Genomic DNA, 144,179 nt, shown 5'->3' on the forward strand with positions numbered 1-144,179 from the left:
ACCTTGTGCTCAAGCCGTGGTACAAGGTCAATGAACGCACTTCCGGCAGCCTCACAGGACAACCCCGGAGGCTGTTCCCGAGGACCGAGTGGTACCCGCTCGTTGATACGGGCGTCAAGGACACCGTGGCTCAGTGTAACGCCATGCAAGTACCATGGACCGTGCAAGGAGCCTGGCACCAGACAGTGGTAGCCTCGATTTTCACCATGCGCCAACTAATACAGAGGTAACGATCAATTCGGTATTTTCTATGTCACATATAAGGACCACTGCGAACATCCTCAGTGGACCGATAAATTTTATTTTATTTCTGTACTGTTGTCAAAATCCCATTGACGGATTGTTTTGCCTGGCGAAGAAAAGAAAGACAGCGTGTAACTTGTTGATTATTACAGAGTAGTACAAATCAGGAATACCTGTCATATAGCAATTGGCCATGAAGCGCATTATTCAGCTGGTATTGCGTAATAACACGATCAATTGTATCACGTTAGGCTAACAGACGGTTTTTGTATGGTAGGAATGAATTTACTTTCATGACATTACGCTTAATATTAGAACATTTACGATATTTAAAGGAGTGAAATGCGTCGGCAGGCGCACACATTGCACACTTGCGTTCATATTCCAGCGGAACGCAATGTTTAAATAACCAGATGATTATTAAGCAAATTCATTATATGCCACTTTAAATTGTTCTCTAGCATGATTAGCCGGAAGAACTATGTGCAGTTATTCAGCATCTGCAACTATGCGTTGATCGCTATCACTTTTCGAGGAAGAGTATGCAACTTCCACGAATTGTGTGGATTTGACTCGCATATTGCTTTGTAACCGTAACTTTGACATTCGCCCTATCCTCTGCGCTTGCGCCTGCTGTCGTTGGTTAGTGGCTTCGGCGTTGTTCTTCTAAGCACGAGGTAGTGGAATCAAGTCCCGGACGCGGTGGCCGAATTTCAATGGGGGCGAAATGCAAAAACGCCCGTGTACTGTGCATTGGGCGTTCGGTAAAGATCTCCAGGTTGTTGAAATTAATCCATAGACTGTAGAATTAATCTGTAGAAATGTTTGTTGCACTGCGGCGTGCCTTATAATCAGGTCGGTATTATGGCACGTGAAGCCGCAGAATTTCATTTTATCCTCGATGCATTGCCGCTGGTAAAACGTCATATGCCTCGCAAACTTCACGACGATGCGTAGCTGCTTCGTGTTACCTTGCTTTATATAATTCGAGGTGCCTACGCTATTGTCCCTGCTGAAATCCTCCATTCGGTTTAACTAGAGGAGATCCTATCGAAATTCATTGGAACGCAAAATATGTTTTGCTTTGCATGCAGTATATCGGGAATTTGATTTTTGTTGCATTTTAATGAAAAACGCTAGAATCTCCGCACTTTCTGAGGAGGATTCTTCAATTAAGCAATTAATGTTAAATTCACAAAAATCAATTACAACTCTAACTCCAACAAAAAAAAAATGAAACCGATATCCCAGTTCGTTGAATTTACGTAAACGCTGATAAGCATAAAGCGGATAAAGATTATATTTTATAAACCGCTCTGTAAAACACCGTTAATTTGTGAGTTCGACTAACGCAAACCAAACGTAAAAACTGGAACAACGTATGATAAGCTATAAATTCACAGGGCACATTTGTCCGTTTCAGCTACCCGAGCTAACAGCAACAGCATACAAAACAAGAGAAAAATATTTTTTTGGAGCAGAGCCAATAACTCGTAAACTTTGTGCTAAACATTTTTATGAACGCATTTGAAATAGTTTTTAAACTCGTTTACGCTTCAAATGAACAAGTGGGCTCACTCAGTCGGCCGTATTCCTCTATATGCTGTAAATACAACGAATGTCATCGCTTAATCCTCACGTCGCAAGACCGAGCAAGGAGTTACGATTGAGGGCATCGAATTGATTTGTGCAAATTCGGCAATGTCTCGTATCGGCACTAGTCTGGCAGAAGGAAGATAAAGCCCGCCGAAAGGGCAATTATTGCTATTCTTTTACAAAAAGCCTGGAGAAGGAGAGAACACGATATGTGCCAATGAGAACGCGACTGCGAATTGGGAGGTTTGTATCACATCTACGCCTGAATATAGCGTCTATCATATTCATTTATCCATTCGTTCCTTCGTGGTTTTGGTTTCCCAGCAGATTTCAACTCTCCTCAAAGCTAGATGACATCACTTCATTGGATAGAATTGCATCAAGAAGGGTTCCAGCCTACGGGCCAAGAAATTAGCATGGCTGCATATAATAATAATAATAATAATAATAATAATAATAATAATAATAATAATAATAATAATAATAATAATAATAATAATAATAATAATAATAATAATAATAATAATAATAATAATAATAATAATATTAATAATATAATTGGCAGGAGAACAACATCAAAACATTTTTGGGTACGTGCTAAATTGGAGCTCCTGTGTACATACGATGCCGCTGTCTGCTACCATGCAAACTGCGTAAGACACAAAAGGCAAATAAACTATTAAAAAAAATGTGCATTGAGACACTTCTTTGTCACAGGCGGTAGCTTTTCCGACACCACACTTAGTCACATAGACAAAAGCGGGGTATCAAAGAATGAAGTTCAGCCCTTGCCCCTTTATGAAAAAAAATTACAGAATTGCTTGTAAGTGCTTAAAACTGTCGCAGGAAAAACTCACAATAAAGCGAGTGATCATAGTGAACCTGGCAAGTATTGTGTTAGGACACATTTTTAGCTTTTTAAGTTTCTTCATTGGTTGGGATGAAGTCCTGCCTGAATAAATAACATCGGATAAAAAAATGCTAACCTTCAATACCACTTCCTGAGCACTTTTCGGTCGCACCTTAACATTAAGTTTTAAATACAGGGGAAAATAGCAACTGTTGGAACACGCAGAATAATTTTTTGGCAATCTATAAAACGTTTTCAGTATAGTTAGGGTGAGTTAGAATAAATTATGGTATATATTAATACATGGCAGTTCGATTTCCAGAACCAACATTACTATGTGTGTTCAGCACAATTTATCCTGCTTCTCGGATGCGTGATGAAATCGTTAGTGTTTCGATTCAGAAGGCGCAGGTTACTGGTTACTTAGAATAATGCAGGACACGTTTCGTGAGACGAGCTGCAGCGTTCCTCGGAGCCTTGCTTGACGACCGGGCAGTTAAACAGAAGTGTTCATTGTTGTCATGTGTTGTCATGTATTGTCAACGCAGTGCGCGAGATCCGAGTACGCCAGGAGCGGAGGCGGCCGCGACCATGAGTGGCCAGTTCGTCTTGTGCGACCATGTGCCTTCTGTCGAGTACCGCCTCGACGTCTGGGGCTGCAGGCTACGCATCCACCCACGTGACACGCTGCCGTGCGCGTCGACGATGCTGAACGCCTTCAAGGCTGAGAGCAACGGCGACACGTACGGCGTGGCTAGACCGAGCAGCTGCCTTTGGAGGCTGCGCGCGAGGTAAGCAAAACACCAGTCCAGCTAAAACACTGCAGTCAATGTGCGGCCTCTTTTATTAGTATTCTATTTAAGCCATCTTATCTCGTAAGAGACACCGTGATCGTAGGTCACATATATGCTCGTGTAAGCCAAGGTGTCACGACGAACTAATGCCTAGGCCGGTTTGAGGCAATCATGTAGCGTAATCTTTCAACGTTAAATATACGTTCAGAGAAGGGATTGTTGCACTTTCGTCAAATACCGATGTCGGAGCTTGTAGAGAGGCATGTAGCCGGTTCGCTAGCACCCAGTTCTGGGCAATTTGGCCTTACAGTCAAAGCTGTTAGGAGATATAGAGATAATGTATAAATAAAAGGACTGTGAAGAGCAAATTTCTGGTTCGCATAATCGGTCTTTTATTGAAGTCACAGAAAACTTGAAATCTTTGAAAAAGAAGATACAAGATAAAAAGAAGCTGCACAAAGTCTAGAACTTTGTCGCTGAGTAATATATAAAGGATATATTTCTAAAGCCTGCATGTATTGAGTAATAAGGCGGACAGCACCACTGGTAACCTTTCGTGAATTCATAAACGAAAATGAAAGCAAGAGGCTGCGGGCCTCTTTACTGTTTCACTTCTCTATGTACACCTGACGCATATACACCTACCATGAAAAAGGCACAATATAAGAGGAGTAATAGATGTGAGAAAGTTCGTACGAAATTACGCGTTATAGATAAAAGCACGCACGACGAGAAATAGAAGTACGACACACTCGCCGTAATTGCTTAGTGGCTACGGTGTTGGGCTGCTAAGCATGAGGTTGCGGGATGGAATCCCGGCCACGGCGGACGAATTTCGACGGGGGCGAAATTGGAAAACACCTGTGTATTTGGATTTAGGTGCACGTTAGAGAAACCCACACGGTCCAAATTTCCAGAGTTGATTGTTGTTTTGTAACGTAAAACCCCATATTTTATTTTTATTTTAGAAATTCACTAAGCATACAACTGATATGTAAATATTTGGAAAAGAAAACAAACAAGCACGCCAACCTAAGAATCCAGCGATGGAGAAAATGTGTTGCTGCGTGTTGTCTGTCCGTCGTGGATATATTACGCGAAAGCCCAAAGTCGCTGTAGCCCTTTTTGCCTCGCAATCTGTAGTGTTCCGTGAGACAAGTCGCTAGGCGATGTAGTGGTCACGCATGGTATTACAGAAAAAGTATCGCCTTGTGGAAGCTATGAGTCACTGTCATTGTGTCCTTAAAGGAGCGAAGGAAAAGCAAAGTTGTTAGCCACCCGACTGTAGAACGGAGCGATAAAGGTTCCCCAAACGTGTTTCTCAGCCTAGGCGATGTGCCTTGGCTGACATCGAGTTCCCGATGTCAACAGCCACATGCACAGCGTATCATGTGGGCGCACTCAAGACAGCAGAAAGTGGCAGAAAACATGCCACCCAGGAGAACGCCACACAAAGGGTTATTTGGGTCTCTTAGGACGCATACTAAATATTACGCAACTGATTTTCCCGTTCATTAGTCTTGAGACAAGGGCAGAAACTCAGCTGAGTGGCCAGTCCCTCATGCAGATGTATACATCTGGATGGCGATGGAAAACTGAGGCATGACTCACACTCCGTACCTCTCGAAGTGTCGAGGTCGTTTGGAAAATAAAGTATTCAACACCAAATGACACTGTATCTATTTAAAACCCAGCCGCAACGAAGTTTCAACTTGGCTACTTTGATTCTAAATGAGTAACACCATGCTATCATAACAGTGTTGGTAACGATTGGCTGGTAATTGTCTGCGTTTTTTTTTTTTGTATTAGAGACCGCAAGTGGCCGCCAATGCCAAACCACGCCTGCGATATTTCAATTGTGCCCGGGTGATGCCTAAGCTCTCAGATTTTGCCGAAAGGTCAAGCGAGTTCTTTCTCAGTAATTTAAGGTCTGCGCCATTTCGGCGGGCGAGGGCGTTCTTGTCGGTTTCGGTGTCGAAAAGGCTTATTTTTTTATACAAACAGGCCTAATTGTATTTCAAAGAAAATATTTTGAACGAAGGTTGCTCTTAACCGCGCTTTTTTAAACAAGGCTATTTTTACAGTCCGAAGTTTTGATGCGGTTGTTCTTCAAATGAAATGGCAATTTTTTTAGTCCTTAACGTAAAATAATGTATCGTTCGTCTAAGAGGCAGTCAAGTCGGATGAATCATTTTGTGTGAGGAATGCCTAGCACTAATTTGTTATTTCTTACATTTTGCTTGCCTTTGCTTCAGTTGGTCCTGACCTACCAAAAGATCAGGGGGCGCAATAACGCGAAAATATTCCAAATCATTCTATTCCATTTCTGCAATCAGGCCTCCGCGATTGGTCAAAATTTTTTCGGGCTACCCCCACTTTGTTTGTCTGTCACGTGATGTCAGGAAAACTCTTCAACCCATATAACGTATTATGATTGATTAGACCGAACAAAAGAAAAATACTCATTTCGGATTCTGCGCCTTTTTCACCATCAGCCCTCCGCTATAAGTCAAATGTGTTTGGGCTGTGCCCACTTCGTCTCCTGGTCCCGAAATGTCACAAAACCGAAAAACAAAATTCGCCACTGCAAAGGGACGTATCAAAATTAAATCTTCTCCGGAATAGCCGGAGACTCCCCCGTTTCGAAATGAACAGATGATGGCTGCCCGCCAATAGCTCCGGCACTGGATGCTCAGAGCTGCAGTGGAGAATGGATTTACAAGTGTATAATAAGATATCTTGAGTGGCAGATGGTGCTTTCGAGCCCTTTCGGCACCCACACCCGTGACTAAAATTATACAGAAAAGGGATTACCGTTAAAACTCATTTCTTCCTGCGTCTGTGAATGCAGAATGAAGTTAAAGACTGCAGTCCAAACTTGGCATTACGAGTTTTCTATAGTGCACTCATTAGTTTCCGTTTACGCGTGTTAATTACGAATAAATTCCGTTTTGTTGGCGACCCTGTAATCCGCATGCTTTTTTTCACGGGTACGCGACATTGCTCTACCACCTTTGTTATCTTTAGGGTTCGCTTTAGTGGCATTTTTACCCTTCCGTAGCATGTTCCCACGCTCTTGTACCACAAAGCGAAAGCTAAGCAAAACGAAGCGGGCCAATCGCCGACGACGGCTCTGCCACCTCGTCCGGTTGTATACTATCACGGCGCTAGCTCGGACCCACGGAAACGCTCTCCACTTCTACGTACTCCTCGCCTCTAGTCCGCTAATTAGACAAGAAAAATGTGTCATGGTGGGCTATGCTATTCGCTTCAGAAGCAAACCCAAGTGACCTCCTATAACGACGAGAGCTTTCCATTGACCTCTGTAAACAACGCCATAGGTCACCGAACAACGCTTACGTCGACGGTTACGTAAATATGACGTCAGGAGATTGAAGTAAAAACACATTGGAATAGATTTACTTTATTGGGCGCCCGTTTGCTATTTCACTTCTCTGCAGCAATTACAGAGGCCTGCATAAGCAGCGCTCGAGCAACGTATTTTGCTTGCTATCAGTGGCCAGGCTAAATTCTGCGTTTTAGGTGCATTTCGCGTATGAAATGGAAAAGTGGCTTTTCTTAGTCTTTATTTTTTTATATGCGTGGCACAAAGACGCACGTATGTACCTAGGTATGTTGTCGAAGGAATACGCTCTTACTATAAACAAGAATACTTATTAAATGTGCAACAGATTGCTACGTCCTTTTTCAAAGCAATATTTTATAAAAATATTTCGACAGAAACACTGTAAAAAATATAATCGGAACTAAGGTTTGAGTTTTTGTTTCCGTCTTCTGGTGGGAGGCTAGAACTAAGTCGTGTCTGGCCGAAAAAAATAAATAACGTGGAACTGAAGCGTTACCCGCTTCACATGCAGCGATAGGACCGTCCGATTAAACCGGTCGGCCTCTGCTTCCGACGGTGCAACAATGATAAGCTTTGGATTAAGAAGGTACCATGAGAAGTTGCGCAACTGTGTTTCCAAAATTGCTTTCGAGAGCAGCGCTACAGTGAGTGCGGAGAGTTGAGCCAGGCAACAATCAAAAGATGTTTTCGGACAACATACAATTTATACTACATTGAAAAGGAAGGTGTAGAATCAGTGCATTTTACTAGTGCGGACATATGGGGCAGATACTTGGAGACTGACAAAGAAGCTTGAGAACAAGTTAAGGACCGCGCAAAGAGTGATGGAACGAAGCTTTCTCGGCATAACGTTAAGAGACAGAAAGAGAGCGGTTTGGATCAGAGAGCAAACGGGCATAGAAGATATTCTAATTGACACCAAGAGAAAAAAATGGAGCTGGGCAGGTCATGTAATCCACCGGTTGGATAACCGTTGTACCACTAGGGTTAAAGAATGGGTAGCAAGACATCGGAAGAGCAGTAGAGGACGGCAGAAGACTAGGTGGAGCGATGAAATTAGGAAATTCGCGGGCGCTAGTTGGAAGGGATTGGCGCAGGACAGGGGTAATTGGAGATAGCAAGGAGAGGCCTTCGGCCTGCAGTGGACATAAAAACGCTGATTATTATTATTATTATTATTATTATTATTATTATTATTATTATTATTATTATTATTATTATTATTATTATTATTATTATTATTATTATTATTATTATTATTATTATCCCAATTTCCCGACTATATCGACAGCTGCGCCAGTTTTATTACAGTGACTGTTTGTGCCTCGAAAATCGAGCCATACGTTTTGTCATTTCCATAACCTTCCAAAGCTGAATTTTTAACCCCTGTGGGAACAAAATTCCAGCTTTCCAAAGCCTAATCACTGCATTTGTCTCGTGTGGCTTGTTTTCTGGAATGTCTCTGTCTCCTGCCTTTGCCAATATTTGCCCTGTACCTTCATATAATCGTGAGAAACCCGTTCGTGCTACAGAAAACGCGCAAGCTTCGCCAGGTAGCCGCTTGGGACGCTAGCTGCTACGTGTCCAGATGTGCTGCCTATAAAAGAAACCTGCGCAATTCAAGAAAAATTCGTTCACGTTCGCGGATCAAAGCGAGTACGAACGCCTTTTCGGGGTGGTCTTTCCACCATCTGAGATAACCAGGAGTCCAGCTTAAGTGCACGCATCATGTAGGCTAATCAATCGAAAAATCGAAACACATGGAGTAGGGTGGATTACAATTTTCCCTTTAATGAACTTTCCTCCACCTTGCGCGCTTCAGTAGAACTGATTTCCCGTGGTCAGTCTCCACGTGCTTTGAGATGTCCAATAATTCACCTTCATGCTGCAATGTGCTAACTTCCTCGTTAACTTAGACGGTAGAAAGACCGCCAATGAAAGGCGTTCGTCAGGAGGTCGATCTCTCCGGAGTAGGACGAATTTTTCATAAGCTCAGAAGTTTGGTTTCTGAAAAACGGTGAATTGTCTGCTTTAAAGCGTCATATTACAGTTGAACTTTAAAAAAACAGTGAAAACGAGATTTCAGAAAGCAAATCTTTATTTCGCTTCCTCTTTTCTTGAATTCTGAAAAAAAAATTCAAAATTTCAGGTGGATGACAATTTTCTTGTTCATGAGCCTTTCTCCACTTTGCGTGCTTCCAACAACTGAGTTTCGAAGTCCGCAAAGCTCTACAACGCTTATTTCTCTTCCATTGCAAATACACTATACATATCGCAGAAAGCATTAGACATAGCGTTTTATTTCACCGTTTAGCGTTCGGTAATAGAGTGGTTGAAGTAATTCGAATAGTATACGTGCTGATCCATGTTCGCGTAGGCTTGTGTTCTGCATTGCAAGCTCCGTGTCTTCTACAGTTACGCTCTCGAAAGCTTCGTCAGCACATAACTATTCCTTTGGGACAGCTCCTTCATATAGACAAACCTTCTTATTAGATGTGTAAAAGATAAATGTTCTGAAGAGATTGAAAGGATGATAGCGACTTTGAAGTATATTCTGTTAATTGCGCATAACACCATTAGCAGCTTCGCACAAGGTCAAACCACTAAAACGTGGTTTACCTCGATGGAGTATACGTTCACCTGCGGTAACATTTCTTTTAATTTTTCGTTCGGGAAAGAGGACATCGGCTTTCTTCGTGGCTGAGTCACACACAATTGCATCTTTTCCCTTCTTCCATCAGGTTCGCCGCGAACAGAGCAGACGGCAGTGCGACAATCACGACAGGAGTCGCCCGTGGTCTCCTGCATCGCCGCACGTGTGGCTGCCGTCTGCTCGGCTGCACCTCGTCACAGCTGCAGCGGCACAGCTGCCCCAAGCTCTGCAGGCGGCCTTACCGCCTCCTCAGCTGCGCTTAAACAAGTTGAGTCGCTGGCCGTGCGTTCTCTGCTGACCACGTGACCAGCGACATCAAAGTGCACTCGGATCACAGGCGCGATGGCCACACTGGGCGTATGCTAGTGCACTGCTGGCTGCACCGCGTTCACGGGATGCCCACGTTGCGCAAGGCTTGGCGAGGCCGCCCCCAGCAACCGCTGCGAGCTAGTCGCCGTGTCGCTATCCCGCGACGATAGTGCAACGAAACTGTGGCGCCGCTTGCCAGGAGTGGGTGCACTTTTTTGTCGTAACTTTTTCTATTTTTTTCGGCGTATTTCTGTGAAAGTAGTATCGTTACATGACTTTAAAATACAGTTTTTTGCGATCGAAATACGTTGCTATCTTCATTCCTTGAGCATGCTATGTGTGGGCGACGGTAATAGGCGAAATTAATGGAGGCCTGCACCCTATTTCTCAGTGTGCTTCTACTTTTTTTTCCATAAATATGCCGTTCAAAATCTTCGACGTTATCTCGAGAAGTCTGCTTCGTTAAATGGTGACCAGGGCAGACAAGTGGTTGTGTTCGTGTGCTCCGCTTTAATATCCTGCAATGTAATCTAATCCACGGAAGCAAAGGGGTCGCTGGAATTGCACGCCGCGTTGCTCCAAACGAATTCCTTCTAAAGGCGCCAGGATTCAGCCTTCCTTTTTAAGGGTTCCTTGGAGGATACGAACGCATACTCTCATGCATACAGAGAAATGTGTTCGTATCGCTCACACTTAAGAGGGACTTGAGGACGGCAACTCCTGACACGGTAAGGGTTCTGAAGATGAAGTAGAACACGGATATGATTACGTTATTATTATTATTATTATTATTATTATTATTATTATTATTATTATTATTATTATTATTATTATTATTATTATTATTATTATTATTATTATTATAAGTTTGACCCATACTTAAGTTTTCCTTTAACTCTGGTACTGGTCGTTAGTAGATGTGACAGCTGACGTTGATTTCTTTGGTTTACGCAGGTCATTAAACTTGCGCATATTCCTACCTACAAAACGGCTCAAAAGTGTTCACTGCTTTTGTGAAGAACTATAAGTGACAATAAACCTGAAAGACCGCACACACAGAAAAGCGAGCACAATGAGGCCTAGATATGTAGAAGCTTAAATTTAGGCGCTGTCATTACCTTTGCAATTTTATTGTAGCCATCATCACTTCATCCACCTTGAACGTGCTGAAGCCAGCAAGAGAGGTAAACGAAAATATTTTGGAGCTGCGTGTGCTCTTACTGTTGAAAAAAGAGCGCTCAAGATGTGTATTGACGATGAAAGTGGCGATGTTTCGAACACTGCTGATGCCTTTGCAAAACATTTATCTTCTGTATTGGGTCTAAATATGCTTCTACATCAAGTAACCTTCATTCTCACTCTGGTACCGTGTGTTCGTGCGTAAAGGATGTGACCTGAATGTAAGTAACATATGTCTCCTCGACACACGCTAATAATTTCGCTAGAAGTCATTCTTTCGTAGTGGTTAAATGCTCTGCTAACAATATATATTTAAAGAGCGTTCAGGTGAACCCTAATTAAAAAGGATATGACAATACTCGCCCTGTAGTGCTGAGATGTAATGAGATCTTGCGGTATATACAGCGTATCCACTTAGAGCTCAGACGAATATGGCAGGGAAAGCTGAACGCACGCACCTAGCATTTTGCATCGTGCTTCCCCCGATTGTTGGGAACACAACACTTCTTAGGAACGCCGATGTTTATATAACGCCAGTAATAAAATGCGGACCTTTTTACATATGTGGAGAGATGCGCAGTGACGCGATTATGGAGATTATGGAGGATTGTAGACAACTTGATCCAACAAGGGAACTGGCTCATCTAACACACAAAAGCTACTGGGTGCACTATTTGACGGGCTATCGGCAATAGATATACGATTGCGATGACAAGCAAACAATGTTCACGTGCCAGGGAACATTGTTTGGACAATCCCCACGGCCAAGGTGAGCAGCGTTATTTGGATCGGCTCCATTCGATGAGGTATGGTCGCAGACATCAGGCAGTGTTTCGACGTTAACTTTTTCCAGTTGGTATTGGTAGAACCGACGCAGCCGCGAAATGAGTGAATGACTGCGTTTACACTCTTCGCTCGCGGTACCCATATATACGTATATATATGGGGGGTTCGTGGGAGAGGCAAAAGGCGAAGTGAGAAGGCGAGGAAGCGCTACTACTACACACGACAGCAGTTGCGGGCAAACTGGTGAGTTTAGGTTCAAGGTCCGGCACGGTTTCTCCTACTTCTGAAAACTAAACACCACGCAAATATGTCAAGCAGACAAATGACACGCGGCGTACTGACGCAAAGCCGGAATAAAGTACTGTGGCATAAAGGCGAAAGTACGGAAAGGGTCGCACGTGAAATAAAAACTTCTGTGCCCGCCTCTCCAGCTGTGCGTCTGTGGCATTGCGCAAGATCGCGGGTTCCATCCCGACCGTGGCAGCCGCATTTCAACAGGGGTGATATACAAATATGCTCGGGCATTAAGGTTAAAGGGCACTTTAAAGGTTGTGGGGGGTCAGAATTACTACAGAGTTCGCCACTGAGTCGTGCCTCATGATCCGATCATGGTTTTTGCAGGTACAGCCCCATAATTCAAATACAGTTTAACACTTCTCCCACTATGCTATTTTCCGTGTGACGCAATGACAATGCTAACCTTCACGAAGGATATGGCGCAGAACAACGGCTCAAGCAAACACCTCTCCATGCGTGTTCTGCGTACTAAGCAGAAAAACAGCACTGGTGCCCGCAAGCTAATGTTTAACATCAACTCACCCACGTCGTGTTGGACTAAACGTCGAAGAAATTACGCTTAACCGTAAAGGTTACCGCTAATTATGATCAATCAAAGCATCCAGCACAGAAACCTTCCTTACATCGATTCACACTGTGCCTGCGATCTGCAGAATTTTTTTTAACTTGGTTTAAACGGTGCCAGCAGGGGAGCTCGATACTCTTACTTCACTTTAAGTAACCCTGTGCGTAGCTCGGAGCATGCATCCATGATTTCTTTCAGTTGTAATTCATGACATGCAAAAGAACACAAAAACTCGCCAGTTTCAGGCACACACTTTTGGGTATGCTCGTCATATCGATAAGGAGGGCTCTTAAACCGCCTATAGATATCTTGCACTTCCGCTTAAGTGCGGCTTATACAGCATTGACGTCGACTTGGTGGTGGTGGGAGGGGGAGGGGAGGCTGAAAACTTTTTTTTTCTTTTGGAAGAAAAGGGGCAGAGGGACAAAAGGGGGAGGGTGCTACGCATGGCCGCCCCTCGCAACATTCTCAACGAGCCCACGATATCGCACCTGGAGCATAGGAAGGCAGCTACCCCCTGCTCTTCGCTGCCTATTAATTTACGGAGGAACAAGGGTGGGGGGTGCTTCGGGTACCCCCATATGATGTGATTAAAATTTGCTTTGGTTGTGGAGCAAAATATACAGCTAGATGAAGGGTAGAGAGAGGAGTCGATGAGGTGAAGGAGAGGGCAAGGTGTGAGTGGCGCTGTCACTACAGCACCTCGCACCTGCGCGAGGATTTGTTTATTAGCTGCGGGAAGATTAAACTTTCTAGGCGGTAGCGGCTACAGATGTCGCGAAAAGTTGGAAGGCGACAGCGCGCAGTTAATGTAGCCGTTGCCGCAACGGAATCTGGCTCATCTAATGCCTGCGCCCGGACCGTAAATCCTCGTGCGCTGGCGTGAGCCGCTCCGTTTCTGGCAAGACCAGCGTGCGCGGCAATCCAAATTGTTATTTTCCTATTCACAGAAACGAAGTGCGCCAATGCAGCCATATACACTTGAATCTGTGTGATCGGATTGGTGGGAGTCGCGATGAAGTAATAGGAAAGTTTGTCACCTGAAGGGAACTTGTCATTTTGTTCGTCCTCTCAGAAATCACAAGTTCACTGCATCGAAGGGAACTAAACCAACTCCCTCACAGTAGCTTAACGAAGGGTTCAGCATAAATTATTTATCACCAAATACGTCACTGCACTTTTCGTAGTATGAACTGTCTGTCTTTTATCAACGAAGCCTGCTGCATTTTGTGCGCATTGGTATCGCCTATGGGACTTTTCTGCAACAGGTAAAAATTTTCAGTACTGCAGCTTTTTTCACAAACTTAAGAACTTCAAGTATCCCTTCCATAAGACAACTTGGAATCGACCCAGGTAGCAGAAAATCGACGGTAAATAAACACGTGTGAAGCTTTCAGCATGGGGTCAAATAAGCAGCGTGGGATATTTTGGTATGGCATATTTTTCTACCTCCAGCAAATTTCTTCAAGCGTCCAAAACAAAAAAAAAATTGTGGCGTAGTAAAAGGGGGACACAGCGCGATTACTTTTATGCCCAGCATTTATACCTTGTGGTCATTTTCTGCCCCCTCCCCCCCCCCCCCCCTAAGCTCATGCATCCGGCCATTCTGCAGCTTGGACCTCGCCAATATTGAAACTGCAGTGTCAAATGCCTCTTTTTTTCTACAGCGCTGCCAGAGAGCGTGTTTTGTGCAACAAACCGGTTACATTCTACCTTCGCATTTATTTACCATCGTAGATTAAGTCAGCAAAATTTCTGCTGATGCGACCGTAACTCGTCGGATATTCATAATGAGCTGCTTCTGCCTGCTTTCATTGCAATTAGTATGTAGGGCTCACGTGGAAAAACCTTGCTGTCCGCTTTTACTTCTATGTAGTTTGTAGGACCGCAAGGATGTAAAATTATTGCCAAGAATGAGCAAAAAGACTATGCCATTTTGGTACTACATGGTTCCGGCTTATCTCTAGACACGTTAAACATTAAGAGGTTAAAACATCTAGAGCCCTGCAATGTTGGGTGATGTGCACATACAGATCAAGTGAATTGGCTCTTCATTTGTTGCGAGGTTATTTATGAAATAAAAGCTGGCTATTCTCGAGTAAAGCATTATCTTTTGCTGAGTGATTATGCACGAACCCCAATAAAATTTGTCACGAGGCTCAGACTTCATCGCGAGATCAGTAACAGAGATATGCACGTTGACCTCTATCTGCATTGGAAAAATAATCATAGTAAACTCCTAGCGACTGCGAAGAAAGCGATTTGTTTTCTTCACTATACTCCAATGTTTCACTGTCTCCTCCTAAGACGGTGGTGGTCGGACTTCAGTTTTGCGACATAACTTCCACGACAGCATGTAACAAAAAACACCCTTGGGTGCGGCCATAAACGTCAATGGCTGTTGCAACGTCATACTGCGCTGACGTGTCGCTATTCGCTCTCAGCACGCGGAGTCTGAACCGCCTCGACGCATGAAATGGAGTCAGAAGCTGATGAAGGGAAGCTTTCATTTTCTATCGTCTCCAAAAAGGTTTGGCTTCCTTGGTTTCCTCACCATACATCAGCAAACATGGGGTTTGGATAGAAATTTCCAGCCTGACGCAAAGATGAGTAATGCAGAAACGTGCAGAATTCTCCCGATGTCTCAAGCATCCGTGACTGGAAGAATGGATTGATTTCAGGTCACGCCAGCGCCACCAAACCTTATGAAAGGCCTTTCTATAGCCGCTCAAAGCGCCCGAGAAAGCGACCGAACCTTCGTCATGTGAAGAGCAGGCAGTCGCAGCATTGTACTCGGCTTCTCTACACTAGCCTATCGAATAAGCTTCGTCTTCCAGACTAAAAGCGCACTTTTCTAGGCAGAACACTTGGTTATATAGTTTTAGCTTCTGAAAATTCCCCATAAAGGCTACAAGAATAATCATTGCCACTGATTCTACTTTTGTATGCAGTGCAGTGGAGAAGACCACAAATTCGGCCCCTTTGAAAACATGTCATTCATAAGATTCACGTAATTTCTGTTTAGTTCACTAACTATTGATATCAGGCCACCGAGCATTTAATCTTAAGGCAAATTCACCTTCACGTGCTCCTTTTCATAGTGCGGTGGTCACTATGCTTCAATCTTCCAACTACTACGTATATCACTGCCAGTTAGACATACACAGTCTCCGATGGGAGCAAAATGCAAGAACGCCCGCGCACCGCGCATTGGGTTCACGCTGAAGAATCACCGGTGCTCAAAATTTATCCAGCTTTTACAGTCACTATGGCGCGCCTCTTACAGTAAATCTCTTACAGTAAATAGCGAATGCGGTGGAATGTATATTGAACAAATGGGGATGGTATTATGTGCTAATATGGCGACAGCAACGGCCTCTCTGTTTATGACAGCTTCTCTAGCTGTGATACCACCCTGCAGAACAATGGCTACAGCACCCGAAAGCCGGTTCGCCTGAGTACGGTCGCACCGTACAGCCTTTTCAAAGAATCTTATGTTTTTCGCTGAGGTTTGTTTCCTATAAGCACAATGCCACAGGAGAGAATGTACTTAACATGGACTTGATGTCACCTAAGTGTCGTAAGAGCCCCTTGGTATTCCCCTGGATAATAAAATCCATTTTGAAACTAAAACGTAAAAAATGGCAATACGAGGGAATAAGAGATAAGAACGATGTACGGTGGCGTAGTTCTGAGAAAGACTGAAAGACAAGAGCGATAACCTTCAAGTTATCGCTTTCTTACTTAACGTGGTTTTAGTGAGCTTTTCCCTGTTTCCGCGCTCGAGGGAGCGCTTGTCGTTAGGCGTCGATAACACTGGGTTTTTGCGTCGACTAGCATCGCTATCTCTGAGGCGCTGGAGAACCGAGAGTTGCGCGCCGAGACACTTGTCTCAGGCCTAGGGTTTTGGGTGATTTTGGCGGCCTGCTGGTCTGCTGTCTATAGGGACCATGAAGGCGATGGAGCAGCACCGGCTGCTTCGACCATGGAGGCGGCAGGGGTCACGGCGGGACCACTATGCGTGGGCAAGGAGAACTCCTGAGGCCCCTGAGATACGGGCCCCACCAGCGTCACATCGGCATTACTTCTTCGCGAAAGTCATGATAATCCTTTATCATGAATTTTGCTTCAAAGAACGAGATTTTCGCTTTAACAGTTAGTGCAAACACTCCTTTTTCTTTTTTCCAGCAGTGTAAAGTGGTCAACGTAAAGTATTCGATAAGATTTAAAAAATATTCGAATTTTCGAATAATGTCTACTCTCTCCGAGAACCACTGCGCTGGAATAATATTTGATTGTCACTTAGTAACGAGGGTCACAATGGCTTTGTATTCACTGTAATGTACACTGGTCTGCATACTCACAACTGCAAACACGTGCTATGATTATGTCAAATTGACGCAGGTACGGCACTGGTGGGTCGGTTGGGCCGGATCGGTGTTGCATCGCAAGCAATATTCCTACAACACGAAACGGGTAAACCATTCCCTTTTCCGTCCCGAAACATACATATTAAAATCACCCACAACGAACCCACAGATAGTACCATCGCAAGTGAGTAGCCATTTACCTTACGCGGCTATGAGCCATTGAATTTGCTTGCTTACTAACTGGGGTATGAGCCATCGCCTACCGGGGTATGAGCTATTCATGAAGACATTTTCGACATGCCATTGTGTATGTTGCACGCGTGGTTAGAAAGAATGTAAAAACTGTTCGCTTCACTTTTCTGAGTGCTTGTAACCTCTCACTGATGTGGCTATAAGCCACTGCATTTTTTGCTTACTTACGGGCGTATGAGCCATTGATGATGATAGTTTTTGAATGCGGACACGAACATTCTGTGGCATCATAGTTGCATACAGGTCCGTTGTAATTAGAGACAGCGTAAAATAAAAAAGCGGGTCACTAGGAGCGTTATGAGCCGTACCCATGCTCTCTGCGGAGGGCGTGGGTTCGGGCATAACAATCGGCAAGTTATCTTTAAGTGTTAGTTTTGCTTAGCTCGTTTCTGAGTTTTGGGTCGTTGGCGCCGTCCGCACAAGCGCGCCGAACCCAGAGATTCTGCAGTCTGCAGTTTCCAGGGGTGTGTGCCACTGGTTGTGGGCCGTGGTCGCCTCGCCATGCTTGTGACGCCGTCATTTTCACATCAGCGTCGTCACACCAAGTCGTCGCCAAGCTATCTCACGTAATCGTCGTCATCCAATGCTTATACAGTTGATGTCACGTGGTCAGCGTCACACCATCGTCGTCTTACAACGTCGTCAAACAAGGCTCGTCACACGGTCTTCTTCACAAGATCGTCATCATACAGATGCATCGATGCCATCATCGTCATACACTCGTCGTCATTATATTGTAACACCTCTTTAGTCATTTAATCGATGACATTCCATCATCACTTCGTCGCAATGACGCCATCGTCATTCGGTCGCGAACATGCCAGCGTTATGCCATCGCCGTCATTTCGTCGTTGACATACATTCATTGTCATGCAGTCCTCGTCATATCGTCATAGTGAAGACATCATGGCCCTTCCATTGTCGTCATTGCAGATTCTTCATCCGATTTTCGTCATACCGTCATCGTCATGTCGTTGTCGTCAAGGCAACAACGTCATACGCTCGGCCCTCATCCCATTATCATCATGCCGTCATCGTAGTGCTGTCCTCGTTATACAATCTTCATTATTTCGGTACCGTCCTGCAACGGTTATGCCTTCGTCTTCATAGCACCTTAGTATGCGCTAAAGTATCCTCAGAACTTCTGTGAGAGCTCGAGAATTAAATATGAGCGTAGTAGTTTAAACGAGAACGCTATGAAAAATTATTTTTTCAGAATGAAACTTCAAGAAATAAGCGCGACCTTCAAGATGCTCAAGCGATTTAGGCATGCCGAGAAAGGGATCGAAAACGCCTTGCCCAGACTGCAGCCTACCGCTTGAATATTTGCACTACAAACTCTAACCGTACTACGTGTTTTTTCGTCGACTTTGATTTTCGTTTAGCTTATCAATTATACAATCCAAGTAAAACAAGAAATATTTCCCCTATCTTTTCTTGGTTTGATTATGTGTTGATTGCATATGTGGTACGGTACCGTCAAAGCGCTAGAATAAGGCCCGAGGAGACATCAAAGAGCAGGGGCGCTATGAAGGAAGCCCTGGATTTCGGCCAAGCTTGTACTCTTCGTGAGCACTGCCAACCCCGTCTCATAAATAAACTAGTCGTTTAGAGACATGACATTTAACCCGAGGGACGCATCTATAATTATTGGTTAACATCACTTGCACGTCACCTCATGGGCGGACGGCAAAGACAGTCTCACGTGGTCAAATCGTAGGGAGCCTTCTTTCATTTGTTTATCGTTCCACAGAGTGCATATGCCGTGCAAAAATTATTGACAAGAAATATGTTTTGTAAGTTCAATTACAAGCTTTGTGAAAGTTGCGCAAACATATTTGAAAAAGGGAACCCAGCGGACGCGACATCAGCTGAAGACAACCAACGCACTGACACCAAACGCACATTCTCCAACAAAAAGGCTTAGCTTACGTGGACGCAGCCGCACAAAATCCGGAACGAGGAATCAGAATGGACATGGTCATCAACTCAAGCCTTTCCGCAATTACAAGCGGCTATATAAACTGAACAAGCGTGACTCAAGCTGAGGACCCGTCGCTCTAGCTGCGGCGGAGGGCTTCAGAACCGGCAAGTCAATAACCATTTCAACTGATTCACAAGACGCCTGCCGACATTTCCTGAACAGCAGAACAGGTCACCGCACACACCGTGTACTCCTCGAGATGAGAGGTGGCGCAACACTCCCCACAACACAACCACAACCGATCGAAACAAGATCCCGTGGGTGCGGGGACATGCAGGAATGGCGGGGAGCGATGTGACGGACAGGGTTACTCGACGGTACAGAATCCGTGTACCTGAAGAATCCTAACTCGAAAGTCCACCGTCTGTTCCAAGTGAATACTCGGATTTATTGCCACACTACTGCAGGGGAAACAGGATATGATATCCTCCCCTACATAGACAACTCACGAGGGCGGAGGTAACTGATTCGAGACAGCTCCAGACAGGAACCTTGCCCAACCTAAATCTGCCCAGTAAGACGTGCAACCCGCCAGATGCGCAGCTAAATACCCGCAGATTCCCATGTATACCACTGATACCCATGTATCAGATGACATGGGAATACCAACATATGACAGCAGTCCCCAAAATCATAAATCTAAGTGGGGAGCAATGGCAGGCTCTGCAGTCCGACGACGGCCTCTAGGACCAAATTAGTCTCGTGCAGCGAGCACGCATGGCAGCTGAAACCACTGTAACACTGGACAAAGTGTCCCAGCCCAGCTAAACCCAGTAAAGAGCATCAAAAAAGACCCCGACAGACTGCCACGGAAGACCCTGTAAACAGAAACCGATAAATGTTTCGGATGATGATGATGATGATGATGATGATGATGATGATGATGATGATGAAGCAGACGGCACGCTTTCCTGCACAACGATGTTTGCTTAGTGCCCACGTGGGCCCTTCTTGCCTTCTGGACGGGGAATGATACGAGTCAACCAATACAAGAATGATACAACGATACAAGTCACTAAAAAGAGGTGATACGCCTTCGAAGGTGGAGGCTGCAGGCGCTTCGCAGAGTCTGCAGATATACAGGGAGGAATTCACGTTGACGTCTTGCATTAATTGGCTGCCCTGACGATTTCGCACCTTTGCACGCGCTTTACCTCTGCTAACAGTATGTGTGGCATGCGTAAGCTTTGGCTCGGGAGCCCTGATCGTTTCATTGCAAAAGCAATTATATAGACACTTCCAGGCACATTTGCGCCGTCACCGTCGCCATGACATTCAGTGTAAAGTCAAGGTGCGATAACCGCGTGGTCGCGAGCTGCATGCTATAGGTGCGAGTGAGAGCGTGCGAGGATGAGCCGAAGATGGTTGCTCGATCTCGCTTGTTCAAGGGTGGAAGGCGGGGAGCAAGCGCGTCGTCTTCCATCGTGCGCAAGGCACCGAGAGAGAGGCGAATGGAGGAGAAGGCACGTTCTCCTCTGGCGGCGTCTGCGTATGGCACGGATTAGCGCGGTCGCGCCGGCCCTATCGTGAAGGCGACAGGCGGTCGGTACACAGTCGCAGGTGTGCCGTTGGCTGATGGTTTAGTGTGCGCGGTGCTTGCCTTCCTTAGTACGCGTAGAAGTGAGAGGCAGCACTATAGTCAATTCGCTCGCCACATATGCCGCTCTACCTGATGCCAACATTTTCACAGCGAGTGCCCGTGGTCATGGACTGAGATGTGTTCATGTTTTTTTTGTGTGTGTGTGCGCGCATAAAACCATGCTTGTGAACTTATTCAATACGCGAATGTTTACAAGTTTACGGCCGATAAAAGTACTATCCTTCCTCCGTATAGCAGCCTAATTATTTGCTATCGCAATCGATGCTTCGCCTCGTGCGAAACTGCCAGATTTCTTTTTACTCTGCTACCACAACAGTAATTTCGATGCGGTTTCCTGCATTTCAAAGAAAAAGGTAACATCAAGTGCAGTAGACACATTTCTTACTAACTCCGGCAGTGTTCTTATAGTAAAGTTCAATATTTTCAAAATGCAAGAACGCTAAGCGCCATGTTTACAACTCTGTAATTCAACAAGGAAAAACAATATTTCCAGTCACTAAAGTACTCCTGATAGTACGCCTAGAGCAAATAAACGTGATCTATGACACATGTTTCTAAACTATACTACTAGATTTATTATAAGTTTCGCAAGATACTTGTAAACATTGTAACAATTTCACGTAGACTATTATTTCATATATCCCGTTTGCCCGCTTTATGTGCTCTAAAAGATGCACATGATAGAAGTGCGTTGTCTGTTTTTCCTTTAGAATTGTAGATGTGTAACATTTTCATGTGTATATTTTTTCGACTTACCCGTTCTTATGAATGATTTTGAGAAATATGCACAGCCGTAATTTGATATTGTGCTTCCCGAACTACATAGTCTGTAACTTTATCTATTAAATGCAACAAATATTGTCCAAATCTGTACAGCGGCTGTCTCATAAAAGAATTTCAGCGTTTTACATGTCTCTCAATACGGAAATCAGAATAGCCAACATGCGCGCCATTGTGTCGCCCCCACCCCCCTTTTTTTTACTGGCTGCACGGTTTTACAAACTCTTATTTCAGCTAATTTCACTCACGGCTGAAGCTCGCGTGTGGACGAAAGCAGAGCATATTAGCAAAGCGCCATGACTCGCTATACACAAGGTTTACAAATGCAAGAGAGGAAAAAGAAGAACGACACGGAGGCCACGCCCTCCCGCGCTGGCACGCGACGCCCACGCGACAACGGAGAATCTCTCGCGCGCTTTCGAACACGCACCTCATCGTGGCGGACGCACTTCAAACGATCGCAGAAAGCAACGGCGTCGTCCTACTACCTGTCATGGGGATCGGTGTACCTGGCGGCATGGAAATTCACCGTCTCCTCCAAGGCTGCCTGTCAATCATCTCGGAAGAGACGCCATCCCGCAAGACGCCTTCCTCGTTTGCACTCGCCGCACTTCCAGATGGGGCCAAGGATGACGTGCCCTACACCTTTAGTAACTTGGCCATCGAGGACGTCCTCCCAGACAATCGGGAACTTGTGGTCAAGCCATGGTACAAGGTCGATGAACGCACTTGCGGCAGGCTCACAGGACATCCCAGCAGGCTGTTCCCGAGGGCCGAGTGGAACCCGCACGTTGACATGGGCGTCAAGCACACCGTGGCTCAGTGCAAGACCATGCCAGTATCAGGAACCGCGCAAGGAGCCTGGCTCCAGACGGTGGTAACCTCGAGGTTCACCGTGCGCCTACTAACAAAGAGGTAACGGTCAATTCGGTGTTTTCTATATCAAATATCAGGACCGCTGCGAACATCCTCAGTCGACAGACAAATTTCATTTTATTTCTATACTGTCGTGAAAATCCCGCGGACGGCTTGCTGTGCCTCCTAAAGAAAAGAAAGACAGCGTGTAACGTGTTGCGCAGTAAAGAGTAGTACAAATCAGGAATACCTGTCATATAGCAATTGGCCATGTAGCGCATTATTCAGCTGGTATTGCGCAATAACACGATCGATGGGTGAGATTGTATACGTTGTAACACGTTAAGCTAACAGACGGTTTTTATATGGTTGGAATGAATTCACTTTCATAGCAATACGCTTAATATTAGAACATTTACGATATATAAAGAAATGAAATGCATCGGCAGCCGCAAACATTGCACACCGGCGTTCATATTCCAAAGAAGCGCAATGTTGAAATGCCCAGATGATTATTGAGCGAATTCATTATATGTCCCTTTAAATTAGTCTCTCGCATGATTAGCCGACATATCTGTGTGCGGTTATTCAGCATCTGCAACTATGCGTTTATCGTGGTCAATTTCCGAGGAAGAGTATGCAACTTCCACGAATGTTGCTGCTTTGACACGTCTGTTGCTGATTAGCCGTAACGTTGACGTGCGTTCTATCCTCGGCGCTTTCACCAGCCGTGGTTGCTTATTGACTTTGGTGTTGTGCTTTAAGCACGAGGTAGTGGAATCAAATCCCGGGCGCGGTGGCCGAATTTCAATGGGGGCGAAATGCAAAAACGCCCATGTGCTGTGCATTGGGCACTCGGTAAAAAGGTCCAGGTGGTTGAATTTAATCTGTAGACTGTAGTTTTTTGCACTGCGGCGTGCCTTATAATCAGATCGGAATTATGGCACGTGAAACCGCAGAATTCCATTTATCCTCGATGCATTGCCGCTGACAAAACGTCTTATGCCTCGCAAACTTCACGACGACTATAGCTGCTTCATGTTACCTAGCTTTATATAATTCGAGGTGTCTACGCTATTGTCCCTGCTGAAATCCTCCATTCCGTTAGAGTAAGTTTAACTAGAGGAGAAGCAATCGAAATTCAATGGAACGGAGAATATATTTTGGTTTGCATGCAATATACCGAACTTAACGTTTGTTGCATTTTATTGAAAAACATTTGAATCTCCGGGCACTCCGAGGAAGATTCTTCAACTAAGTTATCAATGTTAAATTCAGGAAAATCAATTACAACTCTAACTACAAAAAAAAAAGGAAACGATATCCCAGTTCGTTAAAGTTACGCGAACGGTGATAAACATAAAGCAGATAAAGATCAGATTTTATCAACAGCTCTCTGAAACACCGCTAATTTGTGAGTTGGACTAATGCAAACCAATCGTAACTTCTGGAATAACTTAAGATAAGCTATAGATTCACAAAGCACATTTATCCGTTTCAGGTACCCTTGCTAACAGGACCAGCATACTAAAAAGGGAGAAATCTTTTTGCTGCAGAGTCTAGAATTCGTAAACTTTGTGCAAAGCATTTTTATGAACGCATTTGAAATAGTTTTTCAACTCGTTTACGCTTCAAGCAAACATGTGAGATCACTCATTCAGTCGGTCGTATTCCGCTATATGCCGTAAATACAACGAATTTCATCGCTTAATCCTCACGTCCCAAGCCAGAGCAAAGGCATCGAATGGATTTGTGCGAATTCGGCAATGTCTCGTATAGGCACTAGTCTAGAAGAAGATAAAGCCCGCCGAAAGGGCAATTGTTGCTATTCTTTTGCAAAAAGCTTGGAGAAGGACAGAACAACACGATATGCGCCAAAGAAAACACGTCCGCACATTGGGATGTTTGTATCATCTACGGGTGAATATAGCGCCTATAATTTTTATTTATTCATTCGTTCCTTCGTGTTTTGGTTTCCCCGCTGATTTCAACTCTACTCACAGCTAAATGACATTACTTCGTTAGATAGAATTGCTTCAGGAAGGGTTCCAGCCTAGGGGGCAAGAAATGATCACGGTTGCCTACAATAATAATAATAATAATAATAATAATAATAATAATAATAATAATAATAATAATAATAATAATAATAATAATAATAATAGCCACGAGAACAACAACTACAACATTTTTGGGTAAGTGCTTAATTGGAGCTCCTTTGTATTTACCGTGCCGCTCTCGGGTACCATAGAATTTCTGTAAGGGGAAAAAAGGCAAATAAATAAATTAAAAAACATGCATTGAGACATTTTTTTGTCCCAAAGGGCGCCTTTCCCCACAGCACACTAAGTCACATAGAGAAAAGCGGGGTATCAAAGGGTGAAGTTCAGGTTTCTGCCCGTTTATGAAGATAATGCCAAAATTCAACACACAACAAAAGTGCTTGAAACTAAGGCAGCAAAAACTGACAGTAAAGCGAGTGCTGCATGAGGTAGTAATCATACTGCACCTGGGAAGTATTGTGTTAAGACAATTTTTTTTATTTTTTGTACATTTCTTTATTAGTTGGAACGAAGTCGTGCCTGAATAAATAAAATCGGATAAAAAAAATGCGAACCTTCCATACCGCTTCTTGAGCACTTTTCGGTCGCGGTTTAAAATCAAGTTTTAGATACACGGTAAAATAGCACTTGTTGGAACACGCAGAATAATTGTTTGGCAATCTATAACACCTTTTCAGTATGGTTAGGATGAGCAAGAATAAATTATGCTGTATCTGAATACATGGCAGTTGGATTTCGAGAACCAACTTACTATCTGTATTCAGCCCTTTTCCTGCTTCCCGGATGGGTGAATGCATCGTTAGTGTTTCGATTCGGAAGGCGCTGGTTACTTAGAATAAAGCAGGACACGTTTCGTGATTCGAGCTGCAGCGTTCCTCGAAGTCTTGCTTGACGAACGTGCAGTTCAACAGCAGTGTTCATTGTCGTCATGTGTTGTCATCGCAGTGCGCGACATCCGAGTATGCGTGGAGCGGAGGCGGCCGCAACCATGAGTGGCCAGTTCGTCGAGTGCGACCACGTGCCTTCTGTCGAGTACCGCCTCGACGTCTTAGGCTGCAGGCTACGCATCCACCCACGTGACACGCTGCCGTGCGCGTCGACGATGCTGAACGCCTTCAAGGCTGAGAGCAACGGCGACACGTACGGCGGGGCGAGACCGAGCAGCTGCCTTTGGAGGCTACATGTGAGGTAAGCCAAACACCAGTCCAGCTAAAACACCGCAGTCAATGTGCGGCCTCTTTTATTAGTATTCCATTTACGGCCATCTTATCTCGTAAGAGACACCGCGATTGCAAGTCGCCTATTTGGTCGTGCAAGCCAACGTGTCACGATGAACTAGTGACTAGGCCGGTTTGAGGTAATCATGTAGCGTCGACGTAGTAGTTCTGCGGAAACGCGCAAGGTGGAGAGAAGTAATGAATAAAGGGAAAATTCATATGACTCATATGACGTATTATGATTGATTAGACAGAACAAAACACAAATACCCATTTCCGTTTCCGCACCTTTTTTCACCATCAGCCGTCGGCTATTGGTGAAATGTGTTTACTCCGCCTGCTATAGTGACGCAATGTCACAAAACCACAAAAATTCACAAAAAATTGAACTTTTTCGGAATAGCTGGAGACTCCCCCGTTCCGAAATGAACAGATGATGGCTGCCCGCCGAACGATCCGGCACGGTATGCTCGGAGCTGCAGTGGAGAATGGATTTACATGTGAATAATAAGATATCTTGCGTGGCAGATGATGCTGTCGAGCCCTTTCGGCACCTACACCCCTTACTAAAGTTATACGGAAAAGCGATTGCCGACAAAACTCATTTTATTCTTCTTCTGTGAATGCAGATTAAAATTAAAGGCTGCAGTCCAAACTTGGCATTGCGAGTTTTCTAGCGCACTCATTATATTCCGTTTACGCGTCTCAATTACGAATAAATACAGCTTTTTTCGGCAGCCCCGTTGTGCGCATATCTTTTGTAACGGGTACACGACGTCGCTCTACCACCTTTTTTTCCCTGAAGGTTCGTTTAAGCGCTATTTTTACCCTTCCGTAACATTTCGCTGCGTTCTTCTACCAAAAAGCGAAAGAAAAGAAAAGCGAAGCGGGCGAATCGCCGACGCCTGCACTGCGCTCCTCATCCGGTTATATACTTCCACTGCGGTAACTCGCCCCTACTGAAATACTCGCCACTTCTGCGTATACTCCTCGCCTCTGGTCCGCCAATTAGACAAGAAAAACGTGTCAAGTTAGGCAACGCTATTTGGTTTCGAAGCGAAGTAATGTGTCCTCCTATAACTACGAGAGCTTTCCATTGGCCTCCATAAACGACGCCACGGATCACCGAACAATGCTTGTGTCGACAGTTACTTAAATATGACGTCAGGAGATTGGAATAAAAACAGATTGGAATAGACTTAGTTTATAAGGCCCCCGTTTCCTATTTCACTTCTCTACCGCAATCATAGAGGCCTGTATAAGCGGCCTTCGAGAACTGTATGTTGCTTGGGGCCCTATAACGTAAAACTATTCCATTATGTTTCTATTCCAATCTCCTGACGTCAAATTTGCGTAACCACTGACGCAAGCACCGGGCGATCGTCCGCAGGGTTGTCTGAACAGACCAATCAAACACTCTCCTCGTTCATAGGAGGTCACTTCTGTTTGCTTGAAAAACGAATAACATTGCCTACACTGAGCGGCTTGTCGTATCTAATTGGCTGACAAGAGGCGAGGAGAACGCTCAAGTGCAGAGGGATTCACTGGGGCAGAGCCAGTGTACTGAAAATCGATAAACGGATGAAGAGGGTGGAGCCGGCGTCTGCGATTGGTCGGCTTTCACTTACTTAGATTGTGGTGGCTGGTCGAAAATCACGGCGGCATGCAACGAAAGCTTAAGAATGACGCTAAAACTGACCCTCAGCAAAGAAGAGTTGGCAGAATGAGGTGGTAAACGTGCCCAAAGGGCTAGAAAACGTTACACGGCTACGCAAGAAGTTTTATTATACGCAAATACACCCATGCTCTCCGGCAAGCGCGAGTAGCCAGCGTCTCAGCGATCGGCGGCAGGCATCTTTTATTCCTTTCGGAACGGGGCAGCCTGCGGCTATTCCGAAGAAAGTTCAGTTTTGTTCGGCATATTAATGCATCTTTATCGCGCACACGTCACTTTGACGCGGTGAGTTTGTGCGGTTTTGTGACGTCGCGTGACAGGCAGGTCAAGTGGGTGCAGCCCGAAAACCTTTTACGAATAGCCGAGGGCTAATGGCGAAAAAGGGTCGAATCAGAAATAAGTGTTTTTCTTTTTTCTGTCAAATTATGCATAATCAGTGCGTACACATCATATCAGATGGGGACGTATCGCGGTTTTCGTGACGACGCGTGACAGACAGGTAAAGTGGGCGTGGTCGAAAAAAGTTTTTGACCAATCGTGGAGGGCTGATAGCAGAATTGGAATAGAAAGGTTTGGAATAGTTTTACGTTATAGCGCCCTTGCTCTCGTTGGCGGCGACAAATGCTGCATTTTAGGTGCATTGCGCGCATAAAATGGCAGAGTAGCCTTTCTTTGGCTTTATTCTTTTATATACGTAGCACAAAGACGCACGTATGTACCTAGGTATGTTGTCAAAGCAATAAGCTCTTACTATAAACAAGAATACTTATTAAATGTGCAACAGATTGCTACGTCTCTTTCAAAGCAATATTTTATAACAATATTTCAACAGCAACACTGTAAAAAAAATAATAGAAACCAAGGTTTGAGTTTTTGATTCCGTGCTCTGGTGGGAGACCGTGGAACTATGTCGTGTCTGGCTGAAAACAATAAATACCGTGGAAGTGAAGCCCGACCCGCTTCAGATGCAGCGATAGGAGCGTGCGATTAAACCCCTCGGCTTCAGCTTACGACGGTGCAACAATGATCAGCTTTGGATTAAGAAGGGGCCATGGGAATTTGCACGAATGTGTTTCCAATATCGCTTTCGAGAACAGCGCTACGCTGATTGCGGAGAGTTCAGCCAGCCATCAATCAAAATGTCATTCCGGACTACATACAATTTATACTACATTGAAAAGGAAGGTGTGCAATCGGTGCATTTTACCAGTGCTGAGATATGGGGCAGAGACTTGGAGACTGACAAAGAAGCTTGAGAACAAGTTGAGGACCACGCAAAGAGCCATGGAACGAAGATTGCTAGGCATAACGTTAACAGACAAAAAGAGAGCGGTTTGGATCAGAGAGCAAACGGGCATAGATGATATTACAATTGACATCAAGAGTAAAGAATGGAGCTGGGCAGGTCATGTTGTGCGCAGTTTAGATAACCATTGGACCATTAGGGTTACAGAAATGGGCAGTAAGAGAAGGGACACGCAGTCGAAGACGGTAGAAGATTAGGGCAAGCGATGCAATTAGGAAATTCGCGGGCACTAGTTCGAATAGGTTGGCGCGGGATAGGGGTAATTGGAGATCACAGGGAGAGGCCTTCGTCCTGCACTGGACATAAAAAGGCTGATTATTATTATTATTATTAAATTATTATTATTATTATTAGTAGTAGAAGTAGTAGTAGTAGTAGTAGTATGACAAGTTCCCGACTATATCGACAGCTGCCCCAGTTTTATTACAGTGACAGTTTGTGCCTCGAAAATCGAGCCATACGTTTCGTCATTTCCATAGCCTTCCAAAGCTGAATTTTTAACCCCTGTGGGAACAAAATTCCAGCTTTCCACAGCCTAATCACTGCATTTCTCTCGTGTGGCTTGTTTTCTAGAGCGTCTCTGTTACCTGCCTTTTCCAATATTTGCCCTGTACCTTCAGGTAATCGTGAGGAACCCACTCATGCTACAGAAAAAGCGCAAGCTTCGCCAGGCAGTCGCTTGAGACGCTAGCTGCTACGTGTCCAGATGTGTTGCCTATAAAAGAAACCTTCGCATTTCAAGAAAAATTCGTTCACGTTTGCGGATCAAAGCCAGTACGAACGCCTTTTCGAGGTGGTCTTTCCACCATCTGAGATAACCAGGAATCCAGCTTAAGCGCACGCAGCATGTAGGCTAATTAATCGACAAAACGAAACACATGGATTAGGGTGGATTACAATTTTCCCTTTAATGAACCTTCCTCCACCTTGCGCGCTTCAGTAGAACTGATTTCCCAAGGTCAGTCTCCACGTGCTTTGAGATGTCCAATAATTCACCTTCATGCTGCGATCTGTTAACTCCTCGTTAACTCAGATAGTAGAAATACCGCCAATGAAAGGCGTTGGTCACGAGGTCGATCTCTCCGGACTAGGTCGAATTTTTTCATAAGCTGAGAAGTTTTGTTTCTGAAAAACGGTGAAGGGTCTCCTTTAAAGTGTCTTAATACAGTTGAACCTAAAAGAAACAGTGAAAACGAGATTTCAGAAAATTAACTTTTATTTAACTTCCGCTTTTTTTTTTAATTCTGACAAAAAAAGTGAAATTTCTGGTGGATGACAATCTTCTCTTTCATGAGCCTTCCTCCACCTTGAGTTCTCCCAGCAATTGAGTTTCCATGTCCGCAAAGCTCTACAATGCCTATTTCACTTCCACTGCAAGTACGTTATACATATCGCAGACATAGCGTTTTATTTCACCGTTTACCGTTAGGTAATAGAGTGGTTGAAGTAATACGAATAGTATACGTGCTGATCCATGTTCGCGTATGCTGGTGTTCTGCATTGCAAGCCCCGTCTCTTTTGCTACAATTACGCTCTCTAAAGCTTCTTCAGCACATAACTATTCCTTTGGCAGGCCTCCTTCATATAGACAAACCTTCTTATTAGATGTGTAAAAGATAAATGTTCTGAAGAGTTTGAAAGGATGATAGCGACTTTGAAGTATATTCGATTAATTGCGCATAAAACCATTAGCACCTTCACACAAGGTCAAACCATTAAAATGTGGTTTACCTCGATGGAGTATACGTTCACCTGCGGTAACATTTGCTTTAATTTTTCGTTTGGGAAAGAGGCCATCGGCTTTCTTCGTGGCTGAGTCACACACTATCGCATCTTTTCCCTTCTTCCATCAGGTTCGCCCCGAACAGAGCAGACGGCAGTGCGACAATCCCGACAGGAGTCGCCCGTCGTCTCCTGCATCGCCGCACGTGCGGCTGTCGTCTACTCAGCTGCAACTCGTCACAGCTGCAGCGGCACTACTGCCACAAGCTCTGCAGGCGGCCTTACCGTCACCTCAGCTGTGCTTAAACAAGCTGAGGAGCTGACCGTGCGTTCTCTGCTGACCACGTGACCAGCGACATCAAAGTGCACTCGGATCGCTGGCACGATGGCCCCACCAGACGTATGGGAACGCACTGGCGGCTCCACTGCGTTCACGCGATGGCCACCTTGCGCAAGGCTTGGCGAGGACGCCCCCAGCAACCGCTGCGAGCTAGTCGCCGTGTCGCTATCCAGCGACGATAGTGCAACGAAACTGTGGCGCCCCTTGCCGGGAGCGGGTGCACTTTTCTTTCGTAACTTTTTCTATATTTTTCGGTGTATTTTTGTGACAGTAGTATCGTTATATGAGTTTAAAATACAGATTTTTGCGATCGAAATACGTTGCTATCTTCATTCCTTGAGCATGCGATGTGTGGGCGATGGTAATAGGCGAAATTGAAGGAGCCCTGCACCCTATTTCTCACTGTGTTTCTACTTTTTTTTCCATAACAATGCCGTTCAAAAAACTTCGACGTTATCTCGAGAAGCCTGCTTCGTTACATGGTGGCCAGAGCAGACAAGTGGTTCTGTTCGTGTGCTTGGCTGTAATATCCTGCAATGTAATCTAATCCACGGAAGCAAAGGGCTCGCTGGAATTGCACGCCGCGATGCTCCAAACGAATTCCTTCTAAAGGCACGAGGATTCAGCCTTCCTTTTTAAGGATTCCTTGGAGGATACGAACGCATACTCTCATAAATACAGAGAAATGTGTTCGTATCGCTCACACTTAAGAGGAACTTGCGGACAGCAACTCCTGACGGGGTAAGGGTTATGAAGATGAAGTAGAAAAACGGATTATGATTACCCGAATTATTATTATTATTATTATTATTATTATTATTATTATTATTATTATTATTATTATTATTAAAAGTTTGACCCCTGCTTAAGTTTTTCTTTAACTCTTGTAGCTCACAAACGCAGTCTCGGTTATTTAAAGAACACAAAGCGCAGCGTCATCTTCTGCCTCGGCTTGTACCATTATCTACAAAACTTGTAATGTAGATGTGACAGCTGACGTTGATTTCCTTGGTTTGCGCAGGTCATTAAACTTGCGCATATTCCTACCTACAAAACGGCTCAGAATTCTTCACTGCTTTTGTGAAGAACTATAAATGACAATAAATATGAAAGATAGTACACGCAGAAAAGCGAGGCAAATGAGGCCTAGATGTGTAGAAGCTTGAATTTAGGCGCTGTCATTACAGTTGCAATTTTGTTGTAACAATCATCACTTCATCCACATTGAACGTGCTGAAGCCAGCAAGAGAGGTAAACGAAAATATTTTGGAGCTGCGTGTGCTCTTACTCTTGAAAAAAGAGCGCTCAAGATGTGTGTATTGACGATGAAAATGGCGATGTCTCGAACACTGCTGATGCCTTTGCAAAACATTTATCTTCTGTACTTGGTCTAAATATGCTTCTACGTCAAGTAACCTTCATTCTCACTCTGGTACCGTGTGTTCGTGCATAAAGGATGTGACCTGAATGTAAGTAACATATGTCTGCTCGACACACGATAATAATTTCGCTAGAAGTCATTCTTTCGTAGTGGTTAAATGCTCTGCTATCAACATATTTTTAAAGAGCGTTCGGGTGAACCCGAATTAAAAAGCATCTGACAATACTCGCCCTGTAGTGCTGAGATGTAATGCGGTCTTGTGGTATATACAGCGTATCCACTTAGAGCACAGACGATTATGGCAGGGAAAGCTGAACGCATGCACCTAGCATTTTGCGCCGTGCTTTCCCCCGATTGTTGGGAACACAACACTTCTTAGGCACGCCGATGCTTATAAAACGCCAGTAATAAAATGCGGACCTTTATTCATATTATATGGAGAGATGCGCAGTGACGCGATTATGGAGAGCACGAGAAATTTCAGACAACTTGATCCAACAAGGGAACTGGCTCATCTAACAAACACAAGCTACTGGGTGCACTATTTGACGGGCTATCGGCAATAGATATACGATTGCGATGACAAGCAAACAATGTTCCCGTGCCAGGGAACATTGTTTGGACAATCCCGACGGCCAAGGTGAGGAGCGTTATTTGGATCGGCTCCATTCGTTGAGGTATGGTCGCAGACATCAGGCAGTGTTTCGACGTTAACTTTTTCCAGGTGGTATTGGTAGAACCGACGCAGCCGCGAAATGAGTGAATGACTGCGTTGACACTCTTCGCTCGCGGTACCCATATATACGTATATATATGGGGGGTTCGTGGGAGAGGGAAAATGCGAAGTGTGAAGGCGAGGAAGCGCTACTACTACACACGACAGCAGTTGCGGGCAAACTGTTGAGTTTAGGTTCAAGGTCGGGCACGGTTTCTCCTACTTCTGAAAACTAAACACCACGCAAATATGTCAAGCGGTCCAATGACACACGGCGTACTGACGCAAAGCCGATATAAAGTACAGTGGCGTCAGGGCGAAACTACGGAAACGGTCGCACGTGAAATCCGCACTGCAGCGCCCGCCTCCGTAGCTGTACGCCTGTGGCATTGCGCAAGATTGGGCGTTCCATCCCGACCGTGGCAGCCGCATTTCCGCGTAGGTGATATACAAATACGCTAGCGCAGATTTAAAGGAACATTGAAGACTCTAGGGGTTCAGAATTACCTCAGAGTTTGCCACTGAGGCGTGCCTCATAATCCGTTTTTGGTTTTTGCCGGTACCGCTGCATAATTCAAATACAGTTTAACACTTCTGCCACTATGCTATTTTCTGTGTGAGGCAATGACAATGCTAACCTTCACGAAGGATATGGTGCACAACAACGGCTCAAGTAAACACCTCTCCATGCGTGTTCTGTGCACTAAGCAGACAAACACCACCGGTGCCAGCAAGGTAATGTCTAACATCAACACACCCATCTTGTGATGGACTAAACGTCGAAGAAATTACGCTTAACCGTAAAGATTACCGCTAATTATCGTCAATCAACTCATCCAGCACAGAAACCTTCCTTACATTGATTCACACTGTGCCTGCGATCTGCAGAATTTTTTTACCTTGTGTTAAACGGTGCCAGCAGGGGAGCTCGATACTCTTACTTCACTTTAAGTAACCCTGTGCGTAGCTCGGAGCATGCATCCAGGATTTCTTTCAGTTGTAATTCATGACATGCAAAGGAACACAAAAACTCGCCAGTTTCAGGCACACACTTTTGGGTATGCTCGTCATATCGATAAGGAGAGCTCTTAAACCGCTTATATATATCTTGCACTTCCGCTTAAGTGCGGCTTATACTGCATTGACGTCGACGTGGTGGTGGCAGGAGGGGGAGGGGAAGCTGAAAACATTTATTTTCTTTTGGAAGAAAAGGGGCAGAGGGACAAAAGGGGGAGGGTGCTACGCATGGCCGCCCCTCGCAACATTCTCAACGAGCCCACGATATCGCACCAGGAGCATAGGAAGGCAGCTACCCCCTGCTCTTCGCTGCCTATTAATTTACGGAGGAACAAGGGTGGGGGGTGCTTCGGGTACCCCCATATGATGTGATTAAAATTTGCTTTGGTTGTGGAGCAAAATATACAGCTAGGTGAAGGGTAGAGAGAGGAGTCGGTGAGGTGAAGGAGAGGGCAAGGTGTGAGTGGCGCTGTCACCACAGCGCCTCGCACCTGCGCGAGGATTTGTTTATTAGCTGCGGGAATATTAAACTTTCTAGGCGGTAGCGGCTACAGATGTCGTGAAAAGTTGGAAGACGATAGCGCGCAGTTAATGTAGCCGTTGCCGCAACGGAATCTGGCTCATCTAATGCCTGCGCCCGGACCGTAAATCCTCGGACGCTGGCGTGAGCCGCTCCGTTTCTGGCAAGACCAGCGTGCGCGGCAGTCCAAATAGTTATGTTCCCATTCACAGAAACGAAGTGCGCCAATGCAGCCGTATACACTTGAATCTGTGTGATCGGATAGGTGGGAGTGGCGATGAAGTAATAGGAAAGTTTGTCACCTGAAGGGAACTTGTGATTTTGTTCGTCCTGTCAGAAATCACAAGTTCACTGCATCGAAGGGAACTAAACCAACTCCCTCACAGTAGCTTAACGAAGGGAATACGTCACTGCACTTTTCGTAGTAAGAACTGTCTGTCTTTTATCAACGAAGCCTGCTGCCTTTTGTGCGCATTGGTATCGCCTATGGGACTTTTCTGCAAGAGGTAAAAATTTTCGGTATTGCAGCTTTTTTCACAAACTTAACAACTTCAAGTATCCCTTCCATAAGACAACTTGGGATCAACCCAGGTAGCAGAAAATTGACGGCGAATAAACACTTGTGAAGCTTTGAGCATGGGGTCATATAAGCAGCGTGGGATATTTTGGTATGGAATATTTTTCTACCTCAAGCAAATTTCTTCAAGCGTCCAAAACAAAGAGAATAGTGGCGTAGTGAAAGGGGTGCACAGCGCGATTGCTCTTATGCCCAGCATTTATACCTTGTGATCATTTTCTGCACCCCCCCCCCCCAGCTCATGCATCCTGCCATCCTGCAGCTTGGACCTCGCCAATATTGAAACTGCACTGTCAAATGCCTTTTTTTTTCTACAGCGCTTCCAGCGAGCGTGTTTTGTGCAACAAAACGGTTACATTCTACCTTCGTATTTATTTCCCATCGCAGATTAAGTCAGCGAAATTTCTGCTGATGCGACCGTAACTCGTCCGATATTCATAATGAGGTGTTTCTGGCTGCTTTCATTGCAATTAGTATGTAGGGCTTACGTAGAAAAACTTTGCTGTCCGCTTTTACTTCTATGTAGTTTGTAGGAGCGCAAGGATGTAAAATGATTGCCAAGAATGAGCAAAAAGACTATGACATTTTGGTACTACATGGTTCCGGCTTATCTCTAGACACGTTAAACATTAAGAGGTTAAAACATTTAGAGCCCTGCAATGGTGGGTGATGTCCACATACAGATCAAGTTAATTGGCTCTTCATTTAATGCGAGGTTATTTATGAAATAAAAGCTGGCTATTCTCGAGTAAAGCATTATCTTCTGCTGAGTGATTATGCACGAACCCCAATAAAATTTGTCACGAGACTCAGACTTCATCGCGAGACCAGTAACAGAGATATGCACGTTGACCTCTATCTGCATTGGAAAAATAATCTTAGTAAACTCCCAGCGACTGCGAAGAAAGCGATTTGTTTTCTTCACTATAAGCCAATGTTTCACTGTCTCCTCCCAAGACGGTGGTGGTCAGACTTCAGCTTTGCGACATAACTTCCACGACAGCATGTAACAAAAAACACCCTTGGGTGCGGCCATCAACGTCAATTGCTGTTGCAACATCATACTGCGCTGACGTGTCGCTATTCGCTCTCAGCACGCGGAGTCTGAACCGCCTCGACGCGTGAAATGGAGTCAGAAGCTGATGAAGGGAAGCTTTCATTTCCTATCGTCTCCAAAATGTTTTGGCTTCCTTGGTTTCCTCACCATACATCAGCAAACACGGGGTTTGGATAGAAATTTCCGGCCTGACGCAAAGATGAGTAATGCAGAAACGTGCAGAATTCTCCCGATGTCTCAAGCATCCGTGACTGGAAGAATGGATTGATTTCAGTTCACGCCAGCGCCACCAAACCTTACGAAAGCCCTTTCTATAGCCGCTCAAAGCGCCTGAGAAAGCGACCGAACCTTCGTCATGAGAAGAGCAGGCAGTCGCAGGATTCTACTCGGCTGCTCTACACTAGCCTATCGAATAAGCTTCATCTTCCAGACTACACGCTCACTTTTCTAGGCAGAACACTTGGTTATATAGTCTTAGCTTCTGAATATTCCCCATAAAAGCTACAAGAATAATCATTGCCACTGATTCTAGTTTTGAATGCAGTGCAGTGGAGAAGTCCACAAATTCGGCCCCTTTGAACACATGTGATTCATAAGATTCACGTAATTTCTGTTTAGTTCACTAAATATGGATACCAGGCCACCGAGTAATTAATTTTAAGGCAAATTCACGTGCACGTGCTTCTTTTCATAGTGCGGTGGTCACTATGCTTCAATCTTCCAACTACTACGTATATCACTGCCAGTTAGACATACACAGTTTCCGATGGGAGCAAAATTTAAAAACGCCCGTGCACCGCGCATTGGGTTCACGCTAAAGAATCACCGGTGCTCAACATTTATCCACCTCTTACAGTCACTATGGCGCGCCTCTTACAGTAAATCTACTACAGTAAATAGCGAATGCGGTGGAATGTATATTGAACAAATGGGGATGGTATTGTGTGCTAATATGGCGACAGCAACGGCCTCTACGTGACTGTTTATGACAGCTTCTCCAGCTGCGATAACACCGTGCAGAACAATGGCTACAGCACCCGAAAGCCGGTTCGCCTGAGTACGGTCGCACCGTACAGGCTTTTAAAAGAATCTTATGTTTTTCGCTTAGGTTTGTTTCCTATAAGCACAATGCCACAGGAGAGAATGTACTTAACATGGACTTGATGTCACCCAAGTGTCGTAAGAGCCCCCTGGTATTCCCCTGGATAATAAAATCCATTTTGAAACTAAAACGTAAAAAATGGCAATACGAGGGAAGAAGAGATAAGAACGATGTACGGTGACGTAGTTCTGAGGAATACTGAAAGAAAAGAGCGATAACCTTCAAGCTATCGCTTTCTTAGTTAACGTGGTTATAGGGACCTTGTCCCTGTTTCCGCGCTGGAGGGAGCGCTTGTCGTTCGGCGTCGATAACACTGGGTTTTTGCGTCGACTAGCATTGCTATCTCTGAGGCGCTGGAGAACCAAGAGTTGCGCACCGAAACACGTGTCTCAGGCCTTGGGTTTTGGGTGATTTTGGCGGCCTGCTGGTCTGCTGTCTATAGTGCCCTTGAAGGCGATGGAGCAGCACTGGCTGCTTCCACCATGGAGGCGGCAGGGGTCATGGCGGGACCACTATGCGTGGGCAAGGAGAACTCCTGAGGCCTCTGAGATACGGGCCCCACCAGCGTCACATCGGCATTACTTCTTCGCGAAAGTCATGATAATCCTTTATCATGACTTTAGCTTCAAAGAAGGAGATTTTCGCTCATGATAATCCTTTATCATGACTTTAGCTTCAAAGAACGAGATTTTCGCTTTAACAGTTAGTGCAAACACTTGTTTTTTTTCTTTTTTCCAGCAGTGTACAGTGGTCAACGTAAAGTATTCGATAAGATTTAAAAAATATTCGAATTTTCGAATAATGACTACTCTCTCCGAGAACAACTGCGCTGGAATAATATTTGATTGTCACTTAGTAACGACGGTCACAATGGCTTTGTAGTCACTGTGATGTACACTGGTCTGCATACTCTCAACTGCAAACACGTGCTATGATTATGTCAAATTAATGCACGTACGGCACTGGTGCGTCGGTTGGGCCGGATCGGTGTGGCATCGCAAGCAATATTCCTACAACACGAAACGGGTAAACCACTCCCTTTTCTGTTCCGAAATATACACATTGAAATCATCCACATCGACCCCACAGATAGTACCAACGCAATTGAGTAGCCCTTTACCTTACGCGGCTACTAGCCATTGAATTTGCTTGCTTGCTAACGGGCCTATGAGCCATTGCCAACCGGGGTATGAGTCATTGATAATGACAGTTTTTGACATGCCATTGTGTATGTTACATGCGTGATTAGAAATAATGTAAAAACTGTTCGCTTCACTTTGCTGAGTGCTTGTAGCCTCTGGCTCAAAGCGCTATCAGCCATTGCATTTTTTGCTTAATTACGGGAATATGAGCCATTGATGAAGATAGTTTTGTATGCGGACACGAAAATTCTATGGCATCATAGTTACATACAGCTACGTTGTAATAGGAGACAGTGTGAGATAAAAAAAAAAGGTAAGTAGGAGCGTTATGAGCCGTACCCACGCTCTCTGCGGAGGGCGTGGGTTCGGGCATAACAATCGGCAAGTTATCTTTAAGTGTTAGTTTTGCTTAGCTCGTTTCTAAGTTTTGGGTCGCTGGCGCCGTCCGCACAAGCGCGCCGAACCCAGAGATTGTGCAGTCTGCAGTTTCCAGGGGTGCGTGCCACTGGATGTGGGCCGTGGTCGCCTCGCCATGCTTGTGACGCCGTCATTTTCACATCAGCGTCGTCACACCAAGTCGTCGCCAAGCTATCTCACGTAATCGTCGTCATCCAATGCTTATACAGTTGATGTCACGCGGTCAGCGTCACGCCATCGTCGTCTTACAACGTCGTCAAACAAGGCTCGCCACGCGGTCTTCTTCACAAGATCGTCATCATACAGATGTATCGATGCCATCATCGTCATACACTCGTCGTCATTATATTGTAACACCTCTTTAGTCATTTAATCGATGACATTCCATCATCACTTCGTCGCAATGAGGCCGTCGTCATTCGGTCGCGAACACCCTCTTCATCCAGTTATCTATATTCAGTGCTGTGGCTCGGCCCCATCGAATCCCTCTCCACTTGAGCGTGCTCCTCGCCTCTTGTCAGTCAATTAGATAAGACAAGCCGCTCAGTGTAGGCAATGTTATTCGTTTTTCAAGCAAACAAAAGTACCCTCCTATGAACGAGGAGAGCGTTTGATTGGTCTACTTAGACGACCCTATGGGTGACCACCCGATGCTTGCGTCAGCGGTTACGCAAATTTGACGTCAGGAAATTGGAATAGAAACATATTGGAATAGTTTTACGTTATAGGGCCCAAGGGTGGCTCAACGGTATACAATCCGAGTACCCGAAAGCTATACACTCGAAAGTGGACCTTCTGTTCCAAATGAATAGTCGGATTTGTTGGCACACTACTGCAAGGGAACCAGGATACGATATCCTCCCCCCCCCCCCCACTTATATCACTCACGAGGGCGGAGGTCACTGATTGTAGCCAGCTACAGGCAGGAACCTTGCCCAAAGTCTACCCAGTAAAACGTGAACCACGCCAGATGCGCAGCTGAATACCCGGAGCCCGAAATGTATCAGATCTCACGGGAATGCCAACATATGACAACAGCCCCCAATATCTTAAATACAAGTGGGGAGCAATGGCAGGCACTGCTGGCCGGCTACCACTGCTAGGACCAAATTGGTCTCGTGCAGCGAGCAAGCAGGGCAGCTGAAAGAGCTGGAGCCATGGACAAAGGGTGCCGCCCCTGCTAAACCCAGAAAAAGAGTGTCAAAAAAGACCCTGACAGATTGCCACGAAAGACCCTGTAAATAGAAACCAATAAATATTTTCGATGATGTTCATGATGATGATGATGATGATGATGAAGCGTACGGCGCGCTGCCCTGCACAACTATGTGTGCGTAGTGCCCACGTGGGCCCTTCTTGCCTTCTAGACGGGGAATGATACAAGTCAACAATACAAGAATGATACAACGATACAAGTCGCTAGAAAGAGGTGATACGCCTTCGAAGGTGGAGGCTGAAGGCGCTTCGCGGTGTCTGCAGATATACAGGGAGGAATTCACGTTGACATCTTGAATTAATTGGCTGCCCTGACGATTTCGCACCTTTGCACGCGCTTTACCTCTGCTAACAGTATGTGTGGCATGCGTAAGCTTTGGCTCGGGAGCCCTGATCGTTTCATTGCAAAAGCAATTATATAGACACTTCCAGGCACATTTGCGCCGTCACCGTCGCCATGATATTCCGTATAAAGTCAAGGTGCGATAACCGCGTGGTCGCGAGCTGCATGCTATAGGTGCGAGTGAGAGCGTGCGAGGATGAGCCGAAGATGCTTGCTCGATCTCGCTCCTTCAAGGGTGGAAGGCGGGGAGCAAGCGGACCGTCTTCCATCGTGCGCAGGGCACCGGGAGAGAGGTGAATGGAGGAGAAGGCACGTTCTCCTCTGGCGGCGTCTTCGTATGGCACGGATTAGCGCGGTCGCGCCGGCCCTATCGTGAAGGCGACAGGCGGTCGGTACACAGTCGCAGGTGTGCCGTTGGCTGATGGTTTAGTGTGCGCGGTGCTTGCTCTGTTTAGTACGCGTTGAAGTGAGAGACAGCGCGAAAGTCAATTGGCTCGCTGCATATGCCGCTATTCGTGACGCCAACATTTTGACAGCGAGTGTCCGCCGTCATCTAGTGAGATGTGTTCATGTTTACCTATGCGCGCATAAAACCATCCTTGTTAATTTAATTTATACGCGAATGTTTACAAGTTTACGGCCGATAAAAGTACTATCCTCCATCCGTATAGCAGCCTAATAATTTGCTATAGCAATCTATCCTTCGCCTTGTGCGAAACTGCCAGATTTCTTTTTACTCTGCTACCACAACAGTAATTTCGATGCGGTTTCTTGCATTTCAAAGAAAAAGGTAACATCAAGTGCAGTAGACACATTCCTTACTTACTCCGCCAGTGTTCTTATAGTAAAGTTCACTATTTTCAAAATGCAAGAACGCCAAGCGCCATGTTTACAACTCTGTAATTCAGCAAGGAAAAATAATATTTCCAATCACTAAAGTACTCCTGATAGTACGCCTAGAGCAAATAAACGTGATCTATTACACATGTTTCTAAACTGTACTACTATATTTATTATATGTTTCGCAAGATACTTGTAAACATTGTAACGATTTCACGTAGACTATTATTTCATATATCCCGTTTGCCCGCTTTATGTGCTCTAAAAGATGCATATGATACAAGTGCGTTGTCTGTTTTCGCTTTAGAATTGCAGATGTGTAAAATTTGCATGTGTATATTTTTTCGACTTACCCGTTCTTATGAAAGATTTTGAGAAATATGCACAGCCGTAATTTGATATTGTGCTTGCCGAACTAGATAGTCTGTAACATTATCTATTAAATGCAACAAATATTACCCAAAATATGTACAGCAGCTGTCTCATAAAAGAATATCAGCGTTTTACATGTCTCTCAATACGGAAATCAGAATAGTCAACATGCGCGCCATTGTGTCGCCCCCCCCCCCCCCCCGTTTTTTTTTACTGGCTGCCGATTTTAAAAACTCTTATTTCAGCTTATTTCACTCACGGCTAGAGCTCGCGTGTGGGCCAAAGCAGAGCATATTAGCAAAGCGACATAACTCGCTATACACAAGGTTTAGAAATGGAAGTGAGGAAAAAGAAGAACGACACGGAGGCCGCGCACTCGCGCGCTGGCACGCGAGGTCCACGCGACGAAGGAGAATCTCTCATGCGCTTTCGAACACGCAGCTAATCGTGGCGGACGCACTTAGAACCATCGCAGAAGGGAACTGCATCGTCCAACTACCTGTCATGGGGGTCGGTGTACCTGGCGGCATCGAAATTCACCGTCTCCTCCAAGGCAGCCTGTCAATCATCTCGGAAGAGACGCCATCCCGCAAGACGCCTTCCTCGATTGCACTCGCCGCACTTCCAGATGCGGCCAAGGATGACGTGTCCTACGCGTTTAGTAACTTGGCCATCGAGGATGCCCTCCCCGACAATCGGAACCTTGTGCTCAAGCCATGGTACAAGGTCGATGAACGCACTTGCGGCAGGCTCACAGGACATCCCAGCAGGCTGTTCCCGAGGGCCGAGTGGAACCCGCACGTTGACATGGGCGTCAAGCACACCGTGGCTCAGTGCAAGACCATGCCAGTATCAGGAACCGCGCAAGGAGCCTGGCACCAGACGGTGGTAACCTCGAGGTTCACCGTGCGCCTACTAACAAAGAGGTAACGGTCAATTCGGTGTTTTCTATATCAAATATCAGGACCGCTGCGAACATCCTCAGTCGACAGACAAATTTTATTTTATTTCTGTACTGTTGTGAAACTTCCATTGACGGGGTGTTTGGCTCGCAAAGAAAAGAAAGACAGCGTGTAACGTGTTGAGTAGTACAGAGTAGAACAAATCAGGAATACCTGTGATATAGCAATCGGCCATGTAGCGCATTACTCAGCTGGTATTGCGTAATAGGACGATCGATGGGTGAGATTGTACACGATAAAACACGTTTAGCTAACAGACGGTTTTTCTACGGTTGGAACGAATTCATTTTCATAACAGTACGCTGAATATTGGAACATTTATGATAGTTAAAGCAATGAAGTGCGTCGGCACCCGCACCCATTGCACACTTGCGTTCATATTCCAGAGAAGCGCAATGTTGAATTGCCCAGGTGATTATTAAGCGAATTGATTATATGTCCCTTTAAATTAGTCTCCCGCATAATTAGCCGACACATCTATGTGCGGTTATACAGCATCTGCAACTATGCGTTGATCGTGGTCAATTTCGGAGGAAGAGTATGGAACTTCCACGAATGGATGTGCTTTTGACACGTCTATTGCTTATTAACCGTAACTTTGACGTGCGTGCAATCCTCTGCGCTTGAACCAGCCGTGGTTGCTTATTGACTTTGGTATTGTGCTTCTAAGCACGAGGTAGTGGAATCAAATCCCGGACGCGGCAGCCGAATTTCAGTGGGGGCGAAATGCAAAAACGCCCCTGTACTGTGCATTGGGCACTCGATAAAGATCTCCAGGTTGTTGAATTTAATCTGTAGACTGTACAAATAATCTGTAGATCTGTAGTTTCTTGCACTGCGGCGTGCCTTATAATCAGATCGGAATTATGGCACGTGAAAGCGCAGAATTCCATTTATCCTCGATGCATTGCCGCTGGCAAAACGTCATATGCCTCGCAAACTTCACGACGATGCGTAGCTGCTTCATGTTACCTTGGTTTATATAATTCGAGGTGTCTACGCTATTGTCCCTGCTGAAATCCTCCATTCCGTTCGTGTAAGTTGAACTAGATGAGAAGCAATCGAAATTCAATGGAACGGAGAATATATTTTGGTTTGCATGCAATATACCGAATTTAATGTTTGTTGCATTTTATTGAAAAACATTTGAATCTGAGGAATTTGAGGAAGATTCTTCAATTAAGTTGTCAATGGTAAATTCAGGAAAATCAATTACAACTCTAAAACAGAAAAAGAAAAGAAACGATATCCCACTTCGTTAAAGTTACGCAAACGGTGATAAACATAAAGCAGATAAAGAGCATATTTTACCGACCGCTCTTTGAAACACCGCTAATTTGTGAGTTGGACTAACGTAAACCAATCGTAACTTCTGGAATAACTTAAGATAAGCTATAGATTCACAAGTCACATTTATCCGTTTCAGGTACCCGTGCTAACAGGACCAGCATACTAAAAAGGAAGAAATCCTTTTGCTGCAGAGTCTAGAATTCGTAAACTTTGTGCAAAACCTTTTTATAAACGCATTTGAAATAGTTTTTCAACTCGTTTACGCTTCAAGCAAACATGTGAGCTCACTCATTCAGTCGGTGGTATTCCGCTATATTTATTTATTTATTTATTTTAAATACTTTCAAGGCCCGTAGGCGCTACAGAAAGGAGTGGTACATATACATAGAAAAAAAATGCAGATGAATGAATAAAACATTTGTTAGATGGCATCGAGAACAGCAGTCTTGAACCCCGATGAGTCTATAATAGTAGCGACCGATGCGGGGAGGTGGTTCCAGTCATTGCAGGTGCGAGGTAAAAAAGAGTAATAGTACGCGTTCGTGCGACAAGATGGCACGAAAACTTTATGAAGGTGATCGCTGCGGGATGAAAAGTAGGAAGGACGAGTAAGAAGTTTTGGTTTTAATACCTGGTTGTTTTAAATCTTGTGGAAAAGGCAGAGGCGACTGTATGCACGACGTACTGAAAGTCCGGGTATGTTAAGGGTTTGCTTCATGAGTGTTACGCTAGCATGACGAGAGTAATTAGATAGAATAAAGCGGCACGCGCGGTTCTGAATGGCCTCGAGGGAGAGGGTTAGTGATACTTGAGGGGGATCCCCGATGGCCGAGGCATACTCTAATTTTGATCGAACGAGTGTTTTGTAAAGCGTCAGTTTTAAAGATGCAGGAACGGCGTAAAAGTTTCTGCGTAGGTAGCCTAAATACAACATGCCGTAAATACAATATGCCGTAAATACAACGAATTTCATCGCTTAATCCTCACGTCCCAAGGCCGACCATGGAGATACGATTAAGGGCATCGAATGGACTTCTGCGGATTCGGCAATGTTTCATATCGGCCCTAGACTGGCATAAGGAAGATAAAGCCCGCCAAAAGGGCAATAATTGCTATTCTTTTACAAAAAGCCTGGAGCAGGAGAGAACACGATATGCGCCAAAGAAAACACGTCCGCAAATTGGGATGTTTGTATCATATACGCGTGAATATAGCGCCTATAATTTTTATTTATTCATTCGTTCATTCGTAGTTTTGGTTTCCCCGCTGATTTCAACTCTACTCACAGCTAAATGACATTACTTCGTTAGACAGAGTCGCTTCAGGAAGGGTTCCAGCGTATGGGCCAAGAAATTAGCACGGTTGCATACAATAATAATAATAATAATAATAATAATAATAATAATAATAATAATAATAATAATAATAATAATAATAATAATAATAATAGCCACGAGAACAACTACAACATTTTTGGGTACGTGCTTAATTGGAGCTCCTGTGTATATACCATGCCGCTCTCTGGTGCCATAAAATTTCCGTAACGGGAAAAAAGGGAAATAAATAAATAAAAAAACGTACATTGAGGCATTTTTTTGTCCCAAAGGGCGCCTTTCCCGACACCACACTAAGTCACATAGAGAAAAGCGGGGTATCAAAGAGTGAAGTTCAGGTTTCTGCCCGTTTATGAAGATAATGCCAAAATTCAACACACAACAAAAGTGCTTGAAACTAAGGCAGGAAAAACTGACAGTAAAGCGAGTGCTGCATGAGGTAGTAATCATACTGCACCTGGGAAGTATTGTGTTAGGACAATTTTTTTTATTTTTTGTACTTTTGTTTATTAGTTAGAAGGAAGTCGTGCCTGAATAAATAAAATCGGATAAAAAAATGCGAACCCTCCATACCGCTTCTTGAGCACTTTTCGGTCGCGGCTTAAAATGAAGTTTTACATACACGGTAAAATAGCAATTGTTGGAACACGCAAAAGAATTTTTTGGCAATCTATAAAACATTTTTGGTATGGTTAGGATGAATTAGAATAAATTACGGTATATCTTAATACATGGCAGTTGGATTTCCAGAACCAACCTTACTATCTGTATTCAGCACAATTTTTCCTGCTTCCCGGATGGGTGATGACGTCCTTAGTGTTTCAATTCGGAACGCACTGTTTACTTAGAATAAAGCAGGACACGTTTCGTGATTCGAGCTGCAGCGTTCCTCGAGGACTTGCTTGACGAACATGCAGTTCAACAGCAGTGTTCATTGTTGTCATGTATTGTCAACGCAGTGCGCGGGATGCGAGCACGCGTGGAGCTGAAGCTGCCGCGACCATGAGTGGCCCGTTCGTCGAGTTCGACCACGTGCCTTCTGCCGAGTGCCGCCTCGACGTCTGGGGTTGCAGGTTACGCATCTACCCACGTGACACGCTGCCGTGCGCGTCGACGATGCTGAACGCCATCAAGGCTGAGAGCAACGGCGACACGTACAGCGTGGCTAGACCAAGCAGCTGCATTTGGAGGCTACGTGTGAGGTAAGCCAAACACCAGTCCAGCTAAAACACTGCAGTCAATGTGCAGCCTCTTTTATTAGTATTGCATTTACGCCATCTTATCTCGTAAGAGACACCGTGACTAAGTCGCATATATGCTCGCGTAAGCCAAGGTGTCACGATGAACTAATGCCTAGGCCGGTTTGAGATAATCATGTAGCGTAATCTTTCAACGTTAAATATACGTTCAGAGAAGAGATTGTTGCAGTTTCGTCAAATACCGATGTCGTAGCTTGTAGAGGGGCATGTAGCCGGTTCGCTAGCACCCAGTTCTGGGCAATTTGGCCTTACAGTCAAAGCTGTTAGGAGATATAGAGATAATGTATAAATATACGGACTGTGAAGAGCAAATTTCTGGTTCGCATAATGGGTCTTTTCTTTAAGTCACTGAACACTTGAAATCTTTGAAAAAGAAGATACAAGATCTTTGTAGCTGAGTAATATATAAAGGATGTATTTCTAAAGGCTGCATGTATTGAGTCATAAAGCGGACAGCACCACTGGTAACTCGTCGTGAATTCATAGACGAGAATGAAAGCAACAGGCTGCAGGCCTCTTTACTGTTTCACTTCTCTGTGTACACCTGACCCATATACAGCTACCACGAAAAAGGCACAATATAAGAGGAGTAATAGATGTGAGAAAGTTCGTGTTATAGATAAAAACATGCAGGATGAGAAATAGCAGTACGACACACTCGCCGTAATTGCTTAGTGGCTACGGTGTTGGGCTGGTAAGCATGAGGTTGCGGGATTGAATCCCGGCCACGGCGGATGAATTTCGACGGGGGCGAAATTGGAAAACACCTGTGTACTTGGATTTAGGTGCGCGTTAGAGAAACCCACGAGGTCCAAATTTCCGGAGTACTTCACTAGGGCGTGCCTCATAATCAGATTGTTGTTTTGTCACGTAAAACCCCATAACTTATATTTATTTTAGAAATACCATAAGCCTACAACTGATATGTAAATATTTCGAAAAGAAAACAAACAAGCACGCCAACTTAAGCATGAAGCCGTGGAGAAAATGGGTTGCAGTGCGTTGTCGGTCCGCCGTGAATATAATACGCGAAAGCCCAAAGTCGCTGTAGCCACTTTTGCCTCGCAATCTGTAGTATTCCGTGAGAGTAGTCGCTAGACGATATGGTGGTCACGCATGGTATTACAGAAAAAGTATCACCTTGTGGAAGCTACGAGTCACTGTCATAGTGTCCTTAAAGGAGCGAAGGAAAAGCAAAGTTATTTGCCACCCGACTGTAGAACGAAGGGATAAAGGAACCCCAAACGTGTTTCTCAGCCTAGGCGATGTGCCTTGGCTGACATCGGGTTCCCGATGTCAACAGCCACATGCACAGCGTATCCTGTGGGCGCACTCAAGACAGTAGAAAGTGGCGGAAAACACGCCACCCAGGAGAACGCCACACAGGGTTATTTGGGTCTCTTAGGACGCATACTAAATATTGCGCAACTGATTTTCCCGTTCATTAGTCTTGAGACAAATGCAGAAACTCAGCTGAGTGGCCAGCCCCTCGTGCAGATGTATACATCTTGATGCCGATGGAAATCTGAGGCATGACTCACACTCCGTACCGCTCGAAGCGTCGAGGTCGTTTGGAAAATAAAGTATTCAACACCAAATTACACTGTATCTCCCGTTTAAAACCCAGCCGCAACGAAGTTTCAACTTGGCTACTTTGATCCTAAATGAGTAACACCATTGCTATCATAGCAGTGTTGGGAACGATTGGCTGGCAATTGTCTGCGTTTTTTTTTTTTTGTATTAGAGACTGCAAGTGGCCGCCAATGCCAAACCACGCCTGCGATATTTCAATTGTGCCCGGGTGATGCCTAAGCTCTCAGATTTTGCCGAAAGATCAAGCGAGTTCTTTCTCAGTGATTTAAGGTCTGCGCCATTTCGGCGAGCGAGGGCTTTTTTGTCGGTTTCGGTGTCGAAAAGGCTTATTTTTTATACAAACAAGCCTAATTGTATTTCAAATGAAATATTTTGAACGAAGGTTGATCTTAACCGCGCTTTTTTAAGCAAGGCTATTTTTACAGTACGTCGGTTTGATGCGGTTGTTCTTCAAATGAAATGGCAAATTACTAAAATTTAAGTACAACAATGTATGGTTCCTCTAAGAGGCAGTGAAATGCGATGAATGCTTTTGTGAAAGGAATGCTTAGCACTAATGGGTTTTCTTACATTTTGCTTCCCTTCGCTTCAGTTGGTCCTGACCTACCCAAAGATCCGGGGGCGCAATAACCCAAAACTGAATGAATCCGTACCAACTAGCTCAGCTTTCTGTCGTTCTAATCCAAAACTATTCCAAATTATTCTATTCCATTTCTGCAATCAGGCCTCCACGATTGGTCGCAATTTTTTCGGACCCCCACCACTTCGTTTGTCTGTCACGTGAGGTCAGGAAAACTGTTCAATTCATATGACGCATTATGATTGATTAGACCGAATGAAAGAAAAATTTCAGATTCTGGGCCTTTCTTGCCATCAGCCGTCCGCTATTAGTCAAATGTGCTTGAGCTGTGCCCACTTCGCCTGCTGTTCACGCAATGTCACAAAACCACAAGAATTCACCGCTTCAAGGTGACGTAAAAAAAAATGAAATCTTTTCCGGAATAGCTAGAGACTCCCCCGTTCCTAAATGAACAAATGAGGGCCGCCCGCCGATAGCCTAGGCACTGGGATGCTCGGAGCTGCAGTGGGGAATGGATTTACAAGTGAATAATAAGATATCTTGCGTGGCAGATGATGCTTTCGAGTCCTTTCGGCACCCACACAGGTGACTAAAGTTATACGGAAAAGCGATTGCCGATAAAACTTATTTTATCCTGCGCCCGTGAATCCAGAATGAAATTAAAGACGGCAGTCCGAACTTGGCACTACGAGCTTTCTAGCGCACTCATTAGTTTCCGTTTACGCGTCTTAATTACGAAGAAATTCCGTTTTGTTGGCAACCCTGTAATCCGCATGCTTTTTTTCACGGGTGCGCGACATTGTTCTACCACCTTTGTTATCTTTAGGGTTCGTTTTAGTGGCATTTTTACCCTTCCGTACCATGTTCCCACGCTCTTCTACCACAAAGCGAAAGCTAAGCAAAACGAAGCGGGCCAATCGGCGACGCCGGCTCTGCCACCTCGTCCGGTTGTATACTTTCATTGTGGTAACTCGCCCCCACTGAAACGCTCTGCACTTCTACGTACTCCTCGCCTCTAGTCCGCTAATTAGACAAGAAAAATGTGTCATGGTAGGCAATGGTATTCGCTTCAGAAGCAAACCAAAGTGACCTCCTATAACTACGAGAGCTTTCCATTGACCTCTGTAAACAACGCCATAGGTCACCGAACAATGCTTACGTCGACGGTTACGTAAATATGACGTCAGGAGATTGGAATAAAAACACATTGGAATAGATTTACTTTATTGGGCCCCCGTTTGCTATTTCACTTCTCTGCAGCAATTATAGAGGCCTGCATAAGCAGCGTTCGAGCAACGTGTGTTGCTTGCTCCCAGTGGGTGGGCCACGTACAGTCTTCGTTTTAGGTGCATTTCGCACATGAAATGGCAAAGTGGCTTTTCATTGTCTTTATTTGTTTACATACGTAGCACAAAGACGCATGTATGTACCTACGTATGTTGTCGAAGGAATACACTCTTACTATGAACGCGAATAATTATTAAATGTGCAACAGATTGCTACGTCTTTTTCAAAGCAATATTTTATAACAATATTTCGACAGAAACACTGTAAAAAAATAATCGAAACTAAGGTTTGAGTTTTTGTTTCCGTCCTCTGGTGGGAGATTGTAGAACTAAGTCGTGCCTGGCCGAAAAAAATAAATACCGTGGAACGGAAGCGTTACCCGCTTCACATGCAGCGATAGGACCGTCCGATTAAACCGGTCGGCCTCTGCTTCCGACGGTGCAACAATGATAAACTTTGGATTAAGAAGGTACCATGGGAAGTTGCGCAACTGTGTTTCCAAAATTGCTTTCGAGAACAGCGCTACGGTGACTGCGGAGAGTTGAGCCAGGCAACAATCAAAAGATGTTTTCGGACAACATACAATTTATACTACATTGAAAAGGAAGGTGTAGAATCAGTGCATTTTACTAGTGCGGACATATGGGGCAGATACTTGGAGACTGACAAAGAAGCTTGAGAACAAGTTAAGGACCGCGCAAAGAGCGATGGAACGAAGCTTTCTCGGCATAACGTTAAGAGACAGAAAGAGAGTGGTTTGGATCAGCGAGCAAACGGGCATAGATGATATTCTAATTGACACCAAGAGAAAAAAAATGGAGCTGGGCAGGTCTTGTAATCCACCGGTTAGATAACCGTTGTACCACTAGGGTTACAGAATGGGTAGCAAGACAAGGGAAGAGCAGTAGAGGACGGCAAAAGACTAGGTGGAGCGATGAAATTAGGAAATTCGCGGGCGCTAGTTGGAAGCGATTGGCGCAGGACAGGGGTAATTGGAGATCGCAGGGAGCGGCCTTCGTCCTGCAGTGGATATAAAAACGCTAATTTTTATTATTATTATTATTATTATTATTATTATTAGTAGTAGTAGTAGTAGTAGTAGTAGTAGTAGTATCCCAATTTCCCGACTATATCGACAGCTGCTCCAGTTTTATTACAGTGACAGTTTGTGCCTCGAAAATCGAGCCATACGTTTCGTCATTTCCATAACCTTCCAAAGCTGAATTTTTAACCCCTGTGGCAACAAAATTCCAGATTTCCACAGCCTAATCACTGCATTTCTCTCGTGTGGCTTGTTTTCTAGAACGTCTCTGTCACCCGCCTTTGCCAATATTTGCCCTGTACCTTCAGATAATCGTGAGAAACCCGTTCGTGCTACAGAAAACGCGCAAGCTTCGCCAGGCAGCCGCTTGGGACGCTAGCTGCTACGTGTCCAGATGTGCTGCCTATAAAAGAAACCTGCGCAATTCAAGAAAAATTCGTTCACGTTCGCGGATCAAAGCGAGTACGAACGCCTTTTCGGGGTGGTCTTTCCACCATCTTAGATAACCAGGAGTCCAGCTTAAGTGCACGCATCATGTAGGCTAATCAATCGACAAATCGAAACACATGGACTAGGGTGGATTACAATTTTCCCTTTCATGAACCTTCCTCCACCTTGCGCGCTTCAGTAGAACTGATTTCCCGTGGTCAGTCTCCACGTGCTTTGAGATGTCCAATAATTCACCTTCATGCTGCGATGTGCTAACTTCCGCGTTAACTTAGACGGTAGAAAGACCGCCAATGAAAGGCGTTCGTCAGGAGGTCGATCTCTCCGGAGTAGGACGAATTTTTCATAAGCTCAGAAGTTTGGTTTCTGAAAAACGGTGAATTGTCTGCTTTAAAGCATCATATTACAGTTGAACTTTAAAAAAACAGTGAAAACGAGATTTCAGAAAGCAAATCTTTATTTCGCTTCCCCTTTTCTTGAATTCTTGAATTCTGAAAAAAAAATTCAAAATTCCAGGTGGATGACAATTTTCTTGTTCATGAGCCTTTCTCCACCTTGCGTGCTTCCAACAACTGAGTTTCCATGTCCGCAAAGCTCTACAACGCTTATTTCTCTTCCATTGCAAATACGCTATACATATCGCAGAAAGCATTAGACATAGCGTTTTATTTCACCGTTTACCGTTCGGTAATAGAGTGGTTGAAGTAATTCGAATAGTATACGTGCTGATCCATGTTCGCGTATGCTTGTGTTCTGCATTGCAAGCCCCGTGTCTTCTACAGTTACGCTCTCGAAAGCTTCGTCAGCACATAACTATTCCTTTGGGACAGCTCCTTTATATAGACAAACCTTCTTATTAGATCTGTAAAAGATAAATGTTCTGAAGAGATTGAAAGGATGATAGCGACTTCGAAGTATATTCGGTTAATTGCGCATAACACCATTAGCAGCTTCACACAAGGTCAAACCACTAAAACGTGGTTTACCTCGATGGAGTATACGTTCACCTGCGGTAACATTTCATTTAATTTTTGTTTGGGAAAGAGGACATCGGCTTTCTTCGTGGCTGAGTCACACACAATTGCATCTTTTCCCTTCTTCCATCAGGTTCGCCCCGAACAGAGCAGACGGCAGTGCGACAATCCCGACAGGAGTCGCCCGTCGTCTCCTGCGTCGCCGCACGTGTGGCTGGCGTCTGCTCGGCTGCACCTCGTCAAAGCTGCAGCGGCACAGCTGCCCCAAGCTCTGCGGGCGGCCTTACCGCCTCCTCAGCTGCGCTTAAACAAGTTGAGTCGCTGGCCGTGCGTTCTCTGCTGACCACGTGACCAGCGACATCAAAGTGCACTCGGATCACAGGCGCGATGGCCCCACCAGACGTATGGGAACGCATTGCCGGCTGCACTGCGTTCACGGGATGGCCGCCTTGCGCAAGGCTTGGCGAGGGCGCCCCCAGCAACCGCTGCGAGCTAGTCGCCGTATCGCTATCCCGCGACGATAGTGCAACGAAACTGTGGTGCCGCTTGCCAGGAGTGGGTGCACTTTTTTTTCGTAACTTTTTCTATTTTTTTCGGCGTATTTCTGTGAAAGTAGTATCGTTACATGAGTTTAAAATACAGTTTTTTGCGATCGAAATACGTTGCTATCTTCATTCCTTGAGCATGCTATGTGTGGGCGATGGTAATAGGCGAAATTAATGGAGGCCTGCACCCTATTTCTCAGTGTGCCTCTACTTTTTTTTCCATAAATATGCCGTTCAAAATCTTCGACGTTATCTCGAGAAGTCTGCTTCGTTAAATGGTGACCAGGGCAGTAAAGTGGTTCTGTTCGTGTGTTCCGCTTTAATATCCTGCAATGTAATCTAATCCACGGAAGCAAAGGGCTCGCTGGAATTGCACGCCGCGTTGCTCCAAACGAATTCCTTCCTTTTTAAGGATTCCTTGGAGGATACGAACGCATACTCATGCATACAGAGAAATGTGTTCGTATCGCTCAAACTTAAGAGGGACTTGCGGACGGCAACTCCTGACAGGGTAAGGCTTCTGAAGATGAAGTAGAAGAACACGGATATGATTACGTTAATTATTATTATTATTATTATTATTATTATTATTATTATTATTATTATTATTATTATTATTATTATTATTATTATTATTATTATTATTATTATTATAAGTTTGACCCCTACTTAAGATTTCCATTAACTCTGGTAGCTCGCAAACGCAGTCTCCGTTACCTAAAGAACACAAAGCGCAGCGTGAACTTTTGCCTCGGCTTGTACCACTATCTTCAAAACTTGTACTGGTCGTTAGTAGATGTGACAGCTGACGTTGATTTCTTTGGTTTACGCAGGCCATTAAACTTGCCCATATTCCTACCTACAAAACGGCTCAAAATTCTTCACTGCTTTTGTGAAGAACTATAAATGACAATAAACCTGAAAGACCGCACACACAGAAAAGCGAGGCAAATGAGGCCTAGATATGTAGAAGCTTGAATTTAGGCGCTGTCATTACCTTTGCAATTTTATTGTAACCATCATCACTTCATCCACCTTGAACGTGCTGAAGCCAGCAAGAGAGGTAAACGAAACTATTTTGGAGCTGCGTGTGCTCTTACTGTTGAAAAAAGAGCGCTCAAGATCTGTGTATTGACGATGAAAATGGCGATGTCTCGAACACTGCTGATGCCTTTGCAAAACATTTATCTTCTGTATTTGGTCTAAACATGCTTCTACGTCAAGTAACGTTCATTCTCACTCTGGTACCGTGTGTTCGTGCGTAAAGGATCTTACCTGCATGTGAGCAACATATGTCTGCTCGACACACGCTAATAATTTCGCTAGAAGTAATTCTTTCGTAGTGGTTAAATGCTCTGCTAACAACATATTTTTAAAGAGCGTTCGGGTGAACCCTAATTAAAATGTATTTGACAATAGTCGCACTGTAGTACTCAGATGTAATGAGATCTTGTGGTACATACAGCGTATCCACTAAGAGCACAGACGATTATGGCAGGGAAAGCTGAACGCATGCACCTAGCATTTTGCGTCGTGCTTTCCCCCGATTGTTGGGAACACAACACTTCTTGGGCACGCCGATGCTTATATAACGCCAGTAATAAAATGCGGACCTTTTTTCATATTATATGGAGAGATGCGCAGTGACGCGATCATGGAGAGCACGAGAAATTGTAGACAACTTGATCCAACAAGGGAACTGGCTCATCTAACACACAAAAGCTACTGGCCGCACTTTTTGACGGGCTATCGGCAATAGATATACGATTGCGATGACAAGCAAACAATGTTCCCGTGCCAGGGAACATTGTTTGGACAATCCCGACGGCCAGGGTGAGGTGCGTTATTTGGATCGGCTCCATTCGATGACGTAGGGTCGCAGACATCAGGCAGTGCTTCGACGTTAACTTCTTCCAGGTGGTTTTGGTAGAACCGACGCAGCCGCGCAATGAGTGAATGACTGCGTTGACACTCTTCGCTCGCGGTACGCATATATACGTATATATATGGCGGGTTCGTGGGAGAGGGAAAAGGCGAAGTGAGAAGGCGAGGAAGCGCTACTACTACACACGACAGCAGTTGCGGGCAAACTGGTAAGTTGAGGTTCAAGGTCGGGCACGGTTTCTCGTACTTCTGAAAACTAAACACCACGCAAATATGTCAAGCGATCAAATGACACAAGGCGTATTGACGCAAAGCCGCAATAAAGTACTGTGGCGTCAGGGCGAAACTACGGAAACTGTCGCACGTGAAATCCACATGCTGCGCCCGCCTCCGTCTCTGTACGCCTGTGGCATTGCGCAAGATTGGGGGTTCCATCCCGACCGTGGCAGCCGCATTTCCGCGGAGGTGATATACAAGTACGCTCGCGCAATAAGGTTAAAGGGCACATTAAAGATTCCACGGGGTCAAAATTACTTCAGAATTTGCCACTGAGGCGTGCCTCATAATCCGATTATGGTTTTTGCAGGTACAGCCCCATAATTCAAATACAGTTTAACACTTCTGCCACTATGCTATTTTCCGTGTGAGGCAATGACAATGCTAACCTTCACAGAGGATATGGCGCACAACAACGGCTCAAGTAAACACCTCTCCATGCGTGTTCTGTGTACTAAGCAGACAAACAGCACCGGTGCCCGCAAGGTAATGTCTAACATCAACACACCCATCTCGTGATGGACTAAACGTCGAAGAAATTACGCTTAACCTTAAATATTACCGCTAATTATCATCAATCAAAGCATCCAGCACAGAAACCTTCGCTTACATCGATTCCCACAGTGCGTAAAGAGGAGGAGGAATAAACATTTATTGTACAACCAGCACTTTATAATGGCGGGGCCTAAGCCTCCCATGAAGGGACGTTGAGGGCTTGCCTCGCCGCCACCTCATGGGCGTGCTGGGTCGCCCAGGTTTGACCGTCGAGGGGGGAGCTCCGCAGAGCCTCATGCAACCTCGACGAGAGAGTCGTGGTGTTAGTCTGTGTCTACTGTGCTTGGCATTCCTACAGCATATGTGGAAGCGTAGCCGGGCGAATGCCACAGCACCGGCAGTTGGGGATAGTGGAGACGTCTGGAAATATAAGGTGGAGGCAGGCGGGTGAAGGGTACGTGTTTGTTTGTAACAGACGCAGGGTGATAGCCTGCGCCCGGCTGAACTTGGGGTGAGGCGGGGGGAAGGTTCGGCGGGGGGTGAGGCAGGGGGAAGGTTATGATAGCTCCGGCCCGAGCTTGACGCCGGACCCTGTTATATTCAGGGTGCATGTTTCTAGGGATAGGGTCTATGTAGATCCAGTTACGGATGTCGGTCGGGATCGGTTGTTTGGGGCCCTGTTGCTGATGGTAGGTGAAGCAAGCGTGGATAGAATAAAGCGTCCCGTTTCAGTAAGGGTGAGCCGTTCAAGCTGAGAGTGTTGTTCGGCTTCAGTGAGTTCGGAAAGGTTGTTGTGAACTCCCAGTTGGTTGAAGAGTTCAGTGCTGGTGCAATGCGGGAGGCCAAGTGCTTGCTTGTAGACCCCTCGTATGAGGGTGTCGAGCTTGTCTTGCTCAGCCCGGTACCAGTTGAGGTACGCAGCAACGTAGGTAATGTGACATATCACAAAGGATTGGACGAGGCGGAGAAGGCTTTCATCTTTGAGTCCCCCTCGTCGGTTAGAGATACGTTTAAGATGTCGTAGGGTGTTTTGAGATTGGGCACAGATCTTGTTCAGAGCCAATGCATTGGGGCCGTTGGTAGAGATGGTGAGACCGAGGACCCGGATACTAGGGACGTGTGGGATAGGACTGCCATCTTGAAGGCGTAGGGTGATGGCGTCACAGGGTCGGTGATCAGATTGGTGTTTGGGAGGGCGACCCCGCTGAATGGGCTTGTAGAGCAGAAGCTCCGATTTAGCCGGCGAACAGCGCAGTCCGCTCCCTTGGAGATAGGCTTCAACCGTGTCAATCGCCGTTTGGAGGGCTGACTCCACTTGACCATCACTGCCTCGGTACGACCAGATGGTGATGTCGTCGGTGTAGATGGTATGGTTGATATTGTCGACTCGTTGTAGTTGCTGGGCAAGGCCAATCACAACTAAGTTAAAGAACATGGGAGAGATAACTTAACCTTGCGGGGTGCCTTTGCTGCCAAGGGGAAGCTGGCGTGAACGTAAATCCCCGGCCCAGAGGGTGGCCGTGCGATTGGAGAAAAAGTCACGAATGTAATTGTAGGCTCGCTTTCCCAGGAGGAGGTTGGAGACCTGGTCAAGGATAGCTGCATGGGAAATGTTATCAAAGGCTTGAGTGAGGTCGAGTCCGAGGATGGCTTTCATGTTACGGGAACGATCGTTTAGCACTTCATGTTTGAGCTGCAACATAGAGAGAAACAACAACAACAAGCTGCAACAACAAGAAATATGTTTTTTTTAAGTTGTATTACAAGCTGTGTGAAAGTTTCGCAAACATATTTTAAAAGAAGGGACCCAACGGACGCGACATCAGATTAAGATTTCCAATGCACTGACATCAAACGCACGTTCTCCACCATAAACGACGCAGTATATGTGTACGCAGCCACACAAAATCCCGAACGAGGACGCAGAATGGCCATGGTCATCAACGCAAGCCTTTCCGAAACTGCAAGCGGCTCAATAAACGGAAGAAGCGTGACTCAAGCTGTAGAGCCGTCGCTCTAGCTGCGGCCGAGAGCTTCAGAACCCGCAAATCACTAACCATTCCAACTGATTCAGAAGACGCCTGCCGACATTTCCTGAACGGCAGAACAGGCCACCGCGCACTCCGTGTATTCATAGAGCTGAGAGGCGGCGTAACACTTCATACAACACAGCCACAGCCGATCCAGCACAAGCTCCTGTGGGTGCGGGGACATGCAGGAATCCCGGGGAACGAAGAGACGGACAGGGTGGCTCAACGATATACAATCCGAGTACCCGAAAGATATACACTCGAAAGTGGACCTTCTGTTCCAAATGAATAGTCGGATTTGTTGGCACACTACTGCAGGGGAACCAGGATACGATATCCCCCCCCCCCCCCCACACATAAATCACTCACGAGGGTGGAGGTCACTGATTCGAGACAGCTACAGGCAAGAACCTTGCCCAACATAAGTCTACCCAGTAAAACGTGTACCACGCCAGATGCGCAGCTAAATACCCGGAGCACAATATGTATCAGATCTCACGGGAATGCCAACATATGACAACAGTCCCTAATTCCTTAAATCCAAGTGGGGAGCAATGGCAGGCACTGCTGGCCGGCTACCACTGCTAGGACCAAATTCGTCTCGTGCAGCGAGCACGCAGGGCAGCTGAAACAGCTGGAGCCCTGGACAAAGGGTGCCGCCCCTGCTAAACCTAGTAAATAGTGTCAAAAAAGACCCTGACAGATTGCCACAAAAGACCCTGTAAATAGAAACCAATAAATATTTTGGATGATGATGATGATGATGATGATGATGATGATGATGATGATGATGATGATGATGATGATGATGATGATGATGAAGCAGACGGCGCGCTCCCTTGCACAACGATGTGTGCGTAGTGCCCACGTGGGCCCTTCTTGCCTTCTGGACGGGAAATGATACAAGTCAACAATACAAGAATGATACAACGATACAAGTCACTGGAAAGAGGTGATACGTCTTCGAAGGGGCAGGCTGCAGGCGCTTCGCGGAGTCTGCAGAGAGACAGGAAAGCATTCACGATGACGTCTTGCATTGCTTGACTGCCCTGACGATTTCACACCTTTGAACATGCTTTACATCTGATAATGGTATGTGGGGCATGCCAAAGCTTTAGCTCGGCAGCCCTCATCGTTTCATTCCAAAAACAATTATATAGAGACTTCCAGGAACATTTCCGCCGTCACCGTGTCCGTGATATTCCGTATAATGTCCAAGTGCGATAACCGCGTTGCCGCGAGCTGCATGCTATAGGTGCGAGTGAGAGCGGGCGAGGATGAGCCGAAGATGGTGATCAATCTCGCTCGCTCAAGGGTGGAAGGCGGTGCCTTGCGCGTGTCTTCCATCACGCGCAAGGCACCGGGAGAGGGGCGAATGGAGGAGAAGGCACGTTCTCCTATGGCGGCGTCTGCGTATAGCACGGATTAGCGCGGTCGCACCGGCCCTATCATGAAAGCGACAGGCGGTCGGTACATAGTCGTAAGTGTGCCGTTGGCTGGTAGTTTAGTGTGCGCGGTGCTTGGCCTGCTTAGTACGCCTTGAAGTGGGAGACAGCACTATAGTCAATTCGCTCGCTGCATATGCCGCTCTTCGTGACGCCAACATTTTGACAGCGAGTGTCCGCAGTCATGGACTGAGATGTGTTGATGTTTCCCTGCGCGCGCATAAAACCATGCTTGTGAATTTAGTGAATGCGCGAATGTTTACAAGTTTACGGCCGATAAAAGTACTATCCTCCCTCCGTATAGCAGCCTAATAATTTGCAATCGCAATCGATGCTTCGCCTCGTGCGAAACTGCGAGTGTGAGTGAGTGAAAAACTTTATCAGCTCTAGATTCACTGGTCTTCTGCGGTCTTCAGATGGAATCGTCCATCTTCTAGCACAACGGTCGGTTGCCCTTAGTCCAGGGCTCCGCTGGATGCTGCTGCCAGTTGTGCTCGCCGAATCAGACCTTCTTGGTCGACCTGGCGATCGCTGGAGAGCACTCCCTCCCATTGCTCCGCACTCGGGTTTGGTATAACGGGTACCACGTCTATCTTCTGGCATGCCCACGTTATGTGATACAGCGTGGGTGTTTCGTGGCACCAGGGGCATTTGTCATTGTATTGTGTGGGATAAATTTTGCTGAGTACGTTTAGGTTAGGGTACGAGCCCGTTTGTAGCTGCCTCCACGCGACAGAGTCCTCTCTGCTAAGGGAGTTGTGCGGTGGTGGATACCGCTTTCTGCAGCCCTTGTAGTAATTTAGTATCGCCGAATAGTCTTGGGGTACAGGTTCGGTCTCCTCGAGGTCGCCTATGTTGGATGCTCGGTAATAAGTGTACCCTCGAGCTATCCTGTCCGCCTCTTGGTTCCCTGCCACTCCCGTGTGTCCCGGCGTCCATACTATCGTATGCCTAATTGGTTCTTCTTTTGTTTGTCGTTCTGTTATGGGGTCTCCGGAGCGGAGTATGCGGAGCGCTCCGTGCCCTATTCAGCCGCGTAGGTAGTTGCGGCACGCTGTTTGCGAGTCTGTAAGGATTGTTAGAGACCGTTTAGACCGATATCCCTCCGCTGCCGCTAGAGCGACGGCCGCTTCTTCAGCCTCGACTATCGTACAGCCTTGTAGTGATGCGCTGGTGATCTCGCGTAGGTTCGAATCAATCACTGTTGCTACCGCGTTGCTGTTGCTCTGCCCCGCTGCTCTGGCGTACGTGGATGCGTCCACGTATACTGTCGTTTCTTGGGGTGCTAGTGTCTTTTGTAGGTATTCAGCCCTCGCTTCTCTGCGCGCTTTGTGTAGGTTGGGATCCATGTTCCGGGGTATTGGTGCTACTTTCAGTGTGTTGCGATACTCGTCCGGAATTGTTTCGGTCCTCTGTATCTCTTGAAGTTGATCGGTGCAGCCTAGTTTCTTCAGGAGCTCCCTGCCAGATGGGGTCTGCTGTAGTCTGCGTTGTTGGGAGACTAGTTGCGCCTCTTTTAATTCGTCGAAGGTGTTGTGTAGTCCTAAGGCTAGGAGCTTTTCGGTTGAGGTGTTGTGGGGAAGGTGGAGTGCGGTTTTGTAGGCTTTGCGTAGAATCGCGTCCGCCTGTTGTACCTCACTCTTGATGGGATTGTAGTATGGAAGGGTGTATGCCACTCGGCTGACGACCAAGCTTCTGACCAGCTTGAGTGTGTCCTCCTCTCGCATGCCGTGGCGTCTGTGTGAGATGCGCGTGATCATGCGGGCCACTTGTAGGGTGGATGCCTTGAGTAGGGCGAGCGTGTGGGTGCAGCGTTGGTTTGACTGTATCCACATCCCCAGGATTCTGATGAGCGTCTTTTCCGGTATCGGCTTCCCCTCGAGGTAGACGTGGAGCTTTAACTCGTCGCTGGTGGGGACTGTGCGGTTTTGCTTTCCTCTCCAAACTGCGAGATTTCTTTTTGCTTAGACATCACAACATTAATTTCGATGTGGTTTGCTGCATTTCAAAGAAAAAGGTAATATTAATTTTCTGAGATATTTTCAAAATGCAAGAAAGCCAAGCTACATGCTTACAACTCTAATTCTGCAATGAAAAACAATATTACCGATCTCTAAACTACGCCTAATAATACGGCTAGAGTAGATAAACATGATCTATGACACTCTTTTCTGAACTATAGCACTATGTTTTATTATGACTTTCGCAAGACACTTGTTAACATTGTAATAATTTCACGTAGACTATTGTTTCTTATATCACGTTTGCTCGCTTTATCTGCTCTAAGAGATGCACTTGATAGAAGTGCGTTCTCTGTTCTTGCTGGAGAACTATATATGTGTAATATTTGCGTGTGTATATTTTTTCGACTTAGCCGTTCTTATCAATGATATTTAGAAATATGCACAGCAATAATTTCATATTGTGCTTCCCGAAATAGATAGCCTGTAACTTTATCTACTAAATGCAACAAATTTTACCCAAATCTCTACAGCGGTAGTCTCATAAAACTATTTGAGCGTTTTACATGTCTTTCAATACGGAAATCCGAATAGTCAACATGGGCGCCATTGTGCCGCCCCACTCCACATTTTTTTTACTGGCTGCCGGTTTTGACACACTCTTTATTCAGCTGATTTCAGTCACAGCTGCAGCTCACGAGTGGGCCAAAAAAGAGCCTATTAGCAAAGCGCCATGACTCGCTAAACAATGTTTACAAATGGAAGCGAGGAAAAAGAAGAGCGACACGGAGGCGACTCTCTCGCGCGCTGGCACGCGAGGCCCACGCGACAAAAGAGAATTTCTCTCGCGCTTTCGAACACGCAGCTAATCGTGGCGGACGCACTTAGAACCATCGCAGAAAGTAACTGCAACGTCCTACTACCTGTCATGGTGATGGGTGTACCTAGCGGCATCGAAATTCACCATCTCCTCCAAGGCTACCTGTCAACCATGTCGGAAGAGACGCCATCCCGCAAGACGCCTTCGTCGATTGCACTCGCCGCACTTCCAGATGGGGCTAAGGATGACGTGTCCTACGCGTCCAGCAACTTGGCCATCGAGGACGTCCTCCCAGACAATCGGGACCTTGTGGTCAAGCCCTGGTCCAAGGTCGACGAACGCACTTCCGGCAGCCTCACAGGACAACCCCGGAGGCTGTACCCGAGGGCCGAGTGGTACCCGCTCGTTGACATGGGCGTCAAGGACACCGTGGCTCAGTGTAAGACCATGCAAGTATCATGGACCACGCAAGGAGCCTGGCACCAGACGGTGGTAGCCTCGAGGTTCACCGTGCGCCGACTAATACACAGGAAACGATCAATTCGGTGTTTTCTATATCAAATATCAGGACCACTGCGAACATCCTCATTATTATTATTATTATTATTATTATTATTATTATTATTATTATTATTATTATTATTATTATTATTATTATTATAATTATTATTATTATTATTATTATTATTATTATTATTATTATTATTATTTGTGGTGTTTCGTGGCGCAAGCGTCATGTTTGCCAAAGAACATCCTCAGTGGACAGACAAATTTTATTGGATTTCTATATTGTTGTGAAAATCACATTGATGGGTTGTTTTGCCTCGCAAAGAAAGACATCGTGTAACTTGTTGAGTAGTACAGAGTGGTACAAATCAGGCATACCTCTCATATAGCAATCCGCCATGTAGCGCATTATTGAGCTGGTATTACGTAATAACACGATCGATGGGCGAGATTGTACGCCTTGTAACACGTTAACAGACGGTTTTTGAATGGTTCGAATGAATTCACTTTCATAACAGCGCGCTTAATATTACAATTTTTACAATATTTAAAGGAATAAACTGCGTCGGCAGCCGCACACTTTGCACGCTTGCGTTCATATTCCATCGGAGCGCAATGTTGAAATGCCCAGATGATTATTAAGCGAAATGATTATATGTCACGTTGAATTAGTCTCTCGCATGATTAGCCGAGGCATCGTTCTGCGGTTATTCAGCATCTGCAACTATGCGTTGATCGTGGTCAATTTCCGAGGAAGAGTATGGAACTTCCACGAATGTTGCTGCTTTGACACGTCTGTTGCTGATTAGCCGTAACGTTGACGTGCGTTCTATCCTCTGCGCTTTCACCAGCCGAGGTTGCTTAGTGGATTTGGCGTTGTGCTTTTAAGCACGATGTAGTGGAATCAAATTGCGGGCGCGGTGGCCGAATTTCAATGGGGGCGAAAGGCATAAACGCCCATCTACCGTGCATTGGGCGCTCGGCAAAGATCTCCAGGTGGTTGAACTTATTCCATAGACTGCAGAATTAATCTGTAGATCTGCAGTTTTTTGCACTGCGGCGTGCCTTATAATCAGATCGGCATTATGGCACGTGAAACCACAGAATTTCATTTTATCCTCGATGCATTGCCGCTGGTAAAACGTCATATGCCTCGCAAACTTCACGACGATGCGTGGCTGCTCCGTGTTACCTTGCTTTATATAATTCGAGGCGTCTACGCTAATGTCCCTGCTGAAGTTCTCCATTCCGTAAGAGCAAGTTTAACTATAGAGGAGTTCCTAACGAAATTCATTGGAACGGAGAATATGTTTTGCTTTGCATGCAATATATCGGGAATTAGATTTTTGTTGCAGTTTAATGAGAAACGTTCGAATATCCGGACTCTCTGAGGAGGATTCTTCAATTAAGTCATCATCATCATCATCATCAGCCTAGTTACGCCCACTGCAGGGTAAAGACCTCTCCCATACTTCTCCAACTACCCCGGTCATGTACTAATTGTGGCCATGTTGTCCCTGCAAACGTCTTAATGTCATCCGCCCACCTAACTTTCTGCCGCCCCCTGCTACGCATCCCTTCCCTTGGAATCCAGTCCGTAACCCTTAGTGACCATCGGTTATCTTCCCTCCTCATTACATGTCCGGCCCATGCCCATTTCTTTTTCTTGATTTCAACTAAGATGTCGTTTACCCGCGTTTGTTGCCTCACCCAATCTGCTCTTTTCTTATCCCTTAACGTCACACCCATCATTCTTCTTTCCATAGCTCGTTGCGTCGTCCTCAATCTCAGCAGAACCCTTTTCGTAAGCCTCCAGGTTGCTGCCCCATATGTGAGTACTGGTAACACACAGCTGTTATACACTTTCCTTTTGAGGGATAGTGGCAACCTGCTGTTCATGATTTGAGAATGCCTGCCAAACGCACCCCAGCCCATTCTTATTTTTCTGGTTATTTCAGTCTCATGATTCGGATCCATGGTCACTACCTGCCCTAAGTAGATATATTCCCTTACCCCTTCCAGTGCTTCGCTACCTATCGTAAACTGCTGTTCTCTTCCGAGACTGTTAAACAATACTTTAGTTTTCTGCAAATTAATTTTCAGACCCACCCTTCTGCTTTGCCTCTCCAGGTCAGTGAGCATGCATTGCAATTGGTCTCCTGAGTTACTAAGCAAGGCAATATCATCAGCGAATCGCAAGTTGCTAAGGTATTCTCCATCAACTTTTATCCCCAATTCTTCCCACTCCAGGCCTCTGAATACCTCCTGTAAACATGCTGTGAATAGCATTGGAGATATCGTATCTCCCTGTCTGACGCCTTTCTTTATAGGGATTTTGTTGCTTTCTTTGTGGAGGACTACGGTGGCTGTGGAGCCGCTATAGATATCTTCCAGTATCTTTACATATGGCTCATCTACACCCTGATTCCGTAATGCCTCCATGACTGCTGATGTTTCGACTGAATCAAACGCTTTCTCGTAATCAATGAAAGGTATATATAAGGTTGGTTATATTCTGCACATTTCTCTATCACTTGATTGATAGTGTGAATATGGTCTATTGTTGAGTAGCCTTTACGGAATCCTGCCTGGTCCTTTGGTTGACAGAAGTCTAAGGTGTTCCTGATTCTATTTGCGATTACCTTAGTAAATACTTTGTAGGCAACGGACAGTAAGCTGATCGGTGTATAATTTTTCAAGTCTTTGGCGTCCCCTTTCTTATGGATTAGGATTATGTTAGCGTTCTTCCATGATTCCGGTACGCTCGAGGTTATGAGGCATTGCGTATACAGGGTGGCCAGTTTCTCTAGAACAATCTGACCACCATCCTTCAACAAATCTGCTGTTACCTGATCCTCCCCAGCCGCCTTCCCCCTTTACATAGCTCCTAAGGCTTTCTTTACTTCTTCTGGCGTTACCTGTGGGATTTCGAATTCCTCTAGGCTATTCTCTCTTCCACTATCGTCGTGGGTGCCACTGGTACTGTATAAATCTCTATAGAACTCCTCAGCCACTTGAACTATCTCATCCATATTAGTAACGATATTGCCGGCTTTGTCTCTTAACGCACACATCTGATTCTTGCCTATTCCTAGTTTCTTCTTCACTGTTTTTAGGGTTCCTCCGTTCCTGAGAGCCTGTTCAATTCTATCCATATTATAGTTCCTGATGTCCGCTGTCTTACGCTTGTTGATTAACATAGAAAGTTCTGCCAGTTCTATTCTAGCTGTAGGGTTAGAGGCTTTCATACATTGGCGTTTCTTGATCAGATCTTTCGTCTCCTGCGATAGCTTACTGGTTTCCTGTCTAACGGAGTTACCACCGACTTCTATTGCGCACTCCTTAATGGTTCCCATGAGATAGTCGTTCATTGCTTCAACACTAAGGTCCTCTTCCTGAGTTAAAGCCGAATACCTGTTCTGTAGCTTGATCCTGAATTCCTGTAGTTTCCCTCTTACCGCTAACTCATTGATTGGCTTCTTGTGTACCAGTTTCTTCCGTTCCCTCCTCAAGTCTAGGCTAATTCGGGTTCTTACCATCCTATGGTCACTGCAGCGTACCTTGCCGAGCACGTCTACATCTTGTATGATGCCAGGGTTCGCGCAGAGTATGAAGTCGATTTCATTTCTAGTCTCACCATTCGGGCTCCTCCACGTCCACTTTCGACTAACCCGCTTGCGGAAAAAGGTGTTCATTATCCGCATATTATCCTGTTCTGCAAACTCTACTAATAATTCTCCTCTGCTATTCCTAGAGCCTATGCCATATTCCCCCACTGACTTGTCTCCAGCCTGCTTCTTGCCTACCCTGGCATTGAAGTCGCCCATCAGTATAGTGTATTTTGTTTCGACTTTACCCATCGCCGATTCCACGTCTTCATAAAACCTTTCGACTTCCTGGTCATCATGACTGCATGTAAGGGCGTAGACCTGTACCACCTTCAATTTGTACCTCTTATTAAGTTTCACAACAAGACGTGCCACCCTCTCGTTAATGCTATAGAATTCCTGTATGTTACCAGCTATTTCCTTATTAATCAGGAATCCGACTCCTAGTTCTCGTCTCTCCGCTAAGCCCCGGTAACACAGTACATGCCCGCTTTTTAGCACTGTATATGCTTCTTTTGTCCTCCTAACCTCACTGAGCCCTATTATATCCCATTTACTACCCTCTAATTCCTCCACTAACACTGCTAGACTCGCCGCACTAGATAGCGTTCTAACGTTAAACGTTGCCAGGTTCAGATTCCAATGGCGGCCTGTCCGGAGCCAGGTATTCTTAGCACCCTCTGCAGCGTTACAGATCTGACCGCCGCCGTGGTCAGTTGCTTCGCGGCTGCTGGGGACTGAGGGCCGGGGTTTGATTGTTGTATTCATATAGGAGGTTGTGGCCAAGTACTGCACCAGGGTGGCCAATCCTGCTCTGGTGAGAGAGTGCGTTACCGGTTCTGGTCACCGGGATCAGGCCGCACTCCAGGCCTGTTTGTGCAATTTTCTCAACAAACGTTTTTTTTTTGTATTTTCCGGTGGAGAATTGCGCGGCACCGGGATTTGAATCACGGTCCTCTTGCACTGGAGACGGATACTCTACCGTCCCCGCAGGAGTTAAATTAAAAATTGAATTATGGTGTTTTGCGTGACAAAAACCACTTTCTGATTATGCACGCCGTAGTGGAGGACTCCGAAAATTTCGACCCCCTGGGGTTCTTTAACGTGCACCTAATTCTAAGTACACGGGTGTTTTCGCATTTCGCCCCCATCGAAATGCGGCCGCCGTGGCCGGGGTCCGATCCCGCGACCTCGTGCTCAGCAGTCTAACAGCATGACCACTGAGCAACCACGGCGGGTCCCGCAGGAGTTGTACGCCTCATTTAACCTACAGTGGTGCCCTATTTGATCAGTCAAGGTGGACCAATCTGAGCTCGGTTATACCGCATGGATGGCACTCGGCTAGAGAACCTGGTATTTATGACCTGCACATGTGTGGCCACACATAATTGAGGATATATAATTTTTTTTTAGGAGGGTTTCCGTACAGTGATAACAGGAAGGAAAATACATTAAAAGAAAGAAAAAAAGGGAAAAAAGGGAACATAACATGTGATTTGAACTCGTGATCCTTCAATGTTTCCCGGAAAGGTTGCTCAGTCGGTTGGTTCGTCAAGCCAACGGTTACTTTCAAGCGCCAAAGCTCCTGCTCCGAGCCTCATACTTATGTGGAAAGGGACTGATGTTTTCCGCGGCAGTCGACTTTTGCGCTTTCCGATCGCTCAAGGTTGCGCGGACATTGTATAGCTCTAGCGTCTAGGAAAAAGCTTAAACAGGTGCGGGGGTGGCACGCATAGCGTGGGAAGCTAGCCGCCGGAATAGCTATCTCAAGTACTGCTGCTGGCGAGGGCGAAATACCTTCGTGTAATTATAATAACCCTAATAGGACTTCTTTCAAAGAAAAAAAAAAGAGAAGAAAAAGAAAAGGGAAACGGCTCAGAAGGCTATACTACGAGAGCTATGACTGATACTTTTCTATATATATGTATTCATCTCATCTATGGGATCGCATGCGCGCGCTGTTGGTTTTAAAGCGCAACCGTGGTAGGGAAACGGAAGGCGATATAAGCATGCGTGTCCATGATACGCGCACGACAAACTGCCTTACAATATTTAGAATTGATATATATATACACACACAAAAGCCAATATAGGCTGCTCGACACTATCTCGCGCGTTTTTATAGCGACGTACATCAGAACCGACTCGTCGTTCCACAACAAACATTTCCTGAGTGATCGCCAGATATATGCCGAATAACTTCCTGTCATTCAATAAGAATGTCGCTCTTTCATGCAGCCTACCAATTCGCGCTGTTTCGGTTTAGACAAAACAATTTATCATTCGAGGCGCACTTGCCAAGTTTGCCTCCAATTAAAACTGCCTGCGATGCCTATAGTGCAGCTCTTATCTCACTCAACACACACAGCTCTATATACGTGCATCCGGTGCAATGCTTTCCGATGTATCAGCAATTTCAATGTCATGGCCGATCATGTAAGCAAAAGTAGCTATTTACAATATCCAGAATTGATCAAACGTGAAGTTGTCACCGGCATTCTGAGTGGTTGGAAGGCATAATTTCTTGGAAAAATGGCCGCCAGAGGAGCAGCGTGAACTCTTCAATTAAGTAGTCAGTGTTAAATTCAGGAAAATCAATTACAACTCTAACTAAAAACAACGATATCGCAGTTCATTAAAGTCACGTAAACGCTGATAAACATAAAGCGCATAAAGGCTATATTGTTACATGTCAACTTTGCGGCACTGAGCCAAGACGTCCTGAATGTACGTGAGGTGGGGCTTTGTTGACCTCTGCACACGTCCGGAAAGCGCCTTCTGCGCGGCAAGTTGGTGACCGTAGGGCTTGCGAACAAGTTTTGGAGCTTTTGCTTAAGCGAATCCCACTGGTGAGCTCATCTTCGTGCGTCCGAAACCAAACTCTAGCTGTGCCACCGAGGTAAAAGACTACGTTGGCGAACATGATAGTAGGGTCCCACCGGTTATTGCGGCTGATGTGTCCGTACAGACTAATCCAGTCCTCGGCGTCTTCACCATCTTTGCCCCAGAATACGGCAGGATCACGGGGAGCGGGGAGAGTGATGTAGGTCGTCGAAGTAGCAGCAGGTGTCGGAGCCGGCGGAGTCGAGTTGTCGTCGCCGGGAGCCATGAAGGAAGGCTCGACGTACCGTCCGCTGCGAAGCTCCGTGACGAGGTACAGGGAACGTCCACCTCCACGAGATATGTTACGTAGGGAGACGCAGACGAAAAGCTATATACAAGTATATTTACAAGGGAATACGCCGCACATGGCCAAGAGGCAACAGCCCGCGCTAGCCTCTAATCATTGTTGTCGTCGTCTTCACCCTGCTTGCCTCTTTGTCATCGCAAATACTGTTCCGTAGCAATATTTTATAAACCGCTCTGTAAACACCGCTAATTTGTGAGTTGGACTAATGCAAACGAATCTTGAATAACGGAACAACTTAACATAAGCTATAAATTGACAGACCACATTTATCCGTTTCAGGTACGTGTCCTAACAAAAACAGCATGCAAAAACAAGGAGAAATCTTTTTGCTGCAGAGTCGATAATTCGTAAACGTTGTGCTAAACATTTTCATGAACGCATTTGAAATGGTTTTTAAACTCGTTTACGCTTAAAATGAACAAGTGGGCTCACTCAGTCGGTCGTATTCCGCTATATGCCGTAAATACAACGAATTTCATCGCTTAATCCTCACGTCCCAAGGCCGAGCATGGAGTTACGATTGAGGGCATCGAATGGACTTGTGCGAATTCGGCAATGTCTCGTATCGGCACTAGTCTGGCAGAAGGAAGATAAAGCCAGCCGAAAGGGCAATCATTGCTATTCTTTTACAAAAAGCCTGGAGAAGGAGAGAAGAACACGATATTTGCCAAAGAAAACACGTCCGCAAATTGGGAGGTTTGTATCATCTACGCGTGAATATTGCGCCTATCATTTTTATTCATTCGTTCGGTCGTAGTTTTGGTTTCCCAGCTTATTTCAACTCTCCTCACAGCTAGACGCCATCACTTCGTTAGATAGTACTGCTTCAGAAAGGGTTCCAGGCTATGGGCCAAGAAATTATTGCATAATTAATAATAATAGTAATAATAATAATAATAATAATAATAATAATAATAATAATAATAATAATAATAATAATAATAATAATAATAATAATAATAATACAGCCACCAGAACAACATATACAGCAACATATCTTAGTACGTGCTAAATTGGACCTCCTGTGTATATACGATGCCGCTGTCTGCTACCATAGAAATTGCGTAAGTATCAAAAGGGGGCATAAACAATTTAAAAACCTGCATTGAGACACTTTTTTGTCACAAGGGGTAGCTTTTCTGACACCACACTGTGTCATAGACAAAAGTGGGGTATCAAGGATGAAGTGCAGGCTTCTGCCCCTTTATGAAAAAAATGTCAAGATTGAACACACGACAAAAGTGCTTGAAACTACGGCAGGAAAAACACTGACAGCAAAGGGAGTGGTGCATGCGGTAGTGATCACAGTGCACCTGGGAAGTATTGTGTTAGGACACTTGTTTATTTTTTTGTACATTTCTTTATTGGTTGGAATGAAGTCGTGCCTGAATAAATAAAATTGAATAGCTAACCTTCAATACCACTTCGTGAGCACATTTCGGTCACTGCTTAACATCAAGTTTTAAATACAAGAGAAAATAGCAATTCTTGCAACGCGCAGAATAATTTTTTGGTATTCTATAAAATATTTTTGGTATGGTTAGGATGAATTCGAATAAATTATGGTATATCTTAAGACATGGCAGTTGGATTTCGAGAACCAACTTACTATGTATATTCAGAACAATTTTTCCTGCTTCCCAGATGGGTGATGACATCGTTAGTGTTTTTATCCGGAAGCCGCTGATAACTTAGGATAAAGCAGGCCAGGTTTCGTGAGACGAGTTGCAGCGTTCCTCGGAGCCTTGCTCGACGAATGTGCATTTCAACAGCAGTGTTCGTTGTCGTCATGTGTTGTCAACGCAGTGCGCAAGATGCGACCTCGCGTGGAGTGGAAGCGGCCGCGACCATGAGTGGCCAGTTCGTCGAGTGCGACCACGTGCCTTATGCCGAGTATCGCCTTGACGTCTTCGGCTGCAGGCTACTCATCCACCCACGTGACACGCTGCCGTGTGCGTTGACGATGCTGAACGCCATCAAGGCTGAGAGCAACGGCGACACGTACGGCGGGGCTGGACCGAGCAGCTGCCTTTGGAGGCTACACGCGAGGTAAGCAAAACACCAGTCCAGCTAGAACACCGCAGTCAATGTGCGGCCTCTTTTATTGGTATTCCATTTACGCCTTCTTATCTCGTAAGAGACACCGTGATAGTAAGTCACCTATTTGGTCGTGCCAAGCCAACGTGTTACGATCAACTACTGCCTAGGCCGGTTTGAGGTAATCATGTAGCGTAATCTTTCAACGTTAAATATACGTCCAGCGAAGGTATTGTAGAAGTTTCGTCAAATACCGATGTCGGAGCTTGTAGAGGGTCATGTAGCCTGACCGTTAGCACCCAGTTCTGGGCAATTCGGCATCACAGTCAAAGCTGTTAGGAGATATACAGATAATGTATAAATATGCAGGCTGTGAAGAGCAAATATATGGATCGCATAATCACTCTTTACATTCAGTCAAATATAACTTGAAATCATATAGAAAAAGAAGATACAAGGTAAAAAGCTGCACCAAGTCTTCAACTTCGTAGCTGAGTGATATATAAAAGATATATTTATAAAATCTGCATGTATTGAGTCATAAAGCGGACAGCACCACTGGTAGCTTTTTGTGAATTCGAAGACGACAAGCAAAGCTAAAGGCTGCCGGCTTCTTTACTGTTTCACTTCTCTATGGACATCTGACCCATATACACCTACCATAAAAAAGGCACAATATAACAGGAGTAATAGATGCGAGAAAGTTCGTACGAAATTACGTGTTATAGATAAAAGTGTGCAGGATGAGAAAAAGAAGTAACGACACACTAGCCGTAATTGCTTAGTGGCTACGGTGTTGGGCTGCTAAGCATGAGGTTGGGGGGTGGAATCCCGGCCACGGCGGACGCATTTCGACGGGGGCGAAATGCGAAAACACCCGTGTACTTAGATTTAGGTGCACGTGAAAGAAACCCACGCGTTCCAAATTTCCGGAATGCTCCACTAGGGCGTGACTCATAATCAGATTGTTGTTTTGGCACGTAACCCCCCATAACTTATTTTTAGTTTAGAAATACCATAAGCCTACAACTGATATGTAAATATTTCGAAAAGAAAACAAGCAAGCACGCCAACATAAGAATGAAGCCATGGAGAAAATGTGTTGCAGTGCGTTGTCGGTCCGCCGTGAATATAATACGCGAAAGCCCGAAGTCGCTGTAGCCACTTTGGCCTCGCAATCTGTAGTCTTCCGTGAGACCAGCCGCTAGACCGTATGGTGGTCAAGCATGGTCTTACAGAAAAGGTACCGCCTTGTGGAAGCCACGAGCCACTGTCATTGTCTCCTCAAAGTAGCGAAAGGAAAGCAAAGTTCTTAGCCACCGGATTGTATAACGAAGCGATAAAGGAAACCCGTACGTGTTTCTCAGCCTAGGTGACGTGCCTTGGCTGACATCGCCTTCGCGATGTCAACAGCCACATGCACAGCATATACTGTGGGCGCATCGAAGACAGTAGAAAGTGGAAGAAAACACGTCACCCAGGAAAACGCGACACAGAGTTATTTGGTTGTGTTAGCAGGCATACTAAATATTGCGCAACTGATTTTCCCGTTCATTAGTCTTGAGAAAAATACAGAAACTCAGCTGAGTGGCCAGCCCGTCGTGCAGATATATACGTCTGGATGCCGATGGAAAACTGATCCCTGACTCGCACACCCTACCGCGCGAAGCGTCGACGCCACCTCGAAAATAAAGTATTCAAGACCAAACGACACTGTGTGTCCCGTTTAATGTCCAGCCGCGACGAAGTTTAAACTTGGCTAGGTCGATTCTAAATTAGTAGCACCAGGCTATCATAGCAGTGTTGGCAAAAATTGGCTGGTAATTGTCTGCTTCTTTTTTTTTTCGTATTAGAGCCCGCAAGTCGCATTTAAGCAGACGGCGCGTGCAGTGAATCCCAAACCACGGCCTGCGATATTTCAATTGTGCGCGGGTGCTGCCTAACCTCTCAGATTTTGCTAAAGGGTCAAGCGAGCTCTTTCTCAGTGATTTGAGGTATGCGCCATTTCAGCGTGCGAGAGGCGTGTTTGTCGGTTTCTGTGTCGGAAAGGCTTATTTTTCTTGATACAAACAGTCCTACTTGTATTTCAACTGTAATATTTTAAACGAAGGTTGCTCTTAACCACGTTTTGCCGAACAAGTTTATTTTCACGGTCCGAAGTTTTGATGCGGTTGTTCTTCAAATGAAATGGCAAATTATTAAGTCGTTAAGGTACAATAACGTATGGTTCGTCTAAGAGGCAGTGGTCTCTCTTACAAGTCCAATTAATCCTTTTGTGAAAAGTATGCCTAGCACAAATTTGTTATTTTTTTACATTTTGCTTGCATTCGCTTCATTTGGCCCTGACATGCCGAAACATCTGTGGGCGTAAGACCGCAAAAATATTCCAAATTATTCTATTCCATTTCTGCAATCAGGCCTCCACGAAGGGTCAAAATTTTTTCGGGCCACCCCCACTTCGCTTGTGAACTCGTATGACGTATTATGATTGATTAGACCGAACAAAAGAAAAATACCGATTTCCGATCCTGCGCCTTTTTACACCATCAGTCGTCCGCTATTGGTCAAATGTGTTTGGGATGCGCCCACTTCGCCTGCTAGTCACGCAACGTCACAAATCCACAAGAATTCACCACTTCAATGTGACGTAAAAAAATTATATCTTTTCCGGAATAGCCGGAGACTCCCCCGTTCCGACATGAACAGATGATGGCTGCCCGCCGATCGATCCGGTACTGGATGCTCGGAGCTGCAGTGGAGAATGGATTTACATGTGAATAATAAGATATCTTGCGTGGCAGATGATGCTGTCGAGCCCTTTCGGCACCCACACCCGTGACTAAAATTATACGGAAAAGCGATTGCCGATAAAACTCATTTTCTCCTGTGTCTGTGAATACATATTGAAATTAAAGACTGCAGTCCAAACTTGGCATTGCGAGTTTTCTAGCGCACTCATTAGTTTCCGTTTACGCGTCTTAATTATGAAAAAATTAAATTTTTTTCGGCAACCCCGTGGTCCGCATACTTTTTGTAATGGGTACACGACATCGCTCTACCACCTTTTTTACCCTGAGGGTTCGTTTAAGCGGCATTTTTACCCTTCAGTAGCATGTCCGCGCGTTCTTCTACCAGAAAGCGAAAGCTAAGCAAAGGCAAGCGGGCCAATCGGCGACGTCTGCACTGCGCTGCTCATCCGTTTATATACTTTAACTGCGGTAACTCGCCCCCACTGAAATGCTCAACACTTCTGCGTATCTCCTCGCCTCTGGTCCGCCAATTAGACAAGAAAAACGTGTCGTGGTAGGCAATGCTATTCGCTTTAGACGCTAACCAAAGTGACCTCGTATAACTACGAGAGCTTTCCATTGGCCTCCGTAACCAACGCCACGGGTCACCGAACAATACTTGCGTCGACGGTTACGTAAATATGACGTCAGGAGATTGGAATAAAAACAAATTGGAATAGCTTTACTTTATAGGGGCCCTGTTTGCTATTTCACTTCTCTACCGCAATTATAGAGGCCTGCATATAAGCGGCCTTCGAGCACTGTATGTTGCTTGCTCTCAGTGGTGCGGCGAAATTCTGCGTTTTAAGTGTACTGCGCGCATGAAATGGCTGAGTAGCTTTTCTTTGTCTTTATTTTTTTATATACGTAGCACAAAGGCGCACGTATGTACCTAGGTACGTTGTCGAAGGAATACGCTCTTACTATAAACACGAATACTTATTAAATGTGCAACAGATTGGTACGTCTCTTTCAAAGCAATATTTTATAACAATATTTCAACAGCCACACTGTAACAAAATAATCGAAACTAAGGTTTGAGTTTTTGTTTTCGTCCTCTGGTGGGAGACTGTAGAACTAAGTCGTGTCTGGCTGAAAAAGATAAATACCGGTAAAGTGAAGTGCTACCCGCTTCACATGCAGCGATAGGAGCGTGCGATTAACCCGCTCGGCCTCAGCTTCGGACGGTGCAACAATAATCAGCTTTTATTTGTCAAGTTGCCATGGGAATTTGCACGACTGTGTTTCCAAAATCGCTTTCGAGAACAGCGCTACGCTGAGTGCGGATAGTTGAGCCAGGCATCAATCCAAAGATCTTTCCGGGCTACATAGAACATGTACTACATTGAAAAGGAAGGTGTACAGCCGTCAGCACGCTTAACACGTACGCTCCGCAGCGTGTCCGGACTGGCTTGGACTGACGCCAGCGCCGCGAAGTGATGTGCTCTGTTATCTCGGTATGCTTGCGACGGCTCACGATAGCTGGAGCGCAGCTCGATATGACTGCTCGTCTTTTCTATCGTTCGTGCCTGACCGGCGGCAAAAGTGCGTTCGCTTGACGTGTCCGTTTCGCTCGTGCCTGCGGTCTCACGCGCGTCCAGAAAACACGTAGCGGTTTGCTTATATCGACAAAGCGAAATGGCGGGCGACAGCTCGCACGCCTTTCGGGTTTGGCCGCAAAGCTGGTGCTTTGACGAAATGACGAATAGGAAAAGGAGAGCAAATGCAGGTTTGTGGCGTTTTTAAAGGTTGGACAATAAATGAATCTGCGAATCCGGTGGCCCCATAGTTCTTCATTTCTCATATTCTCGCGCGCATCGGAGTGCTCTCGCGGAGTGCTCTCGCAGGTGCCATTCGCACCAAAATTGTGACGCAACCGTTCGTCGTACAACGTTCCGGGTGATGTCATACACGCCTGTCTGTTTGTGTGCGTAGTGCTTAAAATTCGAAAAAGCAAAGACTGACCACCTGAAAAAGCAGGCAGATTCCATGCCCTGTGGGAATCGATGTTATGCGAAGCCGGGCGCGGTGAGCCTATCAAGGTAAAGAAACGACCATGAGAGCACCAAGACGTAGGCGGCTGGCTGGCTGGCTGGCTGGCTAGCTAGCTAGCTAGCTAGCTAGATAGATAGATAGATCTATCTATTTATCTAGATTATCTATCTATCTATCTATCTATCTATCTATCTATCTATCTATCTATCTATCTATCTATCTATCTATCTATCTATCTATCTATCTATCTATCTATCTATCTATCTAGATAGATCTATAGATAGATCTATAGATAGATCTACAGATAGATAGATCTATCTATTTATCTAGATTATCTATCTATCTATCTATCTATCTATCTATCTATCTATCTATCTATCTAAGTGGCAAATTTTCGCCAAGACATCCATCGCATTTAATAAACTAAATTCGCAAACCGCAACCAAACCTCTGTCTTCCCTAAATGACATGTTTTCGCATTCCCATACGTAAGCAGTCTTGACTGCCTCTGCCGAATCTTTTTTCAATAAGAACATACAGCCATTTAAAATTTTAACTGCAGTTTGCCTTTTTCAAAACTAGAGAAAAAACCACATAGGATACGCGAATTGTAAAGTGTCAAGCATCACTCTGTGAATAAGATCGGGAACCGGCTGTTTAAGTAACCAAGATGCGACGGGGGCGTCGAGTTACCTTATGTGCAGTTATAAGCTGTAAGATGCTACCTTTCGGTACATTGCATCTATGACCAGAGTCTTTCTGGTTACCTAAAAAGAAGCCACTTAGCGCTTTTCGCCAATAACTAGACATTAAAAGTTTAATTTGCATCGCATCCACACGTCTTCCTCAGGACACGCGCAGCTCTTACGCCCTGACTCTGGATCTTCAGTGCATGGTGGGCTAAACAGGAAGCCAGACACTAACCTGCGAGAGCACTCCGATGCGCGCTATCAGAGAATATAAGAAATGAAGAACATCAACAACTATACCACCAGATTCGCAGATCTATTTATTGTCCCACCTTTACAAAGGCCACAAACCTGCGTTTGCTCTCCTTTTCCTATTTATCATTTCTTTAAAGGACCAGGTTTGCAGCCAAACCCGAAATACGCGCGAGCTGTCGCCCACTATTACGCTTTGCCGATACCAACAAACCGCAACGTGTTTTCTGGACGCGCGTGAGACCGCAGGCACGAGCGAAACGGACATGTCAAGTGAGCGCACTCTCGCCGCCGGTCAGGCACAAACGAAAGACAAGACGAGCAGTCATACCGAGCTGCGCTCCAGCTATCGTAAGCTGCCGCAAACATACCGATATAACAGAGCACATCACTTCCCGGCGCTGGCGTCAGTCCGAGCCGGTCCGGCCACGCTGCGGAGCGTTCTTGTTAAGCGTGGTGACGGCTGTACAATCAGGGCATTTTACCAGTGCTGACATATGGGGCAGAGACTTGGAGACTGACAAAGAAGCTTGGGAACAAGTTGAGGACCGCGCAAAGAGCGATGGAACGAAGATTGCTAGGCATAACGTCAAGAGACAAAAAGAAAGAGGTTTGGATCAGAGAGCAAACGCGTATTTACGATATCCTAATTGACATCAAGAGTAAAGAATGGAGCTGGGCAGGTCATGTAATGCGAAGTTTAGATAACCGCTGTACCATTAGGGTTAAAGAATAGGTACTAAGAAAAGACAAACGCAGTCGAGGACGACAGAAGACTAGGTCGAGCGATGACATTAGGAAATTCGCGGTTGGCGCAGGACAGGGTAATAGGAGATCGCAGGGAGAGGCCTTCATCGTGCAGTGGATAAAAGAGGCTGATGATGATGATGATTACGATTATTATGATGATGATGACAATTTACCGCTTCCCTAGTTTTATTACAGTGACAGTTTTTGCCTCGAAAATCGAGACAAACGTTTCGTGATTTCCATATGGTTCCAAAGCTGGATCTTTAACCCCGGTGGGAATAAAATTCCAGCTTCCCACAACCTAATCACTGCATTTCTCTCGTGTGGCTTGTTTACTAGAACGTCTTTGTCACCTGCCTTTTCCAATATTTGCCCTGTACCTTCAGGTATTCGTGAGAAACCCGCTCGTTCTAAAGAATATGCGCAAGTTTCGCCCAGCGGCCGTTTGGGACGCCGGCTGCTACGTGGCCAGATGAGCTGCCTATAAAGGAAAGCTTCGCAATTCAAGAAAATTCGTCCAGGTTCGCAGAATAAAGCCAGTACCGACGCCTTTCCGGGTGGTCTTTACACCATCTGAGATAACCAGGAGTCCAGCTTAAGCTCATGTGCACGCAGCACGAAGGCTAATCAATCGACAAATCGAAACATACTGATTTGGGTGAATGACAATTTTCCCTTTCATGGACCTTCCTCCACCTTGCGCGCTTGAGTAACACTGATTTCCCATGTTCTGTGTCCACGTGCTTGGAGATGTCGATTAATTCACCTTCCTGCTGCGATCTGCTAACTTCCTCATTAACTCAGACGGTAGAAAGACCGCCAATGAAAGGCGTTGATCAGGAGGTCAATCTCTTCCGACCAGGACTAATTTTTCAAAAGCTGAGAAGTTTTGTTTCTGAAAAACAGTGAAGGGTCTCCTATAAAGCATCATACTAGAGTTGAACTTAAAAGAAACAGTGAAAACGAGATTTCAGAAAGCGAATTTTTATTTAGCTTCCACTTTTGTTAAATTCTCAAAAAATGCGAAATTTCGGGTGGATGACAATGTTCTCTTTCATGACCTTTTCTCCACCTTGCGGGCTTCTGACAACTGAGTTTCCATGTCCGCAAAGCTCTACAACGCCTATTTCACGTCGACTGCAAATTCGTTATACATGGGCGCTATAACGCAAAACTATTCCAAACTTTTCTATTCCAATACTGCCATCAGCCCTCCACGATTGGTCAAAAACTTTTTTCGACCACTCCCACTTCACCTGTCTGTCACGCGACGTCACGAAAACCGCGGTACCTCCCCATCTGATATGATGTGTACACACTGATTATGCATTATTTGACAGAAAAAAGAAAAACAGTTATTTCTGATTCAACCCCTTTTCGCCATTAGCCCTCGGCTATTGGTAAAAGTTTTCGGGCTGCACCCACTTCACCTGCCTGTCGCGCGACGTCACAAAACCGCAAGAACTCACCGCGTGAAAGTGACGTGTACGCGATAAAGATGCACTAATATGCCGAACAAAACTGAATTTTCTTCGGAATAGCCGCAGGCTGCCCCGCTCTGAAAGCAATAAAAGATGGCTGCCGCCGATCGCTCAGACGCTGGCTACTCGCACCTGCCGGAGAGCATCGGCGTATATGCGTATAATAAAACTTCTTGCGTGGCCGTGTAACGTTTTCGAGCACTTTCGGCACGTTTACCCCCTCATTCTGCCAACTCTTCTTTGCTGAGGGTCCGTTTTACCGTCAGTCTTGAGCTTCCGTTGCATGCCGCCGCGATTTTCCACCAGCCACCGCAAGCTAAGTAAGGGAAAGCCGACCAATCGTAGACGCCGGCACCACCCTCTTCATCTGGTTATCGACTTTCAGTGCAGTGACTCGGCCCCATCGAATCCCTCTCCACTTGAGCGTTCTCCTCGCCTCTTGTCAGCCAATTAGATACGACAAGCCACTCAGTGTAGGCAATGTTATTCGTTTTTCAAGCAAACGAAAGTGACCTCCTATGAACGAGGAGAGCGTTTGGTCTGTTCAGACAACCCTTTGGGTGATCGCCCGGTGCTTGCGTTGGTGGTTACGCAAATTTGACGTCAGGAAATTGGAATAGAAACATATTGGAATAGTTTTAGGTTATAGGGCCCCATATTGCAGAAAGCATTAGACAGCGTTTTATTTCACCGTTTACGGTTTAGGTGAGAGAGTGGTTGAAGTAATTCGAATAGCATACGTACTCGTCCATGTTCGTGTATGCTGCTGTTGTTCATTGCAAGCCCCGTGTCTTCTACAGTTACGCTCTCGAAAGGTTCGTCAGCACATAACTATTCCTTTGGCAGAGCTCCGTCATATAGACAAACCTTCTTTTTTTTTATTTGTAAAAGATAAATCTGTCCTTTACTCGTTCTAAAGACATTGAAAAGATGATAGCTGTTTTGAACTATATTCGATTAAGTGCGCAGAACAAACACATCATTAGCAGCTTGAAAAGCACAAGCCTCGTGACCCACTACAAACGGGCCCAACTGGGCTAGTGCAGAGTAGGGTGTAACCCCGGGTCGACGCTTGGCCAGCGTCACGACTCGTTAAATCGTCGTTTGCCGGCACTTTATAAAAGTCATTCCTATCCTATCCTATCAAAATGTTGTTTACCTCGATAGAGTATACGTACACGTGCTGCAACAATTCTTTACATTTTTCGTTTGCTAAGAGGACATTGAATCTCCTCGTGGCTGAGTCACACACAATTGCATCTTCTCCCTTCTTCCATCAGGTTGGCCACCAACAGAGTAGACTGCAGTACGACAATCCCGACAGGAGTCGCCCGTCGTCTCGCACGTTGCCGCACGTGTGGCTGCCGTCTACTCGGCTCCACCTCGTCACAGCTGCAGCGGCACAACTGCCCCAAGCTCTGCAGGCGGCCTTAACGCCACGTCAGCTGCGCTTATCCAAGCTGAGTCGCTGGCCGTACGTTCTCTGCTGACCACGTGACCAGCGACATCAGAGTGCACTCGGTTCGCTGGCGCGATGGCCACATGAGACGTTTGGGGGAGCACTGCCGCCTCCACTATGTTTAAAGGCTGGCGTGCCTGCGCAGGGATTGGCGAGGACATCCTCGGCAACCGCTGCGAGCTAGTCGCGGTGCCGCTATCGCCTTGACGATAGTGCAGCGATACTGTGGCCCCGCTTCCGGCGACTGCGCGGGCTTTTCTTTCGTAATATTTTTCGTTTTTTCAATGTATTGGTGTGAAAATAGCGTTGTAATATGTGTTTAAAATACAGTTTTTTGCGATCGAAATATGTTGCTATGTTAGATTCCTGGAGCATGGTATTTGTGGGTGATGGTAATGGGCGAAATCGAATGAGCCCTGCACTCGATTTCTCACTGCAATTCTGCTTTTTTATTGATAGCTATACCGTTCAAAAGCTACGATGTCATCTCGACAATCTTGCCTCGCGACAATGTGGCCAGACCAGACAGATGGTTTTGTTCGTGTGCTTGGCTGTAATATCCTGCAATGTAGTCTAATACACGAAAGCACAGGGTTGGCTGGAATTGCACGCCACGTTGCTCGAAACGAAGTCATCCTAAAGCTGCCAGGACTTGCAGAGTGTACGTTCGGAAGGGGTAATGGTTATAACGATGAAGTAGAAGCACAAGGATATGATATCCCGGATTATTATTTTTATTATTACAATTATACCCCCACCCCACTCAAACGTTTCTTTTTTACTCTGGCAGCCCACAAACGCAGTATCCATTCGGATAATACGAAGTGCAGCGTGAACGTTTCCCTCGGTGACGATACGTAAGCTTGTACCCCTATCTTGAAATCATTTACTGGTCGTTCGTAGATGGGACAGCTGATGTTGATTTAATCGGTTTACGAAGGTCATGAAAGTTGGCTTGCGCATATTCAGACATACAAAACTGCTCAATATGTCAGTTCCCTCACTGGTTTTGTAAAGTTCTAAAACGACAATAAATCTAAAGGACAGCGCACACAGAGAAGCGGGGGAAACAGGCCTAGGTATGTAGAAACTTGAATTTAGGCGCTGTCATTACCTTTGCATGTTTTATTATAACAATGATAACTTCAACCACATTGAAAGTGTTAAATCCAGCAAGACAGATAAATCAAGATATTTCTGGAGCAACGTGTGCTCTCACTGTTGAAAAAAGAGCCCAAGACGTATGTATTGATGATGAAAATGGCGATCTCCCGAACCCTGCTGATGCCTTTGCAAAACATTTATGTTCTGTATTTGGTCAAAATATGCTTGAACCTCAAGTAACCTTCATTATCCCTATGGTACCGTGTGTTGGCGTGTTAAGGATGTTACCTGCATTTAAGTAAAACTCTTCTACTCGACACATGATCATACTTTCGCTAGAAGTCGTTATTTGGCACCGGTTAAATACTCTGTGAAAACCGTACTAAATAGCGTTCGCGTCAACCCTAATTAAAAAGTATTTGACAATACTCGCCCTGTAGTGTTGAGAAGGAATGAGACCTTGTGGTATATACAGCGTATCTACTTAGAGCACTGACAATTATCCTAAATGAATGCTGAACGCACGCGGGTAGCATTTTGGGTCGCAATTTCCCCGATGTTGGGAACACACTTGTTAGGCATGTTGATGGTAATATAACGCCATTAATAAAATGCAGATCTTCAAATCATATGCGGGAGATGGCGAGTGAGGGGATTTTGGAGAGGACGAGAAATCGCGCACAACTTGATCCAACAAACGGATTGACTGAACTAACACGGGAAGCAACTACAGGCACATTTCGACGCGCACACCATTCAACAAAATCAACTGGGTGCACTGTTTAACGCGCCACGACAATATATCCATGATTGCAATGGCAAGCAAAAACTATGTTTCTGTGCCAGGGCGCACCGATGGACAAGCCTGGCAGCCAAGGTGAGGTGCGTCTTTTGATGACGTAGGGTCGCAGACATCAGGCAGTGCTGGGACCTAAACCTGTTATGGGTGGTATTGGTAGAACCGTCGCACGTGTGAAACGAGTTAACGTTATATATATATATATATATATATATATATATATATATATATATATATATATATATATATATATATATATATATATATATATATATATATATATATATATATATGGGGGGGAGGGCGGGAGGGGGCAAAGGCGAAGGCAGAAGGCGAGGAAAGCGCTAGTATTATTACACACGACAGCAGTTGCGGAAAAAATTGGTAAGTTTAGGTTCAAGGTTCGGTACAGTTTCTCCCATTTCTAAAAAACACCATGTAAATATGTCAAGCGGACAAATGACACGGCGTATTGACGCAAAGCCGCAATAAAGTACTGCGGCATCAAGTCAAAACTGTGTAAACGGTCGCACGTGAAAACACTTCTGTGCCCGCCTCCGCAGCTGTGCGTCTGTGGCATTGCGCAAGATCGCGGGTTCCATACCGACCATGGCAGCCGCATTTTCACTGGGGTGATGTACAAACATGCTCGCGCACTCAGATTTAAGGGCACATTAAAGACTCTAGGGGGTCAGAATTACTTTAGAATTGGCCACTGAACCGTGCCTCAAAATCCGATTATGGTTTTGGCACGTAGAGCCCCATAATTCAAATAAAGTTTAACGCTTGAGCCACGATGCTATTTCCCGTGTGAGGCAATGACAATGCTAACGTTCTCCGAGGTTATGGACAATGGCGCAGAAATACAACTCACGAAAACGCGTCTCGCTCTAAGCACTGTGTACTACGCCGACAAGCCGCAGTGGTGCACGCACGATAACGCTAATTAACATCAACTCTCCACTAGTATAGGACTATTCGTTGAATAAATTAAGCATTCCTCATGAACATCACCGCCAACCGTCATTCAAAGTAAAACACATAGAAAGGTTCACTTACATCACTTCCTGCAGTGAGTGGTATACGCATAACTTTTCCTTTCATTTTTTTAACTTGTTTTAAACTGTGCTAGCACGTGAGCTCTATCCCGTTTCTACGCTTTAGGTAACGCTGTGCGTAGCTCAAAGCATGCATTCACGATTTCTTTCAGTTATAATTCATGTCATGCCGGGGAACATAAAAACTCGCCCTTTTCAGACACATTTTTGGTATATGCTCATCATTTGATAACGAGAGCTCTTATTCGACCTCCAAATATCTGGCACTTCCCGCTCTCGCGTAATTGCGGCTTATGCTGCATTGATGTCGTCGTCGTGAAGGCGATGGTATCGAAAAAAGGGGCAGAGGGAAAGCAGGAGGAGGGTGCTACACATGGTAGTTCCTCGCAACCCTATCAGCCCTCTCAAGGATAGCCTCCTGGATATCGCACCTGTAATTACGCAAGGCAGCCTCCCGCTGTTCCTCGCTGCCTATTAATTTACGGACGAACGAGGGAGGGAGAAGCTTAGGGTAGCCCAACATGATGTGATTAAGATTGACTTAGTTGTTGAGTAAAATGTGCAGCTAGAGAAGGGGCAGAGAAAGGGGTGGATGAAATGAAGGAGAGGGCAAGGTGTGGGCCTACAGCAGTGGCCACAGCACATCGCACCTGCGCAGGGATTTGTTTATTAGCTGCGGGAAGGTTATATGTCCTAGGCGGTAGCGGCTACAGATGTCGTGAAAAGTTGGAAGTCGATGCCGCGCAGCTAGCGTAGCTGTTGCTGCAATGGTGTCTGGCTGATTTAATGCCTGGGCCCGGAACGTATATTCTCGGGAGCTGACGTGAGCTGCTTCTATTCTGGCAACACCCGCGTACGCGGGAGTTCATATTGTTATATTCGCATTCACAGAAACGAAATTCGCGAATGTAGTGCTTTACATTTGAATATGTCTGAGCAGGTTGGTGGGAACCGGGACAAAGCCATCGACAAGTTTGTCACCTCAAGGGAACTTGGCATTTTGTTCGTCCTGTGAGAAATCACAACTTTACTGCATCGAAGGGAACTAAACTAGCTCCCTCAGAGTAGCTTAACGAAGGGTTCAGCATAAATTATTTATCAACAAAGAGGTCATTGTACTTATCGTAATATGAGCTGCCTGTCTTTTATCAACGAAGTGTGCTGCCTTTCATGCGCATCGGTACCTCTGGAAGCGGATGAAGGAAAGCTTTCGTTTGAGAAGGATTTCCTTCTCTCTTTATTTTTTTTTTTTTGCTTCCGCAGACCCGGTGTTATAGCGACTGCACTGTGCTACATTAGTAATGAACTGTAGTTTTTTGAGCACTTTGATTTTCCGAATGGTTTTCTATTAAACGGAAACGACTTGTGACGAAAGCTTCGAAATCTTGCGTTGACCTTGTATAGTACTGTTGTGCTCCCGCGTTTAACATCAGTGTAGGGCTACAGCAAAGCAACGTTTCCCAATCCATCTCCGATTACTTCTGCGAAAGTGGATGATTTCCTCGTAATTGGGTTGCTATTTTATGCAGTCACTGCCATATTTCCTCTATTTATTTCTCATGAATATACAGATGCAGATTCAAAGAGACAGATTACAAAAATTTTACCCGGTTACAATATTTAGAATCTGCCTCTTAGAATATACCAAGAGAAATTATTCCTGTACCCGCATTACTATCCCGCTCCAAAGAATTTTCCAGCACGCATTACCAACGACACCTGACATAATCATTCTATGGACCAGCGAACACGAATCTCGTCGCGGTAACCAGCGCGTACATGCTGCAGCTAGAACACGTGGCTCCGAGGACCGCAAAAAATAGCACGCTGCAATCAGGAAGGAACCTATATTCTCCCAATAAAACACTAGTCTACCGGAGTGCCGCCTCTCAGGCCAAATTTGCTTCCCGCCTTTAGAATCTCTCACAGAAGAGGAAACTGTCCCTTGGCGACATGTACAAACACCGTTCTCTATGTAATCCTTTTTCTCAGAATACGTCCCACCCTGCACTTCTGTAAATGTCCATATTATGACGCGTACCCCAAACTTTAATCACACAACCGTGGATTTCTTACGCACACACTCACTCCGCGGCCTCTCCCCGATTTTCTTCCCACTTCACAAACCCCACACTCATACAGTGGCACCCGCGGGACCAAAGTGAGCTCGTACGGCGGGCGCGGGAGAAGACAGAGCCGCGGAAGTCCTGGACTGAAGACCGCACGCTCCTCAACACGCGCTCTTCATCACGCACCACGAGCTATCGCCATTCGTTCCGTGCCAACTCCAAGGAGATGCGCTATTTTGGGTAGGGTGCGAAAAAACGCGGCAGCTGACATATTTCTTTCTTTTTTTACGTCGACGATGTTAGCCTCTAGTTCTTCGGGATTTTTCGCGACGATGTCTTCACGCGAGATAAAGAAAATTTCATCGATGATTACGATACTCCCTAATGTGAAATTTGAGGGCAGTTCTCTTAATGAAAGAAGTATGCACTTGAATATTTCGTGTTATGATATAGGCTCAAGGATAATATTAGCAAGAGAACGCTGTGAGTAACGTGGCTGGCGCGGACAATATGTCTCGTGCGGCACATCGCAAACCGAGCAAAGTATGGCGAGACTCCCTCGCTAATCCGGAGATCACTAGAGGCAGCGCGTGGGTTACGCGTGGGCGCGAGACACAGCAGACACCGCTGGCGGACCTCCACTCATGCAGCGCTTTGCTTCCATATAAGGTATATCTGTGGACGCGCTCGCCTTATGCGTTCTCGATGGCGTCGTAGGCGAACAGTCAACGGCGCACTATTCTAGCGCGATCACGCAGCGGTCGTCGCCGCAGAGCCCGTCGTTTGCGGCACTACGCTTTTATTCTCACCCTTTCGCCATACCCTCCTCCTTCCCCTTGATTGTTCGGCTGCACCTCCTTCTCCGCTTTCCTCCTCACGCTCTATGCGCTATCGCCGTCTTTCATCCCCCTGCTGCGGTTACTCCGAGCACGCCGACACTCAACGCAGGAACAGGCACCTAAGAGGTGCGCTCTAAAGAAACCTTCAGAGATTGAGGCGACAAGTGCAGTCATGCTTTTAAATCACGCGTACAACATATAAGACAGCATTCGTTTCGAAAAAGAACAAGCACGAAAGAGGCATCCAAACCACGTAATTGATGATAAGGCGCTTCTGCTAAAAATGCGAAGCACGTAGGGTTCCCCACATACGTTTCGCGCTTAAGAGGAAGCTTTAGCTCGGGTGGTCGTATCTAAACACATGTGAAATGAGACTTCGTTTTTGTCGGCAAGCACCGCACCAAATTTGACGAGGTTTGTTGCATTTAAAAGAAAACTTAAAATCTAGTGACTGTTCGTTTCGAATTTTTGATTTAGGTTGTCAACTTTTTATTAAACATAGGCAAAAATCGAAAATGTTCAGAAAACGAAACTATTCAAGTTTACAACTCTAACTCATCAACGAAAAATGATAATACGATTCTCTGAAATGCATCCAATAGTACATATAAAGCGGACAAAATTGATATGCTAGACATGAATCTCAAAAAATTTATTGTCATGGAAATACAGCTCTTGCAGAACTCTTGTAACCAACGTAAGAAATTCGCGTAAGAAGTACAATGACATATCAAATTTGTCCGCTTTTAATGATCTAATGGATGCCGTTCACAGAACCGCGATATCTGTTGTTTATGCAGAGCTATGAATTTTTAAACTTCCTTCTTCTGTTTTTTTTTTCAAACTTCCGTATTTTAGATAATTCTTGTAACAAAATTCAGGCCCTAAATCGAAATTCGGCTTCCAATAGTCATTAGAATTTAACTTTCTCTTTCAAATGCAACAATTTTCATGAAAATCGGTCCAGGGGTTATCTCAGAAAAACGTTTTTACGTTTTACATGTATTTGAATAGGCCGCATAGGCCGAATAGGCCGAATAGTACGCCGAATAGTAAGGTGCCTGGCATAGGCCGAATAGTAAGGTGCCTGGCGGTGGTCTGGTGCTGACGATGCCCTCTCGGTGAGCGCATATTTCCCCCCCTCATCTTTTAAGAGATTCAATACATACAAGCATTTGTCTCGCAAACCAGATTTATTTCAAGGGAATTTTCCACGTCTCAATAATTTCTCTCGTCGTATACGAGCGCTGATTGCCGTGTTATAGTTTGTTAACGAAGCTTCCCCTCAAGTCTAAATATTTTAAGGCAGTTTTCCTAGTCTATAAAGCCGCTCGAGTTCACGCTGCTCCTCTGGCGGCCATTTTTCCAAGAAATTATGCCTTCCTGCCACTCAGAATGCCGGTGACAACTTCACGTTTGATCAATTCTGGATATTGTAAATAGTAAACAGCTACTTTTGCTTACATGATCGGCCATGACATTGAAATTGCTGATACAACGGAAAGCATTGCACCGGATGCACGTATATAGAGCTGTGTATGTTGAGTGAGATAAGAGCTGCACTATAGGCATCGCAGGCAGTTTTAATTGGAGGCAAACTTGGCAAGTGCGCCTCGAATGATAAATTGTTTTGTCTAAACCGAAACAGCGCGAATTGGTAGGCTGCATGAAAGAGAGACATTCTTATTGAATGACAGGAAGTTATTCGGCATATATCTGGCGATCACTCAGGAAATGGTTGTTGTGGAACGACGAGTCGGTTCTGATGTACGTCGCTATAAAAACGCGCGAGATAGTGTCGAGCAGCCTATATTGGCTTTTGTGTGTGGATATATATATCAATTCTAAATATTGTAAGGCAGTTTGTCGTGTGCGTGTCATGGACACACATGCTTATATCGCCTTCCGTTTCCCTAACACGGTTGCGCTTTAAAACCAACAGCGCGCGCATGCGATCCCATAGATGAGATGAATACATATATATAGAAAAGTATCAGTCATAGCTGTCGTAGTATAGCCTTCTGAGCCGTTTCCCTTTTCTTTTTATTCTCTTTTTTTTTCTTTGAAAGAAGTCCTATTAGGGTTATTATAATTACACGAAGGTATTTCGCCCTCGCCAGCAGCAGTACTTGAGATAGCTATTCCGGCGGCTAGCTTCCCACGCTATGCGTGCCGCCCCCGCACCTGTTTAAGCTCTTTCCTAGACGCTAGAGCTATGCAATGTCCGCGCAACCTTGAGCGATCGGAAAGCGCGTTTTCCACCCTGGGCCGGCGGAGAGGGGAGACTTAGTTCCGGCCGCGAAGCTCTCTACATCTCAGTAAGGTGCCTGGCGGTGGTCTCGTGCTGACGATGCCCTCTCGGTGAGCGCATATTTCCCCCCCTCATCTTTTAAGAGATTCAATACATACAAGCATTTGTCTCGCAAACCAGATTTATTTCAAGGGAATTTTCCACGTCTCAATAATTTCTCTCGTCGTATACGAGCGCTGATTGCCGTGTTATAGTTTGTTAACGAAGCTTCCCCTCAAGTCTAAATATTTTAAGGCAGTTTTCCTAGTCTATAAAGCCGCTCGAGTTCACGCTGCTCCTCTGGCGGCCATTTTTCCAAGAAATTATGCCTTCCTGCCACTCAGAATGCCGGTGACAACTTCACGTTTGATCAATTCTGGATATTGTAAATAGTAAACAGCTACTTTTGCTTACATGATCGGCCATGACATTGAAATTGCTGATACAACGGAAAGCATTGCACCGGATGCACGTATATAGAGCTGTGTATGTTGAGTGAGATAAGAGCTGCACTATAGGCATCGCAGGCAGTTTTAATTGGAGGCAAACTTGGCAAGTGCGCCTCGAATGATAAATTGTTTTGTCTAAACCGAAACAGCGCGAATTGGTAGGCTGCATGAAAGAGAGACATTCTTATTGAATGACAGGAAGTTATTCGGCATATATCTGGCGATCACTCAGGAAATGGTTGTTGTGGAACGACGAGTCGGTTCTGATGTACGTCGCTATAAAAACGCGCGAGATAGTGTCGACTGCCGCGGACAACACCAAATCGACTGCCGCGGACAACACCAGTCCCTTTCCACATAAGTATGAGGCTCGGAGCAGGAGCTTTGGCGCTTGAAAGTAACCGTTGGCTTGACGAACCAACCGACTGAGCTACCTTTCCGGGCAACATTGAAGGATCAGGAGTTCAAATCACATGTTATGTTACATTTTTTCCCTTTTTTTTTCTTTCTTTTAATGTATTTTCCTTCCTTTTATCACTGTACGGAAACCCCGCTAAAAAAAATTATATATCCTCAATTATGTGTGGCCACACATGTGCAGGTCATAAATACCAGGTTCACTAGCCGAGTGCCATCCATGCGGTATAACCGAGCTCAGATTGGTCCACCTTGACTGATCAAATAGGGCACCACTGTAGGTTAAATGAGGCGTACAACTCCTGCGGGACCCGCCGTGGTTGCTCAGTGGTCATGGTGTTAGACTGCTGAGCACGAGGTCGCGGGATCGGACCCCGGCCACGGCGGCCGCATTTCGATGGGGGCGAAATGCGAAAACACCCGTGTACTTAGAATTAGGTGCACGTTAAAGAACTCCAGGTTGTCGAAATTTTCGGAGTCCTCCACTACGGCGTGCATAATCAGAAAGTGGTTTTTGTCACGCAAAACACCATAATTCAATTTTTAATTTAACTCCTACGGGGACGGTAGAGTATCCGTCTCCAGTGCAAGAGGACCGTGATTCACATCCCGGTGCCGCGCAATTCTCCACCTAAAAAAAAAACCGTGTGTTGAGAAAATTGCACAAACAGGCCTGGAGTGCGGCCTGATCCCGGTGACCAGAACCGGTAACGCACTCTCTCACCAGAGCAGGATTGGCCACCCTGGTGCAGTACTTGGCCACAACCTCCTATATGAATACAACAATCAAACCCTGGCCCCCAGTCCCCAGCAGCCGCGAAGCAACTGACCACGGCGGCGGTCAGATCTGTAACGCTGCAGAGGGTGCTAAGAATACCTGGCTCCGGACAGGCCGCCATTGGAATCTGAACCTGGCAACGTTTAACGTTAGAACGCTATCTAGTGAGGCGAGTCTAGGAGTGTTATTGGAGGAATTAGAGGGTAGTAAATGGGATATAATAGGGCTCAGTGAGGTTAGGAGGACAAAAGAAGCATATACAGTGCTAAAAAGCGGGCATGTACTGTGTTACCGGGGCTTAGCGGAGAGACGAGAACTAGGAGTCGGATTCCTGATTAATAAGGAAATAGCTGGTAACATACAGGAATTCTATAGCATTAACGAGAGGGTGGCAGGTCTTGTTGTGAAACTTAATAAGAGGTACAAATTGAAGGTGGTACAAGTCTATGCCCCTACATGCAGTCATGATGACCAGGAAGTCGAAAGCTTTTATGAAGACGTGGAATCGGCGATGGGTAAAGTCAAAACAAAATACACTATACTGATGGGCGACTTCAATGCCAGGGTAGGCAAGAAGCAGGCTGGAGACAAGTCAGTGGGGGAATATGGCATAGGCTCTAGGAATAGCAGAGGAGAATTATTAGTAGAGTTTGCAGAACAGAATAATATGCGGATAATGAACACCTTTTTCCGCAAGCGGGTTAGTCGAAAGTGGACATGGAGGAGCCCGAATGGTGAGACTAGAAATGAAATCGACTTCATACTCTGCGCGAACCCTGGCATCATACAAGATGTAGACGTGCTCGGCAAGGTACGCTGCAGTGACCATAGGATGGTAAGAACTCGAATTAGCCTAGACTTGAGGAGGGAACGGAAGAAACTGGTACACAAGAAGCCAATCAATGAGTTAGCGGTAAGAGGGAAACTAGAGGAATTCCGGATGAAGCTACAGAACACGTATTCCGCTTTAACTCAGGAAGAGGACCTTAGTGTTGAAGCAATGAACGACTATCTCATGGGAACCATTAAGGAGTGCGCAATAGAAGTCGGTGGTAACTCCGTTAGACAGGAAACCAGTAAGCTATCGCAGGAGACGAAAGATCTGATCAAGAAACGCCAATGTATGAAAGCCTCTAACCCTACAGCTAGAATAGAACTGGCAGAACTTTCTAAGTTAATCAACAAGCGTAAGACAGCGGACATCAGGAACTATAATATGTATAGAATTGAACAGGCTCTCAGGAACGGAGGAAGCCTAAAAACAGTGAAGAAGAAACTAGGAATAGGCAAGAATCAGATGTGTGCGTTAAGAGACAAAGCCGGCAATATCGTTACTTATATGGATGAGATAGTTCAAGTGGCTGAGGAGTTCTATAGAGATTTATACAGTACCAGTGGCACCCACGACGATAGTGGAAGAGAGAATAGCCTAGAGGAATTCGAAATCCCACAGGTAACGCCAGAAGAAGTAAAGAAAGCCTTAGGAGCTATGCAAAGGGGGAAGGCAGCTGGGGAGGATCAGGTAACAGCAGATTTTTTGAAGGATGGTGGTCAGATTGTTCTAGAGAAACTGGCCACCCTGTATACGCAATGCCTCATAACCTCGAGCGTACCGGAATCTTGGAAGAACGCTAACATAATCCTAATCCATAAGAAAGGGGACGCCAAAGACTTGAAAAATTACAGACCGATCAGCTTACTGTCCGTTGCCTACAAAGTATTTACTAAGGTAATCGCAAATAGAATCAGGAACACCTTAGACTTCTGTCAACCAAAGGACCAGGCAGGATTCCGTAAAGGCTACTCAACAATAGACCATATTCACACTATCAATCAAGGGATAGAGAAATGTGCAGAATATAACCAACCCTTATATATAGCTTTCATTGATTACGAGAAAGCGTTTGATTCAGTCGAAACCTCAGCAGTCATGGAGGCATTACGGAATCAGGGGGTAGACGAGCCATATGTAACAATACTGAAAGATATCTATAGCGGCTCCAGAGCCACCGTAGTCCTCCATAAAGAAAGCAACAAAATTCCAATAAAGAAAGGCATCAGACAGGGAGACAGATCTCTCCAATGCTATTCACAGCGTGCTTACAGGAGGTATTCAGAGACCTGGAGTGGAAAGAATTGGGGATATGAGTTAATTGAGAAATCCTTAGTAACTTGCGATTCGCTGATGATATTGCCTTGCTTAGTAACTCAGGGGACCAATTGCAATGCATGCTCACTGACCTGGAGAGGCAAAGCAGAAGGGTGGGTCTAAAAATTAATCTGCAGAAAACTAAAGTAATGTTGAACAGTCTCGGAAGAGAACAGCAGTTTACGATAGGTAACGAAGCACTGGAAGTGGTAAGGGAATACATCTACTTAGGGCAGGTAGTGACCACGGATCCGGATCATGAGACTGAAATAACCAGAAGAATAAGAATGGGCTGGGGTGCGTTTGGCAGGCATTCTCAAATCATGAACAGTAGGTTGCCACTATCCCTCAAAAGGAAAGTGTATAACAGCTGTGTGTTACCAGTACTCACATATGGGGCAGAAACCTGGAGGCTTACGAAAAGGGTTCTGCTGAAATTGAGGACGACGCAACGAGCTATGGAAAGAAGAATGATGGGTGTGACGTTAAGGGATAAGAAAAGAGCAGATTGGGTGAGGCAACAAACGCGGGTAAACGACATCTTAGTTGAAATCAAGAAAAAGAAATGGGCATGGGCCGGACATGTAATGAGGAGGGAAGATAACCGATGGTCACTAAGGGTTACGGACTGGATACCAAGGGAAGGGATGCGTAGCAGGGGGCGCCAAAAAGTTAGGTGGGCGGATGACATTAAGAAGTTTGCAGGAACAACATGGCCACAATTAGTACATGACCGGGGTAGTTGGAGAAGTATGGGAGAGGCCTTTGCCCTGCAGTGGGCGTAACTAGGCTGATGATGATGATGATGATGAATAGGCCGCGTCGGAGTTGGGCCTGAGCAAGAACCCGCAGCGAGGGTAGCTTGCGACGTGGGATGTGACGTCACTATCCGTTGTCGCACCACCGCTATGGGTAGGCAATGGATAGTTAGGACTCCCGATGAGCAGCGTGAATCGCGAGCTCTGCAGACCCCGTCTGATAAATCAACTAGTCGTGTGGAGACATGACATTTAACCCCAGGGATGCGTCTAGTTTGATTGACTAACATCACTTGCACGTCACCTCATGGGCGCACGGCAAAGACAGACTCAAGTGGTCAAATCCTGGGGAGCCTTCTTTCATTTGTTTATGTTTCCACAGAATGCATATGCCGTGCAAAAATTATTAACACGAAATATGTTTTGTATGTTGTAATAAAAGCTTTGTGAAAGTTTCGCAAACATATTTTAAAAGAAGGGGCCCAACGGACGCGACATCAGCTGAAGACTTCCAATGCACTGACATCAAACGCACGTTCTCCACCAAAAACGACGTAGTATATGTGTACGCAGCCTCACAAAATCCCGAACGAGGATGCGGAATGGCCATGGTCATCAACGCAAGCCTTTCCGAAACTGCAAGCGGCTCAATAAACGGAAGAAGCGTGACTCAAGCTGTAGAGCCATCCCTCTAGCTGCGGCCGAGAGCTTCAGAACCAGCAAATCACTAACCATTCCAATGGATTCAGAAGACGCCTGCCGACATTTCCTGAACGGCAGAACAGGCCACCGCACACTCCGTGTATTCCTCGAGTTGAGAGGCGGCGTAACACTTCATACAACACAGCCACAGGCGATCCAACACAAGATCCTGTGGGTGCGGGGACATGCAGGAATGCCGGGGAACGAAGAGACGGACAGGGTGGCTCAACGGTATACAATCCGAGTACCCGAAAGATATACACTCGAAAGTGGACCTTCTGTACCAATTGAATAGTCGAATTTGTTGGCACACTACTGCAGGAGAACCAGGATACGATATCTCTCCCCCCCCCCGACATAAATCACTCCCGAGGGCGGAGGTCCCTCATTCGAGACAACTACAGGCAGGAACCTTGCCCAACATAAGTCTACCCAGTAAAACGTGTACCACGCCAGATGCGCAGCTAAATACCCGGAGCCCAAAATGTATCAGATCTCACGGGCATGCCAACATATGACAACAGTCCCCAATATCTTAAATCCAAGTGGGGAACAATGGCAGGCACTGCTGGCCGGCTACCACTGCTAGGACCAAATTAGTCTCGTGTAGCGAGCACGCAGGCCAGCTGAAACAGCTGGAGCCCTGGACAAAGGGTCCCGCCCCTGCTAAACCCAGGAAAGAGTGTCAAAAAAGACCCTGACAGATGGCCACAGCACACCCTGTAAATAGAAACCAATAAATACTTTCGATGATGATCATGATGATGATGACGATGAAGCAGACGGCGCGCTCCCCTGCACAACGATGTGTGCGTAGTGCCCACGTGGGCACTTCTTGCCTTCTGGACGGGGATTGATACGAGTCAACAATACAAGAATGATACAACGATACAAGTCACTAGAAAGAGGTGATACGCCTTCGAAGGTGCAGGCTGCAGGCGCTTCACGGAGTCTGCAGATAGACAGGGAGGAATTCACGTTGACGTCTTGCATTGTTTGACTGCCCTGACAATTTCACACCTTTGAACACGCTTTACCTCGGCTAATAGTATGTGGGGCATGCCAAAACTTTAGCTCGGGAGCCCTCATCGTTTCATTCCAAAAGCAATTATATAGAGACTTCCAGGAACATTTCCGCCGTCACCATGTCCGTGATATTCCGTATTATGTCCAAGTGCGATAACCGCGTGGCCGCGAGTTGCATGCTATAGGTGCGAGTGAGAGCGGGCGAGGATGAGCCGAAGATGGCTGGTCTATCTCGCTCGCTCAAGGGTGGAAGGCGGTGCCTTCCACCCTTGGAAGGCACCGGAAGAGGGGCGCATGGAGGAGAAGGCACGTTCTCCTATGGCGGCGTCTGCGTATGGCACGGATTAGCGCGGTCGCGCCGGCCCTATCGTGAAAGCGACAGGCGGTCGGTGCATAGTCGAAGGTGTGGCGTTGGCTGGTGGTTTAGTGTGCGCGGTGCTTGCCCTGCTTAGTACGCCTTGAAGTGAGAGGCAGAACTATAGTCAATTCTCTCCCTGCATATGCCGCTCTTCGTGACGCCAACATTTTGACAGCGACTGTCCGCAGTCAAGGACTGAGATGTGTTGATGTTTCCCTGCGCGCGCATAAAACCATGCTTGTGAATTTAGTGAATATGCGAATGTTTACAAGTTTACGGCCGATAAAAGTACCATCCTCCCTCCGTATAGCAGCCTAATAATTTGCTATCGCAATTGATGCTTCCCCTCGTGCGAAACTGCCAGATTTATTTTTGCTTAGACACCACAACAGTAATTTCGATGTGGTTTGCTGCATTTCAAAGAAAAAGGTAATATCAATTTTCTGAGATATTTTCAAAATGCAAGAAAGCCAAGCTACATGTTTACAACTCTGTAATTCTGCAATGAAAAACAATATTACCGATCACTAAACTACGCCTAATAATACGGCTAGAGTGGATAAACGTGATCTATGACACACTTTTCTGAACTATAGCACTATGTTTTATTATGACTTTCTGCAATACACTTGTTAACATTGTAATAATTTCACGTAGACTATTGTTTCCTATATCACGTTTGCTCGCTTTATCTGCTCTAAGAGATGCACTTGATAGAAGTGCGTTCTCTGTTCTTGCTGGAGAACTATATATGTGTAATATTTGCGTGTGTATATTTTTTCGACTTAGCCGTTCTTATCAATGATATTTAGAAATATGCAAAGCAATAATATCATATTGTGCTTCCCGAAATAGATAGCCTGTAACTTTATCTACTAAATGCAACAAATTTTACCCAAATCTCTACAGCGGTAGTCTCATAAAACTATTTGAGCGTTTTACATGTCTTTCAATACGGAAATCCGAATAGTCAACATGGGCGCCATTGTGCCGCCCCACTCCACTTTTTTTTTACTGGCTGCCGGCTTTGACACACTCTTTATTCAGCTGATTTCAGTCACAGCTGCAGCTCACGAGTGGGCCAAAAAAGAGCCTATTAGCAAAGCGCCATGACTCGCTAAACAAGGTTTACAAATGGAAGCGAGGAAAAAGAAGAGCGACACGAAGGCGACTCTCTCGCGCGCTGGCACGCGAGGCTCACGCGACAAAAGAGAATTTCTCTCGCGCTTTCGAGCACGCAGCTAATCCTGGCGGACGCACTTAGAACCATCGCAGAAAGTAACTGCATCGTCCTACTACATGTCATGGTGATGGGTGTACCTAGCGGCATCGAAATTCACCATCTCCTCCAAGGCTACCTGTCAACCATGTCGGAAGAGACGCCATCCCGCAAGACGCCTTCGTCGATTGCACTCGCCGCACTTCCAGATGGGGCCAAGGATGACGTGTCCTACGCGTCCAGCAACTCGGCCATCGAGGACGTCCTCCCAGACAATCGGGACCTTGTGCTCCAGCCCTGGTCCAAGGTCGACGAACGCACTTCCGGCAGCCTCACAGGACAACCCCGGAGGCTGTACCCGAGGGCCGAGTGGTACCCGCTCGTTGACATGGGCGTCAAGGACACCATGGCTCAGTGTAAGACCATGCAAGTATCATGGACCACGCAAGGAGCCTGGCACCAGACGGTGGTAGCCTCGAGGTTCACCGTGCGCCGACTAATACACAGGTAACGATCAATTCGGTGTTTTCTATATCAAATATCAGGACCACTGCGAACATCCTCATCATCATCATCATCATTATTATTATTATTATTATTATTATTATTATTATTATTATTATTATTATTATTATTATTATTATTATTATTATTATCATTATTATTATGTGTGGTGTTTCGTGGCGCAAGGGTCATGTTTGGCCAAAGAACATCCTCAGTGGACAGACAAATTTTATTGGATTTCTATATTGTTGTGAAAATCACATTGATGGGTTGTTTTGCCTCGCAAAGAAAGACATCGTGTAACTTTTTTAGTAGTACAGAGTGGTACAAATCAGGCATACCTCTCATATAGCAATCCGCCATGTAGCGCATTATTGAGCTGGTATTACGTAATAACACGATCGATGGGCGAAATTGTACGCCTTGTAACACGTTAACAGACGGTTTTTGAATGGTTAGAATGAATTCACTTTCATAACAGCGCGCTTAATATTACAATTTTTACTATATTTAAAGGAATAAACTGCGTCGGCAGCCGCACACTTTCCACGCTTGCGTTCATATTCCATCGGAGCGCAATGTTGAAATGCCCAGATGATTATTAAGCGAAATGATTATATGTCACGTTGAATTAGTCTCTCGCATGATTAGCCGAGGCATCGTTCTGCGGTTATTCAGCATCTGCAACTATGCGTTGATCGTCATCAGTTTACGAGGAAGAGTATGCAACTTCCACGAACGCTGTCCCTTTGACACGTCTATTGCTTATTAACCGTAATTTGGACGTGCGTACTATCCTCTGCGCTTGCACCAGCCGAGGTTGCTTAGTGGATTTGGCGTTGTGCTTTTAAGCACGATGTAGTGGAATCAAATTGCGGGCGCGGTGGCCGAATTTCAATGGGGGCGAAAGGCATAAACGCCCATCTACCGTGCATTGGGCGCTCGGCAAAGATCTCCAGGTGGTTGAACTTATTCCATAGACTGCAGAATTAATCTGTAGATCTGCAGTTTTTTGCACTGCGGCGTGCCTTATAATCAGATCGGCATTATGGCACGTAAAACTGCAGAATTTCATTTTATCCTCGATGCATTGCCGCTGGTAAAACGTCATATGCCTCGCAAACTTCACGACGATGCGTGGCTGCTCCGTGTTACCTTGCTTTATATAATTCGAGGCGTCTACGCTAATGTCCCTGCTGAAATTCTCCATTCCGTAAGAGCAAGTTTAACTATAGAGGAGTTCCTAACGAAATTCATTGGAACGGAGAATATGTTTTGCTTTGCATGCAATATATCGGGAATTTGATTTTTGTTGCAGTTTAATGAGAAACGTTCGAATATCCGGACTCTCTGAGGAGGATTCTTCAATTAAGTAGTCAGTGTTAAATTCAGGAAAATCAATTACAACTCTAACTAAAAACAACGATATCGCAGTTCACTAAAGTCACGTAAACGCTGATAAATATAAAGCGCATAAAGGCTATATTGTTACATGTCAACTTTGCGGCACAGAGCCAAGACGTCCTGAATGTACGTGAGGTAGGGCTCTGTTGACCTCTGCACACGTCCGGAAAGCGCCTTCTGCGCGGCAAGTTGGTGACCGTAGGGCTTGCGAACAAGTCTTGGAGCTTTTGCTTAAGCGAATCCCACTGGTGAGCTCATCTTCGTGCGTCCGAAACCAAACTCTAGCTGTGCCACCGAGGTAAAAGACTACGTTGGCGAACATGATAGTAGGGTCCCACCGGTTATTGCGGCTGACGTGTCCGTACAGACTAATCCAGTCCTCGGCGTCTTCACCATCTTTGCCAGAGAATACGGCAGGATCACGGGGAGCGGGGAGCGGGATGTAGGTCGTCGAAGTGACAGCAGGTGTCGGAGCCGGCGGAGTCGGGTTGTCGTCGCCGGGAGCCATGAAGGAAGGCTCGACGTACCGTCCACTGCGAAGCTCCGTGACGAGGTACAGGGAACGTCCACCTCCACCAGATATGTTAAGTAGGGAGACGCATACGAAAAGCTATATACAAGTATATTAACAAGGGAATACGCCGCTCTTGGCCAAGAGGCAACAGCCCGCGCTAGCCTCTAATCGTTGTTGTCGTCGTCTTCACCCCGCTTGCCTCTTTGTCATCGCAAATACTGTTCCGTAGCAATATTTTATAAACCGCTCTGTAAAACACCGCCAATTTGTGAGCTGGACTAATGCAAACCAATCTTAAATACTGGAACAAGTTAAGCTATAAATTGACAGAGCACATTTATACGTTTCAGATACGCGTCCTAACAAAAACAGCATGCAAAAACAAAGAGAAATCTTTTTGCTGCCGAGTCGAGAATTCGTAAATGTTTAACGCATTTGAAATGGTTTTTAAACTTTTTTACGCTTCAAATGAGCAAGTGGGCTCACTCAGTCGGTCGTATTCCGCTATATACCGTAAATACAACGAATGGACTCGAATGGACTTGTGCGAATTCGGCAATGTCTCGTATCGGCACTAGTCTGGCAGAAAGAAGATAAAACCCGCCGAAAGGCCAATTATTCCTATTCTTTTACAAAAAGCCTGGAGAAGGAGAGAACAACACGACAGTTGCCAAAGAAAACACGTCCGCAAATTGGGAGGTTTGTATCATCTACGCGCGGATATTGCGCCTATCATTTTTATTCATTCGTTCGGTCGTAGTTTTAGTTTCCCAGCTGATTTCAACTCTCCTCACAGCTAGACGCCATCACTTCGTTAGATAGCATTGCATCATTAATAATAATAATAATAATAATAATAATAATAATATCCACGAGAACAACATCTACAACAACATTTTTTAGTACGTGCTAAATGGGACCTCCTGTGTATATACCATGCCGCTCTCTGGTACCATAGAATTTGCGTAAGGATCAAAAGGGGCAAATAAACAATTAAAAAACCTGCATTGAGACACTTTCTTGTCACAAGAGGTAGCTTTTCTGACACCTCACTGAGTCATAGACAAAAGTGGGGTATCAAAGGATGAAGTGCAGGCTTTTGCCCCTTTATGGAAATAATGTCAAGATTGAACACACGACAAAAGTGCTTGAAACTACGGCAGGAAAAAGTGACACTAAAGCGAGTGGTGCATGAGGTAGTGATCACAGTGCACCTGGGGAGTATTGTGTTAGAACACTTTTTGTATTTTTTGTACATTTCTTTATTGGTTGGAATGAAGTCGTGTCTGAATAAATAAAATCGAATAGCTAACCTTCAATACCGCTTCGTGAGCACATTTCGGTCACTGCTTAACATCAAGTTTTATATACAAGAGAAAATAGCAATTCTTGCAACACGCCGAATAATATTTTGGCAATCTATAAAATATTTTGGTATGGTTAGGATGAATTCGAATAAATTACGGTATATCTTAATACATGGCAGTTGGATTTCGAGAACCAACTTACTATGTATATTCAGCACAATTTTTCCTGCTTCCCAGATGGGTGGTGACATCGTTAGTGTTTTTATTCGTCAGCCGCTGATAACTTAGAATAAAGCACGGCAGGTTTCGTGAGACGAGTTGCAGCGTTCCTCGGAGCCTTGCTCGACGAATGTGCATTTCAACAGCAGTGTTCATTGTCGTCATGTATTGTCAACGCAGTGCGCGAGATGCGACCACGCATGGAGCCGAAGCGGCCGCGACCATGAGTGTGCAGTTCGTCGAGTGCGACCACGTGCCTTATGCCGAGAACAGCCTCGACGTCTTGGGCGGCAGGCTACTCATCCACCCACGTGACACGCTGCCGTGCGCGTTGACGATGCAGAACGCCATCAAGGCTGAGAGCAACGGCGACACGTACGGCGGGGCTACACCGAGCAGCTGCATTTGGAGGCTACACGCGAGGTAAGCAAAACACCAGTCCAGCTGAAACACCGCAGTCAATGTGTGGCCTCTTTTATTACTATTCCGGTTACGCCATCTTATCTCGTAAGAGACACCGCGATTGTACGTCACCTATTTGGTCGTGCAAGCCAACGTGTTACGATCAACTACTGCCTAGGCCGGTTTGAGGTAATCATGTAGCGTAATCTTTCAACGTTAAATATACGTGCAGCGAAGGTATTGTAGAAGTTTCGTCAAATACCGATGTCGGAGCTTGTAGAGGATCATGTAGCCTGACCGTTAGCACCCAGTTCTGGGCAATTCGGCATCACAGTCAAAGCTACTGACACCAGGAGTGTCAGAGCTGTTAGGAGATAGAGAGAGAATGTATAAATATGGAGACTGTGAAGAGCAAATATATGGATCGCATAATCACACTTTACATTCAGTCAAATATAACTTGAAATCATATAGAAAAAGAAGATACAAGATAAAAAGCTGCACCAAGTCTTGAACTTCGTAGCTGAGTGATATATAAAAGATATATTTCTAAAATCTGCATGTATTGAGTCATGAAGCGGACAGCACCACTGGTAGCTTTCTGTGAATTCGAAGACGACAAGCAATGCTAAAGGCTGCCGGCTTCTTTACTGTTTCACTTCTGTATGGACATCTGACCCATATACACCTACCATAAAAAAGGCACAATATAACAGGAGTAATAGCTGCGAGAAAGTTCGTACGAAACTACGTGTTATAGATAAAAGCGTGCAGGATGAAAAAAAGAAGTACGACACACTAGCCGTGATTGCTTAGTGGCTACGGTGTTGGGCTGCTAAGCATGAGGTTGGGGGATCGAATCCCGGCCACGGCGGACGCATTTCGACAGGGGCGAAATGCGAAAACCCCCGCGGGTACTTAGATTTAGGTGCACGTGAAAGAAACCCACGCGTTCCAAATTTCCGGAGTGCTCCACTAGGGCGTGCCTCATAATCAGATTGCTGTTTTGGCACATTAAACCCCATAATTTATTTTTATTTTTGAAATACTATAAACATACAACTGATACGTAAATATTTCGAAAAGAAAAGAAACAAGCGAGCCAACTTAAGAATCAAGCGATGGAGAAAATGTGTTGCTGCGTGTTGTCTGTGCGCCGTGGATATAATACGCGAAAGCCCAAAGTCGCTGTAGCCACTTTTGCCTCGCAATCTGTAGTCTTCCGTGTGACCAGCCGCTAGACCGTATGGTGGTCAAGCATGGTCTTGCAGTAAAAGTATCGCCTTGTGTAAGCCACGAGCCACTGTCATTGTCTCCTCAAAGTAGCGAAAGAAAAGCAAAGTTCTTAGCCACCGGATTGTATAACGAAGCGATAAAGGAAACCCGTACGTGTTTCTCAGCCTAGGTGACGTGCCTTGGCTGACATCGCCTTCGCGATGTGAACAGCCACATGCACAGCGTATACTGTGGGCGCATTGAAGACAGTAGAAAGGGGAAGAAAACGCGTCACCCAGGAAAACGCGACACAGAGTTATTTGGTTGCGTTAGCAGGCATACTAAATATTGCGCAACTGATTTTGCCGTTCATTAGTCTTGAGAAAAATACAGAAACTCTGCTGAGTGGCCAGCCCCTCGTGCAGATATATACGTCTGGATGCCGATGGAAAACTGAGCCCTGACTCACACACCGTACCGCCCGAAGCGTCGACGCCACCTCGAAAATAATGTATTCAAGACCAAACGACACTGTATGTCCCGTTTAATGTCCAGCCGCAACGAAGTTTAAACTTGGCTAGGTCGATTCTAAATTAGTAGCACCAGGCTATCATAGCAGTGTTGGCAAAAATTGGCTGGTAATTGTCTGCTTCTTTTTTTTTTCGTATTAGAGCCCGCAAGTCGCATTTAAGCAGACGGCGTGTGCAGTGAATCCCAAACCACGGCCTGCGATATTTCAATTGTGCGCGGGTGCTGCCTAACCTCTCAGATTTTGCTAAAGGGTCAAGCGAGCTCTTTCTCAGTGATTTGAGGTCTGCGCCATTTCGGCGTGCGAGAGGCGTTTTTGTCGATTTCGGTGTCGGAAAGGATTACTTTTCTTGATACAAACATTCCTACTTGTATTTCTAATGTAATATTTTAAACGAAGGTTGCTCTTAACCGCGCTTTTCCGAACAAGTTTATTCTTACAGTCCGAAGTTTTGATGCGGTTGTTCTTCAAATGAGATGGCAAATTATTAAGTCGTTAAGGTACAATAACGTTTGGTTCGTCTAAGAGGCAGTGGTCTTTCTTACAAGTTCAATGAATCCTTTTGTGAAAAGAATGCCTAGCACAAAGTTGTTATTTTTTTACATTTTGCTTGCCTTCACTTCACTTGGCCCTGACATGCCGAAACATCTGTGGGCGTAAGACCGCAAAAATATTCCAAATTATTCTATTCCATTTCTGCAATCTGGCCTCCACGAAGGGTCGAAATTTTTTCGGGCCACCCCCACTTCGCTTGTCAACTCATATGACGTATTATGATTGATTAGACCGAACAAAAGAAAAATACCGATTTCCGATTCTGCGCCTTATTTCACCATCAGTCGTCCGCTATTGGTCAAATGTGTTTGGGCTGTGCCCACTTCGCCTGCTATAGTCACGCAATGTCACAAATCCACAAAAATTCACCACTTCAAGTGGCGTAAAAAAATTAAATCTTTTCCGGAATAGCTGGAGACTCCCCCGTTCCGAAATGAACAGATGATGGCTGCCCGCCGATCGATCCGGCACTGGATGCTCGGAGCTGCAGTGGAGAAAGGATTTACATGTGAATAATAAGATATAATGCCTGGCAGATGATGCTTTCGAGCCCTTTCGGCACCCACACTCGTCACTAAAATTATACGGAAAAGCGATTGCCGATAAAACTCATTTTCTCCTGTGTCTGTGAATGCACATTGAAATTAAAGACTGCAGTCCAAATTTGGCATTGCGAGTTTTCTAGCGCACTCATTAGTTTCCGTTTACGCGTCTTAATAACGAAAAAATTAAATTTTTTTAGGCAACCCCGTGGTCCGCATACTTTTTGTAATGGGTGCACGACATCGCTCTACCACCTTTTTTACCCTGAGGGTTCGTTTAAGCGGCATTTTTATCCTTCAGTAGCATGTCCCCGCGTTATTCTACCAGAAAGCGAAAGCTAAGCAAAGGCAAGCGGGCCAATCGGCGACGTCTGCACTGCGCTCCTCAGCCGGTTATATACTTTCACTGCGGTAACTCGCCCCCACTGAAATGCTCAACACTTCTGCGTATACTCCTCGCCTCTGGTCCGCTAATTAGACAAGAAAAACGTGTCGTGGTAGGCAATGCTATTCGCTTCAGAGGCAAACCAAAGTGACCTCGTATAACTACGAAAGCTTTCCATTGGCCTCCGTAACCAACGCCACGGGTCACCGAACAATACTTGCATTGACGGTTACGTAAATATGACGTCAGGAGATTGGAATAAAAACAAATTGGAATAGCTTTACTTTATAGGGGCCCTGTTTGCGATTTCACTTCTCTACCGCAATTATAGAGGCCTGTATATAAGCGGCCTTCGAGCACTGTATGTTGCTTGCTCTCAGTGGTGCGGCGAAATTCTGCGTTTTTGGTGCATTGCGCGCATGAAGTGGCGAAGTAGTTTTCCTTTGTCTTTATTCTTTTATATACGTAGCACAAAGACGCACGTATGTACCTAGGTATGTTGTTGAAGGAATACACTCTTACTGTAAACCCGAATACTTATTGAATGTGCAACAGATTGCTAACTCTTTTTCAAAGCGATATATTATAACAATATTTCAACAGCAACACTGTAAAAAAATAATCTAAACTAAGGTTTGAGTTTTTGTTTCCGTCCTCTGGTGGGAGACTGTAGAACTAAGTCGTGCCTGGCTGCAAAAATAAATACCGTTAAAGTGAAGCGCTACCCGCGTCACATGCAGCGATAATAGCGTGCGATTAAACCCCTCGGCCTCAGCTTCGGACGGTGCAACAATGATAAGCTTTGGTTTGTCAAGTTGCCATGGGAATTTGCACGACTGCGTTTCCAAAATCGCTTTCGAGAACGGCGCTACGCTGAGTACGGAGAGTTGAGCCAGGCATCAATCCAAAGATCTTTCCGGACTACATACAATTTGTACTACATTGAAAAGGAAGGTGTACAGCCGTCAGCACGCTTAACACGTACGCTCCGCAGCGTGTCCGGAGCGGCTTGGACTGACGCCAGCGCCGCGAACTGATGTGCTCTGATATCTCGGTATGTTTGCGGCGGCTTACGACAGCTGGAGCGCAGCCCGATATGACTGCTCGTCTTGTCTTTCGTTTGTGCCTGACCGGCGGCGAGAGTCCGCTCACTTGACGTGTCCGTTTCGCTCGTACCTGCGGTCTCACGCGCGTCCAGAAAACACGTTGCGGTTTGCTTACATCGACAAAGCGAAATGGCGGGCGACAGCTCGCACGCGTTTCGGGTTTGGCCGCAAAGCTGGTGCTTTAACGAAATGACGAATAGGAAAAGGAGAGCAAATGCAGGTTTGTGGCGTTTTTAAAGGTTGGACAATAAATAAATCTGCGAATCCTGTGGCCCCATAGTTCTTCATTTCTCATATTCTCGCGCGCATCGGAGTGCTCTCGCGGAGTGCTCTCGCAGGTGCAATTCGCACCAAAATTGTGACGCAACCGTTCGTCGTACAACGTTCCGGGTGATGTCATACACGCCTGTCTGTGTGTGTGCGTGGTGCTTAAAATTCGAAAAAGCGAAGACTGACCACCTGAAAAAGCAGGCAGATTCCATGCCCTGTGGGAATCGATGTTATGCGAAGCCGGGCGCGGTGAGCCTATCAAGGTAAAGAAACGACCATATCGACGAAATAGAAATAGAAACGACGATATAGATAGATAGATAGATAGATAGATAGATAGATAGATAGATAGATAGATAGATAGATAGATAGATAGATAGATAGATAGATAGATAGATAGATAGATAGATAGATAGATAGATAGATAGATAGATAGATAGATAGATAGATAGATAGATAGATAGATAGATAGATAGATAGATAGATAGATAGATAGATAGATAGATAGATAGATAGATAGATAGATAGTCTATCTATCTATCGAAGTGGCAAATTTTCTCCAGGAAATCCATCGCATTTAATAAACTAAATTCGCAAACCGCAACCAAACCTCTGTCTTCCCTAAATGACATGTTTTCGCATTCCCATACGTAAGCAGTCTTAACTGCCTCTGCCGAATCTTTTTTCAATAAGAACATACAGCCATTTAAAATTTTAACTGCAGTTTGCCTTTTTGAAAACTAGCGAAAAAACCACATAGGATACGCGAATTGTAAAGTGTCAAGCATCACTCTGTGAATAAGATCGGGAACCCGCTGTTTAAGTAACCAAGATGCGACGGGGGCGTCGAGTTACCTTATGTGCAGTTATAAGCTGTAAGATGCTACTTTCCGGTACATTGCATCTATGACCAGAGTCTTTCTGGTTACCTAAAAAGAAGCTACTAAGCGCTTTTCGCCAATAACTAGACATTAAAAGTTGAATTTGCATCGCATCCACGCGTCTTCCTCAGGACACGCGCAGCTCTTTCGCCCTGACTCTGGATCTTCAGTGCATCGTGGACTAAACAGGAAGCCAGACACTAACCTGCGAGAGCACTCCGATGCGCGCTATCAGAGAATATAAGATATGAACATCAACAACTATACCACCGGATTCGCAGATCTATTTATTGTCCAACATTTACAAAGGCCACAAACCTGCGTTTGCTCTCCTTTACCTATTTATCATTTCGTTAAAGCATCAGCTTTGCGGCCAAACCCGAAGTACGCGCGAGCTGTCGCCCACTATTACGCTTTGCCGATATCAACAAACCGCAACGTGTTTTCTGGACGCGCGTGAGACCGCAGGCACGAGCGAAACGGACATGTCAAGTGAGCGCACCCTCGCCGCCGGTCAGGCACAAACGAAAGACAAGACGAGCCGTCATATCGAGCTGCGCTCCAGCTATCGTAAGCCGCCGCAAACATACCGATATAACAGAGCACATCACTGCGCGGCGCTGGCGTCAGTCCAAGCCGGTCCGGCCACGCTGCGGAGCGTTCTTGTTAAGCCTGGTGACGGCTGTACAATCAGGGCATTTTACCAGTGCTGACATATGGGGCAGAGACTTGGAGACTGACAAAGAAGCTTGGGAACAAGTTGAGGACAGCGCAAACAGCGATGGAACGAAGATTGCTAGGCATAACGTCAAGAGACAGAAAGAGAGCGGTTTGGATCAGAGAGCAAACGGGTATTTACGATATGTTAATTGACATCAAGAGTAAAGAATGGAGCTGGGCAAGTCATGTAATGCGAAGTTTAGATAACCGTTGTACCATTAGGGTTAAGGAATAGGTACTAAGAAAAGACAAACGCAGTCGAGGACGACAGAAGACTAGGTCGAGCGATGACATTAGGAAATTCGCGGTTGGCGCAGGACAGGGTAATAGGAGATCGCAGGGAGAGGCCTTCATCGTGCAGTGGATAAAAAAGGCTGATGATGATGATGATGATTACGATTATTATGACGATGATGACAATTTACCGCTTCCCTAGTTTTATTACAGTGACAGTTGTTCCCTCGAAAATCGAGACAAACGTTTCGTGATTTCCATATGGTTCCAAAGCTGGATCTTTAACTCCTGTGGGAACAAAATTCCAGCTTCCCACAGCCTAATCACTGCATTTCTCTCGTGTGGCTTGTTTAGTAGAACGCCTTTGTCACCTGCCTTTTCCAATGTTTGCCCTGTACCTTCAGGTATTCGTGAGAAACCCGCTCGTTCTAAAGAAAATGCGCAAGCTTCGCCCAGCGGCCGTTTGGGACGCCGGCTGCTGCGTGGCCAGATGAGCTGCTTATAAAGGAAAGCTTCGCAATTCAAGAAAATTCGTCCAGGTTCGCGGATAAAAGCCAGTACCGACGCCTTTTTGGGTGGTCTTTACACCATCTGAGATAACCAGGAGTCCAGCTTAAGTTCACGCAGCACGAAGGCTAATCAATCGACAAATCGAAACACATTGATTTGGGTGAATGACAATTTTCCCTTTCATGAACCTTCCTCCATCTTGCGCGCTTCAGTAAAACAGATTTCCCATGTTCTGTGTCCGCGTGCTTGGAGATGTCGATTAATTCACCTTCCTGCTGCGATCTGCTAGCTTCCTCGTTAACTCAGACGGTAGAAAGACTGCCAATGAAAGGCGTTGATCAGGAGGTCAATCTCTTCCGACCAGGACAAATTTTTCAAAAGCTGAGAAGTTTTGTTTCTGAAAAACGGTGAAGGGTCTCCTTTAAAGCGTCATACTAGAGTTGAACTTAAAAGAAACAGTGAAAACGAGATTTCAGAAAGCGAATTTTTATTTAGCTTCCACTTTTCTTTAATTCTCAAAAAATGCGAAATTTCGGGTGGATGACCATTTTCTCTTTCATGAGCGTTACTCCACCTTGCGTGCGTCTGACAATTGAGTTTCCATGTCCGCAAAGCTCTACAACACCTATTTCACGTCCACTGCAAATACGGTATACATATCGCAGAAAGCATTAGACAGCGTTTTATTTCACCGTTTACGGTTTAGGTGAGAGAGTGGTTGAAGTAATTCGAATAGCATACGTACTCGTCTATGTTCGTGTATGCTGCTGTCGTTCATTGCAAGCCCCGTGTCTTCTACAGTTGCGGTCTCTCAAGCTTCGTCAGCACATAACTATTCCTTTGGCAGAGCTCCGTCATATAGACAAAGCTTCATTATTTAGATTTGTAAAAGATAAATCTGTCCTTTACTCGTTCTAAAGACATTGAAAGGATGATAGCTGTTTTGAACTATGTTCGATTAAGTGCGCAGAACACATCATTAGCAGCTCGAAAAGCACAAGCCTCATGACCCACTATAAACGGCCCCAACTGGGCTAGTGCAGAGTAGGGTGTAACCCCGGGTCGACGCTTGGCCAGCGTCACGACTCGTTAAATCGTCGTTTGCCGGCACTTTGTTAAAGTTATTCCTATCCTATCCTATCAAAATGTTGTTTACCTCGATAGAGTATTTGTTCACCTGCTGTAACAATTCTCTAAATTTTTCACTTGCTAAGAGGACATTGACTCTCCTCGTGGATGAGTCACACACAATTGCATCTTTTCCCTTCTTCCATCAGGTTGGCCACCAACAGAGTAGACGGCAGTGCGACAATCACGACAGGAGTCGCCCGTCGTCTCCTGCGTGTCCGCACGTGTGGCTGCCGTCTGCTCGGCTGCTCCTTGTCACAGCTGCAGCGGCACAACAGCCCCAAGCTCTGTAGGCGGCCTTAACGCCACGTCAGCTGTGCTTACCCAAGCTGAGTCGCTGGCCGTGCGTTCTCTGCTGACCACGTGACCAGCGACATCCAAGTGCACTGCGTTCGCTGGAACGATGGCCACATGAGACGTTTGGGGGCGCACTGCTGGCTCCACTATGTTTAAAGGCTGGCGTGCCAGCGCAGGGTTTGGCGAGGACATCCTCGGCAACCGCTGCGAGCTAGTCGCGGTGCCGCTATCGCCTTGACGATAGTGCAGCGATACTGTGGCCCCGCTTCCGGCGAGTGCGCGGGCTTTTCTTTCGTAATATTCTTCGTTTTTTCAATGTATTGGTGTGAAAATAGCGTTGTAATATGTGTTTAAAATACAGTTTTTTGCGATCGAAATGTGTTGCTATGTTAGATTCCTGGAGCATGGTATTTGTGGGTGATGGTAATGGGCGAAATCGAATGAGCCCTGCACTCGATTTCTCACTGCAATTCTGCTTTTTTTATTGATAGCTATACCGTTCAAAAGCTACGACGTCATCTCGACAATCTTGCCTCGCGACAATGTGGCCAGACCAGACAGATGGTTCTGCTCGTGTGCTTGGCTGTAATATCCTGCAATGTAGTCTAATACACGGAAGCACAGGGTTGGCTGTAATTGCACGCCACGTTGCTCGAAACGAAGTCCTCCTAAAGCTGCCAGGATTCAACCTTCCTTTTTAAGGATTGCTTGGGGGATAGCCGCAAAATACGGACACGCATACAGAGAAATGTGTTAATATTGCTCACACTTAAGAAGGACTTGCAGAGTGTACGTTCGGAAGGGGTAATGGTTATGACGATGAAGTAGAAGCACAAGGATATGATATCCCGGATTATTATTTTTATTATTACAATTATACCCCCACCCCCCTCAAACGTTTCTTTTTAACTCTGGCAGCCCACAAACGCAGTATCCATTCCGATAACAATACGAAGCTCAGCGTGAACGTTTTCCTCGGTGACGATACGTAGGCTTGTACCCCTAACTCGAAAACATTTACTGGTCGTTCGCAGATGGGACAGCTGATGTTGATTTAATTGGTTCACGAAGGTCATGAAAGTTGGCTTGCGCGTATTCAGACCTATAAAACCGCTCAATATGTCAGTTCCCTCACTGGTTTTGTAAAGTTCTAAAACGACAATAAATCTAAGAGGCAGCGCACAAAGAGAAGCGGGGGAAACAGGCCTAGGTATGTAGAAACTTGAATTTAGGCGCTGTCATTACCTTTGCAAATTTTATTATAACAAATGATCACTTCAACCACATTGAAAGTGTTAAATCCAGCAAGACAAATAAATCAAAATATTTCTGGAGCTGCGTGTGCTCTCACAGTTGAAAAAAGAGCGCTCAAGATGCATGTATTGATGATGAGAATGGCGATGTCCCGAACCGTGCTGATGCCTTTGCAAAACATTTATGTTCTGTATTTGGTCAAAATATGCTTGAACTTCAAGTAACCTTCATTATCCCTATGGTACCGTGTGCTCGCGTGTTAAGGATGTTATCTGCATGTAAGTAAAACACTTCTACTCGACACATGATCATACTTTCGCTAGAAGTCGTTATTTGGCACCGGTTAAATACTCTGCGAAAACCGTACTAAATAACGTTCGCGTCAACCCTAATTAAAAAGTATTTGACAATAGTCGCCCTGTAGTGTTGAGAAGGAATGAGACCTTGTGGTATATACAGCGTATCTACTTAGAGCACTGACAATTATCCTAAATGAATGCTGAACGCACGCGGGTAGCATTTTGGGTCGCAATTTCCCCGATGTTGGGAACACACTTGTTAGGCATGCTGATGGTAATATAACGCCATTAATAAAATGCAGATCTTCAAATCATATGGGGGAGATGATGAGTGAGGGGATTTTGGAGAGAACGAGAAATCGCGAACAACTTCATCCAACAAACGAATTGACTGAACTAACACGGGAAGCAACTACACGCACATTTCGACGCGCACACCATTCAACAAAATCAACTGGGTGCACTGTTTAATGGGCCACGACAATATAGCCACGATGGCAATGGCAAGCAAAAACAATGTTTCTGTGCCAGGGCGCACCGATGGACAAGCCTGACACCAAAGGTGAGGTGCGTCTTTTGATGACGCAGGGTCGCAGACATCAGGCAGACATCAGGCAGACATCAGGCAGTGCTGCGACCTAAACCTTTTCTGGTTGGTATTGCTAGAACCGTCGCACGTGCAAAACGAGTTAACGATATATATATATATATATATATATATATATATATATATATATATATATATATATATATATATATATATATATTGTGGCTTTGCGTCAATACGCCGCGTAATTTGTCCGCTTGACATATTCACATGGTGTTTATTTTTTAGAAATGGGAGAAACTGTACCGAACCGTGAACCTAATCTTACCACTTTTTCCGCAACTGCTGTCGTGTGTAACATACACATATATATATATATATATATATATATATATATATATATATATATATATATATATATATATATATATATATATATATATATATATATATATATATATATGAGCATGGGGGAGGGCGGCAGGGGGCAAAGGTGAAATGAGAAGGCATGGAAGCGCTAGTGTTACACACGACAGCAGTTGCGGAAAAAGTGGTAAGATTAGGTTCACGGTTCGGTACAGTTTCTCCGATTTCTAAAAAATAAACACCATGTAAATATGTCAAGCGGACAAATTACGCGGCGTATTGACGCAAAGCCACAATAAAGTACTGCGGCATCAAGTCAAAACTGTGTAAACGGTCGCACGTGAAATCAACACTTCTGTGCCCGCCTCCGCAGCTGTGCGTCTGTGGCATTGCGCAAGATCGCGGGTTCCATCCCGACCGTGGCAGCCGCATTTCAACAGGGGCGATATACAAACACGCTCGCGCACTCAGATTTAAGTGCACAACAAAGAGTTTAAGGGCTCAGAATTACTTTAGAATTGGCCACTGAACCGTGCCTCAAAATCCGATTATGGTTTTGGCACGTACAGCCCCATAATTCAAATAAAGTTTAACGCTTGAGTGAGTGAGTGAGTGAATAAACTTTTATTTGGTCCAGCAAAGCGCGATAAAACGCGCACCCGGCTAATCCCACGACGGGACTGGCAGATCTAGTCTGCCGGCCCGATCGCGGGCGCGCTGGACGGCCAGGATTTGATCCTCAAAGACAGGACTTCGCAGGAGCGCGTCCCACTCTTCCTTGGTGAACATCGGGCCCAGCGACCCGCACTCCCAGAGCATATGAGGCAACGTAGCTACCTCACCACAGGCCACGCAAGAACAATTTGGATAAATCTCTGGATATATGCTATTAAGGGACGCCGGATTTGGGTACGAGTTCGTTTGCAGAAGTCTTAGTGTGACCGCCTGCGGCCTGCTTAGCTTGGAGTGAGGCGGGGGGAAAACCCTTCTCTCTAAGTAAAAGAATTTCGTGATTTCGTTGTGTGTGAGAGGAGCGTCTCTGTGTCCGGGGAGAGAGTCGCCCGATCCGAGGGCAGCGCGGTCGGTAAAGCCATGCGCAGCCTCGTGGGCAGACTCGTTGAGGTTCAGAGGAACCCCCTCAATCGCGCCGACGTGTGCAGGGAACCAAAGGATCGAGTGCATGGAGGTGTTGCCCTGTTTGGGGCCTTTCAGAATTTGAACTACCTGCCGGCTACCCGGCGTTTCTGGAATGCCCTGATGGCGGCTTTCGAATCGCTATACACCCTGTCTCTCCGACCGTCTTGCATGGCGAGTGCAATGGCCACTTGCTCGGCCACCTCTGGGTTCGTCGTCCGGACGGAAGCACAGTTGATGACTTTGCCCAGCGTGTCAATGACGGAAACCGCAAAAGCCTTGCCGTCTCGGTATGCATCTGCGTCCACGAAGCTTGCTGCGATTTTGTCTTTGTTTATTTGCTTTAGTATATTAAATGCTCTTGCCTTGCGACGACCTGCGTTGTGAACGGGATGAACGTTGCGGGGCAAAGGGGCGACCACGATCTTCTCCCATATTTCTCTGGGGATTTGGGTGTCTTCAGCCAAGTTCTTGGTTGGTGCGAGTCCGATCTCCTCGAGAATACGCCTGCCGGCTGGCGTGGTGGACAGCTGGGCCCGTTCCTAAGCCTCGGCCATCTCCTCCATGGTGTTGTCTATGCCGAGCCGAAGGAGGTCCTCTGTATGCGTTCTGACGGGCAGCCCGAGGGCTCTCTTGAAGAATTTTCTAATGAGGGCATTAAGCTTATCCCGCTCGGCTCTGAGCCAGTTGTGCAGGGCCACCGTGTAGGTGAAGTGACACAGTACAAAGGCGTTGATGAGCCGAAGCAGGTTGTCCTCCTTGAGGCCACGATGTCTATTCGTGACCCTTCGGACGAGGCGAAAAGCATTGTCGGTTTTCGCAATTATCTTGCGTAGCGCAGTGCCGTTGCCGCCGCGTGATTCTATGAACATACCCAGGACTCTGATGGTGTCGACCCTGGGTATCGGGTCACCGCTCCGAGTTTAACGCTTGTGCCATGATGTATTTCCCGTGTGAGGCAATGACAATGCTAACCTTCTCGGAGGTTATGGACAATGGCGCACGAAAACGACTCAAGAAAACGCGTCTCGCTCTAAGCACTGTGTACTACGCAGACAAGCCGCAGTGGTGCACGCACGATAACGCTAATTAACATCAACTATCCACTGGTATAGGACTATACGCTGAATAAATTAAGCATTCCTCATGAACATCACTGCCAACCGTCAATCAAAGTAAAACACATAGAAAGGTTCACTTGCATCACTTCCTACAGTGAGTGTTAAACGCATAACTTTTTCTCTCATTCTTTAACTTGTGTTAAACTGTGCCAGCACGTGAGCTCGATCCCGTTTCTTCGCTTTACGTAACGCTGTACGTAGCTCAAAGCATGCATTCATGATTTCTTTCAGTTGTAATTCATGTCATGCAGGGGAACATAAAAACTCGCCCTTTTCAGACACACTCTTGGTATATGCTCGTAATTTGATAACGAGAGCTCTTATTCGACCTACAAATATCTGGCACTTCCCGCTCTCGCGTAATTGCGGCTTATGCTGCATTGATGTCGTCGTCGTGAAGGCGATGGTATCGAAAAAGGGGCAGAGGGATAGCAGGGGGAGAGTGCTACACATGGCAGTTCCTCGCAACCCTGTCAGCCCTCTCAAGGATAGCCTCCTGGCTGGATATCGCACCTGTATCTACGCAAGGCAGCCTCCCACTGTTTCTCGCTGCCTATTAATTTACGGAAGAACGAGGGAGGGAGAAGCTTAGGGTAGCCCAACATGATGTGATTAAGATTGACTTGGTTGTTGAGTAAAATGTAGCTAGAAGAGGGGTAGAGAAACGGGTGTATGAAGTGAAGGAGAGGGCAAGGTGTGGGCCTACAGCAGTGGCCAAAGCACATCGCACCTGCGCAGGGATTTGTTTATTAGCTGCGGGAAGGTTATATGTCCTAGGCGGTAGCGGCTACAGATGTCGTGAAAAGTTGGAAGTCGATGCCGCGCAGATAACGTAGCTGTTGCTGCAATGGAGTCTGGCTGATTTAATGCCTGGGCCCGGAACGTATATTCTCGGGAGCTGACGTGAGCCGCTTCTATTCTGGCAGCCCCCGCGTACGCGGGAGTCCATATTGTTATATTCGCATTTACAGAAACGAAGTTCGCGAATGTAGTGCTATACATTTGAATATGTCTGAGCAGGTTGGTAGGAAGGGGACAAAGCCATTGAAAAGTTTGTCACCTCAAGGGAACTTGGCATGTTGTTCGTCCTGTGAGAAATCACAACTTTACTGCATCGAAGGGAACTAAACTAGCTCCCTCAGAGTAGCTTAACGAAGGGTTCAGCATAAATTATTAATCAACAAAGAGGTCATTGTACTTATCGTAATATGAGCTGCCTGTCTTTTATCAACGAAGTGTGCTGCCTTTCATGCGCATTGGTACCTCTGGAAGCGGATGAAGGAAAGCTTTCGTTTTCTATCGTCTCCAAAAAGCACAGAACAATGACCAGCAAACTCCCCTCACCTGGTGATCCCGTCAGCAGACTCGAGTTTTGGCTTCGCTGGTTTCCTTACGGTACATCAGCAAAGACGGGGTTTGGATGGAAATTTCGGCCTGACACAAAAATGAATTCTATATCAACGTGGAGAATTCTTCCGTTGTCTCAAGCATCCATGACTGGAAGATTCGACTGATCTCAGTTCACGCCAGAGCCACCAAACCCTATGAATGTGCTTTCTATAGCGGCTCATATAGCACATCAGAAAGCAACGGAAGCTTCCTCATGTGAAAAGCAGGCCCAGTCGCAGGAATTTACTCATCTTCTCTAGACTAGCCTATCTTATAAGCTTCGTCTTCCTGACTACACGCGCACTTTTCAATGTAGAGCACTTGGTTATATCCCTTTCACTTTATGAAAATTACGCATAAAACTACAAGAATAATTGTTGTCGCAGATTCTGTTTTTCAATACAGTGCAGTGGCCAAGGCCACATATTCGGCCTCTTTCAACACATGTTATTCATAAGCTTCACATCATTTCTGCTTAGTTCACTTACTATGGCTACCAGGCCACCGAGCAATTCATCTTAAGGGAATGACCATTTCACCTGCACGTGCTTCTTTTCATCGTACGGTGGTCACTATGCTTCCGCGTTCCAACTACTACGTCTATTACTGCTAGTTAGAGTTATACACCGCTTTCGATGGCGGCAAAATGCAAGAGCGCCCGTGTACCGCACATTCGGATCAAGTTGAAAAACCCCTGGTGCTCAAAGAGTCACTATGGCGTGTCTCATAATGAGAATATGGTTAAGGCACATAAAACTCCGGAATTCAATTTAATTTTAATATCGATAGTTTTCATTAACGGGGACAGAAAATGCCTGCCACTAACAAAATGCATAGTATTTCTACATCTGCATAATTCTTGGAACCAGTGGTGGTGTCCTACCCGACGATGTGCAGTCTCATTATAAAGTTTCGTGGGATAGCCCTTCCCACCACCTATTTTTGGAGTGGAACTATTAAAGAAATATACACCAGCGTTTTCAGGTGCCGATGGTGAAAGTTGACGGTGTGAAGGGGTGTACTCGGTAACAAATGTCCATCAAAGAACCGTCAACAGCGCAACATGCGTCGTAGTCCAGGCTTTTTTCTTTGGAACGTTATTATCAGTGATTATAGAATAGGGAGTCAGCGTTCCTCTTTGGAGTAAAAAAAACTTCGTTGGGTGGTCTTTTTAGCCAGTAATCCGTGATTTCGCTTCTTAGGTGGCTTATCAGAGCCCTCACGTTGGAAGTGCGCTTGAAGTTTTGACGGCTGCAGCAGTGAAAGCCGACAGCGTGGTGCAGCAACAAAGCATGCTTGAGAGCCGACGCGCGGTCGTATGATCAACGCGTCGCTTTGAAATCATGAATAAACAGCCAGCAAACAAACCCCTAGCAACTCCTAGTGGCGAGAAAACTCACTGATGCACCTTCGCCGTCTGCATGCATGCCTCGGTTGCTAAGCATAGCTTACACATGAGAAGGATTTCCTTATGTCTTTATTTTTTTTTTTTTGCTTCCGCAGACCCGGTGTTATAGCCACTGCACTGTACTACATTAGTAATGAACTGTAGTTTTTTGAGCACTTTGATTTTCCGAATGGTTTTCTATTAAACGGAAACGACTTGTGACGAAAGCTTCGAAATCTTGCGTTGACCTTGTATAGTACTGTTGTGCTCCCGCGTTTAACATCAGTGTAGGGCTACAGCAAAAGCAACGTTTCCCAATCCATCTCCGATTACTTCTGCGAAAGTGGATGATTTCCTTGTAATTGGGTCGCTATTTTATGCAGTCACTGCCATATTTCCTATATTTATTTCTCATGAATATACAGATGCAGATTCAAAGAGACAGATTACAAAAATTTTACCCGGTTACAATATTTAGAATCTGCCTCTTAGAATCTACCAACAGAAATTATACCTGTACCCACATTACTATCGAGCTCCAAAGAATTTTCCAGCACGCATTACCAACGACACCTGACATAATCATTCTGTGGACCAGCGAACACGAATCTCGTCGCGGTAACCAGCCCGTACATGCTGCAGCTAGAACACGTGGCTCCGAGGACCGCAAAAAAGAGCCCGCTGCAATCAGGAAGGAACCTATATTCTGCCAATAAAACACTAGTCTACCGGAGTGCCGCCTCTCAGGCCAAATTTGCTTCCCGCCTTTAGAATCTCTCACAGAAGAGGAAACTGTCCCTTGGCGACATATACAAACCCCGTTCCCTATGTAATCCTTTTTCTCAGAATACGTCCCACCCTGCACTTCTGTAAATGTCCATATTATGACGCGTACCCCAAACTTTAATCACACAACCGTGGATTTCTTACGCGCACACTCACTCCGGCCTCTCCCCGATTTTCTTCCCAATTCACAAACCCCACACTCATACAGTGGCACCCGCGTGACCAAAGTGAGCTCGTACGGCGGGCGCGGGAGAAGACAGAGCCGCGGAAGTCCTGGACTGAAGACCGCACGCTCCTCAACACGCGCTCTTCATCACGCACCACGAGCTATCGGTGTTCGTTCCGTGCCGACTCCAAGGAGGTGCGCTATTTTGGGTAGGGTGCGAAAAAAAGCGGTAGCTGATATATTTGTTTCTTTTTTTTACGTCGAAGATGTTAGCCTCTAGTTCTTCGGGATTTTTCGCGACGATGTCTTCACGCGAAATAAAGAGAATTTCATCGACGATTACGATACTCCCTAATGCGAAATTTCAGCGCAGTTCTCTTAATGAAAGAAGTATGCACTTGAATATTTCGTGTTATCATATAGGCTCAAGGATAATATTAGCAAGAAAACGCTGTGAGTAACGTGGCTGGCGCGGACAATATGTCTCGTGCGAAGTATGGCGAGACTCCTTCGCTAATCCGGAGATCACGAGAGGCAGCGCGTGGGTAACGCGTGGGCGCGAGACACAGCAGACACCGCTGACGGACCTCCACTCATGCAGCGCTTTGTTTCCATATAAGGTATATCTGTGGACGCGCTCGCCTTATGCGTTCTTGATGGCGTCGTAGGGGAACAGTCAACGGCGCACTATTCTAGCGCGATCACGTAGCGGTCGTCGCCGCAGAGCCCGTCGTTTGCGGCACTACGCTTTTATTCTCACCCTTTCGCCATACCCTCCTCCACCTCCTTCCCCTTGATTGTTCGGCTGCACCTCCTTCTCCGCTTTCCTCCTCACGCTCTATGCGCTATCACCGTCTTTCATCCCCCTGCTGCGGTTACTCCGAGCACGCCGACACTCAACGCAGGAACAGGCACCTGAGAGGTGCGCTCTAAAGAAACCTTCAGAGATTGAGGCGAGAAGTGCATTCATGCTTTTAAATCACGCGTACAACATACGAGACAGCATTCGTTTCGAAAAAGAACAAGCACGAAAGAGACATCCAAACCACGTAATTGATGATAAGGCGATTCTGCTAAAAATGCGAAGCACGTAGCGTTCCCCGCATGCGTTTCGCGCTTAAGAGGAAGCTTTAGCTCGGGCGCTCCTATCTAAACACATTTAAAATGAGAATTCGTATTTCTCGGCTAGCACCGCACCAAATTTAACGAGGTTTGTTACATTTAAAAGAAAAACTTAAAATCTAGTGACTTTTGGTTTCGAATTTTAGATTTAGGTCGTCAATTTTTTATTAAAAATTGGCGAAAATCGAAAATGTTCAGAAAACGAAACTATTCATGTTTGCACCTCTAACTCATTAACGATAAATGATAATACGATTCTGTGAAATGCATCCAATAGTACATATAAAGCGGACAAAATTTATATGTTGCACATGAATCTCAAAAAAATTATTGTCATGGAAATACAGCTTTTGCAGAACCCTTGTAACCAACGTAAGAAATTCGCCTAAGAAGTACAATGACATAGCGAATTTGTCCGCTTTTAATGATCTAATGGGTGCCGTTCACAGAACCGCGATATCTGTTTTTTATGCAGAGCTATGAATTTTTAAAACTTCCTGCTTCTATTTTTTTTTCAAACTTCCGTATTTTTGAGAATTCTTGTAACAAAATTCAGGCCCTAAATCGAAATTCCGCTTCCAATAGTCATTAGAACTTGACTTCCTCTTTCAAATGCAACAAATTTCATGAAAATCGATCCAGGAGTTCTCTCAGAAATACGTTTTTACGTTTTACATGTATTTGAATAGGCCGCGTCGGAGTTGGGCCTGAGCAAGCACCCGCAGCGAGGGTAGCTTGCGACGTGGGGTGTGACGTCACTATCCGTTGTCGCACCACCGCTATGGGTAGGCAATGGATAGTTAGGACTCCCGATGAGCAACGTGAATACGCGAAGCGCCAAAGGGAAAAGAAACGGCAAAACCACTTGCGGCGGCCTGCAGCGCTAGTCGTATTGCCCCTGTGGCTGAATAATGCGCCGCAGGATGAACTGAGCAATAAAGCATTGCATACCCTCCTCAGTACTTGCAGTGGTGGTGGTTTTTAACAGCTCCGATGGATTGCCACTTTCGCAGGGCCGGAATGGAGAGTCAATTCTTTTTACTGTAGTGATAGATATTACATATGGACACTTCAGGCGCCTATCGTGGCCGCTTTATGTGCCGTATAAAGACCAAGTGCGACAAGAATTAGCGGTCACCGTGCGTGTGCGGCAAGATACGCTGCAAGGGCATGGCTGCGGGTGCGAGGGCAAGTTCGCGAATGTAAGGTGAGAAAAATGGTGTCTTGATGTTCGCCGTCTTCCTGCTCGCCATATTTTGGAAGTCACATGACAGAGCGCGCAAAACGGGAAGAGAGCATCGCAGTCCGCGCTGGCTTCTCTATTCAACGCATACGCGTCCTGCGCGCCGTATCTTACAAGTTGCAAACTTAAGGGCGAGACGAAATTATTGGTGGCTTTGTGCGCGCTACCTTTCGGCGCTCCTACCGTTGCAGGTCGCGTGATCGACGTTTCCGAGACGTGGTGAAGCGAGAGGACGCACGAAGCGTTCACTCTGCAATGCCGGCGCACCTTATCGTGCCGGCGTTGTGGACGAGTGTGTTGAAACTACGCTGGCGTCTTCAGGAGCGTGACTATCATCGGTTTATCTTTGTCTCTGTGCGCGTCCCACCATGACTCTTTGGTAAGTTAGAAAATGATTAATCTTTTTATATTGTCTTTTCATATTCTAACTACGAACCTTAATTCGTGTGAATGTTGTTTTTATATCGCTATCGATGCTTCTCCTTAACTGCGGCTTTTGATGAGTAATGTTTAAAGTGAAATCTAGTTATACGCACAAGAGCCGCTTCACCTTCAAAATTGCTCAAGACAAAAGAGAGGGTCGGAAACAAAAATCTCGTCGTTAACAGGATTAGCAACTCCGCGGGGAGACTCCAATGCATTTCTAGTCCATCGCCTTAAGCGCTCGGGCACGACTGCCTTTCTTTATATGACACGCGAGCAAAGATTATAGAAAACCAAATCGCTACAGAAATTTAATGCAACTGAATATACATATTGTCAGGCAAGCTCGTGCGAGCATCGTATAGACTGCCAAGCACTCGGCCGTTTATTCGGGAATATGCTGTTTACGTTCGTAGTGTGTACGCTGCACAAGGAACGTCGGCCACCACTGCCACTGTCAGTCACCAGCACGCCCTCCCCGCATGACAGCAAACTGCGCATGCCCTTACGAAAAAGATATACTAACTCGCCGAACAAACCACTGTTATAGGATATCACTTGCGGCGAAATGAAGCGCCCTGCTACGCGTTGGCGGGAAGTCGTGCACGGTCTATGCGCACTGAAGTATTTCTCGAGTTCTCGGGTCATTTCCTGCGGTCGCGAGTGAGCTTTCCGACATTATAACGTTTCTCACCAGTCAAGTTTTAGTCGGTCGACGCTGCCCCGAAAAATTAGGTCGCGCGCCACGTTGTGTATTGAATCTCATTGGTTGTTCATCAGCGCTGTGATTTACAGCAACAGCTTAAATCTCGCTTTGCTGAGCCTTTGCCTTTCCATTACACCTTCCTCGAATGGTTACCTCGTTCGGATAAGCTCTTGATTTGTCATATTGCGCAGCAAAAGCCAAGCACGCTTCCGACTTCCCTCTGGGGATCGAACCCGCGACCCTCCGTAAATGATAAGTGAGGAGTAGAGCGCACGAGTGCTTGCGTGATCACGCTGCTTGTTTTTTTTTTATTATTTATTGCCGGTCTACGACAGAACGTGTAGTTAGCACACATTACAGTATCACAAATGCAATACATTCAAAAGAAGAAAGAAAGAATAGAGTCAAACCATTCAACAAAGCAGTCTTTTCATATTGTACAGGCATTGTCGAATTAAAGTTCCTTCATAGCTGTCAGAGGTTCTAGCCTGCACAGCCATTCCGGAACACATTGTTGCATTTTCTGTATTTTAATAAATTGTGACATGCATTCTCTGAAATTAAAACGAGCAGGCCTAGCGTCAGGATCGCAATAGTACCCTGCCATACGAGCCCGCCATAAACAGTGGAGAGCGTTCGACATAATAAAGTCTTATGGAACCCCGTCATCATCCTTAACTGTCAGATACCTGATCACTTGGGGGTCCACCGGCAACTCTTTTTAGGGTTCGCTTTAAGAAGTCGCAGAAAAAAAAAACCTCCCAACATTCCAAGAAAATATGATCTATGGTTTCCGGCTTCTTGAAGATCAAGCAGTGCGATTCCCCATTGTACGATACAGCCCTGTTCTTCCATGAAAGTCTTCACGGAAAGCGTTCCGGTGTTAAGCTTAAAAAAAAAAAGAGAAGCTTCTTACCCCTGGTGGCACCTCCATGCGTTTTACCCGTTTAAGTACATCAAAGCATGGCCCTCGACTGTATATGGCTCTGTATAACGGCACTGGAAAAACTTTGTCACACACATCTTTGTATAACATGATATGACTAATAAAGATCGGGAGCCTCGGTTAACCCCCTTTCTTCTCGTTTACATCTTTGTATAGTGTTTTCTTTTTCACTTCAAAAAGGTAATCAATTGAAAATCGAACAGAAAGAAATCTTACACTGTCGACTAATTCCTTAAAGTAGCCACGAAGTGATCCGGTCATGCTTGCCGTACTAACAACATGTGCAAGCAAAGCGCCGCTCAAACTGAGCTGACATACGGTGCGCAGAAAGGGATCGCGCACATCGCGAAAGAACAAAAATTGGTTTACCAGTTGTCTAACAGAAAGATGCGCCGAAACCACACTTCCATCTTTCAGTCTTCTGAACAAATTCGTTCGGCTGCACCTTTCCCAAGTTGAACCCCAGATGAAAACCGCAAACACTCTGTGCAGCCTTTGCACATTTGCTCTCGAACAATACAATGCTTGCATGACATAATATAACTTAGTGAGAAAAAACATATTAAAGACTGTCGCCCTTGCAAAAATAGACAGCTTCGTACCTTTCCACCTGTCCGCCTTTTCTTTCGTGTCGTCGGCTTGGCTCCTCCAATATTCACCGCTACTATTGTAGCTATTGAGAGGCACACCCAGATACCTCGTCGGTGTTTTGACCCAGTTGATGTTGGCGAAGTTGTCCGGTGCAGAAACCCATTCCCCGTGCCACAGGCCTAGACATTTGCCCCAATTTATTCTACTACCCGCGCCATCACACAAATGTTTCACTACCGATATTGTTTCGGTTACACTTGGTTTGTCTGTGCAACACACTGCAGTGTCATCTGCATACGCCAGCAACTTCAGCTCTGTCGCTGATAATTTAAACCACGTATTTTGTAATTCTCGTTAATTGCTACACACACTGCTTTTATATAGATAGCAAATAACAGCGGACTGAGGCGACAGCCTTGGCGCACTGAACGCATGATGTTAATGGGGGCCCCCAGAGACTTATCAACAATTAATCCTGTTGTGAAATTCTGGTACGCCAAGGCCACACCCTCAGTGATGATCGAACCGACATTAACATGATCCAAGATGGCAAACAAAATAACGTGAGCGACACAATCAAACGCCTTCTCGAGATCGAGCTGAAGAACTGCAACGCCGTCAGCGGTGACGTCACAGCACTCGAGTACACACCGCATCTTACGGATGTTCGAAAAAATTGACCGTCCTTTGATGCCGCAAATTTGGTGGCCTGCGACGATTTCCTTGATAACGCCTTTAAGTCTGGTGGGTAAAATCTTCATAAAGATCCTTTCTTTTTAATAATGGGGTTTTACGTGCCAAAACCACTTTCTGATTATAAGGCACGCCGTAGTGGGGGAGTCCGGAAATTTGGACCACCTGGGGTTCTTTAACGTGCACCTAAATCTAAGTACACGGGTGTTTTTGCATTTCGCCCCTATCGAAATACGGCCGCCGTGGCCGGGATTCGATCCCGCGACCTCGTGCTGAGTAGCCCAACACCATAGCCACTAAGCAACCACGGCGGGTTCATAAAGATCTTGTAATCAATGTTTGTTAGTGATACAGGTCTATAGGATGACACGAATCTGAGTGTCTATTTGATCGCTCTTAGGTATTAGTATGGTGCGCGCTTCTCCAAAGGAAGGGGGCAATGATTTCTTCTCGTACGCGTCATTAAATACGTCTGCTAATAATGAGGTCAGTTCTCTTTTGAAAGCCTTATATAACCCTGCACAGAATCCATCAGGCCCAGGCGACTTGCCCGAGTTCAAATCGTCGATTGCCTTTTCTTCCTTCTGGGTAATGTTGCCTTCTAATCGTTCTTTGGCGTCATCTCCCAGTCTCGGCATCCGATGAAGGAAATCGGCTATAAAACCTTCTACATTCGCTGCCTGAAATGTAAACAGCGACTGGTAGTACTGAAAGAAGGCGCGTCCTCTTCTCTCGTTGCCAACAACCCCGTTCATTAAAATCTGATCGACATGGTTTCGTCGTCCATGCGCCTTCTCTAGTCCAAGCGCCCTTTTAGTGGGCGTCTCTCAGCCGCAAATGCATCTGCTCGTGCTCGCACGATCGCACCTTGATAACGCTCTTTGTCGAAGTGTTCAAGCATTTCTTTGATGTTTCTCACATCGTCGTTGTACACACCAGGCTGTCTGCATTCAAGCGTTATCAGCTGCTGAAGCAGTCTTCATGAACCCTTTTCTTTCATTTCCATCTCAAATTTTAGACAACCTGACCTTTCTATAGCTTTAATTTTAACCTTTTGTTTGAAACATTCCCACTTCTCTGCGATTGCTCCCGCTACATCACTGCGTACTTAACTAACCGCACCTCCTACCGCCTTTAAAAAGGACTGGTCACAAGGCATTCATTTTCCCCATCTTTCAATTAAATTCATGTTTCCGTTTCCCTATAACAACGTTACATTTTACCATACAGATCTTAGAAAGACACGGGTACTGCACAATAACCGTGGCATCTTGGAATTGTATCCAACCAAATGTACATTCGGTCCAATCGCGCATGGCTGCTGCCCTGAAAACGTGTAAAAGTCATTCACGCCCCCCTTCCAGACACTCAAAAACGTCGAGTTCATTTTCACTAATTAGTTCTTATAGCAGTTCACTGCTGCTGTCAGGCACACCGGCATTATTGACTGTCTCTGGCGCTCATTACACAACTAAAGTCTCCTAACAGCATAACGCGCTTATCGCATCGACCATACTGCGAGAGGTTCGAAAAGAAAAGGGCCCGCTCATCTACTGAATTCGGCGCATATACGCATATTACGCGGAACTCAACATCACACAAAAAAATATCACAAAAAACACTCACTCCAGACTGACAAGAAAAAAATTGGAGGACGCTTAAGCTTCGCCTTCAAGAGTGGAACGCGACAGCGTTCCTGTCGACCCGCCAAGGGGTGTAAGACAATGGGCTACAGGGCAGCCATCACTTGCGAGGCGCCCCGCATCGGATGCGGTGAGCGTCGAGCCATATGGTCGAGCAACGCAGCGTTCGGCGCAGCAACGAAACGTGCGCCTGAGCAAGCGGAACGAACCAAAGAACTCGGTATCTCGGAGGGGGAAATGATGCACGCCAGCCAAACTTCGTGATCGGCACGGGCCGAAAGATAGACGGATAGTGATCTAAAGAAAGGAAGGCCGCATGATTCTGCAGAGGGAGCAAGGCGAAGCGTTGTCAGGGGAGAGAGAGTCCATGCCGCGACCCGCCTCACACCGGTCCTCGTACAGCTCCAAAGCGCGCGTGGCGCGCCATCTGTCGGGCAGCGCCGTACATGGAGAGGAGGGGGTCTTCTATGTTTGCCGCAAGATGGCTCTGCGTGCGCGGAAAGCCCAGAAGAAATGCAGCGGAAACGCACTTCGCTACTCGTGTAATTGCGACTTCTGTAAGTTACATGTTCATAATTACCGATATACACCGCAGTATAACTTTCCACGGCTCGTTTCGAAGGCAACACCGCATTCACTAGAGGCGCGTTTGTACCGCTTGGAAGCATCGAACTCGTGGCTGAGTGGTAGCGTCTCCGTCTCACACTCCGGAGACCCTGGTTCGATTCCCACCCAGCCCATCTAGCAAGTTGCTTTTTATTTATGAAGTGCCTGCCGTGATTTATCGCTCACGGCCAACGCCGCGGACGCCGACACCGACGCCGACACCGACGCCGACGACACCGGCTTTTCTGCGACACGAGCTCCTTAACGCTATCGCGTTAAAATACTGTGAATGTGCAGTCCAGGCAGCTTCATAAAGAGAATGCGCCCCCCAGCCGTGCCGACCGCATGATTTACCACCGCAAAATACCTAGTCGTGAAACGGCGCACCATGCACCCGGTCTCCTCCTCTCCGTCAACCTTAGTCTCCTGGACGGCTAGTACATCTACATCGTGGTCAGTGACCAACCGTAGGACCCGACTTTGCCTACGACTAGCCGCCAACCCTCTCACGTTTAATGTGGCAATACTAAGGGACGGTATTTCAGCCACGTTGAACTAAAGAGAAAAGTAGGCCCGGAGCATGGTTCCTACCGCTCACGACTAGCCCTCGGCTAGCCGCCCCCAGGACCTCCCGGCTTGTTGGTGTCGTTAGGCAAGGCCGCTTTGCCCGCAGGCTTCTTTTCAGGTGGTATGTACATTAGGCTTTGGCTTGTAGCCCATCCGCCTTCCTCGAGGCGCCTTCGCCGGCGGCCGCTTGCTGTTGCTTGTCGCACCACCGTCCCTGTCCTTGGTCTCGTCGTGGAGGCACTTGACTGGGGTACCGAGAGTCGCAGTCCGCTCACCATCGATGATCTCCTTGTCCTGCAGCATTGCCGTCGTGCCATTAGCAAGGCTCACTGCAGGCCGGACCAGTACCGCCTTGCCCGTATTCTCGGCAGCCTCAGCCACCGTGCCTCCTGCGCCGGCGGTCGATGAGCCGCTGAGTGTCGCTGTCGAAACCAAGTCTCCGGTTCCTTTGGCGGCGTCCTCCGTCTCCACCACGTCCATGACGTGTTCAGCAGCAACGTCACTCGCTGCTGGTTCTGTCACGGCAGCGTAGGGTTTGACGCCGTCAGCGTCAACGTGGCCGAAATGTCTGCACCTGGAACAGCACGGGACGTTACACTCACGGCGGACGTGTCCCGTGCCTTGGCAGCGCAGGCACTGCATGGGTCGACTGGGGATGACCACCAAGGCCAACTCTCCGTCGACGCGGACCTGATGAGGAAGGTCCTCCACTTTGACGCCGCTTTTTAGCTTGAGGAGCACAGTCCTGGTGGTCGACGTCTTGTCGCCAATGCCATGGACGCGAAGACCTTTCCCGGCTTACCTCCTCCACCTTGCTGAAAGCCTTGAACGCCGTCCTATGTACTCGTCTGCAACGCCATACAGCAGCCAGTGAAGCCTAAGCTTCACCTGCGGGTCCTGCGGGTCTACGATGACGCACCGTCGTCTTTTCACTTGCAGTTCTTTAAAGGCCATAAGGCGTTTCGTGGCAGTGGCATCAGTCAGGGTCACTGCCCAGACGTGGTTTATCTGGTGCGCCCCTATGCATACCACGTCAGGCAACAGGCCTGTCGGCAGTAGAGCGTCCCTGAAATCTTCGACCTTGTATGGTCTCGCACGTACTTTACCGTGCAAAAACACGGTGTTAATCTCAATTCGTCCTTTCGGCAGTTGAGGCGAAATAAACTGGTATTCCTTATCATCTTCGGTAAGCCTGTTTCCGCGACCAAAAGTGGCCGCTGTCGCTGCCCCGGAAGAGGCCATGACGCTACGGTCCAGACAGCTCGGCTACCGGATGCAGAATCGATCGCGCTACTTCAGAGCTTGGAAATTTGGTTGGTGTGGTTCACGTCATCCAGACTCACAGATCCGAGCCACGTGTGCGCATATTTCTGATACCCACAGAATGCAATGCTATAGCGGGAGAACACATTATACTACGTGTTTTATTTTAACGTTAACTGATTTTCTTAATCGTCTGATGAATTCAGCAGAAATGTACTTACTGCTCTGAAATACAAGAAGAGGTACACATTACTTAAACGGTAAGCCAATGCGCATAATGGATTAAGAAAGTTTCACTTAATCAGTGTTCGATTAATTAGTTTAACGCATATATTCCAATACACGAATTGAAGCCAGATATTTCAAGGGCTCATCCGCTTGCTGCAAATTTGGAGAGCACCACCAGTTTTGAGATAAGCGCAGTCAAGCTTTCAGTAAAAATGAAGTGTTGTTTCGTTTACTTATTTTAACAAAACGCCCATCCTGGCCGAGGCGAGCGTAGTTCGATGGGGGACAAATACAAGAACACCCGTGTACCGGCCGTGGACTTGGTGCACGGCCGGGTGCTTGCCGCATGTCCTGGTGCAGGACCGGAAAGCAATTTTCTTTAACTGCGAGGCTTCTTATTATTGAGGAACCCGTATGAGTTTCCTTTGTAGCAATCGCTACGTTTGGCTGAACGTCTCATTTTCCCTTTATTAATTGCTTCTCTCCACCTTGCGGGTTTTCGCAGAGCTATTACGTCATGCATTCTTGTAATTGGTTTCTTGTTACGGTGATATCTTACAAGTGGAAGCTTTCTTCACGACGCGCGATATTCCAGTCGGCGATAAGAAATCAGTCACTATCCCATTCGTTTCTCAGTTGCTTAGCCATTGCGAATACCGGGACGGCGGCACGTGATAATGGAACAAGTTCAATGTATATGCACCTGCTGCTGCCGAATCCGCGGTAGTTATAACGAACGGCCATCGCCGATGGTAACCAAACACTTGTTCTGACCAGCGTTGGAAAGGTGAAGGTGCGATAACTGCTCGGCATTGAACGCGATAGTGGTTGCAGGAACCGCTTTATCTCTCTTTGTTGCTACTTTAGCCAAAGTGCATCAGACACTCGGTAGTCATAAGCTCGGTGCAACGCCACTGTGCTCTTGTGCGAGCGTAGGACTCGTGCTTGAGGGCAACGCCATACCGGATCATGGATAGGGACGGGTGTACCGTTTTCAAGACCACGTCGTCGCCGGCGTCAATTGGCGACCGACGCACTTCGACGGCGAGGTGCCGAATTCGCGTGTATGCGGCCGCTGCCGCATGATCCCAAGCCGTACCGTGCTGTTGTCGTGCGGTCAACGCTCTGTGCCTGTCTTGCCACGCAGCCATTTTCGAAGGGGGCGTTGGGCAATGCCCATTGGATCAAGAGCCATTCGAAGAAGCGGAGTGCTTTGGTTATGAATTACCTCTACCAGGAAAGCGAGCACCTTGAAGGTAAGGAAGAAGAAAAGCAATTTTAGTCGTTTGGTTTTTGAATGGGGGAAGCGAATTACGCATTAGCAATAGTTGCCCTACTGCATGTCTGCATACGTAACGATAGGAGTGCCCGTTTTGCTATTGCCGAACTCTTATGTACTAACGCACCTTCAGTAAAGGTTCCTTTATACTGTCCATTAAGACTAACACAATAGAACAACAGAAACTCACTGTAGGCTCATGTGAAACATTATGTGGGAACTCGATATTTCTTCATTTCTTAGTGTGACAGTCCAGAAGAGATAAATAAAAAAATATATGGCAATACTTTACATCTGTGATGACGAACTGAAGTATACGCGTTGACGTTTCGACACGAAATTCAAGAAAAAATTGGTCCGCTTCCTTTAGTGATAAAATTCACTATCTGTTCAAGCAATAATCTTTCTTCTCTTGAAATTCGCAATGATACATGAGAAAAGGAAGTTGGGGATATCACAAAGTCATATTTCCTAGTGATTCTTATAAACAGCGTTCTTTCGATGTTACATTCCGACGTCAAATTCTTACTTTAAGACTATTCCTGAGCCGCTACAGGCCTCCCTTTTCCCAAACCAACCACTCCATAACAGCGACCTAGGCCCTTCGCGTGAACCGCATTTATTTGTGAAGTAAGCTAGCAAACAATAAGATAGCGGTCTCCACTATACTCAAGAATGCTGGTGTGGCCGTAGATTATCTGGGAGCTGAAAGAATAGTTGAAGTATGGTCGCTTTTTCCTCGATTCTGGCTTATCAATCCTGCCTTTTATGTAACAATGGCTATCTTCATATCAGAAGCACAATTTCGTCATTCACATTGAGCTAATATTCATGTTTGATGCGTCTTTAATGTTTAGACAGCGACAGATACCGCTTGGGGATTTCGAACATATTTACATCTGTACGTTGGTCCACACCAAACTTTATGTAAACGTATGTTCTAAATGTTAGGGGCAGCGATACAATGCACCTTTAGTAAAAACATCTTGTCCACTCATAAAATTGTTTATATTTTTTTTCTATTAAGGTGTATTGCTGAAACGAAGCGCACGGCTGCGAGTACACGGGCACCATGGAGCGTGTGCTGGAACACTACGAGACCGAACGCACGTTTCACACGGTGGAGTGTTTGAGATGGGCGAGGGAGTCCAGCACAAAGACCTGTCAACGCACTACGTGGCCGGATGCACTGCCCGTGTTTCTGCCGCGATCACAGAGTGCCCGTCCTCGGAACCTACAGCACTGACCGTTGAAGACGTGAACGCTGCCCTTGAACACCTGAAGACTGTGTTGGGAGACACCAACCATGACCGGCCAGAGTCAGTTGAATGAGCTTGCAGAACAAGTCAGAAGCCAGGAAACTAGATTCGCCGGGATTACTCGAGAGATCGGAGCATCCGATCTCACACTTTAAAGGGTGACGTGGCTCAAATGGCCGCCACGATCTCATTAACCGTGTCGCACCAGCTGACTTTTCTGAGAAACGCGACGGAAGAAGCCAACACGTCGTCGTCGCTGTCGTTGCACGCGGAAAAGGCGCTGATACTTCTAAAGTTGGAACATTTAGCCGACCTGGAACACTCGCGGCAAACTTCTCCGAAGCCTGATTCTAACCATGCAATTGCTCATTGTAAGAGTTTGTACGGTGGCGTTCGGCATTCAACCAGCGCGATATCAATGACAGCCACATGGATTAGAAAAATTGGGAAAGTGCTTTATGTCCTGATCCTGGAAAACTGTGACGTAATCATTCAGCGGCAGGGATCGAGGAAAAAGTTTGCCTAGATTATGGTGTGGCACATGAGGGACACGTACTTACCGGTTGCCGTCTTGAAGGGCTGGGGTATGTCTGGGCCTGCTCTCACTGTGGAGATCGAGTTTAACGGGATGCTAGTGGACTCCAGGTGTTGGACGCCTTTTTGGCACGTGAGCGTGTAGGATAATGTAATACACAAGCATTGTTAGTTTACTTCCCGCGCCATGCCTTGTTTCTGCGACCGCTATGATGACTCATTGCTGCACTTTCACCTAGAATTCCATATAGGTATTGCCTCACTGAAAAATGATGGCTTCCTCCGACACGGAAAGGTTAAGTTCGAAATCTTGCTCAACGATAGAGAAATGGACGGTGGTGTCAAAAGATCACCCTAACGTTCATCCTCGCAGAATGTGTACTGCACTGCTGGATGGTCCTTGCCGCTTCCCATGTGTATGACATGAGCTTATCGAACTTTTGATGTCCTTACTCCTAAATGAAATTGGCTCTGCGAAATGTCTTAATTTTTGTTTTTAACTCATTAACGTTTAACCTTTTAACTGTTTTAGATTTTAGCCCATTGTTTTAAGACTTTACTGGCTGTTCATTTATTTATTGATTGTGGTAATACAGTTGGTGTTCCTCAATATTGTGCTCCTTGAGTGGTTTCTGACATTATGGCGCCCACCTCGATTCTCTTCTCTCTATAATTGCCGTTCGGCTGCTGAAACCATTGACTTCAAGGCGGCGTTCGTGGTGGATACCACGCTGTAGTACTGTACGCTCCCTACATCTTAAATGACCGAACAACGTTATTGTTCGCAGTGTTCAGGCCTTCGCAAATTACTTTAAATCTCATTTGCGGCAAGATCTTTGTACTCCGCCGTCGATTGACGGTGTATTCAAAGCTCTAATATCGCACGCAATCAGACGATGTAGTCTTACACGAGCTCGACTGGTCAGATAATTGGCGTTGGAGGAGATGTCTTGAACAAGGAATCTGTTGTTTCGGTACTTCTAGGTGGGGATGCTGCTAAGACGAGAATATGATGGAAAGTGACGACAAAACTTCGTCGTGACGTCAGAGCGAGTGATCTTCGCAATTATACGGGCACGCCTGCCCGAAAACCCAAGAATACCTAATAGATTGCTGGTTTTTACGAGCGAACAGGCATCGGCAGGAGAAAAATTTGTATGATTTTTTTTCTTTTTCAACTTGATTGAGAGCGTGATGAACCGATAAACACGCTCACATGGGTGGTTTGAACGTCACTACTTTGTAAGGCCTATAGTTGAACTTGGTGGTCTTCTTACTTGTGCTGCGATAAGTTTGCGGTGTCCTATTTTAGTTTTCATTTATTGCGATGATCTATCGACATCCCTACTACAGATTTAAGCTCCTTTGTTTCATTTTTGAAAGCATTAGTTGGCGAATCGGTGCAATAACGCCAGTTTTTGGAGCTTTGTCTTAACTGTAGTTCGGCCATGAGGCAGAAAATGTGAGGCATGCGGATTAATACTTAAGAGGAAGCTTTAGCTCGGGCCCAACTCCGACGTGGCCCATTCAAATACATAAAAAACCCAAAAACGTTTTTCTGAGGTAACTCCTGGACCGATTTTCAATAAATTTGTTGCATTTGAGAACGAAAGTTAAGTTCTAGAGTCTGTTGGAAGCGGAATTTCGATTTAGGGTCTGAAGTTTGTTAAAGTTTTGAATTCAAGATTGCGAGAAAGATAGAGGCACGAACTTTAAAAATTAGTAGCTCTGCATGAAGAACGGATATCGCGGTTCTGTAAACGGCATTCATTAGATCATTCAAAGCTGACAAATCCAATATGTCAATTCATATTGTGCTTGCATTTGCTACGTTGAGGACAAGGGTTTTGCAAAATTTGTATTTTCATATTACTAACTTTTTTGAGATTAAAGTATAACACTTCTAATTTGTCCGCTTTAGATGTACTATTAGATGCAATTCCCATAATTGTGATATTTTATATCACAATTGTATCATAATTGTATGTAATACCCTCCCTTGAAGGCCTTTAGGGTTATTGTGAAATAAATAAAATAAATTTTTTAATGCTGAGTTCGAGAGTTGTGAACGTGATAGTTTCGTTCTTTTTTTTTGAAAATTTGCGATATTTGCCAATTCTTAATAAAAGTTTGACGACCTAAATGAATAATTAGAAAACCAACAGTCACTGGATTTTAAGTTCTTTTAAATGCAACAAACCTCGTCAAATTAGATGCAGTGGTTGGCGAGAAAAACGAATTCTCATTTTACATGTACATAGATAGGAGCACCCGAGCTAAAGCTTCCTCTTAACTGCTGCTTGATTCTAAGATGCACACAAACGAACCTACACGGAATTCTCATTTTACATGTACATAGATAGGAGCACCCGAGCTAAAGCTTCCTCTTAACTGCTGCTTGATTCTAAGGTGCACACAAACGAACCTACACGGGCATTTAAGCGTTTCTCCACTGTTCGAAGGGTACCACCAATTTTTATAATCAAACTCTCGGCCTGCACCTCATCACCCGAAGGGCCGCCCTGGTGTGTCTGCGGGTCTACACAGGAAACAAACGCCATGAAAAGGCAGCAGCAGCAACAGCTGTGTGTGTTTACAAGCTTTAACCAACGCCGAAAGCGATCGTTCGCGACTTGCAGGTGATGGCCGAGGTAGATAAGCGGTGTCACTTTCTTCAAAGCAATTTTCCGATTGCACCTGTAGCGGCGAGGAGACACAAAATCGTGCCACAGTTTTCGTCTTTGGCGCCATACGGGTAAAGCTCTAAAAGAAGCATTCACATAAGCATTTCACGCTGGCAACTGATGTATCGAAGCTGTGTGAATGAGTTTTCCCACCCATCGAAAGCACTAGGGCACTGCTTTCTGAGTCGTAGCTTGCTTTCGGCCAGAACGCAGGACCTGTTAGACCCACGTTTGAGAGCAGTCTGGTGGCTGTTTCATAGAGGATGTGTATTAAACCCGTTATCACATTTGCAACCTGCATTTTTTCCTATGTTTCATCATTCTTGTGCATAAGAGAAGCTGTGCTTAGAGATTACTGCCCCACAGGCTGTGTTACAGCACCACGGCGTCAGCTTGCGCCGCCGCACTTGCACCAAGGCTCAGCTGACATCCAAGGTTGAGCCGTTATAATGTCGACAGAGAAACAAAACTTCCGAATAACAGGTGAAAAGAAACAGGCATGTAAGCCATCGTCTATTCGAATGAGATATACGCAAGGTAAATATTATTTTATAATATTTTATCATTACGTTTCAAAGCAAACTCGGAGCTCGGACGCGCTTTTCGTTTGATTTAGTTCATGATCGTCGATGATGGCGCATTTCACTACCGCAAGAAAATTGTTGCGGAACTCATATAAACAGCCTGGATGAAAAAAGTTAACAGTGACTTAGGTATCATAACGACAATACGATTGTCAAAGCATTACGACTTCTCGAATTATTTCCTGATATATGACATCATACATTGTCACGTCTCATTCACATCTCAACCTTAATATCCCCTGGTCAACATTGCTCAAATTAGTGCCAGCCTTAATCCACTTGAATCCAACTTGCTCTCATTTGTACCAAGCTTAATTCTCAGTAGTCCAATTTATTCCACCTTTAATTTGTACCAACCTTAAGCCACCTTAATCTACCTTATTGCACTTTCAACCACCTTAACCAAATTGAATGCACCTTTATCCAGTTTATTTCACCTTCATTCACACTACTTCACCTTAATTCACTTCACTCCCTCTAAAGACACTTCACTCTAACTTACCCTGATTTTAATTCTGTATTTCTACTGACGTCATACAAGATGCTGATGTCGTCATTCATGCTGATGTCTTTTGGTACCACTCGTTGCCTAGAACATCGGCTCTTCTGCCTCATGGGACATAGTGTTTTCGCATTAATAATTAGGCAAGAGATCGCGAACTGAAAACAGAAATAGGGCACTTCCGTATGCAGTGCTAACTTTACTTGTCATAGATTAAAACTCTGTTCATCTGGCTTTTCCCACTGAGCCCGCTTATTGACGCTGCTATCACGAACGTACGAGTGCATGGTCACGTAGTATTTTTCACATTACGCAGGCTTTCTCGCTTTTCGGTAAATGTAAATACGGCTCAATTTCATTAGGAGTAATTGTAGCGGAAATAAACACGGCAATGATAAACAGAGGACACCACGGACACTGGTTTCGTTTCTTACGATTCCACTGACATCTTGACAATTAGAGCAATCGATAGAAATTTGATACTCCGATTTGTCCAATTGGATGTAAGAGACTAAGGGATTTTTGTTGGTTTCTCAACAAGACTCTAAACAGCGTGCATGCACTTTTTCTTAATTGCGCAATAATAAGTATCTTTCGAAAACTACGTGCCTGAGACACGTTCTTTATATTGTACTCAAAATGAAGACGTTTCGAATTCACTGATTCATTTCAAATGATCTAAAAAGTTTACTTTCTCTCTGTGTCCACAGCCGCAGTACCTGAAAGTGGAGTTTTTCTTTACTTATCTATCGCTGGTTCCGCGAAAGTTCAATTCTGCGTAACCTATAATGTCCCCCGGAAAATTATCTGCAGTTGCGCGAAGTTTCTGTTTGTCTCTACTTATGCACTGAAGCAGATATTTCACTGCTCCAAGTTTTTTTAGACATTCTTTAACACTTAGTTTTTCAAAAACTTCAGTTTGCATTTAAGTTTTTATCACGTAAAGGATAAGCAATGCTTGTATTGAATGAATGAATGTGCAAACGTTCCTCTTTCTTGAGGAAAAGAGATGCCTTCGGAATCGAAGCTTGCAGCTCGACAGAGTTCCGGCGCCCGCTTAGCCTTGCGCAGTATGGACAGGCAAGATCAAGTTGAGATCGGGAAAGACAGGTATTGCATGCATGACAGTTCCTTGCCGATATACGATTTGTTTATCGGTGGTCCGCGCCATAGTTCTCGGCTAAAGGTCACTGAAACAAACGAGGTGCATATGTACAGTCATTGCTAAAGTTTACGGACCGCAGGCTCAACGGAAAAAAAATAACTCCTTTTATTTGTAAGTCACATCCCTAACTGAAATTTACGAGTGTACGAGACAGTTCTCAATGCCAAGTTAGCACTGCAGTTCTCCATATCGAGTTAATACTGGCACGCGGACAAACAAATCCGCTGTGTCGTGGAATACCTGGTACGAGTACTCTGCTTTAGGGGACTACATGCAAGATGAGCCACCCGCTTTATTCCGCAGGGCAAACTAGCAGTTTCAGACAAAAGAAGTGATCGTTAAATATGGCAATTTCGAAACTCCTTGCCAAAGCAAAAGGACGGTTGCCGGGCTTAATTTGCGGACGCTCGCCACCTTCACGTGTGTTGGAGTGTGCAATTTGTTCTTTGATTTTTCTTATTGTCTAACTTGAATGCGTTGGAACTGGGCCTTTGATAATAATACACGTTTGCTTTTACGGGATAGCTGCTTCGTAGATCCTAAATGCGGCCGACAGTAACTACCAACGCTTAACACAATCAATTATCTCGCTCGCTGACTGGCACAATGTCTGCCTGATTAAAAAACCAGTTGGCTGGCTGCATGGCTAGCTGTCTGGCTGTCTCCCTGGCTGGCTTCCTGGCTATGCTATATGTAGCGTGGTCGCGTGTTCTGGCTGACGCCCTCTGGCAGTAAAAATGAGTCGCTCCGTTCGAATGCTAGAGACGTCCACTGCTATTGCAACAGAAATTTAGTATTTATGCAAGCTTTACAAGAATACGGAAAGTATCATCATCTTCATCAGCCTGTTTTATGTCCACTGTTGGACGAAGGCCTCTCCCTGCGATCTCCAATTACCCCAGTCCTGCGCAAACCGATTACCAACTAGCGCCCGTAAATTTCCTAATTTCATCGCTCCACCTAGTCTTCTGTCGTCCTCGACTGCGTTTCCCTTCTCATGGTACCCATTCTGTAACCCTAATGGTCCAACGGTTATCTAACCAGCGCATTACATGACCTGCCCAGCTCCATTTGTTTCTCTTGATGCCAATTGCGCGCGCGCGCGTGTGTGTGTGCGTGTGCTTGTGTGCGTGTGCGCGTGTGTGTGCGCGCGTGCGTGTGTGCGTTTTAAGCATCGATGTAGTTTCTGTGGCATAGCTGCACCTAGCATTATGAAGCACTAGAAGTATTTTCTATCATTTTTCCGAGGTTACCAGACAATTTTTTTTTCAAGCTTTGTTAGCCCTCAAGTGCTGCCCCAATGATTGGCACCGCTAGAATGGAGTGACGGCACACGCTTCTTTTCAACGGTAACGGTCAGCTGGTGGTCATGTCTTGGTAGCGCGTGTCTCATGGTACCCAACCCATCTTTATATTTGCGTCAATTATCTTCTCATTATCAATTTTCCCTGTCATTACTTGTCGGAAAAATGAGTTCTGAGGTGTAGCTGGCGAAGGTGATGATGGTAAAGAAGTTCGACCGCTAGAGCTCTTGACATTTCTGGCTTCTTTTCAATGCACACTGCTGGAACGTAGCATGCGTGGCTACGAGTTCGTGGGCGATGGGTAAGCTGTATTGCATCACTACGAAGATGAGTGCACCTTTCACCCTGTTCAAAGCCAGCACTGCCAGGCCAGCAGTCCTGCACGCGAACCTGCTGACCGACTGCACGGGCGTCGCGGGCGAAGGCGCCTACAGCGCCTCCCCTGGGAGCACAAATGAGCCGTCCGTGGTGCGGCATGACTTACCAAGTCGTCGCGACATGAATGTACCCTTGCAAAAATCTGTAGCCTTGGTGACAGGCCCGGACCCCGAAGAGCTGGCTGTCATTCAGATTCTGATGAACGAACTAACTGAGTGGTCAAGCAATCTTGGTTCTTGGAAATGCGAGGTAGCCCGCGATGTAGAGGCCTTTAGGGATAACCCGGTGGCTGCGACTGCTGTCTCGACGGCTGGCACTTCGTCAAGGCATGTCTCGTAAGGACCAGTACGTACTATAAATACTGCGCAGGGAAATGGTCACGTTGCTCACGCAGCCGGAACCAGCGCGAGGATCGAATGTGCAAACGAGGTGGCGCTTCGGACGCCGGCAGTGTATGAAAGTGTGTCGCTGAGCGCACGGCGCGCCTTTCAGGAGTTAAACCTCGGGGAGAATAGACACCGAGTGTCGAACGAGGACCGTGCACTTTCGGGCTATCGCTACATTTTCCAGATGGATGGTGCCTATGAACTGTTGAACTGCCACGTGGAAAGTATGTTTGAGAACTTTTCAAACCTGACTTTGCGGCTCAATGCCAGTGTGGTGATTCACGTGTCTGTCTTCAGACTTCAACAATATAATTCTGGCAATAATTTTCTCATGCTGCACTTCCCCCAACCTACTGTTCACTGACGGTGATGCTTCGCAACCAGGCAACAAACGCGCAAATAGACGACATTTGTCGCCGCAGTTTCTATTACTCGCAACGCTGTTCATATCCAGCTTTTCGGGACACGTACCAACTAGCGCCTCAAGCGGCTCCGGCACGAAGCTAGCGTGTTTTCAACGGAACGAGTGGGTTTTTCGCGAATAACTAAAGCTGCAGGTTGATTATTGAGAAAGGCAGGTGACACACATGTTACGGAAAACAATCCACATGGACCAAATGCAGTGATCACGCTGTGGCAAGCAAGAATTTTGTTGCCAGAGTGGTTAAAGATCCAGCAATGGAAGCCTATGGAAACGACGAAAATGTGTACTCGATTTTCTAGACAGAAACGATAGCTGTGATAAAACTACTGCTGCTATCGTATTAGCCGCTATAGCGTATGTAGTCCGGAGACTCACCTTCTGATTGATGCCTATCTCGACTCTCTACACATGGCATAACACTGTTCCCAAAAGCGTTTTTTGCAACACAGTAGTGCAAGTTCACATGGTATCTATAAAAAGCCGAGCGTATGATTCAGTCTGTTTGCGCGCGCAAGTTTTTCTGAGGTAATGGGGAAGGAGAAGGAGCGTATATGGGTGTGAATACCATGAGCGTGCGTGCTTGTGTACTTGTATTGGCGTATGCGTGCGTGTTTGTGCCTCAGTATTTGAATGTGCGTGCACACGAGTGCGTGTATGCGTGTGCGACCATACGAGTGTTTGTGTGTGCGTGCAGTTCCGTGTGCGTGCGTATGTACATTTTTGTGCGTGTGCACATGCGTAGGCGCATGTAAATGTGAATGTGGGCGAACATGGGTCGTATCTCTCTTTCTTCCTTTGTGTGTGCATGTGCGTGTGTGTGTGCGCGCTAGCGAGCATTTCGCTGCTTACACCTACTCTTTGGTATGCATGGGATATAGAGTTTGTTTAAACCCGTATTTAATTCTACGAGACAACAACGAATGACATTGCATTTATACCATTATCTCTATCTAAAAGCGAAATCAATGCAAAACAAAACGCAGTTCATCTCCACTCTGTGAAGAAGTATGACCAGCGAAGCTTTGCATGTGCACGGGCCTCTTAACGCCTGCTTCAGCTCCGCCCCGGGTCTGCCTGGTATTGCACTATCTTCGGGATCGGCCCAAGTATGGGGAATTCTTAACGACTGCGTTACCTCCGCCGTGGGTCGGTCCGGCATTTCACTGTCTTCGAGATTTTGTTCTACACGTGGATATGATAGTGGGGAAAGTAGTCCTTAACAGCTTCGCTGTAAAAAAAAAAAAAATTATGCAGGCCCCAGGCACTGTGGGACTCCATGTAAGCGAAGCTTTGTGTGCTGGATGCTTTGACTGACGGTAATTAGCTGTGATGTTGACGGCTAAAACTTAATTTCTTCAACGTTTAGGCTAACAGGAGAGTGGTACGTTCACGCTAAACGTTACCTTGCGTGCACCACTACTATTTGTCTGCGTAGTACACCGAACACACAGGGAGAGGTGTTGTCTTGAGGCGTTGTTGTGCGCCATATTTTGTAACCTCTGAGAGGGTTGAGCGTTGTCATTGCCTCACATGGCACATCGCACTGCGGCTGAAGTATTACACTTGAATTGGATTATGGGCCTGTACGTGTCAAAACCACACTCGGATTATCAGGCATGCCGTAGTGGTGGACTCCGGATTAATTTTGACGATGTGATGTTCTTTGACATGTCCCAAAATCTAAGTGAACGTGCGTTTTCTATTTCGCCCCTGTGGAAATACGGCTGTCGCGCTTGGGATCAAATCCGCGACTTCTAGTTATGCCATAGCCGCAAAGCTAACCCGAGGCGGGCACAGAAGTGTTGATTTGACAGTCGACCGCTTCCTCGTGCCAAACATATCCAAGCCAAAAATCTACTAGCAACCATGCTGTCGTTTCTATGCAAGGAGGTTATATACTTACACTTCTAGAGTGCCAGTCCCAGCCGCCGCCTACGGGAGAGCGTGAAGCCGCCGGCAGCCATATCAATTGGTATAGGAAAAAGAGAGCGGCTACAATATGTGGCCGCGGTATACACGCGATGCTCCCTGAGCTTGTGGTTCCGCGATGAAAAATAAAATTAATCCCCTTTACGAAGTATATCATTCCGCCGTTGTGTGTCCCTGTTCTCGAAAAATAAATGTGTCATGGCGGAGGTTGCCTAGTGTTCTGTGTATAAGTTGCGAGAACTGAAAAACAGTCGTATTTTCTGTTTTCCTCATTCAGTAAGCTACCTCGTGCATCAGCAGTGTGATGCCCTTTCGTCAATACGTGGTGTCGGCCCGTATTGGCAGCGACATGACCTCGCAATATAGTACCCTTATGCCATTTCTTAAAAAAATCACTATTTCTATAAATGAGCGTTCAATTCGCTGATGATGAAACTGTTTATGTTGATGATGATGAAGCTGTTGTCAAGCGTTTCAGTTTTCAACGAAAGGAGTCAGTGAAAGCAAATTTACAATAAAGCTAAGGCGATGATCTGCACGCAGCCGCAAGCCCACATGCGCTCCAATGAGAGTAGCCTGCCAAAGTTAGTGATGTGTTGGCTAGCGGCTCAAGCGATCTTTATTTTTCTTTTCATTTCTGCGTCAGTTCTCCTGCGTCAGCGACAAAACGAGAAGTGGGAAGGCAGATAAACAGAAACAGGTGGCGTCAGGTGGTAGCGTAATAGTTAGCGTGCCCAGCTCCCGAATGCAAAATTCTGCAAATATACTGGCTCGCATCCTGGTGGCTTGTTTGTGAAGACAGCATTCTCTGCTCTCTAGTGACGGTGAAGCTCAGAATGAGGCGGCGGCCTGACCACAACGGTCGCCGTCAGCGTAACAGAATAAGCGGGCGTGTGCAAGGTCACACCTAAAGCCGAAAGTACATTGAGAGGAAATATCGTATGCTCCTGTCGGCAAAAAAAGTGATGAATAACGAGCGGTGTTGTTCAGCGAGGCTGTAGACCAATAATATCACCTAAGACACGACCACGCTCCTATCCCGGTGATCAGCGGAAATGAACGTCGACAACATGTCAACTAGCGTATAATTGATACTTCATTAGGGTCGTTGCGTCGTTGTGTTGTGTCTAGTACGAGCGAGTAGTGTAAGAAATGACACTGGAGAGAAAGCGGTGAGCGAAGTCCGCGAAAAGCACTTTAGAATGGCCATATTGAACGTCAACGCCGTGTGGAAGAATGCCTGTGTCTTCAATTGCTCAGCTCGCCGGAAAGGCTTTAGTGGTAGCATACCGTTGGGCGTATTTGGTAACCTCAGCGACAGACACACACTTTGCGAAAATAACTAGAGGCAAGAGGCCCCTTGAGTTGGACGGCCTTGTCGAGCTCCGGAATAGTTTGAAAAATGAACGCGGCGAAGTCTGACGCACAAAATTGTATCATCATCAGCAGCAGCCTGGCTACACCCACTGCATAGCAAAGGCCTCTCCCATACTTCTCCAACTGCCCCGGTCATGTGCTAATTATGGCCTTATTGTCCCTGCAAACTTCTTAATCTCATCCGCCCACCTAACTTTCTGCCGTCCCCTGCTACACTTCCCTTCTCTTGGAATCCAGTCTGTAACCCTTAATGACCACCGGTCATCTTCCCTCCTCATTACATGCCCTGCCCCTCCCCCCCCCATTTCTATTTCTTGATTTCAACTAATATGTCATTAACTTGCGTTTGTTCCCTCACCCAATCTGCTCTTTTCTTATCCCTTAACGTTACACCTATCATTCTTCTTTCCATAGCTCGTTGTGTAGTCCTCAATTTAAGTAGAACCCTTTTCGTAAGCCTCCAGGTTTCTGCCCCGTACTTGAGTACTGGTAAGACACAGCTGTTATACACTTTTATCTTGAGGGATAATGACAACTTGCTGTTTATGATCTGAGAATGCCTGCCAAACGCACCCCAGCCCATTCTTATTCTTCTGCTTATTTCAGCCTCATGATCCGGATCCGCGGTCACTACCTGCCCTAAGTTGATGTATTCCCTTACCACTTCCGGTGCCTCGCTACCTATCGTAAACTGCTGTTCTCTTCCGAGACTGTTAAACATTACTTTAGTTTTCTGCACATTAAGTTTCAGACAAACCCTTATGCTTCGCCTCTCCAGGTCAGTGAGCATGCATTGCAATTGGTCCCCTGAGTTACTAAGCCAGGCAATATCATCAGCGAATCGCAAGTTACTAAGGTATTCTCCATTAACTCTTATCCCCAATTCTTACCAATCCAGGTCTCTGAATACCTCCTGTAAACACGCTTTGAATAGCATTGCAGAGATCATATCTCCTTGCCTGACACCCTTCTTTATTGGGATTTTCTTGTTTTCTTTCTGGAGGACGACGGTGGCTGTGGAGCCGCTGTAGATATCTTTCAGTATTTTTACATACGGCTCCTCTACACCCTGATTCCACGCACAAAATTGTATATGCCGACCTAAGTGAATGAGCGTAGCCTCATACATGTGCGACACGCCATGGTGGCCTGCCACCAGGACATCATGGAGTTGCGGCGATGGCAGTCTATATTGGGCGCATTAGAATAAAAACGAGCTCATCAATGACGTCCGAGGGATATTTCTACGCTAAAACATCGCATTGCCCCGCACAAAAGTAAGCTTGCGAATAGGGGCATCAGAAGATCGAGCACTACAGCGCTTGATGTCTTGTTCAGGATAACTTGAGCGTTTGATTCAGCGTTAGTTTCTGAGAAAATGAGGTGAAGTTACGTTTATTTGAGGCTATTATTATTTCCTACATAATTATTTCTGATATTATTATTATTGTTTCATATTTATAATAATGATCTGACCGTTAAGATATCTTCTAAGATACATCTGTTCGCAGATGATGGTGTTATCTTCCGGGATAATAAAAACACTGATGATACTATAACACTCCAAGCTGATCTGGATGATATAGATGACTGGCGAGGGAAGTGGCTAATGCAATTAAATATTAACAAATGCTAAATAATGTGCGTATCCAAACCTAACTGTACTCCTAGCACCTACCATCTGATCAGCGTTCCCTTAGATTTCGTCGTGTCATATAAATATCTTGGTATACACATTACAAATAACTTAAATTGGACTATTCACAAACAGTACGTCATTCACAATGCTAATCGCATGCTCGGGTACTTACGACGTAACTATTTCAAAGCACCGACTACTTTAATGTTACAGCTTTACAAGACTATAATAAGCTCCAAACTTGAATATGCGCCTGCAATATGGGATCCCAGTCACGTTAATCTCATTACGTCACTTGAACTAGTACAAAATAAATCTACCCGTTTATTCCTTTCTAATTATAACTGTGTTGTGAGTATAACCCTAACGAAAACTAACCTAGAGTTTATTCCACTGGCTAACCGCCGTAGAATTGTCCGTCTTTCACTATTTCATAAAATTTTTCATCACACCACGCTCCACGACGATTTCATGCTGCCGCCTCAGTACATTTAAAACCGCGTCGATCAAACAAGGCCCAAACAATGAAATGTTCCTTTCCTTCGAGCGCTTCCTAACATCCTTACTGCGAAGGACCGACGGAGGAAGCAAGCGTACTCTGAAAGCTCCCTTCACCCGTCCTCACGTAAGGAGCGGTTGCCGCATGCCTGGGTTCGAGATTATCTCTTAAAAGCTTTACGCGAACACCATTATTCTATAAAAAAAAATGTATCATCGCACAATCTTTAAATTGAAGAGCTAATATAGAGAAGCGTGGACGCTTTCTTCAAGCTTTGTTTGCTAAAGTTAGAAAATGCAGCGCATTACAGTGCAAAACTTGGTGTGCTTCAACGCTGGCACGCCGGCGTCGTGCAACGCCTAGCAACGCCTAGCAACGCTTTCATGCCGCACGCGTGACTGAAACGAACATGCGTGGCAAGACGTACCGTGCTCGCGCTTCTCCGCATGTGGGCGACAGCGCGCATGCGCAAGCAAACGTCACGTGGTTAAGCAGTGAGGTGAAGCGCTCGTTCAGGGCCAGGAGTGGCGTAAGGAC

At 45.7% G+C, this 144,179-nt stretch overlaps 2 protein-coding genes and 1 long non-coding RNA gene across 3 annotated transcripts; all 3 read left to right on the forward strand.

The window, feature by feature from the left end:
• The first annotated feature begins 9,599 nt into the window (after positions 1 to 9,599).
• LOC142570440 (uncharacterized) lies at positions 9,600 to 100,711 on the forward strand. Its single transcript, XR_012825667.1, has 3 exons — positions 9,600 to 10,013; positions 96,707 to 97,004; positions 100,626 to 100,711. It is a non-coding gene; the product is annotated as an uncharacterized LOC142570440 (long non-coding RNA).
• On the forward strand, positions 46,051 to 52,884 carry LOC142570431 (uncharacterized). Its single transcript, XM_075678818.1, has 2 exons — positions 46,051 to 46,289; positions 52,403 to 52,884. The coding sequence occupies exons 1-2, from the start codon at positions 46,090 to 46,092 to the stop codon at positions 52,575 to 52,577; spliced, it is 375 nt and encodes a 124-aa protein (XP_075534933.1). The 5' UTR covers positions 46,051 to 46,089; the 3' UTR covers positions 52,578 to 52,884.
• Positions 100,712 to 128,602: 27,891 nt separating the features above from the next.
• On the forward strand, positions 128,603 to 131,085 carry LOC142570448 (uncharacterized). The gene is made up of 2 exons (XM_075678836.1): positions 128,603 to 128,955; positions 130,006 to 131,085. Exons 1-2 carry the CDS (start codon positions 128,766 to 128,768, stop codon positions 130,308 to 130,310), a joined length of 495 nt encoding a protein of 164 aa, XP_075534951.1. The 5' UTR covers positions 128,603 to 128,765; the 3' UTR covers positions 130,311 to 131,085.
• Positions 131,086 to 144,179: the final 13,094 nt, after the last annotated feature.

Source organism: Dermacentor variabilis, chromosome 1, assembly GCF_050947875.1.
Source record: "Dermacentor variabilis isolate Ectoservices chromosome 1, ASM5094787v1, whole genome shotgun sequence".
NCBI classification, from domain to species: Eukaryota; Metazoa; Arthropoda; class Arachnida; order Ixodida; family Ixodidae; genus Dermacentor; species Dermacentor variabilis.

Bases quoted from the DNA above. Each gene is read 5' to 3' on its own strand.
- LOC142570431 (XM_075678818.1), top strand. From the start codon at position 46,090: ATGAGTGGCCCGTTCGTCGAGTTCGACCACGTGCCTTCTGCCGAGTGC. The intron at 46,290-52,402 runs GTAAGCCAAACA...TTCTTCCATCAG, and splicing joins ATTTGGAGGCTACGTGTGAG to GTTCGCCCCGAACAGAGCAG.
- LOC142570448 (XM_075678836.1), top strand. From the start codon at position 128,766: ATGCGGCCGCTGCCGCATGATCCCAAGCCGTACCGTGCTGTTGTCGTG. The intron at 128,956-130,005 runs GTAAGGAAGAAG...TTTTCTATTAAG, and splicing joins GGAAAGCGAGCACCTTGAAG to GTGTATTGCTGAAACGAAGC.